Source organism: Miscanthus floridulus, chromosome 8, assembly GCF_019320115.1.
Source record: "Miscanthus floridulus cultivar M001 chromosome 8, ASM1932011v1, whole genome shotgun sequence".
NCBI classification, from domain to species: domain Eukaryota; kingdom Viridiplantae; phylum Streptophyta; class Magnoliopsida; order Poales; family Poaceae; genus Miscanthus; species Miscanthus floridulus.
Window position 1 is genome coordinate 228012073 of NC_089587.1, and position 123464 is coordinate 228135536.

Genomic DNA, 123464 nt, shown 5'->3' on the forward strand with positions numbered 1-123464 from the left:
CTCCGGAGCTCCGCACAATCTTCTTACGGGCTTCGACGGAGACCACCACCAAGCCGTCTAGGAGGTGGCAACCTCCAAGAGTAACAAGCACCACCGGCTTGCAACACGATCACCTAGTGCCACTCGATGCAACCTCACGATGCAATCGCACTAGAATCGCTCTCTCACACTATCGGATGAACACTATCATGTATGTGTGAGATGGAGGGCTCCCAAGCACTACTACACAAGCCACCAAGGCTCTAGTGTGCTCAGCTGCCGGCCCAAGGCCGGCCATGGCCTCTATTTATAACCCCATGGGCAAATAGAGCCGTTACCCCTTCACTGGGCAAAACTCGGGCCGACCAGACGCTCTGGTCCGATCGACCGGACGCTGGACCTCAGCGTCCGGTCACGCGATACTCGCCACGTGTCCCCTGCGTTCAACGGTCATCTTCCGATCCCAACGGTCATCTGCCGACCGGACGCAGCACTTCAACTGACCGGACGCTGGACCCTCAGCGTCCGGTCGTTTCCAGTAAGCTCCCGAGCATGACCGGACGCGTCCGGTCAACTCGACCGGACACAGCCCAGCGTCCGGTGCTTAACCCTAAGCACTGTGCCGACCGACAGCCTGACCGGACGCACCACCTCAGCGTCCGGTCGTTTCGGACTCAGCGTCCGGTCACTGTTAAACAGTGAGACCGAATTCCTTTCTTCTCTATCTTCTTCACCCTTGGTCCAATGTGCTAACCACCAAGAGTTTGCATCCGGCATAATAGAAAATAGGCATCAAGTGTACACCATCATGTGTATGTGTGTTAGTATTTTCACAATCATTTCCCAAAGGATGTTAGCCACTCAACTTGCCACGCCACTCGATCCTAGCGACAATGCAAAGTTAGATCACTCGAGTGGCACTAGATGACCGATATGCAAACAAGTTTGCCCCTCTTGATAGTACGGCCATCTATCCTAAACCCGGTCATAAACTTCTCTACACACCTATGACCGGTGAAATGAAATGCCCTAGGTTATACCTTTGCCTTGCGCATTCCATTCCATCTCCTTCAATGTCGATGCAACACATGCACCAACACGATCAACAATGATATGATCCACTTCATATCATCACGTGATCATATTGGTTCATCGATCTTGACTTCACTTGCTCTTCACCGTTGCCATCGTCCATCGGCGCCAAGTCTTGCTCAAGCTTCACCGCCACGCGGTCCATCACTCCAAAGCCTTCGACTTGCCCTTCACGCTTGCAACCGGTCCATCAAGCCAAGTCTTGTCTTGATCTTCTCCACCTTGATCACATGACTCAATGTCATGTCTCATGTGCATTTAAGCTCCTTCATCATCACATGTGTGAGCTTTGCAACATCTCTAAGCCATTTTCACCTTCATGGCATATGTTGCTCACACACATGTACCTGTGGACTAATCACCTGTGTATCTCACATAAACACAATTAGTCCACCTAGGTTGTCACTCAATTACCAAAACCAACAAGGACCTTTCAGCGGGGGCGACGAACCATGGATAAGCTGGCCTCGCGCGATACGGAGAATGAGGCCTCGCGCGAGACGGAGAGCGGAGCCTCGTGCGAGACGGAGATCGGACTCCTTGCCGAGGCCTTCCGTGAGAAGCCTCGCGTGATACGTAGAATGCACCCCCTGCCGAGGCCTTTCGTGGAGAGCCTCGCGTGAGGCTGAGATCGCGTTAGGACGCCGAGACCTCCTGCGTAGGGCTCGAGGCGAGGCTGTGGGCCTAGTGGGCTCGGACGTGGCGGGTGAGGGGCTCACGGCTTACCTTCTAGCTTTGTTTTTTGATGAGACTTGAGCGACCCCTTTGATGTTCGCTCGGGGTACCCCGTTCTAAGGTACCCGATAGTAGCCCCTGAGCCTCCGGGGGAGTGCGTGCACTCTCCTTGGGGGTTTGTCGAGGCTTGGTTTATACCCGCTCCCGTAGGAATTGGGTTTTGTTTCTTGAGGTTCCGGTGGGTGCGCGCGAGCGCACCCACCGGGTGTAGCCCCCGAGGCCCTAGAGGAGTGGAGTTACTCCTCCAGGGGCTTTTTTCGTTTTCGCGTTTTGAGTGAGGAGCTCTTATCGTATTTGCCGAGCCCACAAGTGCGAATTCGAGTTGCAGGGGTCTCGGTGAGGCTGCAGGGAAAGTCCTCTAGCCTCTGTGCGGTGTGAGAGATTCGTCAGGGGTCCCCCTGGCTTCTGGTATGACCCTCATGCTTCCTTTTTGCTCGGAAGGAGGGGTGGAATGTGCCTCGCTACCCTCGGTGGGCATGAGCGGTGGCACTTCCGGTGAGCTGTTATCGGGTAGTCCGAGTGGAGGCCCAAACCCTGTTCGCTAGGGGACGGCTAGCGGTCTAGAGACACACTCCAAGAGTACCAGAGGGTTTCTCTAGTGGGTGCCGAGGCCGTTCGCTGGGCCCCGGTGGCTCGGTGCCTCCCTACGGTGGGATCCTATTCGGAGACTTCCCTGCCGGTCTCGGACACGACTTAGGACGCCCCGAGCGATTGTTCACTCGGGTCTCGGCCATTCGTAGGCTCACCCCAAAGTCGTCCCTGACTCTGTTGCCCTAGGGCGGCTGTCGAAACCTCTGGAGGCCTAGCCTTCGAACCCCTGGACCATAACGGGCTCGGTGCCCTTTATCGTGTTTGTAATGAAACCTCTAGCGTGGACCTGGACCGTTTGTCTTTGTCTTGGGTGCAAGATGAGCCCCCGAGCCTCCTCCTGCAGCAAGAGGGCGGTTGGGGGTCCCCTGACCTTTCCATCCGACCCTCACATATCCTTTTTGTTCGGACAGAGGGTTTGTTTGCCGAGCCCATTCTGGTCTCGGCAAGGTTGCAGGAAGAGCCCCTAGCCTCTGTGTGGAGTGAGAGGGCCGTCGAGAGTTCTCCTGGCTTTTTATACGCCCCTCGCGCGTGAGGGTTTGTTTGCCGAGGCCCCTTTGGGCGTGAGCCCGGGTCATGGGGTCTCGCGCGTATCTGCAGGAAGAGCCCCCTAGCCTCTGCATAGGGTGAGAGGGCCGTCAGGAGCTCCCCTATCTTTTTGCACGACCCTCACGCTTCCTTTTTGCTCGGAAGGAGGTTTTTGTTTTGCTGAGCCCCTTTGAGTGCGAGCCGGGGTCGCTGGGTCTCGGCAAGGTTGCAGGGAGAGCCCCTTAGCCTCTGCATAGAGCAAGAAGGCCGTCGAGGGTTCCCCTGACTTTTTGTACGACCCTCACGCTTCCTTTTCGCTCAGAAGGAGGGGTGGAATGTGCCTCGCTACCCTCGGTGGGCACAAGCGGTGGCACTTCCGGTGAGCTATTATCGGGTAGTCCGAGTGGAGGCCCGAACCTCGTTCGCTAGAGGACGGCTAGCGGTCCAGAGATGCACTCCAAGAGTACCGGAGGATTTCTCTAGTGGGTGTCGAGGCCGTTCGCTGGGCCTCGGTGGCTCGGTGCCTCCCTACGGTGGGATCCCATTCGGAGACCTTCCTACCGGTCTTGGACACGACTTTGGGTGTCCCAAGCGTTTCGCTTGCTTGGGCCTCGGCCCCGTATAGGCTCACCCGCGGTCGTCCCTGACTCTGTTATCCTGGGGTGGCTGTCGAAACCTCATGGGGCCCAGCCTTCGAACCCCTGGACCGTAATAGGCTCAGAGCCTGGTTCCTTCATATGAAAGGAATAGGCCGTGGGGAATATCTTCCCTATTGGCTCGGCAATGGGTGGCGCACCTTTTGAGGCGGTTTCCTAGGGAAGCGAAACGACGCCTGCTGCCATAGTGGCCGAGCGTGACGTGGTGGATGGGACGTAACTGTTTTCGCATTTAATGCGGAAGACATGGGCGCGTGGGCCGGCAAAATCAGCTCGTGGTTAACTGCGCCGGGTCAGGGGGGAAAATTCCCTGATTTCGTCGCCCGTTCGTTTCGCCTCCTTCCTGCATAAATACCCGAAGCGTCTTGCCCCTCCTCGCCTTACCTTGCCTGCATTAGCACTGCCTCCATCGAGCCATCGCTAGAACAGCGGGTGCCGGGAAGAAGAGGGGAGAAGAGCGAGCCTAGGGAGAAAGCGAGAAAAAAGCGAGAGCGTGGGAGAGAGAGAAAAACTCACCGCCGCACCCGATTCCTCCATCACACCCATGGCCGGCGACATCGTCGTTGTCGAGGCGGACCCCTGGGATCCGTCGGACGTCACCAAGGAGATGCTTCAGTCGCTTGTCGACAGTGGACTCCTTCGCCCGGTGACAGATCCCACCAGGCCAGAGTGGATTGCTCCGTACGGCGAGCTAGAGCCGAGGCCTCACGACGGCTACGTCGTAAGCTTCGTCTCCTTTCACGAGCGCGGCCTCGGCGTCCCGGCAGATCGGTTCATATGGGCGCTCTCGCACTACTACGGCGTGGAGCTTCACAACTTCAATCCCAACTCCATCGCTCAGGTGGCTATCTTTATTGCCGTCTGCGAGGAGTATTTGGGGATTGCTCCCCATTGGGAGTTGTGGCTCCACCTATTCCGGGCGGGGCACACTACCAAGCCGACGGGCACGTCGGGTAAGAGGAAGGCGATGAGGGCCGGCGGCTGCATTCTCCAAGTGCGCCAGGACCGCCTGCACCTCTACATCCTGGCTCAACTCGCGTCGTCCAATCGCCGGTGGTACACGAGTTGGTTCTACCTTCGCAACGACGACGGTGGACTTCCCCCCTACACTGGGCGGATTGTGGGGAATTGCCTGGAGAGATGGAAGTATGGTGTCCCGAAGGACGACCAGCCCAAGCTGCAGCCGCTTCTGGAAGGGCTGGCGAGGCTGCGGGGCCATGGTCTCACCGTAGCTATGGTCGTGGCCACCTTCCACCGCCGGAGGGTGCTGCCGCTGATGGCTCAGTGGAGGCGGCTGTTCGAGATGAAGCCAGGTGAGCCCATTGAGGGCACCCGGATGTCCTCCTCTACCCATTCCGACGAGGAAATTCTTCGTCGGGTGGGGGAGACGGTAGAGGCGAAGCTGAGGGGCGGCAACTTGACCCCTATCGTAATGCGGCCGTCGCGGGGGTTCCTCTCGCTGGTAAGTCGTGTGCCGCTGTAGCCTCCGAGCCTCCTCATTCTCCCCTTACCCCTTGTTTCCTTATGCGCGTCCGTCGTTCCTGCAGGGGATGAGGGACGTGCGCCCCTCTCCGCCGCCCGTTCCCGAGGACATGAGGCGGTGGGCGATCAACCGCGCGCACGCCGACGTGCAGAAAAAGCGGAAAGACGCCAAGGTGGCGAAGTGCACGAAGCAACTCCTCGCGCGCGAGGAGCTGGATAAGCGCCGCCGTCAACAACGGAAGGATGGTCTCCCATTGGAGGAATCCCCGTCGACATCGCTGTCGACGGAGGCCTCGGACGGGGATGACAGGGGCGAGGTGGGGCGAGGTCCCCTGGACCACCTTCCTGACGTAGTGGAGGTGGCGCCGGGGCATTGGCAAGCAGCCCGGCACTCCCGAGAGGAGGAGGAGAAGCGGACCCGGGGCCGGCGGTTGCCCGCTCCGGGGCTGAGGCCGACACGCTCGAGGCGTGAGCGTTGGGCAAATGCGTCGTTAGCCCGATGGGCTCAGCGGCCGTGGTGGAGTAAGTGGCGGTGGAGACGACGCCACCGCCCCCACAGAGGACCGAAGGGGCGCCGGGGCCCGTTGAGGATTGACCGGCGCCGATGGATACGGAGGCGACGCCTCTGCCGCCGCCTCCACCATTGCGGATGAGGTTTGCCATGGCGAAGCGACTGCCGCCCCGTTCAAGGTAAGTGTATTTTTGGCAGGGTCATAGTGCCTTCCGTTCGCTTTTTTGGTCTCGCGCTGACCCTGTAGGTTATTTTTCCTTAGTCAGAAGCGGCCTGCGGATGAGCTCCCGTTGGCGCCCCTTAAGGCGCTCAAGGCGAGCCCCGGCTCCTCCGCCCACTGGGTGGCGGAGGCACAAGCCGCTATCCAACGTGGCGCGGCGTCGGCGAGGGTCGACCCGAAGGAGCCGGCCGCCCACGGAGGGGCTGCCAAGGCGACCCCTACACAGACGAGGGAGGGAGCGCTTCTACCCTGTGGGGGCGAGGCTCACGAGTCGGATGGGGCCGGCGTGCCCTTGGTTGCCGAGCCCCCTGGGGTCTCTGAGGCTGAGGCGATGGAGGACAGGGCCCCCAAGACCGCCGAGACCGTAGTGGCCGCGGTCGGTGTTTCTACGTCCTCCGAGGCCACGATGGCGGAGGCTGGAGCCCCCGAGACCGTCGAGGCCGTCACAATGGCGGCGAGGCCGTCTGTCCAGGAGGTGGAGATGAAGGCGGTGGAGGCCTCGGTGGCGCCCTTGGTTCAGGGGCTGCCGTTGTTGCGAGAGAGCGCCCGAGAGGCGGAGGTCTATCCGATCTCCTCCGATGATACTTCCCAGGCGCAGGAGGTGGTCGACGCCGAGGATGCCGGTGCCGTGGAGCAGCCGGCGCCAATCTTGGATGAGGGAAGCTCGGCCCTCGTGCGGGCGTGACCCGAGCCTCGCGGGTGGGATCACCCGTGGGTATTGTGGTGGAGCCGGGATGACCCTAAGGGGGAGCCTCTGTTCACCCTTGAGGATACAGCCAAGGGCAGGCGCTGGGGCACCTTTGAGCAATATCACCAGCTGGCGGAGCGGTCGCTACGGACGGCCCTATCCGTGGTGGCTGACGAACTGCCCGGAGTCGCCCAGGTTCGCGTTTTCGTTTCTCACGTGACGTTGTCCTTTTCTGGTTCTGCTGCAATTAATGACCCCTGTTCTGCTTCCCCAGGAGCTCGAGACCCGGTCCCTTGGGAAGTCGGTCTTTCTCCGGCGGGAGAGGGGCGTCTGGGACCAGCTTCAACGGCAGAAGGGCCTTCTTGCCGGTGCCAATGAGCTCCTGTCGGCGCGGAGCGCGGAGGTAGAAGACCTCCGCCTTCGTTGTGCCGACGCGAAGGTCGAGGCGGCCACGGCTCGGACGCAACTTGCCCCTCTGGCGGCGCGGGTTAAGGAGTTGGAGGAGGAGCTCACCCACGCGGTCAGCGACCGGGATGCCTTCAGGGGCCGAGCCGTTGAAGCTACGGCCTCGGCCGCGGCTCTCGCGGGGCAGCTAGGGGCGGAACAGAGGGCGCACCAGCTGACGAAAGGTGCCTTGGATGAGGCCCTTGCTGCAGCTAAGGCCTCGCGGACTGAGGCTGTAGTTTGGAGGGGGACGATCGAGGGTGAGTTTTAGTCCCCTCATTTTGTTTTCTTTTTCTTATGTTCGCTCCCTAACTCCCTTGTGTGACGCAGAGCTGGGGAGTGAAGCTTCTAGGGCGGTCGAGGCTTCTCGGGTCGAGGCCTAGCACTTGAAGGAGGAGGCCGAGGCTTCTAGGGCCGAGGCCCTGCGCTGGAAGGAGAAAGCCAAGGCCTGCCAGGTCGAGACCCGACACTGGGAGCTGAAGGCCAAGGGTGAGTTCCATGGGCTTCCTCTCCTAGTTTAGGTTGTTTTTTTCCCTCGCACAACCTTACTCTATTCTCCATGGTGCAGAGTCAGAGGCGGAGGTTACTCGAGCAGCCAAGGCTTCCAGCACGGTGCAAACGGTGCTCGAGACCGAGATCGGGGAGCATGAGGCGCTGAAGCGTGCTGCTCTTTCCGCCTGCGAGGCCTTTAAGGTTGAAGGGGTTCAGTCAGGCAGCTCCCTAGGGAGCCGTTTGATCGCGCTGAGCAACCAGATGCGCGAGCGGCTCCGAGGAGCGCTGCACACGAGTGTCAAGCACGCGCTGGCCGTCATCTCTTCTCACTACGTCGGCGTCGACCTCCCGGCCATTAGTGATGGGTATGTCCTGCCTGATGATGATGAGGAGGCTGACGCGGCGGTCACGAAGCTGATGGAGGCAGCGGAAGGCCCTGGCACGGCGCTGGCGATGCTCTTCGAAGAGGAGGTGGTTCCTCCCCTACCGTCCACCGGTGCTAAAGGCCCTGAGCCTTGATCTAGGCCTCGAGGGCTATGTAAAAATAGAATAGGAGTTATGTTTGTGTCGTAACGCTCGTGGCCGTTGAGGCCTTTATTTTTGAAGTATTTGTGTTTCTTAGTTGTTTTTCTCATGTTTCCGAGCCTCTGCCCTCTGTTGCTCCTGATCAGATTTCATTTGCAAAACACCCCCTTGGGCCCTAAGCCGTCCCTTGGGCGAGAGGTAGTGAGGGAGTGCCGTAGCCCGAAGGCGTAGGCCGTCTCACGACTCTACCGGCCTCTTGCTTAGGAAACAGACCTTGGTCCGAGGGGTTTTTACAACTGATTCGCCAGAGCATGCTAGAGTCTTGGCGTAGGAATTTTTGCGAAAAACAACTGAAGAATGGTGCGTGGGACCTAGGGGGGAGTCCCCCATCTAGCCCCCGAGGGAGGCTTGGTTCTGCTGAGGCAGTGCCGAGTCTCCCTTGTCGTGTTACTGTATTACCGAGACCTACGATGGGCTCGGGGGGTTTTTCAAAAAATTAGACCAACTAAAGAACGCTTTTTAATTGTATTTCGAGAAACGACATATACAATGCTTGGAAATTTAGGGATAAAAGCGACGTAGCTGTTCTATGTTCCAAGCGTTGGTGAAGACTTCGCCCTTCTCATTGGCCAGCTTGTAGGTCCCGGGCTTCAGTACTTGGGCGATGATGTACGGTCCTTCCCATGGCGGGGTCAGCTTGTGGCGGCCCTTGTTGCTCTGTGCTAGCCTCAACACCAGGTCGCCTACCTTCAAGTCTCGGCCTTGGACGCGTCGGGCTTGATAGCGCCATAGGCTCTGCTGGTATTTGACCGAGTGTAGTAGCGCGACGTCTCAGGCTTCCTCTAGTTGATCGAGGGCGTCCTCTCGGGTGGTGCGGTTACTTTGTTCGTTATAGGCTTGTAGCCTCGGGGAACCATATTCCAAGTCGGTGGGGAGGATGGCCTCGGCCCCATAGACCAGGAAGAAAGGCGTGAACCCCATGGCTCGGCTCGGAGTGTTCCTCGGGCTCCACATAACCGATGGGAGTTCGACGAGCCATTTCTTGCCAAACTTTTTCAACCGGTTGTGAATCCTTGGCTTGAGGCCTTGTAGGATCATGCCGTTGGCACGCTCTACTTAGCCGTTGGTCCTTAGGTGTCCTACGGCCGACCAGGTCACACGGATGTGGTGGTCATCGTAGAACGTCAGGAACTTTTTGCCGGTGAACTGTGTCCCATTGTCGGTGATGATGGTGTTGGGGACCCCAAATCTATGGATAATGTCAGTGAAGAACAGCACTGCCTGCTCGGATTTGATTCGATTGATCGGACGAGCCTCGATCCATTTGGAGAACTTATCAATTGATACCAGTAGATGGGTGTAGCCCCTGGGGGCCTTTTGTAGAGGCCCGACCATGTCGAGCCCCCACACAGCGAACGGCCATGTGATGGGGATGGTCTGTAGGGCCAGGGCCGGGAGATGTGTCTGCCGAGCATAGTACTGGCATCCTTCGTAGGAGCGTACTAGCTTGGTAGCGTCGGCGACCACCGTCGGCCAGTAGAATCCTTGGCGGAAAGCGTTCCCTACGAGCGTTCGAGGCGCCGCGTGGTGCCCGCAAGCACCTGCGTGCAAGTCCCAAAGCAGGGCGCGGCCCGTCTCGGCAGCGATACATCGTTGGAGGACACCTAAGGGACTTCGCCTGTATAATTCGTCATTGTAGAGGGCGTAGGTCTTGGCTCGGCGCGCAAGCCATCGTGCTTCGGTCCTGTCGCCAGGAAGCTCCCCCCGATCAAGCCAATCGAGGAACGGGATTCGCCAATCCGCGTCTTGATCGGTCTACGGAGGCTCGGTGTTGATTTCCATGACCTCGGGCTCGGTCGAGGGGGTCTCGGCAGCAGAGGGGGCATCGAGCTTTACCGTGGGTTCCACAGGTGGGCCCCCCTCTGTCGTCGAGGTGTAGTCAATGGAAGGTTTGTGGAGGTCTCTGGCGAAGATGTTCGGGGGGACCGGGGCCCATGCTGAGGCCATCTTTGCCAGCTCATCGGTGGCCTCGTTGTACTTCCGCGCGACGTGGTTTAGTTCGAGGCCGTCGAACTTGTCTTCTAGGCGACGTACCAACTTGCAGTAAGCCTCCATTTTGGGGTCGAGGCAATTTGACTCCTTCATCACTTGATCCACGACGAGCTGCGAGTCACCTCGAACGTCAAGATGCCGTGCCCCAAGTTCGATGGCGATTTGCAAGCCGTTGACAAGGGCCTCGTACTCGGCCATGTTGTTGGAGGCGGCGAAGTGGAGCCGCACCATGTAGCGTATGTGTACTCCGAGGGGCGAGATGAAGAGTAGACCCGCGCCTGCCCCGGTCTTCATTAGGGATCCGTCGAAGTACAGGGTCCAGCACTCTGTCTGAATTTGAGCAGGTGGCAGTTGGGTGTCTGTCCACTTAGCCACGAAATCGGCCAAGACCTGAGACTTGATCGCTTTTCGAGGCGCAAAAGTCAAGGTTTCCCCCATAAGCTCGATGGCCCACTTGGCTATCCTGCCTGAGGCCTCCCGGTTATGAACTATCTCGCCAAGGGGGAAAGATGACACCACAGTCACTAGGTGAGACTCAAAGTAGTGACGTAGCTTGCGCTGGGCCAAGACTACGGCGTAGACTAGCTTCTGGACATGGGGGTAGCGTGCTTTGGCCTTGGAGAGCACCTTGCTGATGAAATAAACAAGTCGTTGCGTGGGCAGAGCATGCCCCTCTTCCTGCCTCTCTACTACTATGGCAGCGCTGACCACCTAGGTCATTGCGGTGATGTAGAGTAAGAGGGCCTCGCCCGTGGTCGGGGGTACCAGGACAGGAGGATTCGCGAGCAGCGTTTTGAGCCTGTCGAGGGCTTCTTCGGCCTCAGGGGTCCAAGAAAAATGCTCGGATTTTCTCAAGAGTCGGTACAGAGGCAGACCTTTTTCACCGAGGCGCGAGATGAAGCGGCTCAGGGCCGCAAGGCATCCCATGACCCTCTGTACTCCCTTGAGGTCTCTGATTGGTCCCATGCTGGTTATGGCCGAGACTTTCTCTGGGTTGGCTTCAATGACGCGTTCCGAGACTATGAACCCCAAGAGCATGCCTCGGGAGACCCCGAACATACACTTCTCGGGATTGAGCTTGATGCCCTTTTCTCTAAGGCATTTGAAGGTTATCCTCAAGTCGTCGACGAGATCCTTGGCTTTTCTAGTCTTGACCACGATGTCGTCTACGTAGGCCTCGACGGTCTGCCCAATGTTGTCGCCAAAGACCTGGGTCATGCACCGCTGGTACGTGGCACCTGCGTTTCTAAGGCCAAAAGGCATAGTCACGTAGTAGTACATGCCGAATGGTGTGATGAAAGAAGTCGCGAGCTGGTCTGACTCTTTCATCTTGATTTGATGGTAACTAGAATACGCATCAAGGAAAGACAGGGTCTCGCACCCTGCAGTGGAATCAACAATTTGATCGATTCGGGGTAATGGAAAAGGGACTTTTGGACAGGCTTTGTTCAAACCGGTGTAGTCTACACACATCCTCCATTTCCCACTTTTCTTCTTGACTAACACGGGGTTAGCCAACCACTCTAGGTGGGACACTTCTTTGATGAACCCGGCCGCCAAGAGTTTCTACACCTCCTCACCGATGGCCCTACGCTTTTCCTCATCGAAGTAGTGCAGGCGTTGCCTCGCCGGTCTAGATCCAGCCTGGATGTCCAGGGCATGCTCGGTGACCTCCCTCGGTATGCCTGGCATGTCCGAGGAACTCCATGCGAATATGTCGGCATTTGCACGGAGAAAGTCAACGAGCACGGCTTCCTATTTGATGTCGAGGGTGGCGCTGATCCTCACCGCTCGGTCGTCGGGGCAGGCGGGATCGACCGGGATGAGTTTGATGGCCTCCGCGGGCTCGAACGCCCCCGTGCGACGCTTGGAGTCAGGCGCCTCGCCACTGAGTTGGTCGAGGTGGGCGATGAGGGTCTCGGCCTCCGCAAGAGCCTCGACATACTCGATGCACTCAACGTCGCAGTCGTATGCATGTTCGTATGTGGACTCAATCGTGATGACACCGCTGGGGCCTGGCATCTTGAGCTTGAGGTAGGTGTAGTTGGGGACTGCCATGAACTTGGCGTAGCACGGCCACCCTAGGATGGCGTGGTAGGCTCCCCCGAACCCGACTACCTCGAAGGTAAGGACTTCCTTGCGGTAGTTGGAGGGGGTGCCGAAGCAGACGGGAAGGTCGATGCGCCCGAGGGGTCGCGTGCGCTTTCCTGGCATGATGCCGTGGTAGGGTGCGACGTCGCCTTGGAGCCTCGACCGGTCGATCTCCACGAGCTCCAGGGTATTGACGTAGAGGATGTTGAGGCCGCTGCCTCCGTCCATCAACACCTTGGAGAGTCGGGTGCTGCCGATGATCGGGTCGATAACCAGTGGGTACTGCCCAGGATTCGGAACATGGTCAGGGTGGTTGTCTCGATCAAAGGTGATCGCCTCCCGAGACCAGTTGAGGTACTGGGGGGTGGCCACCTTGATCGAGAAGACCTCTCGGCGTTCCCTCTTGCGCTGCCGTGCCGTAAGGCACGCCGAGGGTCCACCGAAGATCATGAAGGCATTGCGTACCTCGAGGAACCCGTCGTCCTTGTCCTCGTCCCGGTCGCCGGCGCCCTTCTGCTTGGCGTCGTTGTCGGGGGGTCGGAGCCTGGAGTAGTAATGCCGCAGCATGGAGCAATCCTCGAGGGCGTGCTTGACCGGGCCTTGGTGGTAAGGGTAGGGTTTCTTAAGCATGTCATCGAAAGGCCTAGGGCCTTTGAAGCCTCGGGGATTCTTGCGTTCTATGGCCGTGACCAGATTGGCCTCTAGGACCTCCTGCTTCTCCAGGTGCCCCTTCTTCTTTCTCTTGAGGAGGCGGGAGGCCGAGGCCTCGGGGGCCTCATCCCTCTGCTTGCCCTTGGCGTCGTTGTCGGGGAAGATGGCTCCAATAGCCTCCTCACCCGAGGCGAAGTTGGTGGTGATGTCGAGGAGCGCGGCACGTTTCGACCTAACTCTCGAACCAAGTCTCGGCAGGTGGTGCTAGAGAGGAAAGCCTGGACGATCTCCGAGTCGCCGACGCTGGGCAACTCGGTGCACTGTTTGGAGAAGCGCCGGATGAAGTCTCGGAGAGACTCGTCCGGCTTCTGGCGACAGCTTTTAAGGTCCCAGGAGTTCCCAGGGCGCACGTATGTGCCTTGGAAGTTCCCGATGAAGATCCTAACCAAGTCGCGCTAGTTGTGGATTTGTGAGGGGGGAAGGTGCTCGAGCCAGGCTCGCGCTGAGTCTGACAAGAGCAAGGGGAGGTTGCGGATGATGAGCAGGTCATCGTCCGCGCCACCTAGCTGGCAGGCCAGGCGGTAATCGGCAAGCCAGAGTTCGGGGTTGGTCTCGCCGCTATATTTCGCGAGATTGGCTGGTTGCCAAAACCGGGCCGGGAAAAGGGCAGCGCGGATGGCCCTGCTGAAGACCCGAGGGCCTGGCGGTTCAGGAGAAGGACTGTGGTCTTCCTCGCTGTCATAGCGGCTGCCTCGGTGCGGGTGGTAACCCCGAGCGGGCCCTTTGTTGTCATGGCGTCGTCGCCTGCTGACCACCTCATGGTCTCCCTGCGCCTCACATCGATGGCCGAGGCGGTCCAGAAGCACGAGGACCCTATGGGCTATCGGTGCTCGAGCGGGCTCGAGACGAACCAAGGCTTCCCTATCCTGCCGAGGCGGGGCCGCGGGCAAGTTCAAGGCGCCCCCGTGCCGTCGGGAGGCGGAACTTTTGGCCTGCTGTATCGCGGCGGTCTCTAGGAGATCCCGGAGCTCGCCGCGGACCCGCCGCCCCTCCGTGGCAGAAGGCTCGGGCATTGCGCGGACCAGCATTGCCGCAGCCGCGACGTTCTGGCTAGCGCGATTGAAGACTAGGGGTTGCTCGCTCCCTTCGTCGTCGTGGATGCGGTGATGTACATCGCGGGCCCTTCGTCGGGCTCCTCCGCCTTCGCCGCGACCTCGCTGCTCCTGTTCGAGAGAGTCTCGAAGCTGCTATAGAAGAAGTCGGTCTTGTTCGACCTTGGCCTGGAGCTCATGGAGTTGTTCCAGGTCCGGGCATTGAGGTCACGCAGGAGCGAGGTTCTCATCCCGCGCTGCTGGCAGGACAATGCGCGGAGGTGTGGCGGCGCCGGTACCCGGGCGAAGCGAGGAATGGCTACCTGCCCCCTCGTCTTCTTCGCCCGCCCTCGGCATCCCGAGCCCGACATGAAAACACTCGCGAGTGGGGTCGTAGGTGCCCTCGTTGTTGGAGTCGAAGTAGCCGAAGCAGTAGTCGCTTGCGGCCAAGAACTGTCGCATAGCCCCAGGGTCATGGAGTCCGGAGAAATACACTCCGGGCCTTGCCTCGTCCTCCTCCGAGGAGTCGGCGTGGGTGCTCAGGTCGAGAGCGAAGCACTGGCGGCGTCCCAAGGCATCCTCGTGAGCGGCAGTGTAAGCGTAGGCATAAGTGGCGGCGGCATTTCTCAACCCAAAGGGATATGGGGATGGTGCCATCGCCAGACTCTGCTCCGCTGGGATTGGTTCCTCAGGGAGTGGTGGAGCGGAGCTTGATGACTGGGCATCGCCGTGTGCCACCGGCAATTTTTCTTTGTCCAAGCTCAGGCTAGACAGGCTCCCAGCCAGGGACCCCGTGCCAACAGCTGGTCGTAGGATATCGGCAGGGAGCGGCGTGTCGCCCAGGATTCACGTAGCGTCGGGGTGGTCTTGCTCGTGTCGTGTCTGGCGAGCGCGGCGAGAGCGGCCGCCCGGGCGCCGCCTACGCCTGGGCTGCCGGTGCGTGACTTCATCGTCGGTTGGTGGGGCTCGAGGAGTGAGGAGTACCATGTCGTACTCATGCCCTAGACACATGAACTCTAGGCTCCCAAACCAAACCACCGTGCCGAGACGCAATGGTCGTACGGGGTCTGCCATCCGGAACTTGCTGGGATGATGAAACTGACACGTAGAGGCCCCTACCTGGCGCACCAACTGTTGGTGTTTCGGATCAGGGGGGTCCTCAACCAACCAGTGAATTTGTTCTGCGTGTTCCCGATCCCGGATGGTGATGCAAAGAGACACAAGGTTTATACTGGTTCAGGCAATCGGTGCCCTACGTCCAGTCTGAGAGATCGATCTTGTATTCCTTGCACCGAAGTGCTTGTAGTAGGGGGTTACAAGCTAGGTGAGAGAGGGAGCTAGTCCCAGGTCTCGGCGAGGAGTGGTTTGGGCTGCTTGAGACGTTGCTCTCAGGCGGCTGGAATGTGTATGTGTGTGTTACAAGGTGTTCTTCTCTTCGAGTCCCCCCCTCTAAGTGGCCAAGTCCTCTCCTTTTATAGTTGAAGGGAGGACAAGGACAGTACATGTGCTGACTATACGACGTCGTGCCAACAGAGGCGGTGTGTCCGAGCCCTGTGGCCTGTTCCTGTGGCGGCGTGGGCGTCGGAGTAGTCCGTCCTTAGAGCACGGGGGCGACGTGCTGGTCACGTCCGACCCTGTGCGTCATGGGAGCCCCGGGACTGCCTCGGAGTGGGTGCGGCGGTGGACGGGCAAGCCGCTGTGGATGGACTATGCGCGAGGCCGAGGCTTGGTCAGTGCCGAGGCTGCACCGCAGTGGGGGGTCTCGGCGGGCACAAACCTCGAGATAGCCGAGCCCCTGGTGCACAGTGCCGAGGCCCCGAATGGGCGGCTGATCTGGAGCGCCGGCTCGGAGGCGGTGATGACCCGGGCTAAGTTGTCCGTGCGATGTTGTTTTCGAGGCGGGGATTGCGGGACACAGTGTAGTGTGGGCGCTGATCGTGGGCACAGTGTCAGAACACAGTGGCCGGTAATCCCCGCCGTGCCCTGCCCCAGTCGGTATGGCGCTGATGCGACCTCAGGTCCCGTCGGCCATTCTGTGGCGTCGAGCCATCGTCCGGCTGAGATTGCGGGAGTGGTTGAAGTATTAATGAGACATGACGTGCTGTCGGGAAGACCGGCCGAGGCGGGGGCGACGGACCATGGATAAGCTGGCCTCGCGCGATACGGAGAATGAGGCCTCGCGCGAGACGGAGAGCGGAGCCTCGCGCGAGACGGAGATCGAACTCCTTGCCGAGGCCTTCCGTGAGAAGCCTCGCGCGATACGTAGAATGCACCCCCTGCCGAGGCCTTTCGTGGAGAGCCTCGCGCGAGGCTGAGATCACGTCAGGACGCCGAGACCTCCTACGCGGGGCTCGAGGCGAGGCTGTGGGCCTGGTGGGCTCGGACGTGGCGGGTGAGGGGCTCACGGCTTACCTTCTAGCTTTGTTTTTTGATGGGACTTGAGCGACCCCTTTGATGTTCGCTCGGGGTACCCCATTCTAAGGTACCCGACAAGTTGTTTGCGTCAGTTGCTTGCGGACAACAGTCAGATTCAGACTAGTTGTTTGCATCAGTTGCTTGCGATGGAAGGGAGAACAGATGAGGGTGTTGCGGGTCTTGCGGGTTGTTGCGGGTCTTTTCGCTTGTCCAACGGGTTTGGAGGGTTGAAAGTCTTTGAGCCACGAAAAAATTGCAGCTGGTCCACAACAGGCACGAAGCCCAGTTTTACGGGGCGAGCGAGCTGGTTACGTTAACAACCCGCCACACCTACAACTTGAATTTGAAGTCTTGAATTGAATATTTGAACTGCAGAGCAGAGTGACAGCACAACGTGAATGAACCCAAAGATACTTTATTATTCCTAGTCCCATGACAGATGACACTGACGGACAGAAGCTCACCAAACAAACAACAATCACAATCGCAATCAGCGTCTGACCGAGTTATTATTGTAATATAAACAGGTGTATTCTCTGTTTTTTTTTTTGGGTATGTGTAATCGGCATCCATCAGCGATGACTCCGGGAGCGCCAATCGCGGCCTCACACACCACAACGCACTTCACATGGGAGGAAGGGAGCAGTGAAGAAACGGTTGAATGGGTCGACGAGTCCCAAATGGCAGTGCGCCAGGCGATGGATACAGAGTAGAGTAGTGGACGGACAGGCGTCGGCGCGCGAGTCTTTTGCTTGCCGCGTCTGCTGCTGGAGGGCTGGCGCATCAGAAGACTGCCACGTTTAGGCCTGGTTAGATTACCTCCAAATTCCAAGTTTTTTCACTCTCTCTGTCACATTAATTTTTGGATACATGCATGGATTATTAAATGTAGGTAAAAAAATAACTAATTATACAGTTTGGTTGTAAATCACAAGACGAATCTTTTGAGCCTAGGTAGTCCATGATCGGACAAAGTTTGTCAAATACAAACGAAACATGCTACAATGTTCAGATTGCAAAAATTTGCAATCTAAACAAGGCCTTAGTTCCAAAATTTTTTGCCAAAAAATGTTACAATAGTCATCACATCGAATCTTACGATACGTGTATAGAGCATTAAATATAGAAAAAAAAACTAATTATACAGTTTGGTTGAAAATCACGAGACGAACGTTTTAAACCTAATTAATTTATAATTAAACACTAATTACCAAATAAAAACGAAAATGCTAACGTAACCGTATTCCCAACTTTCACCTAACTAAAAAAAGGCCGCGCTCCGCGCAATTTCCCTCCCATTTTCTACTCCCCCCTCCCTTTCCTTCCTTCCTTCCTTCCCCTTCACCGGCACGGCAGGCGTCTCTCCGTGATCTGCCCTGCCTGGAGACCCTCCTCGTACTCCAGCCCGCCCTGCCCTCCGACTCCGACCGACCATCGCCGCGGCAGCGACTCCTGCCCACCCGCCCGCCGCGGCTTTGCCTGAGCCCCAGATCTCACCGCGCCCTACACGCCGCGGGCCCCAGATCTGCGGCGCGCCCGCCATGGACGCCGGCGCCGGGGGCGGCGGGGCCACGGCCATCCGAGTGCCCTACCGCCACCTCCGCGACGCCGAGATGGAGCTCGTCAGCCTCAACGGCGGCGCTCCCGGAGGGGACGCGGGCCCGACGCTGCCGACGCCCAAGGACGCGGACCCGTCCGGGCCGCACCAGCCGCGGAGCCGCGGCGCCACCGACAGGACCAAGCTCGTGCTCGCCTGCATGGTCGCCGCGGGCGTCCAGTTCGGATGGGCGCTGCAGCTCTCCCTCCTCACGCCATACATCCAGGTATTCTGCTACTAAATTGGCGCACCACCTGCCCGCCCCTCTGCTTCGCTCCTCGCTCACGCTCTTGCTAGCTGCTGTACTACTACCTAGCTAGATTCCGCTGCCTGGCCTGGCCTCTCATTTGGGTTTGGTGGAGGCCGTCCCCTGCTGTGATCCCCCACTCCTTCTCGCGACCTGCCTTGTTTGCTCTGCGCATTTAGGATAGCGGCGCCGGTGGATCTCGTCTTGCCCACCGCTTTCTCTTTTGGGTGACTGCATTTCTGTTTCCACCGCGCACCGATTACAGTCGCACACCTACTGCTTATTCCTACTCTTGCCTGCTGTATAAATGTTCCACATACCCAATTGTTTTCAGATTCAGATATACTAACGCTTGCAGCCAGTAGATTGAACTCTCAAGACAGGGAAGACTCACTATCTGGCTAGGAACTTGGCTAACACCAAACAAATTACGGCCGCTAAAACATCTCTAGACTCCAGGCTAGCAGGCAAAACTGCCACTCGGTTTTCATATCGATACCACATTGCTATGCTAGATTGAACCGTCTAAGACTTGTAGTAATGTCGCATATAAATGCTGGAATGCTGATTAAAATGTACTGTAACAACCACCTGGGTCGACCTGCATTTATGTTTTTTATGCCCCCACAACTCATTTCTGCCATGTATTCACCTGTTGCTCATTTCTCGATTTTGTGCAGACCCTAGGAATAGACCATGCCATGGCATCATTTATTTGGCTCTGTGGGCCTATAACTGGTTTTGTGGTAAGTCACCCCGGGGAGAATAAGGCCCCCCCTCCTTTTTCTTTCTTGACTTGATTCATAGTCAGGATTAGAGCTATGTGCTGATGCGTCGCCTTTCCAGGTTCAACCTTGTGTTGGTGTTTGGAGTGATAAGTGCCGTTCAAAGTATGGGAGAAGACGACCATTTATTTTGGCTGGATGCATAATGATATGTGCTGCTGTGAGTTAGATGAAGTTTCCTAGGTCATTGTATTTCCTTTTCTCCGCAATTCCGCATGTTCTAATAGATAGACTCCATACATAGGTAACTTTAATCGGGTTTTCTGCAGACCTCGGTTACATCTTAGGGGATACCACCGAGCACTGCAGGTAATCATCATAATGGTTCCTTGCTTGCTTTTATTTGCATCAAGCTTCTTGTCACTGAAATGCTGTTTTTTTAATTCAGAACATATAAAGGTTCAAGATTTCGAGCTGCTATGGTTTTCATTCTAGGATTCTGGATGTTGGACCTGGCAAACAATACAGTGCAAGTAAGCTGCCTGCACCATGTCTTTATCAACTTTGGTGCTGAAGTTATATTGTAAAACTAAAAGACCTTTTAATGGACGTTCTCCTAACATTTTTGTTCCTTTCTGATATGTTTAGGGTCCTGCTCGTGCTCTTCTAGCTGATCTTTCAGGTGGTTACTACCTTAAATTTAAAAAAGTTTACTAATGCTGGATTCACCATCAAGTCTTAGTTATTCAATGATCCTTTCTATTATGCAGGTCCTGATCAGTGTAGTTCTGCAAATGCAATATTCTGCTCATGGATGGCTGTTGGAAATATTCTTGGTTTTTCAGCTGGTGCGAGCGGGGACTGGCACAAGTATGCCTTTTTTATGTGCTCTCTTTTGTGCTTGCGTAAACATGACTATGGTTCGGCGGTTGATGTTCTCTTTAAGATAGTTATTATACATTTGATTTAACTTGTGCTAGTTGATATAAATGGTAACCTTGCGCAGTTAGCAAACCACAAGATATGTACCGATTTGCATCCAAAAGTAATAGGCTAAAATTTGTGTGGCATTTTGATTTTTTCTCTGTTTATTCTGTAAAAGTAGTAGAAGGGCGGGCTTGGTGCAAGCGGTAGAGTCTTACCGCCTGTGGCCGGAAGGTCCCGGGTTTGAGTCGCGGTCTCCTCGCATTGCACAGACGAGGGTAAGGCTTGCCACTGAAACCCTTCCCCAGACCCCGCACAGAGCGGGAGCTCTCTGCACTGGGTACGCCCTTTTTTATTCTGTAAAAGTAGTAGAGGAAACTAGCAATCCCGTAAATTTGCTCTCTGACCTTTCCAGTTTTCCTTTTCATGATGAAAATCCTCGCATAGTCAGATAAGCTTATGAAAAAACAATGATGGCATGTATAGCTCTTCATGCCATCTTTTGACATTTGGTCGTCTTATTAGGTGCTTCTTGGTCCACCAAGTTCACATATAATTTCTCCCAAATTCTCCCTAGTCAACAAAATCTACTTCTTTATGAGAATTGAGCTTGCCTGCTTGTTCTTGTGCAGGTGGTTTCCTTTTCTAATGACAAGAGCTTGCTGTGAAGCTTGTGGTAATTTGAAAGCAGCTTTCTTAGTTGCAGTTGTAAGTTTTCAGAAATTCTGTAACTGCCCTTGGAATTTGAAGCTAGTACTTCTTATGCACTAAGGATCCTTCTTAGATGTTCTATGGTCCTTTTTAGGACTGTGTATGTCAAAGCTTAGCAAGCTGAATTTTGCAGGTATTTCTTTTGTTTTGTATGTCTGTTACCCTGTACTTCGCTGAAGAGATCCCACTAGAGCCAAAGGATGCACAAGGACTATCAGATTCTGCCCCTCTACTGAACGGTTCTAGAGATGATGCCCATGCATCGAATGAACCAAATAATGAAAGATTTCCTAATGGCCATGTTGATGGAAACAATGTGTCGGCTAACAACAACACTGAGGAATTTACAAATGCGAATCCCAACACAGACAATGGAGGAGTCTTCAATGATGGACCAGGAGCAGTTTTGGTTAACATTTTGACCAGCATGAGGCATCTACCTCCTGGGATGCATTCAGTGCTTGTAGTTATGGCCCTAACATGGGTATGCTATCAGATTACATATATACATGCGTGCCAACCACTTGCTGATGGTTTGTTTTCTATCTTCTAGATTGATGATGTTACCCTTGTTTTATTTGCTTTGCAGTTGTCATGGTTTCCCTTTTTCCTTTTTGACACTGACTGGATGGGGCGTGAAGTTTACCATGGGGATCCAAATGGAGATCTGAGTGAAAGGAAAGCTTATGACAATGGTGTCCGAGAAGGTGCATTTGGTTTGCTATTGAATTCAGTAAGAACTCGCGATCAATTTGTATTGCTAGTGTTTTTAGTGTTTGTATATCTCAACGTAAGTTTGTAACTGTAATATTTACTCCATTTGTGTAGGTTGTCCTTGGCGTTGGTTCCTTCCTTGTTGATCCACTATGCCGGATGATTGGTGCAAGATTGGTTTGGGCCATTAGCAACTTCACTGTGTTTATCTGCATGATGGCTACAACAATACTAAGTTGGATCTCTTCTGATCTGTACTCAAGCAAACTCCATCACATCATTGGGGCAAATAAAACAGTCAAGACTGCAGCATTGATTGTTTTCTCTCTTCTCGGATTACCACTCTCTGTAAGTATAGAACCAGACTCATCACATTGTTCTTTGTGAATTAAGTTGAAAGCTGTCTTATGCTTTGCTCTTAAGCATTGCAGATCACTTATAGCGTTCCATTTTCTGTGACTGCTGAGCTGACTGCCGGTACAGGAGGTGGACAAGGTTCGTGTTGCAGATATATTAGCACTGTTATTTATTATGCCCTTGTGAATCACACTGACTGATATTGTTTGTGCCCCATCTCCAGGTTTGGCCACAGGAGTCCTAAATCTTGCTATTGTAGTTCCACAGGTTAGCAGCTACCATTTTGTTTTGAACCGTCTGCTGTATGCATAGCTGTGAAAGATGTCCATACACTAATGCTTCCATTTTATTTACAGATAGTAGTCTCACTCGGAGCAGGTCCATGGGATGCTCTGTATGGGGGAGGGAACATCCCAGCATTCGCCTTGGCTTCGGTCTTCTCCCTGGCAGCAGGTGTGCTCGCAGTTCTCAAGCTACCAAAGCTGTCGAACTCGTACCAATCTGCCGGTTTCCATGGATTTGGCTGATGCTCATGCCCATAGCTGTCTGCCATGTAACATCCAGATACACACCAACACTTAGCCCCATTTTGCCATTCGTTTACAGAGAAATGATTCTTTTTCCTCGCACCCCTACAGAATAATGATAGTGAAAGTAGAAAATTAGGTTAGAGAGGCTAGTTAGGTTCATGTGCATACAAGCCAATGCAAAGGTGTAAAAGCTGTATCTTCGTTTTTTTGACAGTGTATGTAAGAGCTGCCCGTATGGTGGAGAAATTTTACAAGTGGTGTAACATGTTTTGTTCCTAACCTGCCCTCTTTTGTACATTGTACTACTGCAACTGCTACCGCATGTTTATCTGTTTGTACCTTGCACTACTACCACTGCTGCATGCTTACAAGTGTTTATCAGATTCAGATGATTCTGTATGTACATAGAGTTGAACTGTATACTATATCACAATAGTAACACATTACTGGCCTCCTCGCAAAGAATAAAAATAAAAAATTACATGCCTGCATAGTTTTGAGACAAGGACATGAACCAAGAGTTGCACTAGCTTGACTGACGGAAAAAGAAAGGCTAGTTTGGCTGTCTTTGCCAGCGCGTAGTGTATGCCCTCAAACCGCCATGCAGGCAAAACCTAACGCAAGGCTTCCGGCCCTGGGATCCATGGCGTCCATGGCAAGGTTGCACGAAGCGAAGCTCGAAGCCAGAATGTCGTCAGCCTCGTAGTAGCAGCCGGGCCCCTGCTGCACCGTCGCCGTCGCCTCGGCGATCTCCTCCAGGTCTTGATCACCGTCGTCGTCGGATGGCAGCGCCAGCGCGGGCGGCGCGCCGCCGCTTTTCTTGGCCGGCGGCGTCTCGCGGATCTCCCTCCATCGCTGCTTCATGACGCGCGACGTGCGCCCGTACACCGCGCGGCCGACGTCCTTCCAGCGGCCGCCGCCGAGGCGCGCCACCAGGCGTCGCAGCTCCTCGTCGTCGCGCGCGGTGAAGGGGCGGTGGTAGACGTCGCGGGCGAGGTGGTGGCGCCAGCGGTCGCGGCAGGACCTGGCGGACCGCCCGGGCGACGGCATCCCGCGCGCCACGCGGTGCCAGTGCCCGAAGCCGTTCTCCTTGGCCAGCCGCCGCAGGCGCGCGTCCTCCTCCGGCGTCCACGCGCGCGGCAGCCTCAGGCGGACCACGATGCCCGTCGCCCCCCGCGCGCCGGCGGCTGGCGGCGCGGCGGAGCACGCGGATCCCTCCATCTCCACGAGTGACGAGAGGACGACCGCCGTATATACGTCGCCGGATCCGCACGAACGAAATCGCTCGCACTTCTCCAAGATCCTGGCTTTGAGTGGACCGATCGATTGATCGATGGTGGGATGGGATTTGCGTGTTTGCCCGCTGCGGGGAAGGGGATATTATGTATATTTATATATCTCTTATTAGGAGTAGCATTCTTGATTGATGACCACACTAAACATGCTTAGTCGGATTCTTATCTTGGTCCGACTCGAATTAAGCATCGAGGAATTAGGATTTTGCGCTAATCATCCTCGCTCGGCGCTCATTGGCGAATCGTAATCCGAGCTCGAGTCCGAAAATCGAATGGAAGGAAAGCCGTCGGAACTTTCAGTTGGCCAGTCGCCGAGTCCGACATGGCATGGGCCTATCTATTGGGCCAGAAAAAAGCCCAAACGGCCCAGCCTGGGAGTGGAGGAGAAGGCCTTTGACAGGGCATTCCTCGTACCGGCCGCAACGGTACCGGAATCCTCCTCGTTCCTAATCCTACCACCGGCGCCGATCGCCATGGCCGCCGCCGAGGTTGATCCGGCATCGAACCCTACCTCTGACCTCCACAACGGGTCTGCCGACTTCGCCATCCAGGACCGGAAGAAGTCCCGCGAGAGTGAGCGCCGCCGCCGCCGCCGCCGCCGCAGGCAGAAGAAGAACAAGGCGGCGTACGCGGAGGCTGACGAGGAGGCGGGGACTGACGGCGCCAAGGAGAACGCCGATCCGAAACCGCAGATGCGGAGGAAATTATCGGTCTCGTGACGGTTTAGGTTGGAAATGGTTTTGGCCTGACCTCTCGGAACCACGTGGTGTTTGGCTTCGCCGCAGGTTGAGGTTGAGGTGGAGTACGTGCCGGAGAAGGCCGAGCTTGACGACGCTCTCCTCGCCAACTTTAAGGAAATCTTCGACAAGTTCACCTTCAAAGACGCCCCCGCTGCCATTTTTACCAACTTGAACAAAGGACCCGGAGACAGTGACGTCGCAGTGTAGTTAGTGCTCTTGATGCTGTTTCTGTAATTTGACTGTTGGGTTCCTATCTTGCTGGTAGGATGGTGAGAAGGATGAGGCTGGCACTGATGCGGCGAAGAAGGGGGATAGATCTGACTCAGACGATGACGTACAGGAGGCCCAGCAAAAGAAGGAAGGGGGTGTATCCAATAAGCAGAAGAAAGTTTGTTCTTCCGTCTCTGACTGTTTATTGTTACACCGAATCAGGGATTACGTTGTGTGCTCATTACCTACCTTAAAATTGCGTCTCTTTTTGTGTTTTTCCAGTTGCAACGGAGGATGAAGATTGCAAAACTGAAACATATATGTGCCAGGCCAGATGTGGTTGAGGTAGCATGCCTCCTATTATATTATATACTTATTATAATTGCTCTGGAAAGTTTAATGTCTAACCTTGGTTGATTTTGCTTCCTACTGTATTTATCCACCTAGCATTGCATTGCCAAAAACTGCTGATGGTAGCATCATGCACTTGGAACCAAAGTGAATCCAGAGATGTGTCTAACGATGTACGCCCTTAGATGATATAGCTCAAGTAGAACTGCTTATGACAAATTGTTTTAGATTTCAGGCATTTGATTTATCAACTTACTGTTATCATTAGATGTGCAGTAGTAGCATTCTTTGCCCCTATTATTATTGCTCATTATGGTTGTGTAGGACATTATTGAACCTTTCTGTTTTACCTATGTAATAGTTACTCATCTAGATTCTAGCATTGTTATGATTTGGGTAGATAGCTAGAGAAGTGGGTAGCTTTTTTCCCCCCACTCTTTACAAAAACACATTTGCAGACCATGATTGCAATACTGTTAAAACAAACATGAAAGTTGGTTTTAGTATTACTCAAGGGAGTAAGTTTAACTAAAGAACCTGTTAAACTATTTCTGTGTTTTGTGCATGTATTTAACTCTTAATGCCATTTATTACTGTAAGGCTGCTTAGATGGTCTTCGTTTGATACAACTGTGCTTGCGTTGTATGGGATGCTACTGCATCAGATCCCAAGTTACTTGTCTATCTGAAGTCCTACAGGAACACAGTACCTGTCCCAAGGCACTGGTGTCAAAAGAGGAAATTTCTGCAGGTTTGTCATTTATCTGCCATGAATATGGACCATGTTGTTTTGCTCAATTAATTTAATAGCTGTGCTTCCAAGCTCCTTCAAAAGTATTTTTTCCAACTAAAGCAGTACATTTATTACTCAAGTAGAAGTAGTTGCAAATTGTGCTTATATTTCTGCTTTATTATTGACTTGGAAAAGCCGAGAATATATCAATTAACTAGTATCTAATAAATACGGCATGCTTCTCATAAGGATTGGGAGTCGAAGGGTTGAGGGAACATAATATCAATAAGGTTTCATCCCTCTTATACAGATATGTAAATTCTTGCAGGGATGCTGTAACAACCTTGGAGCAAGAGCTTGGTGATACAGTACTTGAGTGGTTTCTGTAGTATGGATGGATTTAGGGTTTTTAATCTAGTTAACTTAAGTGAGGCATCGGTGAGATTATGGTTTCCCTAGGATCTATGGTCTTTTGACATTCCATTGTAACCTGTGTGCATTAGCCTTGCTGAAGTCACACACCTCGAATTCTATGTTAACTTGAGCAGTGCTGTAACATTTATTTTTTCTGAGTTTACCTTTCACATTTCAGATTTTACGCCATCATTGTTTTTTTCCAGGGGAAGAGAGGTATTGAGAAACAACCTTTCCAACTCCCTGACTTCATTGCAGCTACTGGAATAGAAAAAATAAGACAGGTACATTAATATCTAGGCTACTAGTACTTGCTTGGGACACATGGAGCCTAGGAATTGTGGATTGGTCGAAACTTTATTTGAATTTACAAATATAAGTAGACCATTAAATACTGTTTCAGTCATATATCGAGAAGGAGGACAGCAAAAAGCTAAAGCAGAAGCAGCGTGAGCGTATGCAGCCAAAAATGGGAAAGATGGATATAGATTATCAGGTCAATTTGTTCCTGTCGAATCCTATTTAAAGCATTTTAATTTATCCTAGAAGGCCTCATCTGTTTTAAGTTTTTCCCTATCACTATGCTTGTACAATTGCCTTCCCCTGCTTCTCTATGAGAGAGTGTATTCTAACAGAAGGTGTTTTATTGACTTGATTGTCTTGCAAACTTAATATCTATGCATCTTCAATAATGCACTTATTGTGGGTTGTTGTTTATACATATAGGGTACTGATTATGATAGTGTTCATCTGTAGTGTACCTTATATAATTGGTTATATTTGTCTCTTACGTTGTTTTTTTTTCTCACATGCCTAAAATCTTTTGTTTGGAGTACTTTGGCATGTTGTTTCTACATTTAGGTTACTAACAGTGATATTGAAGCGTAACAATATGGTAGGGTGTAATTGTCCCATTTTTTCAGACATGGTTTCAACCTATTAACTCATGACACGATTTGTTGTGTGCAGGTTTTGCATGACGCTTTCTTCAAGTATCAAACATAGCCTAAATTGACTAGCCATGGTAAACTCTATTATGAAGGAAAGGAGTTCAAGGTACTTCTTCATTCAGCTAGCTGTTGAGATATATTTAAAAATGACTGTAATTGTTCATGACGTACAGATGCTTTTCTCATATGACTCACTGAGCATAATGCTAATATTTATGTGCATGACAGGTCAAGCTTAGGGAAATGAAGCCAGGTATTTTATCCCGAGAACTAAAAGAAACTCTTGGTATGCCTGATGGTGCGCCGCCTCCATGGCTTATAAACATGCAGGTAATAGTAATTCCTATGCAGCCAGTCTTCTGCTTGATAAACCCCATCAGTGTTAACCTATTGACATCATATAAATTTTGCAGCGTTATGGTCCCCCACCCTCCTATCCTCAGCTGAAGATTCTTGGTCTGAATGCTCCAATTCCTGCTGGTGCAAGTTTTGGATATCGACCTGGGGAATGGGAAAACCTCCTGTTGATGAGGTATGCTAATTTTCAAATTTCTCCCTCTGGGATCTGATCTAGTGAAACTTTATCCTTATTGGATTTACAAAGTTCTCATGTAACCTAATATTGACAGCATGGACGTCCCTTATATGGAGATGTTTTCGGGGTCCTACAACAGGATCAACCTAATTATGATGTATGTCTACTCGGAACATTTATTTTTTGATCCATGTGTAGTATTTGTGTACTCTACCCTGGTTGAATTTGCTGAGTGCTGTATTGCATTTCAGGAGGAGCCTGTTGACCGCAGCAAGTACTGGGGAGACCTAGAGGAGGAAGAGGAGGAAGAAGAGGAGGAAGAGGAGGAGGAAGAACAAATGGAAGATGAAGATATGGAAGATGGAATTCAATCTGTTGACACCATATCAAGGTGACCATATTCCTTTGTTTGATTTATTCAATTAATTTTCTGTAGAGAGAGGAGCTAGGTTTTGACGCTTCATTTCCAATAGCACTCCCACTGGCGTGGAAACACCTGATGTTATCGATCTTCGGAAGCTGCAGAGGAAAGAGCCTGAAAGGCAAACAGAGAAGCAGCTATACCAAGTGAGGACATGCCTGCGATTATTGTAGTGTTTGAGGTTAATCTGTTTCTTTGGTAGTTTTGTTGCACTTCACAACTGACATTAGTGCTACTTATTTTTCTTATCTGAAGGTTCTCGAGCAGAAAGAGGAAAGAATCGCCCCTGGGACACTCTACGGATCAAGCCACACGTATGTGACACAGTAACACTGAGAGATGCAGTCACGAACTAGTATTTTCTGTTGTTTTGTCATTGCCAAACCTAACAGAGATCTCATTTTTATATTACAGGTATGTGCTTGGAGCACAGGACAAAGCCGCTCCCAAACGGGTGAGCTCTGAAGTCCCTTGTGCCACTATGTTTGCAAGTAGCAGCTTGTTTGTATGCCTGGCTGAGTGGCTCGCTGAGGCCTTGTTTTGGTTCTGTTGTGCAGGTTGATCTTCTCAAGAACCAGAAGTCTGATAAGGTGGATGTCACCATACAGCCTGAGGAATTGGAGGTTATGGATGATGTATTGGCGGCCAAGTAAGCTAGATGTACTTTATCGGGCGTTTGGCAAGATGACAGCTGCTGCCGAGCCGAGCTAAATTGCTAATAATCTGCCAACCATGAAACAGGTATGAAGAAGCACGAGAGGAGGAGAAGCTGCGGAATCAGAAGGAAGACTTCGGCGACATGGTGGCAGAGGTACGCACGTTTTGTTTTATTCTTTTGGCTTGGTCTCTCCTAAACAAGAGAACACAACCAACAGTGGCGCGTTTGGTGTGCAGAACGCAAGCAAGAGGAAGAGGAAGCAGCAGGAGAAAGATGGGAAGTCGAAAAAGAAGGAATTCAAGTTCTAGGGAGGGCAGAGCAGCCTGTGTACTGTACTGTATTGACTAACATGTATTAATGTCTCCATGCTTATCCAAGTCGGAGCAAAAACAATGTAACTAACCACAGGTTGCCTGGAAGCACATGAGCCATGGATATCCTCCTTGTCCTTGAGAGGGTCCATGACGAGGGCTACCAAAATGTGCCCTGAAGAGGGCAGAGTCGAGTTGCAGCTTAGGTTCCAGATTACCCAAATTCAGAGTGAAGTAGTGAACCAAAACCAAGTTGACTACTATGGATTCTGAAGAACCATGTGACACCTCCCTGTTCGCTTGAACTTATCAGCCATGATACAGTTTTTTTTCTCTCACAACAAAACGGCATCAGCCGGCTTATCAGCAGAAACGATCTGCGCTCCCAGCGTGTGAGGACAAACTCGCAATTATTCAAGAGCCTTTTCAACTTTTTTTTTAATCGCCTAGCACAAACACTTGCTGCACTTCAAATTTTACTTGGATGATATGTCAAATCGTATTGATCTATTTTCTGTTGCCTTTTTTTTTTGGCTTGTTTCGAGGAGCACCTGCAGTCCTGCACCCTCATACTCTTGAGGAGAAATCCTTCTTGGAATACAGGCCGGCGGCCAGGATGGACGGAGGAAAAGCAGTAACGGGTTTGAGCCCTTCGGTTTCGGACGGGCCGCAAGGTTTGCTGGGCTTTCCTTGTTCCTTCCAAGTCTGAACAATGAAGCTTTGGTGCTCACCGCTGCTGCGATCACCGCATCATTCAGCTGATGCCTTTCCAACCTTCTTGCCATTCGGCCGGCGGCACCTAAGCAACCGCCGGCTGCCCGCCGCCTGACGCGTGGCTCAGCCTCTCCGTCCCCACCCATCCCCTACTCCAGTGCTCCGCTACTCGGAAAACGAAACCGAACCCCATCGGTGAACGGTGATCGCTAGCTAGCTTGGCGATTTTCGAGCAGGTATTAATGACAGATGTTCTCTTATCCACCTTGATGGGGGGAATTGGGATCGAGCTGATTGGGCATGATTTTTGGCGCATTGGGAACGGGACTCGCATCACTAGCTACTTCCGCCGGATTCTTTCCATGGATTCTTTCTTCTTCTATTCTACAGGCAGTTCCACATGCTGTTTCTTTGACGTGTTGCCATGCATTTATCCACTCTCATCTCAGTTCTACTAGTTCTAGACTAGTAGATCCCGAGTGATGCATGCTGCACGCACTTTCATTTTCTGTTGAGCAGTTAACTTCGGTTGAATAGTCATGGCACTGCCACCACTAGCCTATTTGTGTGTCATGTCATGGCGTCATGGCATGGCATGGCATGCGTTTCTTCGCGGTGAATCGATCGATCATACTCCCTATGCAAAACGATCCCATTTCTTCAGCCAAGAGCTAGTGTTGGCAAAGAAATTTGGGAATTTGCTAGAACTCTGTGTTGGTAAATTGTACCAGGGAAATACATCTAGTGCCCATATTGCTTCTTTCAGGATCTTGAGAGCCTTCTTGGACCAGTCTTCCCTTGTGGTAAGTAGGAGTATTTGTTTAGTTTAAATCACCCGGTTCTGATTTAGTAACTTAAAATAGTTTGACTTGATCTCATTTTGTATCGCTAGTACTATAAACTATTGAGTCCTGTGTGCGGCTGAGATTCGTTAGTAGTATATGAATGACTTGCTGCAGTACAGTACTGGTACTGCTGCAGCTTGATGGCAACTGAAACTGCGGGCGGCCACCGAGTGGAGCTGCTGGAGCAGGAGCACGACGGTTGCGGTGAAGGGTGGGAGTGGGACACGTGGCGTCGCGACGGCCTCCGTCTTCCTTCCTCATCCACTCGTTGAGTTCTTCTTGTGTGCGGCTGCCGGCTGCAGCAGCGCCCTGCTCTTCGCCTCCCTCGGCCTCAAGGTTAGCTTGGTGAGTTTTTTTAAAAAAAGGTTAGCTTGGTGTAGGTCTCACTCCCATCCCATACCATGGCGCGCTTTCTTTCCCTATCTTGTCCTTATTTTGACTAGTATAATAAATAAAATCGTTTTCCTCCTCTTTTTTTTTTTGTCTTGCTGCCCTTTTGGGTGGAGCCTAGGCCATTTTGGGTCTCCACCACTTCTCCCAAATCTTACAATTTTGGAGCCAGCCACTACACTAGTCTTCTCTTGCAGGCTGTGGCTGTCCCACTCCCAACCCAATTCCATTCCAACGGCAGGGCCTGCGCCACAAGTAATAAAGTCGCCTGTTTTGTTCCTCTCATCTCATGTTCCATTCCACCATCCCTGGCCCTGCAACTGCAATAGCACCACGAACCCAGAGGAACCCAGCCAGCCGCCAGCCATTTCTGAACCTCAACGCTCTGCCAGCCAAGGCCATAGCATCACTGTCACTGGGTGCAGGCGTGCAGCAAATTGAGGGAGGGAAGGCGACTCATTTCATTAATCCGTGCAGGCGCGCAGTGCAGCACATTGATCAAGTCCTGTGCTGTGCTGTGCTGTGAAACCATCTCCATCTCCATTGTGCTACTGCATGCTATGCTATCCACCCGGCTTTTGACTTGACCAGCAGCAGGCTCTGCCTCTGAATGTGCTAGCCTACGACTGGCACGCCTACCTGTGCTGCATGCTATGGCTGGCATTATTATTATTATTATTCAACGCCGTGGATGAGGTTCTCGCTTCATCATCTTCTTCTTCTTCTTTCCTATCACCTAAGCAAAGCATAAATACACAGGCGTCAGTCATCGCATTCCTGTGTTGTGTTGTGTTGGACTTGAAAGACTGACTGAGGGAGGGAGGATGGTGAGCAGGAGCAGCAATCTTGAGGTCTTCCTGGAGGCCGCCACTCCAAGGTTGCCGTGGCGATCGGCGCCCATGGTGAGACGACACCTCTGATATCCACTCCTACCAATCTTGTGCACGTTTGCATTCTCCACAATCAAGTGTTCTAGTCTGATCATTCCTAATAGATATGTCCATTTTTGCACTTACTGATAATATCTGTATGATGCTTTTCTAGTGATTGCTCACTATGCCGCTTTGCACCTGTGAGCAAAAAAATAAAAAATAAAAAAAAATAAAACTTTGCTGTTACCAACACCATCAGGCTCTGTTCTCGTCAATGCCAACAATAATTCTACTGTTTTTCTTCTCCTTTTTATATACAAGGACTGTTTCCGAGGGCCAGACACTGTCTGGCAGCTGGAGAAGAAACACTCGGTCGACTACTTCACCCTGGAGTATCTGTGGGAGCATTATTCAGAGAGCAGCGCGTACGGCCTCGCTGTTCCTGTCCATCTTCAGACGACGGGCAAGTCCATCACCCAGCATTTCGTTCCCTACCTATCAGCTATTCAGATATACACCGCCAAGGCTCTTGCTGGTGTCCCCAGGTTCGCCCTACTTATTATCTGAATTGATGCCTGACTTGCTTAGCTAGCTCTCATGAGTTGCATTTCAGGCAACATTCTAGTCTAGCTCTTTCGTTCTCTGGGAACTGACCAACAATTTCCCGTGCATGCCGATTGGAATTGATGAAAACCCACACCACACAGCAGGAGCATGGAAAGTGAGACTGATTCTTGGAGCGACGATAATAGCGTCGGCGACAAGGACTCCAGGTCTTGGGATGCCGCGTCATCGTATGATTCGAGCCATGAAGACTTGGATGATCTTACTGTTCGTTCAAAGCAAGGTGGATACCTGAATTTCCAGTACAGTGAATGCGACCCACCCTATGAGAGAATTCCTCTTGCAGACAAGGTACCACTAGTCCTAACATATGTATGCTATATGGTTGCTGAACAGTCTAATGATCTCTCAAGTTGAAAGACTAAAGCAATGCAGCAGTAAATTTGAAGTAGTGTGTTACTTACGATCAGGTGGCAGAGCTGGCACAAGACTATCCGTGCTTGACATCGCTGAACAGCGCAGAATTGTCACCTTCAAGCTGGCTATCGGTAGCATGGTACTTCATTTTTTGTACCAAATTTCATCCATCTATTGCAATTTGTCTTGGATTATATATGGCAGAACAATATCTACTGTTACCTTTTTGACACTATAGAGAATGAGATTCCAGCAACATGAAGAAGCTATAATAATTAAAGCTATAGATGCCTTTAATGATTCATTCTTTTTCTAGCGCTGTCCATTGTGATTCTGCCTTTCCGAGATATATATGTTCACTTTTGCTCTGTCTTATCCTTCATTCATCAGGTATCCTATTTACCATATCCCTTATCATGGGAACCTGAAGGGAATTTCTGCATGTTTCCTTACCTATCATTCTATTTCAACGGTGTTTCAAGGTACCCTTCTGTTCTATGCATGATCGAAAGGAATTCCATTCACAGTACATCTCTTGTTCGTTGCATGCAAACTTTTGACTTAGTTTCGTGCATTATATATGCTTCAGCATGTAGTTGCTGCAATCCAACCTGTCTTCTTGCATTGTGGAGAAAGAGCCTACTCTAACGAAGTTGTTTCCACCTCCCCGAAAGACAAACAGGCCTGTAATTACTTCAGTATTGTAGTGCATGCGTGCATATGATCTTAATGGGTTGGCCATACTACATATGCATGTAACAAGATTGCTGCATAACGTGTGTTTGCGGCGATGGTGATTCCTGGCACGGACAAATTAAACTGAACTGAAATGAATGGGTTGGTTGCATTGCAGATGAGATCATAGTGAGATGCGGTGGCGACAGGACCGTGGCGCTTTCCCCATTCGGACTGGCGACCTACAGAATGGAAGCAGGGAAGCGGCTCTGGACGGAGCCGCATCACATGCCTGCAGCTGCTGGTAGTGGTAGTGGCAGTGGTGGTGGATCACCAAATGCTGCTGCTGCTGGTGGTGCTAGGTTATCAGTCTCATCCTCCCATTCTGACCTCTACTTGGCGGCATCCTCTTGGCTGAAGCAAGTGGGAGCACACCATCCTGACTTAACTTCTTCACAGCTCATCGCTCTGCGATCAGATAGCAGGAGCAGGAGACATCATATATGAGCATACAGATGCCAATGCCATGTATTTTCCTTCCTTTCATATACACTTCAACTCCTGTCTGTTGGTGAAAAAAAAGGGACAAGTATCTTTCCGTCAGTCTCGGACAAAAGCACAAACAGTCAAACACACTCAGACAGGTTCTTGTGTCAATTTCTTTTATCCTTTTTATGAGAACACACGGAAGAATTGCATGTCAAACGTATTAAGTAAAATATGCACTACAACTACGGGAGCTCTCAGTACCCTACATCAACACAGGATCACACACCAATCATACTATCAAGTCCTTTCTCCCCTACTTTCCTGTTGGTAGTGGAGCCACACCTCCTTTTATTTATTTATTTATTTTGTTTTCCTTTCTCCAGTTTAAGACCCCTCCTAACCAGCTTCACCAAAGAAGTTAGGGAAGCCAAAGAAATAACTTTTTAGAGCACCAACAACACAGGCGCAAAAAATGAACTGTGTCCCAACAAAAAGTTATATCTTCCATATAGGATCCGAGGGATTGACACCAATGTCATTGTATTCCAAGCCACATACCTATTTTTCTTCGCACCAGTCCTATTACTTGTTCTGCCTTTCTCGACCTCAACATGCAAGCAGCTGCTAGCTCCAAGCCTCCAACCGTAAGCCTTCACGTGCGAGGGGTGGACGCCTCTAGATAAGAGAAAACACATCTATCTTGAAGGTGTTCATCTCTCACAATGCATTGTTCCGGTGAGTGCTTCTGCACAAAGTCAGGTGAGGCACTTGTTGACAACCTGCAATGCAAGGCTACTATCTCCATGTTTTTTTTTTTACTTCTATATGGCATCCAAGCCTACCTGGCATGACGAGACTACCAGCCAACCTGTCGCGTTGGCCGTTGGGTATGCTCTTAGGTGGCTTCACTCTTGTAGTTCAAAAGGCAGCTTTTGCTCTCTAGAGCTTATCTCGCGTAACCATTTTCTTGAGTCAGTGTGTGGCAGGCATCATCTAAGAAGCTAAAAAATCCATGGCTTAAACTATCAAGAAGTCTTGCCAAACAGACATGGCTTCACTTCACAAACACAAAAAAAATGGAATTTGTTTATGTTGTTAATCATAGGAGACGATATGAACTATCACACTCGACCACATGAACCTAAGTTCAATTATAACCACGTGTTCGATCGTGCACGTGTTGACCCTTATCTCTCGTAGTTTTGTTATTGCCCTTGGCTGCGTCATCGGCGCTAGGTCCACGTATTCCACCCTCCTCTCTACGTGTTTCTTTTTGTGACCGCTTTCAATGAAAACATAATACCATTACATATCAGTGTCAAAGATAAATCTAGTTTAAAACAAAATACCGCAAAGGGGTCATCCTAAAAAATCGACACTCATGTGTAGAGGAGTTGCAAATAAGAAACGGAAATGCTAGCTCTGGGTAGAACGTCCGTTTCGACCGGACACGCGTTGGCGGACCTCGACACCCACCCTAACGGCCCAACAGGCAACACTGTCATCTGCACGGACGCATCCGTCTCGTGTTGCTCAAGATAAAAAAAATCTCCACTCTCACCTTCCTCTTGAATCACCGTTGTGTCTGCATCCATTCTCGAACCCACTCTTCGCGCCCACATCGCTGCGGCATGCTCCACCGCGCCCGCGCTGCCGCGCCCGCAACACAGCGACGTGCTGCACCGCGCCCGAGCGCTCCCGCCTACCTTCCTGTCTCTCCAGCATCACTCACCACTCGTCCCCGAGTTCTTCGAGCCGACGCGGCGTGGTCCACGGCGACGGCTCCGGCACCGCGTTCTTCAAAGCGCCCAGCCGTTTGTCTGCCGCCATCCTCCCTCTCCATTGCACCTGAGTGCCGCTTGTTGGCTACCGCAATTCCCCACCAGGTAGGCTATGGCTACCGGCGACGCCATGTTTCAAGTGTGTTCAGAAGTTGTTTTCAAGTGTTTTTATCTGGATGTTGCGTAGGTTGTAATGGCTATATACGTATGTTGCGAATATATGTTTCAAGTGTTTTAGTTGTTTCAAACGTATGTTTTAAGTGTTTCATCTGGATATTGCAGAAGTATATCTAGATGTTGCAAGCGTATGGATGTATGTTGCAAGTGTTTTTATCTGGATGTTGCAAAACTAGATCTGGATGTTGCGTGCGTTTGTAATGGTTTTCAAGTGTTTTTCAGGTGTTTTGCTAGTGTTTCAGACGTACGTGGTAAGTGTTTCAACTATTTTTAGACGTATGTTGCAAGTATTTTTTCTAGATGTTGCAAAAGTAGATATGGTGTCGCACATGTTGCACTGGGACCACCCGCCGCAGTTGCCTGCTGTTGGAAAGCGTACGAGACACGGGCGGTCCCCGCCTACAAGCGCGTGGAAAGCGTACAAGGCACGAGCGTCGAGCTCAAGTGGTCTTCGCGTGTTGTTGGTCGGGCGAGCGGCGCGCGCGGTCTAGGTGGTGCGGGCCCCACATGAGCGTACCAGGGTGTAGGCGTGGGAAACAGAGTAATGACATCAACGTTCGGATGCGGGCGCTCGTCCGGGCGCTCACAGATAAGACCCGACGAAAAAGGCTGCACAACCGTTGCGTGAAGCAAGCACCGACATGTAGGCCCAAGGCCATTACCGTAACCGGACCCACACGTCTCCGTGTCCACGCGCTCCTCCTCTGCTCTCGACTCGCGTACACGGCGACACGCTAAAGAGAAGAGAAGAAAAGAAAAGGAGAAAGGCAGGCAGTCCACGGCTGACGAAGAAGACGCGGCAAGCGCCCCCCACTTTTTCTTCTTTTTACAATCCGCTCCCCCGCTCGCCCAAAAACCTCACACCCAGGTCCCCCACGTCGCCGGCGCCCGGCGATGGCGCTGCTGCCCTTCCTGCTAGGTTTCCTCATCGGCGCCCTGGCGCTGGCTGCGCTCGAGGCGGCGGCGCTCCTGCTGCTGCTCCGCCGCCTCCGCCGCAGGAAGGCTGCGCCGGAGGACGCGCCGCCGGCCGCCGACGAGCTGCCCGGGGAACGCCCCTTCCCCTACGAGAAGCAGGTGAGTGGGGGCGCCGCGTTCGTCCTGTTGCTGCGCCTAGCTCAGCTCTCCCTTCGGTTCGGCACGCTCGCTCGTGTCCGCCCTTAGCTTAGGGCATCCACTGCCGTGGGGGTGAGAGGAGCTGCCTTTGCTGGAGTGGAGCTTTGAGGAGATGCGGTTTCTAGGGATCCATCGTCCCCTCCCCGCTTGGCTGCCTGCTTGGTTTTCGAGCGAGCGGAAGCTCACTCCAGGAGCTTTTCCTCATGTGATGTGATGGAGCCTGTATTATGTAGGCCGCACCGCTTGTAGCTGTAAAAATTGCATATTTGTGACTCTAATCGTCGCGTTTCACAGTATTAGGACTCCAATAGTTGACTTCGTAAAAATGACCCTCCAAACGTTGGACTCTTAATTTTCATGGCATTATGTGTATTTTCTCCCTTTTGATTTTCATGGCATTATGTGTATTTTCTTCCTTGCGTTGCTGCTTGATGTGTGCATCCATGTCGATTAATTCGACCCCCCAATTGCTTGATGTTCGTTTCCAAAAATAGTTTGGGAGTCTGCGTCTCAATCGTAAGTTTTAGTTGCTGCGAAGTACTAAAACCAGTGCTGCTGCTTTCTTAATTCTTACTGCAAATTGATTCCAAAGCCCTCTTGTCTGTACCATTTGTTTGTTCTGCCACTGTAAGATGTAATCCCAACTCCTGTGTATCACATTTATCGACTTATTATAGATGCCCTTTCTTAGCTGTATTTTGTTTTAAACTAGATTACCTTTGACACTGACAGGTAGCGTTATATGTTTGCAGGGTTCTCTGTGTATACTGGAGCCAGAAAAAATGCCAAAAGTTAATAATGAACGCTTGTCAGTTGGAGGTCCCAAAGAGACAAAAGACAAGAAGAATATCGTGGAGGTTTTCCCTGCAAAGAAGATGGCTAAAATCAAGGGACACTCCCTTTGTTTGTCTGCTCCTGATGGCTCCCAAGCAACCATTGAGCTTTTGAACTGCACGGTCCTTGCAGTTTCTGCGTCAAGTATGCCCTCACGTAAATGGTTAGTGCTAGCAAACTAAATACCATTTGTCAGTTACTCATCAACCACTGCTTGTGTAAACATGACAAGTTTGTTGAATTTGACTGTGCGTTCTTAGTTATCAGATATAATCCTTAAGTATATTATTAAATAATATGGACATTGGAAGCTTTGCCTTAGGGTTATGTATATGTTGCAATTGGATAAATTTAAGTCCATTTTATTTCTTGAAAGAACTTCTGTACAAATGAAATTCATCGTACAATGTAGTTAAGTGTGCTTGCCAATCAAATTTCTTTGCCTATGAGGTTCTTTAGGATTGATTCTGATCATTGACTTATCTTACTTCACTCTTGATGTAACTTTACTTCTGTTGCTAACTGTCAGGGCTAAGAGGTACCCAATAAAATTAGAAAGCAAGGACAGTGAGATTTATAATGGAAGCAAGGTATGCTATCTTTATACAGACACTTCCTGGGAGAAGGAATCATGGTGTAAAGCACTCCGTATTGCAGCTACTGCTGACAAGGAAAAATTAAATTGGCATGCCAAGCTGAGCGAAAAGTTCCTCAATTATATATCATCATTAAATTCTGAATACCCATGTTTCCTAAAGCCTCCAATACTCTCTGGTGAGGACCATGAGGTTATGGACAGGACATCAAAGACTGATGGATCTTCAAAAGTCCGTCTTTTCCTCAAGAAGTTGGCAAAGAAGGCATCTACGAAGGCACCCTTAGATGGCAAAACAAGTTCGGGGTCATCAGTGCAAGGTGAAAAAAAGATACTCGATAAATTGCGCAGCTATCAGGGTGCACCATTTATTGAAGCATTAATAGGTCCACAAGAGGACAAGCTCGGTAGCAGTTCATCGCAAGATACTGTAAAAGCCACTGCCCCACCTGCTGCATTGAATCAAACTGGACAGCTTTCAACTTCGTCTGAGGTGAATGCAGATGATCGCGTTGCTGATGAAGGTACACTTTGTTGGAACCTCCTGTCATCACGGTTGTTTTTCGATGCTCAAATGAGTGATGAGATAAACAAGGCCATCAAAGCACGCATTCAGGTTTGATACACTGCTCACTTTAAATACACTTGTATCAATATCTTTTATTAATTGATCTTTTGTTTGGTCAGAGGACTCTGTCAAATATGAGGACTCCATCTTATGTGGGTGAAATTACACTTACGAACTTTAGCCTTGGAGAACTTCCACCTTATGTGCATGCGATGAGAGTCCTTCCGCTGGATCTTAATGAATTATGGGCCTTTGAAGTTGACTTTGAGTATTCGAGTGGGATACTGCTGCACATTGAAACAAGGCTTGAGGTTCAGGAACCGGAGCTGCAAAAGGACATCATGAAAAGTAATTTTGGAGCAGATGCTAATGGAGAGGTTGATTCTGATCTTCTTGAGAGTATTGAACAGTATGGTAACCAATTTAAAGGCTCGCATAAATCAGCTTCTTCAACTGGGGAGAATGATGAAGCAGGTCTCTTTTAGTTTCTTATGTCTTTCCTTGTTTAATATATCTACTGGAACCATTATTTGTTCTTATGTAGTGAAGTGATTCAATGGTTGTTTGAACAATAAAGACAAATCATACAATTGTGTACCTTAAGGAGTATGTTGTCCTGTTTTTTCTTATTTATGATTGTTCAGACTTAAGGTATTACATTGCTAGAATGTATGGTCCAACAACTTTTTCATTCCTTTGGTTGACTGTTTAATATTGTTAGGATTTATTTATCCATGTAGAGGACATTAGGTACACATTACTAGAATTCACAGTTCCTTTCTTTAGTTTGCTAATATATCTTTGTGACAAAGTACTGAGCTGAGAGAATCATAAAGGAAAAGGGTAAAAACTCGTATGCATCAAACTTCGATTTGGATCATGAATGTGATAGTTCAATGCTTGTGTAACAGATGCATCAAGTCAATCAAAGGGCACTGGATGGACTTCAGCATATATATCAAGATGGAAAACTATCCTGCACTCAATAGCCGATCATGTCTCGCAGGTTTGCTCCTCCCTCTGTCTCCATGCGTTTTGCTGCAATTTTCTGCGTCATGTCACCTTTGTCCTGATAGGTGCTGACTAAGTATTTAAAACTGTTTAAGTAGGACTTCTATACATTCTATGCCTGATGAAAGCATAACAAGATAATGGAAATGGCAATACACTGTGATATTTGTTTATGAGGAGAGTCAGTATTGAACCCTGACCTTATTAACCCCCACAACCCTGGGCTCTACCAGTGCACCATAGGAGGCCCCCCATAAATAGGACATTTAATTTCAAAACCTTAGCTATTATTATTATTACTGAAGTACTTTCACGTGTATGATGCATTTCCTTCCGCTGCAGGTTCCTCTTTCTCTGGCAATAAGGATTTCATCTGTTCGAGGTGTCTTGCGGGTGCATATGAAGCCCCCTCCTTCTGATCAAATCTGGTATGGATTTACGTCAATGCCTGATCTAGAATGGGATTTGGAATCTTCTGTTGGGGATAGGAAAATCACCAACAGTCATATCGCTGCACTTATTGGTAACAGATTCAAGGTATTGAATGCACCTTTTGCTCTGAGCATATTCTTGCTTTGGTAAAGTTGTTTTGATTGTAAAACATGGTTCACTGTTCAGGCTTCGCTTCGAGATAGCTTAGTGCTTCCAAATTGTGAAAGCATCTCCATGCCATGGATGTTGGCAGAAAAGGATGACTGGTTACCTCGCAAGGATGCTCCTTTTATTTGGCTAAATCACGAACCCACTGAGATGAGAAGCCATGCTACAGTTACACCACCAGCTCACCCTGAGGAAGGTGGCGCAAATGATGATGCTAGTAGCAAAAGGCCGATGACAAGTTTACCTAACTCATCAAGTGGGAGCGAGGAATCATTGAGAGCAGTGGCATCCATTGACGAGGCAAAACAAGAGCCTATGGCAGAAGCATCATTGCACAGCCAGTCTTCATCTGCTCCAGTTAGTGAATCTGTCCATAGCGATGGAAATGAGGAACTGAGGAAGCCGCTGTTGATCACAGAGAAACTCCAGGAAGATGCTTCAGAAAGTAGAGTTATGTCTCCCATGTCCACATCTCTGAGGGCAGTGATACCAGCAGGGGAGCAGCCGCAGGTGTCAGCATCACCCATTGGAGAGGACACGAAGCGAAAAGGCGGGAGGCGAGCTCGGATGATGGATTTCGGGAAGAGGATGGGAGACAAGCTGGAGGAGAAGAGGCGGACTATCGAAGAGAAAGGGAGGCATATGGTGGAGAAGATGCGAGAGAATGCCAGGACCAACAGCATGGAGAGGCCTAGTAACTAGCGAGGATGTAGGATCGGCATCTTTGTTTCATTGATTTGGGAAATGGTGTATAGGCTGAACTTGTATGCTTTATTTGTAGAGCGGTTGCGACAGTTAGGGTTCCACGAGAGCTGATCTATGTAACGGTGGCAAATATGCGTGGATGGATGAGCGATGTACTTGTAACTTCATGTTCATATCAGCTTGTGGAATACTATGAAAAGGGTTGGGAAAATGCAGGTACCAATGGATCCGTTTTGACAAGACTATGGAGTATCAGCCGGTCTGGCTACCAGCTTCATCTCGTGCAGCCTGCCTTCCACCATGGCTGTATAAACAACGCGCCAAGACGCTACTAGTTTGTCCGCAACTTTTCCCAAGTTCAAGAATGATGTAGCAAAAGCATGTGATCAACTGTGACACCTTGTTCACTTTACTTCCCTTTATAAAATTTCCTGATCAGTATGTAAAAATCACCTGATTGACTCATCAAGTTTTCCTGACATTGCATCCGTATTTTTCTATTTTCCTAGCCTTGCTGTTTCAATAAAACCCATGACAATTTATTTATTTATTTACATACAAGAGCACATCGAGATACAGGCAGTCTTCAGTCAGTCCTTGCTCAAATTTCTCGCTCAGCCTTGCATCACCACATCATGTCACCTGTCAATATCATATCTTGAAATGCTTGTATCCATAATCTGAGCTCGTCATGCCCTCTTCCCAGTCACCCATTTTCTTGCCTCCAAAAACCACTTGTTTGATACCCAAGTGCCTGCAGGTTCAGTGAAGGCAACAAAGCTGAGTTATAAGGTGCAATGTTTTCAAATCTCAAAAATAATATAAAGCATTTCATTATGCATGTGGCCTGCTTTGAAGTGATGTTGTGTGGTCATGTACAAAGCTAGCGCTCAAGAGTGTAAAAATGGCTAGTTTAGTTAACACTTAGGAGTATATACCCTCCTGGAGGGGTTAAAGGTCTCTCTGATTCTTTCTAGGTTAATCTTCACAGATCGAGTTTGGCTACATACGTATATCAGGTTTCCGGAGCCAATTGATCTCCATATTTGGGGTGATAATGAGGCGACCAGTAATAAAGCCACCTCCAAGCAAAAATTGCAACTATATTTTACATGGTCAGTGAAAGATGTCTTACTCTGAGCTCAACTGTGTTAAGCAGTTTAGTAATAGGCAAAATTTGCTGGAGGACACCATTAAAACGTGGCTTTTGCTATAGGTCACTAAAAAAACATTTCTTTGCCAAAAGACATCCAAAATTTAGACAAATATGCTACAAGACACCAAGCTCATTATTATATTTGATTTTAATAGACAGCCATATGATATGACAAATATGCCCTTTTATCTTGTTCCTGAACAACTGTGCAGCTTGACTCGGCTTGGAAAAAAGAGTAGCCAAAAATCAAGCGATTATTAGGTGCCCAGATTAGATCAAGTTGAAACGAGATGAGTCAACAATCCAGACCCAATCCTGTGATGATCTGGCAACTAAGCAACTCATGAGAATGCAGTGGGTGGAGATTCGTGTGACCCTCCTGTGGCCTCCCGTGCGCGTCCGCCCACCGGCAGGAGCAGCAGCGTCCTCGCCAACGTGTGCACGCCGCTGCCCCACGCCGCCGTGGGGTTGTGGAACGGGTTGCCTGGGGACAGCCCCCGGTCCCGCAGCAGCCGATCCTCCGAGAGGAACGCGAACGGGTCCCGCCGCCGCCGTCGCACACGGAGGCCGCGGCGCCGTCGTTGCCGTCGTAGTGGTGTCGGTGGTAAGCGTGCCCGTTGGCGGCGTGGGTGGGCACGATGGAGAGCAAGGTCGTGGAGAGGGAGGTCGGGCTAAAGCTTGCAAAGGCCATGGACGACGAGGCGGTCACCGGAGACGGCGGCAGCGGCGAGGGGAGTGGAAGCCAGCAATGGACGGCCGGGAGTGGAAGTGTGCGCCGCGCCGGCCTCGCGGGATCACAGTTCTCAGAAGTCAGGCCACACGGCGTTCGGGAAGAAGATAAAAAGGCAAGGGCATATTCGTCATTTCGTATGTTTATATATTAAAATCAAATATAATAATGAGTTTAGTGTCTTGTAGCATATTAGTTTAGATTTTGGATGTCTTTTGGCAAAGACAAACTTTTTTAGTGGTATATGACTAAAGCCACATTTTAATAGTGTCCTGTGGCAAATTTTGCCTTAGTAATACATCCAAGCCAAGGTAATCCGAGGTTCCAAGGTCCACCCTGAAAGGGGAAAAAAAAAGTGAGGGGAGTTTCAGAATTTGCACACATCCTTTTCTAAGTGCCCAAACTGTCAAATGATTCCAATGCTCACCAAACCCTGGCCCAATTGTCTTGGAACTCGACATCGCTGATATCATGGAAAGATGATGGCATTACTGAGGAAGCTTCTTCAGAATCATATGAAGGGTCATAGTCCATCATTGAGTTGGCCAGCTGACATATTTGACAACATTACATGTTTTCGAAAGAGCTCACAGGTTAGCCAACAAAGGAAATAAAAAGGAACATTTGAATGAACCCAACCTGCAAATTTGAAGAATTATAAGCTCCTAGCCTTCCCATGACGTACCAAGCCTGAATTACCTGTGAAAATCACTTCATGTCAAGACAGTATGTTGTTTTCTGAATCAGGAGAATCCAATGGAAGTGTACAGTGCCACTTTACACCGCCAAGCAGGTCAACAATTCGATCTGTTGGTTCTCCAAAGAGTTCAAACCAAATGAATGAATTCAACGGGTTGAAGCTGCAATAATAAAAGAACAAATGTCAATCAAGGTTAACTTGCTAAAGATCTTTTTTTACGAAAACAAGGATTTCATCAACCCCCAGCTTTTACGGAAGGCAGGATCTAAGGTCTATTACATCTGAAAGTGGAATAAACAAGAAACAAACATGAATATTCAGATATTGGCACAACTCATTTGGACTCGGAGAATCAGACATAGAGAGAGCAAGGGAAGGAATGGTGTGACGACATGGATCAAATCTACTGCCTGTGAAATGTGAGTGCCATTAACCCAGACACCTAGTTATTCAGTGTTGATTCATCTTCATATGCTAGAGTGGCCCATTTCAGATTTATAATCTTTCAATGAGGAAGAAAACCGATTATAACAAAAGTTTTAGCATGTAAACACAAGTTGGTTGAAGATGTAAATTGAGGAGATGATCATCTATTTATCTTAGGCCGTTAAAATTATACAGGATCAAAAAAATATGAGGTCAGAGGAGTGCAAATGCCAAATATATCTTTTATGCAGAAACATGGAGCCGTTTCATTAGAAACATATGTGTTTAGCAGCTCAGGTAGTCCAATTAAGTTGAAACTATCACAGTATCATGTGTGCTGTAGGAACTATTAGCACACTCCACTTCTGATCCTTTGACATGGCAAACAGAGAAATACAAACGTGACTACAGCGGGTGAGAGAATCTCACTCTCGGAAGCTGACTTTAAAAGCAACAATGGAGCCTGTCTTGGACTTGTTGAATTGAGCCCTGCCTTTCTTGCGCACCCTTTCTTGGATCTGTGAATCACGTACACAAGGCGTGGCATAAGTACTGTCTATCAGGGTAGCAACAAATCCTCTCAGTAAAACAGCGAAACGGGGAAGAGCAAAAGAGCAGTGAACGCAGCAGCAGCGCTCACCCTTTGCTTCATGAGCTCCGGGTTGCCGATGCTATCACCGAGAATGGCGCGGAGCTCCTCATCATCTCTGCAGGCGTTCTCCAGAACCCTGCATTACCATACCACAGCATTAAGAAACAGCAGGCCGCCATCTGGATTTCGACAGGATGGGAAGGCCAAGACGAAACAAGCAAGAAACTGAACAAACGAAGACATCCAGATTCCAGCCAGTAAATAGTGTGTGTGTGTGTGTGTGTGTGTGAGAGAGAGAGAGAGAGAGAGAGAGGACAAGGAGGCACAAGCTGCGTACTTGGCCCATCCAGGGTAGGTGTGCTCCCGGTCGTACTCGCGGCGGCGGCGCTCCTCCCGCACCTTGACCAACCGCCGCTCCCTCGCCGTCGTCCCGGACGCTGCCGCGTTCTCTGCCGCAGCGCCTCTCCCCGCTGATGTACGGACGTGGATGCGAGGAAGAGGAAAAGGATGAGGAGGCGGTGGCGGCGAGAACGCCGGGAAGGGAGAGAGCAGGAGGGTTTTAGCAGGCGGGAGTAGCCGTGACATCGCCGTGAAATTTCACAGTGAGAGTCGTTCCCTCGAGAAGAAGGACGAGACGAAGAAAAGCAAAACATGCGACAGAGGAGCTTATCTTCGGCCTTGTTTAGATCGAAAGTTTTTTCAACCTGATGAATAGTACCACTTTCGTCTTATTTGGCAAATATTGTCCAATCGTGGACCAACTAGGCTCAAAAGATTCATCTCGTGATTTTCAACTAAACTGTGTAATTAGTTATTTTTTTTACCTACATTTAATACTCCATGCAAGCGTCCAAAAATTGATGTGATGGAGAGAGAGTGAAAAAACTTGGAATTTTGATGCGAACTAAACAAGGCCTTCTTCCTCATAGGCCTTGGGCCAAAATACATACAATTGGACAGGTCACACAGCACAGGTCGGGTCTAGGCTCTTAGCGGGGGCTTCTTTTGAAGTTTTGATTCAAAAAAAAAAAAAAAGGGGGGGGGGGGGGGGGGGGGGGGGGGGGGGGGAGGGGGCTTCTTTTGAACTGAAGATTTCTGCCAATCAAGCATAATTAGCAAAACATGGAGGAACAATTCACAACGCAACTGAAGATAAATTTTTTTTAGAGGAACCGGAGTGATTCCATTAAATAACCAAGCCAGCTAAATCGCTGGACATCGCAACCGATGCACACGCAGGCACACCTGCCATTGCCATTACAAAGTCTGAATCAAAAGGGCAGCTATTCCCTGGTACTGCTAGAGCATGAGCTAATTGATTCATGATTGGGCCAATTGCATTTCTGTCCTTGTTTTGAGCTCTAACCGCACGTTTGCCTCTGTTTTTTTAACTTTACAGATTTGTCCCTGTTTTTTTCGATCCGAAGCTTTCACTTGCCCCTGTTCCGTGAAGGAGAGTTAACGGTGTTAAGTACAGGCTGAAAAGACAAAAATACCCTTGACATGAATGACACAAGAATCAATCCGATTTTTTATGTACAGACTCATTGTCCATTAATTTTGGACAAATAACAATACATATTTTGAATAAATATCGAAGTATAATATTTTGCAAACATGACATGAAGAGATTCCAGATAATATATAAGCATAATATTTGCATCATAATGCAAGAGTTGACAGGAACCACATCAAGTTTGTCATGTCCTGATCACAACTAAGCAGGCCAAAATAAATGCATCACATGCCAAGATCATGTCCAGGTCATACATGGCCTAGCACATACACAACAAATCACCTACTAGTTATTACATATCCCAAGCAGTGGTCGTTTCTACACATTGAGCAAAGCAGCAAGCCTTGAAGCACCTCTTCCTCCTCCTCTTCCTCTGCCTCTACCCCTCCCCCTCCCCCTTCCCCTCCTAGTTGGTGGTCTTCCTCCAACATTAGTGGCACCGTCACTTCAAAACAAAGTAGTAAAAATGTATCAGTAAATATCCAATGTGGGATGTGGCATAAACTTGTTCAAAGTATAAGAAACTGGAAAAGAGTACACATGGATGACATACTTGGATGACTCTGTAGTTGATGACCGTCTACCTGTACCCCTTTTCTGCCTAGCAGTTAGTCCCTCTTGGCACTTCTTTGTTGTATGGCTTAGTTCATGGCATTCAAAGCACCTCTTTCTTTTTCTAGCACCAGGTTCATCTGATGCCTTAATCCTAGTTTTCCTTGGCCTGCCAGGCTTTCTTCTCAACTTAGGCTTTTTGATTTTGTATTCAAGATCAACATGTTGCCAGAAAATGCTTTGATGTCATTGGATTGAACACGCCTGAATATGCCTTTCTCAGCTTGTCAACAGAGAAATAATCATGGATAAAGTCATCCATTCGCACCTCTCTACTAAGTTTTGCTATGAATGCTAAAGCATGTTTACATAGCTTTCTTCTCACTTGCCACGCCCTACAACAGCATGTCTTGAGCTCCAAGTTAACTGCATACCTGAAAACTACTCCTGATGATGTATGTGCAGTAACTTCAGCTGTGTTATTGGCACATCTTAAATTCTCATGGTCCTCGATAGATTTGCTTTGAGCTGTAAGAGCCTTAGTTATATCAGGGATTATGCAGCCCTCCATTGACATAACAATTTTCCTCCTTGCATGAAATTTGGATATGATCATCTGCCTTATCATATCATGCATCTCCAAAATCTGCAAGTCTTTAGTTTTTCTCATCCAGTTGTTGAAAGATTCAGAGAGGTTATTATTGATGTAGTCTACCTTGCACTGATCAGAGAATTTGCTTCTACTCCACAAGTATGGATGATTCTCATCTAAGTAAGCAATTGCTTGAGTGCACTTCTCCTATATTTTCTCCATGTGCCAATTGAACTTCTCAATAGTGCAAGCCTTGGCAGCCGGCCACATGTTATAGTTGAACAAATCATCAGAGTAATGTTTCTTGAAATTCTTCCACAAATGCCTCATACATTCTCTATGTTCCACACCTGGATACACATCTTGCACAGCCTTACCAAGACCTTTGCATGCGTCTGCGCTGATAGCCAAACCTATAGGTGTACCAATAGCAACCTTCAAGTTCTGGATGAACCATGTCCAACTTTCTATGGACTCAGTTTCAATTACACCATATGCAACCGAAAAAAGGCAATTATTCCCATCTACAGCAACAACACCTGCCAACTGACCCCTTGACCTTCCTGTCAGGTGGGTAGCATCTATAGCAATGTAGGGCCTACATAAAAAAGGACGTACCCAGTGTAGAGAGCTCCCGCTCTGTGCAGGGTCTGGGGAAGGGTGTCAATGGCAAGCCTTACCCTCGCCTGTGCAATACGAGGAGACCGCGACTCGAACCCAGGACCTTCCGGTCACAGACGGTAAGACTCTACCGCTTGCACCAGGCCCGCTCGATGCATGGTTTGAGGGCCACAAAGAATCTCATGAAACAAACATCCCCATGATAATTTTTCGTATCAAGCTCAACAATGCTTCCTGGAACTGATTTGAGTAGCTCGGCTCTATATGTGGGCAGTAAGTCGTAACTGTCATCCCACTTACCAAATATCATGTCAAGAGCCTTTTTCTTACCCCTGAATACCCTGTCGTAACTGAACTACATGTGTGAATGGGCCCGTTCGTCTTAACCTGCAAGGGAAATAAGCTGTGAATGAAGATGACAGTCTAAAAAAAATCAAAATTTATGGAATAGACCAATAAACAAGCTGTGAATGAAGATGACAATCTAAAAAAATCAAAATTTATGGAACAACCCAACAAACAAGCTATGAATGAAGATGACAGTCTAAAAAATCAAAATTTATGGAACAACCCAACAAAAGAAAGGAACTGTTATACCTTGCATCCAATAAATTTCTTGCTGGTAGATGAATAAAATGTCCACTCGCAGGCTTTATCATCTCTCAAGCATTTGGCTCGAAATCGCTCATTATCTTTCTTCACAGTACGAAAAGCATAATCATTTAAGATTGCATGTTGGGTCAACGCCGATTTGCACTAATTCACATCAGGAAACACATAACAAATATCAACACATGGAGCATCAACATCATAAGAACAGATAGAAATATCATCATTGTCATCTTTGTTAATTTTTTTATGATCAGGTTCATACTCAGGGTCAGAGCAGTCAGAGTCAGAAGATGCATCCAAGTCAGAGTCAGAAGATGCAGCCAATTTAAAGTCATAGCGGCTATCACTTAGTGTAGCAAGAGATTCAGTGTCAGAGTGTTTGCATTCTTCCTCATATCATCTGCAACTTTCCTGTGCACCTTCTTGTCTTCCTTGATAGGCTCTTTTGTAGGCTGAGTGGGCTGTGTTGGATCTATGAGAGGGTCCAAATCAATAGGTGCAGTACTGGGAGTAAGAGTTGGAAAGTCCCGAACAGTAAGGTGAATCCTACATTTGGTCAGTGAGAACTGCAATGGACCATCGAAGTCATTGATTTGACCAACAATGTGGACTTCCCCATTCTCTTTGTTGAGCTCAAACCACTCGAACAACTGTTCATCAGTTTTAATCTCAATAGAATCATCCTCCAATGCCCGCCACAGAGAAATGTATTGCTTTGAACCCCATAAAAAGCTTTCACTAATGAAATCTACTAGCTGCAGCAAGCTATAGTCATGACTATCAACAATTGTAGTCAAGGTTTCCCTCCTTCTATATCTCTCTGGACCCCATCCGGCAAGCTCCAATGTGCACGAACCATAACAACAAGTTTTATGTGGTTTTCATTTGTCCTACAAACCACAACACTTTTGATAAGCTAACTCATCCTACAGACAACTCCGCCTATGGTGGGGCGCCTTTGGTGTCCCAGCATAGCAGGTCCCAAGCCCTGGTAAAGAAGGAGGGTTGTGTTAGGCGTGACGAGCCAATGTAAAAACTTAGCCACTTAAATGGAGATGAAACCCGAAAGAAAATCGTTTGAGTGTAACCCTCTTAGCGACGTGCCATATTGGAACCCGGGTATGGTGTTAAATGGGCAAGGGCCGGGTCGTCACCCCCGTGACGCGCCATGTCGTGATCTGGGCATGGTGTCAAGTAACCAAGGATCGGGTCATCGCTTCCTTAGTGGCGCGCTACATCGGCGCCCGGGTGTAGTGAAAAATGAGCAAGGGTCTTTGCATCAAAGTCGACGGGTGCGAAGGGTAAGGAAGCTAGTCGAATCAACTAGGATCCATTTAGGTAGTTGGAATGTAGGGTCACTTATAGGTAAGTTAAGAGAATTAGTTGATACCGCGACTAGGAGGCGTGTAAATATATTATGCATTCAAGAGACTAAATGGAAGGGTCAGAAGGCGAAGGAGGTGGACAATACAGGTTTCAAGCTTTGGTACACAGGGACAGTCACAAATAGAAATGGAGTAGGAGTTTTGATTGATAAGAGCCTCAAGAATGGTGTGATGGGAGTGAGAAGGCAAGGAGATAGGATTATCTTAGTCAAGCTTGTCGTTGGTGATATGGTCTTGAACGTAATTAGTGTGTATGCCCCCCAAATAGGCCTCGACGAGAGTGCTAAGAGACAGTTCTGGGAAGACTTAGATGGCCTGGTTAGAGCTATACCTAGTAGTGAGAAGCTTTTTATAGGAGGAGATCTTAATGGGCATGCAGGTACTACAAGCGCAGGTTTCGAGGCAGTTCATGGAGGTTTTGGGTATGGTAGTAGGAATCAGGAGGGGGAGGAAGTTCTGGACTTCGTGGTAGCTTTTGACTTGATGATAGCCAACACTTTCTTTAGAAAGAGAGAATCTCATCTAGTGACCTTCAGTAGCGGACAACACTGTAGCCAGATTGACTTTGTCCTCGCAAGAAGAAAGGACAAACGAGCATGCTTGGATTGCAAGGTGATACCAGGGGAGTGTGTTGTTTCTCAACATAAGCTTTTGGTGGCAGATTTTCGTTTTTAGGTGCGTGCCCATAGGGATAAACAATCTAAGATTGAAAGAACAAAGTGGTGGAAACTAAAAGGGGAGACGTCAGAGGTATTTAGGGAAAGGGTTATCAAAGAGGGCTCTTGGAAGGAAGAAGACGACATAAACAATATGTGGGACAAGATAGCAACCAACATTCAGAAGGTAGCCTCAGAGGTGTGTGGAGTAACCAAAGGAAGGGGACACGAGGCTAAAGATACTTGGTGGTGGAACGAGGAAGTCCAAAGGGCTATTAAGGAGAAGAAAGAATGCTATAGACGCTTGTACCATGACAGGAGTGTGGACAACATAGAGAAGTATAAGGTGGCAAAGAAGACTGCAAAGCGAGCTATAAGTGTGGCAAAAGGTAGAGCGTACGAGGATCTTTACCAACATTTGAGTACGAAGGAAGGAGAGAAGGACATTTATAAGATGGCTAGGGTTCGTGAGAGAAAGACACGGGACTTCAACCAAGTTAAGTGCATTAAGGATGAAAGGGAGAATCTCTTGGTAAAGGAGGATGAGATCCAACATCGATGGCAAGAGTATTTTGACAAATTGTTCAATGGTGAGAATATGGACACAACCTTTCAGTTGGATGACTCTTTTGATGACACCAATAGGCGCTTTGTGCGGAGAATCCAAGAATATGAGGCTAGAGAGGCGTTGAAAAGGATGAAAGGAGGTAAGGCGATGGGACCGGATGGTATCCCAATCGAGGTATGGAGATGCCTCGGGGACATAGCTGTAGTATGGTTAACCAAGCTGTTCAACCATATTTTTCGATCGAACAAGATGCCTGATGAGTGGAGAAGTATATTGGTACCGATCTACAAGAATAAAGGGGATATTCAAAGTTGTACAAATTACTGGGGAATTAAGTTGATGAGCCATACTATGAAGCTATGGGAGAGAGTTATCGAGCATCGCTTGAGAGCAATAACGCGGGTCTCTATGAACCAATTTGGTTTCATGCCCGGAAGGTCAACCATGGAAGCCATTTTCTTAATAAGACAAGTTATGGAGCGGTATAGGGAGAAGAAGAAGGACCTACACATGGTTTTTATTGACTTAGAGAAGGCTTATGATAAAATACCAAGGAATGTTATGTGGTGGGCTTTGGACAAACATAAAGTGCCAACGAAGTACGTCGGGCTCATTAAGGACATGTACAACAATGTTGTGACTAGAGTTCGAACAAGTGATGGAGACACAGATGACTTCCCGATTAGGATAGGACTACATCAAGGGTCAGCTTTGAGCCCTTATTTGTTTGCTTTAGTGATGGATGAGGTCACAAGGGACATACAAGGGGACATCCCTTGGTGTATGCTTTTCGCGGATGATGTAGTGCTAGTTGATGAAAGCCGGACATGAGTGAATCAGAAACTAGAGTTATAACGGGAGACTTTGGAGTCCAAAGGTTTTAGACTTAGTAGAACTAAAACTGAGTATATGAGATGTGACTTCGGCACTACTACTCGGGAGGAGGAAGATGTTAGTTTAGAAGGTCGAGTAGTGCCTAGGAAGGATACCTTTCGATATTTAGGATCAATGCTACAGAGGGATGGGGATATTGATGAAGATGTTAGCCATAGAATCAAAGCAGGGTGGATAAAGTGGCGGCAAGCGTCTGGTGTCCTATGTGACAAAAGGGTACCACAGAAGCTAAAAGGCAAGTTTTATAGGAGGGCGATTAGACCTGCTATGTTGTATGGTGCAGAATGTTGGCCTACGAAAAGACGGCATATTCAACAGCTAAGTGTCGCGGAAATGCGTATGTTGCGTTGGATTTGCGGTCATACAAAAAGGGACCGAGTTCGGAACGATGATATACGTGAGAGATTAGGGGTAGCACCAATTGAAGAAAAGCTTATCCAACACCGGTTGAGATGGTTTGAACATGTGCAACGGAGACCTCCAGATGCACCGGTGCGTAGTGAAATCCTAAGTCAAGATAGTAACGTGAAGAGAGGCAGAGGAAGACCGAAGTTGACTTGGGTAGAGGCAATAAAAGGAGACTTGAAAGGATGGAATATACCCAAAGACTTAGCCTTAGATAGGAGTGCTTGGAAGACAGCTATTCACATGCCTGAACCTTGATTGCTTCTGTTGGGTTTCAACTCTAGCCTACCCCAACTTGTTTGGGACTTAAAGGCTTTGTTGTTGTAACTCATCCTACAGACCTAAGCGAACAACCAATACTGCAGATGCAGAAATGATGAAGTCCAAGAAATTTAACCAAGCGGTTCCATGTCGCAGCAAGCGGTGCGCCCCCCTTGTCGCTTCTCCTGCCGCGTTCCCAGGCCGCGGCGCCGCTTAGGGGCAGCCCACCCGCCGCTCCAGGCCCCGGCGGCTCAAGCCAGGCGCACCGGCCGCCCAACGCTCAGGGCAGCTGCGTCGGCCGCCGCTCAGGCCCGCCCACCGCACCCTAGCACCAGCCAGCCGGATCTACAGCTGCGCCACTCGCTCGTTGCGCTCCCAATGCCCTAGCGCTGCTCGGTTGCTCGGGCTCTTTTTTCCGATTCGAAAGACGTCGCGTGAAAGAGAGAATGGGGAGGACTCTGTGTATTTTGGATAAGGGGCACTATAGTCTTTTTTTCCTTTTTTTCTTTTTTTCAAACATTTTTTCTAGGCCATGATTTATCTTCACCTCACGGTGTTCAGAAGCAGGGGCACATGGTAGCTTAGGTTTCGAAAAACAAGGGCAAACATGCAAAGTTAAAAAAAATAGGGGCAAACGTACAGTTAGAGCTCAAAACAAAGGCAGTAATGCAATTGTCCCTTAATGATTACATTCTCTTGGAATATGAGCTACTACTAGAGCTGGGACTTGGGTAAGGATGGCAACGGGTCGGGTTCGGATCGGGTGGAGTCTCCGTGCACCCAAAACCGAAACCCGAAATCGAAACCCGAATCCGCCTCGAAAACCGATTCGGGTGGAAATCCATCACCAAAACCAAACCCGCGGATACCCGAAACCCGAACGGATACCCGAAACCCGAATGGATACCCGAAACCCGCGGATATATATATACACATATTCACATGTATAAACAAGAGGCAACAAATAATAAATATTTTCATGAGTCAACTTTAAATAAATTTAATAATCTAAGTAAACAAATTATTATTAGTATATTATAAAACATGAGTTTTAATTCCAAATAATTTATTTCGGATATCCATTGGATATCCACGGGTGGAAAACCAAACCCGAAACCGAACCCGATTGGTTTCGGGGCCCCGAACCCGAAAACCGTGGGTGAAAAACCATCCCCAAACCCGAACCCGCAGAACCCGAAACCCGCGGATATCCGCCCCTAACCCGATCCGTTGCCATCCTTAGACTTGGGCCGTGCCATTTGAGGGCGGGTCATGGCATGGTCTTTTGGCACGACCCGAAGCACGTCACGACACTAAATATTTTGGGCCGTGCCGGCACGACATGCACACAAGGGTCGTGCAGTGCCCAGGATCTCGGCACGACGGGCTACATGGCCCGGCCCGCATTTTGGGCTGTGCTTAGACCGGCACGGCACGTAGACACTTCTACAACTATACAATGTAATTTTCTAGCATTTATTATACTTTCTCTCATCTAATTCTTGAATAGATTATGAAAATGATTAAAACTTTTATTAAAATAGTACACACAAAATATATATATTTCATATCACGAGTGAAAAAAAGAAAACTACCAGATACATTTTGAGGGCCGTGCTTAGGCCGGCATGACCCAAAGGCGTGCCGGTGTGCCACGGGCCGTGCTTGGGCCGAAAAGAAAGATTTACCGTGCCATATCGACACGGCCCGACGTACCTCCCGTGCCTAGAGGGCACGACCCGAAGCGGTACGAAGCACGAGAGGGCCGTGCCGGCACGGCCCAAGTCCCACCTCTAAGCTACTACACCAGCATCAGCAAAGCCATCGTGTAATAGATGAGGCCTCCCAAATTGGCCAGGCGTAGTCAATTTCACCTGCAAGGCGTCAGTCTCCAGACAAATACGTGCAATTCCCAATTGTACAACTGCTCTTACACCTTTGATACAGCCAATCACTTCTGCGTGCATCGGATCAAAGATATGCTCCAGGCTCCCTGCACCCGTTTGAATCACACTGCCTCCCTCATCGCAAATAACATAACCCCAGCTCCCCTTGCTGCATCTTCGATCAAAACCTCCATCTACATTAATCTTTAGAGTTCCTGGTACTGGCGCTGCCACTTCTGCTTCCTCCGCCCCTAGATGTTATGTGTTCTTTGTGTTGCAAGTTCCTGATTTCATCAGCTTGTCTAGATGTTATGGCAGCAACTTCCCATCCTTCTCTTTTCCTTTCCCCTTCTCTGATTCTATTTCTTTCACACCACCAATTATTCAGGAGACACAAGACATTGAATTGCTGTTCACTCTCAAGTCTTAGTATATGTTCAGCTACTTCCTTTGCTGGCCCATATGAAGCCAAACGCTCCCTGGTCTCATTTAAGTTCATCTCACACCATACCTGTTTTACATACTTGCACTTCAAAAAGAGATGGCCTCCATCTTCGTCTAGCCTTCTGCACACAAAATAGCTTGTATCCACATCCATTCCCCTTCTCTTGAGTTTACAGCATAAGGCCAAAGAATTATGAGCCATTCTCCATAGGAAGTGCTTAATTCTGTTTGGACAATTTAACTTCCATATTTCCCCCCACATATGGTCAGTGCTGATTTCATTGGAGCTATTAGATGCAGCCTCTCACCGACTCGTCCTCAGGCTATCATCGCAGTGCACTTTGTAGGCAGACTTCACTGAAAAACCACCTTTTGCATCATAGTGCCAAGCCATGATATCATCCATACCTTCATGTACCGGCAGAGCTAAAATGGTGGCTGCATCTTCTTCAGATATCTGTCACCAAGTCCTTTGTCCCACTCCCCAATACTATCCAGATAACAGGGGAGTGGGTCAGTGGGACACATGGACTTGGTGACAGATATCTGGCCCCGGGGCCCTGTCACAGAACCGTCTAATTTATAAGAGCACAAGTACAATAGCAACCACCGAAGCGATCAAACCGTCATACTTGAGCCCATATAAACCCGGTAGTCCAACGAAATCGCGAAGGATCTCAAACAACCAACATACAAACTAAGATCGTAGAGATTCAACACAACCAGTCACCCGGTCCTTGTGCAGAAGAAGAACACGGACGAGTGGCGCATGTGCGTCGACTACACAGATCTCAACAAACATTGCCCAAAAGATCCGTTCGGGCTACCACGCATTGACCAGATAGTTGACTCAACGGCAGGGTCTGCACTATTATCCTTTCTCGATTGTTATTCAGGGTATCACCAGATCGCATTAAAAGAACAAGACCAGAGCAAGACGTCTTTCATTACTCCGTTCGGTGCTTACTGTTACAAGACCATGTCGTTTGGACTAAAGAACGCTGGCGCCACATACCAAAGAGCTATCCAAACTTGCCTTGGGGATCAAATCGGTAAAAATGTGGAGGCATACGTGGATGATGTAGTGGTGAAAACAAAGAACCCAGACACTCTGATTGAAGATTTAAAGCAAACCTTCAAAAACTTGAAAAGATGGAGATGGAAGTTGAACCCAAATAAATGTGTATTCGGAGTTCCTTCAGGACAACTACTCGGATTTTTGGTCAGTCAGCGCGGGATTGAAGCCAGCACCAAACAAATTCGAGCTATAACAGAAATGGGCCCACCTAGAAGTATCAAAGATGTGCAGAAACTAACAGGATACATGGCGGCCCTCAACCGTTTCATATCAAGACTCGGAGAAAAGGGGTTACCTTTCTTTAAACTACTAAAAGACAGACAAGTTCGAGTGGACAAAAGAGGCCGACGAAGCTTTCAAAAAACTTAAAGAATACCTCACCTCATCGCCTGTCCTGACACCTCCAAAGAAAGACGAAGATATGATGCTATATATTACGGCGACTTCTACCGTGATCAGCACGGCGATAGTCATAGAAAGAGAAGAACAAGGGCGCGTGTATAAAGTGCAACGTCCCGTATACTACATCAGCGAAGTACTGTTAGAATCCAAAATCCGGTACCCGCATGTACAAAAACTACTCTACGCTCTACTTATCACCTCACGCAAGCTTCGCCACTATTTCGAAAGCCACAAGATTACCGTGGTGACAGATTTTCCACTCGGAGACATCCTACACAATAAAGATGCCACAGGGTGCATATCTAAGTGGGCAGTCGAGCTTGGTGCTCTCAATATCGATTTTATCCCACGCAAGGCAATCAAATCTCAAGCCCTTGCTGATTTTGTTGCCGAGTGGACAAAGATCCAACAACCTATATCAAATACTATCTTTGACCACTGGAAGATGTATTTTGACGGGTCACTCAAACTAGGCGGAGCCGGTGCAGGCGTTCTTCTCATTTCTCCAGAAGGAAAACAACTCAAGTACGTCCTTCAGATATTATGGCAAGCTACAAATAACGAAGCAGAATATGAAGCCCTCATCCACGAGCTACGAGTGGCAATTACCCTCGGAATAAAGAGATTACTCGTATACGGCGATTCAGCAGTAGTCATCAACCAAGTCAACAAAGATTGGGATTGTACCAAAGAAAACATGGGTGCTTACTGTGCTGAAATACGGAAACTTGAAAAACATTTCCAAGGATTAGAAATTCTACACGTCCTGCGCGATTCCAACATTGCAGCAGATGTCCTCGCCAAGCTCGGATCAGACAGAGCGAAGGTTCCACCCGACGTATTCATAGAAGAGCTATCAGTTCCCTCTATCAAACAACCCGGTGAGACAACCCCTGAAATTTAGGCTAAAGGCGTTCAGATCTTGGTAATCAACACTTCATGGAGCCAAGTTTTCATTGACTATATCAAAGAAAATAAATTGCTAGCAGATAAAGCAGAAGCCACCCAAGTTGTTCGCAGAAGCAAAAACTACGTTCTAGTAGGAGATAGACTTTACAGAAGAGCAGCATCATCAGGAGTACTCCTAAAATGTGTCTCATTTGAAGAAGTCAAAGAGATCCTAGACGAAATACACTCAGGTTGCTGTGGAAATCATGCCGCTTCAAGAACACTGGTTGGCAAAGCATTTCGCACCGGATTCTACTGGCCAACCGCTTTGAAAGACGCAGAAGAACTTGTCAGAAAATGCAAAGGTTGCCAAATGTTTGCAAGACAAGCCCATGTGCCAGCTCACAATCTTATCTGCATCCCACCCGCTTGGCCTTTTTCCTGCTGGGGGCTGGATCAAGTAGGACCTCTGAAGAAAGCAAAAGGCGGCTTCGAGTACATCTTTGTAGCAATCGACAAGTTCACTAAGTGGATTGAATACAAACCACTCGCGAAATACAGCGCAGCCAAAGCAGTCGAGTTCATCCAAGACATTATGCACCGCTTCGGCATGCCCAATCGAATCATCACAGATCTAGGCTCCCCCTTCACAGCTACAGAATTCAAAAGCTAGGCACAAGACTGTGGTTTCAGTATAGACTACGCATCTGTTGCACATCCAGAAGCCAACGGACAAGTAGAAAAGGCTAATGGACTCATACTAGCCGGATTAAAACCAAGGTTATACGAAGAACTAGTGGACTATGGGTCCAAATGGATTAAAGAATTACCTAAAGTAGTATGGGGGCTACAAACTCAAATAAGCAGAGCAACAGGCTACTCACCCTTCTTCCTAGTTTACGGGTCAGAAGCCGTACTGCCTGCCGATTTGATCTGGACATCACCAAAGATAGAACAATACGATGAAGGAGAAGCAGAACACACAAGAAGATTAGAACTCGACAGCTCAGAAGAAGTCAGAGTAAACGCTACCCTCCAATCAGCCAGATACCTACAAGGTTTAAGACACCACTACAACAAGAGTACACAGCCTCGATCACTACAAGTCAGGGACCTAGTGCTAAGAAGAATACAAAAAATTGACGGACGCCATAAACTACTCAGTCCATGGGAAGGTCCTTTTATTGTCTCAAAAGTCATCGGACCAGGAACGTACAAGTTAATGGCTGAAGATGAGAAAGAAGTCAGTAATACATGGCACGTCAGCCAACTGAGAAGATTCTACGCATGAAAACAACTCAAAGGAGAGTACATGTACAAAACACAAGAGATCAACGTTCATGGCCTATAAAGATGTTGTCCCTCGACAAAATGTGTATTATGGCTTATCAAACGATCATAATCAATAAAGATGGTTTTTCGACAACATATGTCTTATGATGGCTAAACCCCGAGTTGTTTCCAAAAGAGCAAAATGGCTTAAACATGCCTGAGCCTACCAGCCGAGAGCAAAATAGCTGAAAAGATGCTTGAGCCCGCTGATGAGGGTAGCTAATAAGCTAACACCCGAACAAAAGAGCAAAATGGCTGAAACATGCCTGAGCCTACCGGCCGAGAGCAAAATAGCTGAAAAGATGCTTGAGCCCGTCGATGAGGGTAGCTAATAAGCTAACACCCGAACAAAAGAGCAAAATGGCTGAAACATGCCTGAGCCTACCGGCCGAGAGCAAAATAGCTGAAAAGATGCTTGAGCCCACCGATGAGGGTAGCTAAAATCTAACACCCGAAACAAAAAGAAAAATGGCTGAAAACATGCTTGAGCATCTCGGCCGAGAGCAAAATAGCTGAAAAGATACTTGAGCCCGCCGATGAGGGTAGCTAAAAGCTAACACCCAAAACAAAAAGCAAAATGGCTGAAAACATGCCTGAGCATCCTGGCCGAGAGCAAAATAGCTGAAAAGACGCTTGAGCCCGCCGATGAGGGTAGCTAAAAGCTAACACCCGAAACAAAAAGCAAAATGGCTGAAAACATGCCTGAGCATCCCGGCCGAGAGCAAAATAGCTGAAAAGACGCTTGAGCCCACCGATGAGGGTAGCTAAAAGCTAACACCCGAAACAAAAAGCAAAATGGCTGAAAACATGCCTGATCAACAACCAGATGGACGTACTTGAGTTGTTTTCCTTCTGGAGAAATGAGGAGAACGCCTGCACCGGCTCCGCCTAGTTTGAGTGACCCATCAAAATACATCTTCTAGTGGTCAAAGATAGTATTTGATATAGGTTGTTGGATCTCTGTCCACTTGGCAACAAAATTAGCAAGGGCTTGAGATTTGATTGCCTTGCGTGGGGTAAAATCGATATTGAGAGCACCAAGCTCGACTGCCCACTTAGATATGCGCCCTGTGGCATCTTTATTGTGTAGGATGTCTCCGAGTGGAAAATCTGTCACCGCGGTAATCTTGTGGCTTTTGAAATAGTGGCGAAGCTTGCGTGAGGTGATAAGTAGAGTGTAGAGTAGTTTTTGTACATACGGGTACCGGATTTTGGATTCTGACAGTACTTCGCTGATGTAGTATACGGGACGTTGCGCTTTATACACGCGCCCTTGTTCTTCTCTTTCTATGACTATCGCCGTGCTGATCACGGTAGAAGTTGCCGTAATATATAGCATCATATCTTCGTCTTTCTTTGGAGGTGTCAGGACAGGCGACGAGGTGAGGTATTCTTTAAGTTTTTTGAAAGCTTCGTCGGCCTCTTTTGTCCACTCGAACTTGTCTGTCTTCTTTAGTAGTTTAAAGAAAGGTAACTCCTTTTCTCCGAGTCTTGATATGAAACGGTTGAGGGCCGCCATGCATCCTGTTAGTTTCTGCACATCTTTGATACTTCTAGGTGGGCCCATTTCTGTTATAGCTCGAATTTGTTTGGTGCTGGCTTCAATCCCGCGCTGACTGACCAAAAATCCGAGTAGTTGTCCTGAGGGAACTCTGAATACACATTTATTTGGGTTCAACTTCTATCTCCATCTTTTCAAGTTTTCGAAGGTTTGCTTTAAATCTTCAATCAGAGTGTCTGGGTTCTTTGTTTTCACCACTACATCATCCACGTATGCCTCCACATTTTCACCGATTTGATCCCCAAGGCAAGTTTGGATAGCTCTTTGGTATGTGGCGCCAGCGTTCTTTAGTCCAAACGACATGGTCTTGTAACAGTAAGCACCGAACAGAGTAATGAAAGACGTCTTGCTCTGGTCTTGTTCTTTTAATGCGATCTGGTGATACCCTGAATAACAATCGAGAAAGGATAATAGTGCAGACCCTGCCGTTGAGTCAACTATCTGGTCAATGCGTGGTAGCCCGAACGGATCTTTTGGGTAATGTTTGTTGAGATCTGTGTAGTCGACGCACATGCGCCACTCGTCCGTGTTCTTCTTCTGCACAAGGACCGGGTTTGCTAGCCATCGTACTTGGAGTGATTGGATGGTTTGAATTTGTGAGGTAGTCGTATTGAAGCTTAGTCTGCTTGCGAAACAGGGGAATCTATCGCGCGTCTCGGCTTCTTAGTATTCTGATTCAGCACCTCCTTCTTGCCAGCTATTGTCTTAGTGAGAATAGTTCTGCAAGGCTGTCTGTGCATGTGCTCTGCTTATTGTCTTTCTTGGCTGTTCAACTCGGTGATTTTGGCTATAATCCCTTTTAGTTTCTCTGTTGTGACTTCCACTTGGTCCAAGTCTCGTAAAAGCAGATTTCCTCTTGCTTTGACCTTCTTGCTCATGAGATGTTGACTTCGCAGGTGGTCTTGAGCGTGTTCTTCCATTATGCGTCTTTTGAATCGCTGGCTGGAAAAAATTCTGGAGTTGTTCCTGCCTCTCGTCGGGATGCATAGTCGCTCTAAGTTCTTCCAGTGCTTCTCGGATCCTATCGTAGGGCGTATTCGCTGCACGCCTTTCTCCGACTTCTTGTTCAGATTTTCTTCTATTGTACTCAGCCAGGTCAGACTCGTATCTTACCCAAGCTTCCTTGCGCTGCCTGGCACGGTGTTGGCGCCCTTGTTTTAATTTGTTTCTTCTTTCTCTGGCTTGTTTCTGACTTTCGGTCTCACCATCATACCCCTGGATAAATGGTGATATGTTGGATTCAGATTCGTCTGATGACCTGACGTCAGGTGCTTCTGGTGGGTCCAAAGGTGATCGCAGACGACGAACCATGAACACCTCCCGTGTGTGAATTGCTTCGTCATAGGTGTTGTTTCCCATGCTGTCACAGTTGTTGATAATTTCAGTAGATGCTTCATGATTACAGATCGAATCCCCTTCTTGATAGGGTAAGATTGTTGTTGTTGTTGTGCCGACTAGTTGGGTTCCGCTATCTTCAGGAACGGAACCTGGCCAGTGGATGATACAGTCTTGCGATGTTATCGTTAGCACAAGACCCTCCTGGGCTCCTATCAGTGATATCCTAAGCATTGGATTGAAGGATCTTTCAAACTGTCCCTGATAGGATTTTGCCAAGTTGTCGAGTCCAAATGGAAAAGAATTCGACTTCTTGAAAGAACTCTGAGTGTAATCCGAGTTGTTTTGGGTTGTGCTCTGGAATCCTGCCGAAAAAGAATTCGGTTTCTTGAAAGAACTCGGATAAAACTTCACCTTGGACACGGAACTTGAATTCGAGTTGGATGCGTGTAGCCATGAAATCTGATTTGAATCGGATATTATGAGCTACGCGAATCTTCTGGTGAGATGATCCGTCGTAGTTGTCGAAATAGGAAATTCTTCATGATGATCCGGATCTTTGAGGAGATGGCCTTGAAGCTTGCCGTAGTTGTTCGCCTCGCAGATCCATGAGCTGAAGATGAAAGTTGATCCTGTCGGGAAGATCATGTTGTCGAGGTCCATCGAGCTCTCGGATGCAAAGTCGCCGAAAGCCCCTATCTGGCGCGCCAGCTGTCGATGTTTTACCACCGATAGCCTACCACGGGGGTACCCGAGGTAGTATGTTCGGGCTTCAGCGTATGCAGAACTCGATGGTAAATGCAAGGGACAAACGACTTATCCTGGTTCGGACCCTCGATCGTTGATCGAGTAACAGCCCTACGTCCAGCCGGCGTTAGCCTCTACGTTGGATTGATTATGAAGTGTCGTACAATTGTTGTTCTGTTGTCTTCTTCCCCAGGAGCCCTGCCCTCCTTTATATAGTCAGGAGGCCAGAGTCCTAGTCGGTTTACAATGAGAGTTCCTAGTAGGATTACTAAATAGTACTACTACTAAGATTACAAGGGAAGAATCCTAGTTAGACTAGATCTTCTCTCTCCCTTGCGGGGTATCCTGTGGGTCCCGCATCAACAAAAACCCTGAGTACAAGAAGGTACTCAGCGAGACTTACCCGTCCAACTAATATACTAAGACACCAAGGAGTATGCAAGGCTTTATAAGTAGAGCTGGTAGACATTATTTGTAGAAAAAGCATAAGTTATCCAACATCTCTTTAATTGTGAATCACCAGTTATTAATCCTATCTCATACTAGATTAGCAACTATCCTATGCCAAACATGTTGGTACCATTAAGTCATCACAATAATAACCATATCCAGTTGAGTTCTTGCATAATCTCATAACCATCATTTCCATAATTTACTACGATGAAAGGAACTCAAGTCAAGTTCTCACTATCCGGGAGAGACGGCGATTCAAATCGATTCCTACCCAGCTGGGGAATTATTCCTAACACACACCCAGGCATACCTCGCGAAGGTAGCCTTAGGTCACCTTTGGTACAAATCAGGAACCAAATTCGCGGGTACGACCAGCGCCGCACAATCAGAGAACCACTCTGCCAAGGGTGATGGGGACTCTAACCCGCCTTTGGGCTTACGCCAATGGCTCTCCGCACATCCATACTACCATCCAGAGTGCGCACTTGAACTGCTCGTGGTCCCAGCCTGAGATGAGCTACTCGGCTTCGCGGTCGGAACGACTTATCCGGCCAACTATGTGAGAGGCTGCGTTCAACATGACAAGATGACCTCCAACGTCCGGTCCTTAAACGACACAGACGGAATCACTACAATACCACATATAAGACTCCGCCCGGTCTCCATTTACTCCACATTACCAGGTTATGTTCCACGATAGCATAATATAGCCAACCGTGATTAAGTAATCACCTATAGCTCGCAGGTGACAGGAAATCACCCGACTTCTACCGGTCTAAGCATAGCTAAGCATGATAAACGTTCCTGGACTTAAATAGGATTTATGGTAAATATTTCTGGTCAAGGAAGGTAATATGCAACAATGGTTTCCAAACAACTCCTGTCACGTAATGCAGCAATACGAATAACTTTAAGTGACATTAATAAAATAGGGAGGCTTATAATGCTCCGGGGCTTGCCTTTCACAAACGTCGAAGGCTGGTGATCGGGGCACTCGAGAAGGTGATCGGCTTCAGGCTCTCCTTCTCCGGGAACCTTCAGGTGCTGAACTTCCTGATTCTCCTCCTGCGGCTCAGCGTCGAGCTCCACAAGCGTGATCCCTTCGGTTGCACCTATTGCATGCATATGCATAAGTAAGTACCATGAATGCATAAGATGGATCACGGAGGATGTGATAAGGAATGTACATGCTGCAATAATGATGTTAAGTAGCAAAATGATAACAATGCTAACTCCTTATTTGCCTAGTAGGTGCATATCTCTTCTCTAGTTATTTACAAATTTCACACAAAGCAATATCTAAGTTACACATGACAGTTACAAGTTTATATCATAACTGAAGTTATACTTATCCAAATGCTGTGATCTTAGACTTTCTGGAAAGCTTATAAAATTGTCTACAACTATTATTCAATAACCAAAAGCTGAATCACAATCTATCCTAGACAAAATAGGCAATCTATGCAGTGCTGTCTAGAAATTCCAGAGAACAAGCAATTCGGAAAACTAACTTTAAGCAGATAGAACTCCTAAACCCTTTGGCCTATTGACCTGAAATTTTAACACAAGATAGATGAAGAAGTTACCTACAACTTTGTTATTAATCATTTCTACAGAAAACATCATTTTGACTATGCAACATAACAAGCAACAGAATCTGTCCGAAAACATGTTAAATCGAATTATAAAACAACAATATTTCTACTACATGTAAGCATTCAAAATTTGACACCACCAAGTACACCAATAGTTCAGGGGCATCAAATACACTCAAGAAAACATAATGGCAAAGCCCAAACTATTTATTTAATTGTATTTATTAATTTATTTAGATAATTAGGTTACATAATAAACCTATACCAAATGTGCATAATAAATTCTCAGAAAATTACAGTGACCTCCAAGTGCTACCACAAGACTACTGTAAAAGTTTCATGCCATTTTACCAAGTAAAATATTCTTTACAAAAATGACAAGCTAGTGAGGTCGATTTTAGTGAAAATAATAAACCCTATAGAAAAGTGTCAAACAACAGATTATAAATTTTTCCTAGCTAGAGCATGTCAACATAAGACCAACAAACTTGGAATCACAATTTTATCACTTTTCTAGCTCAAGATATCTAATTTACAAGTTTATTAACATTCAAAAAGCATTTATTTAAATACATTTTAATCACCAAGAAAAATACAATAAACTGTATATTTCATATTTTTATAAAAAACTACACTTCATAAGGAACACATCACAATTTGGTTCACAAAAATTAGACCTCTAGAACTCCACCTATGATTTTCCAAAGTTGCATTCAATCAGAAAACAAATGAGCTAGCTTTATGAACTGTCACTGTAGCAAACCGAAAACAGAGGACGGAAAACAGAGCAACGGCGTGAACTGGACGCGGGAACGGCGGAGCTCGCCGACGGCGGCTTCTCCGGCGACGCGACCACCACCAACGGACTCCTCTCGCCGAGACGCATCTAACGGGATAGGTTAGCAATCGATTTTCACGACTCTCCTTCCGGCGGCGGCAGAAGGATGGCTCGGCGGCGTGGCGGTGCGGCGGACTTCGGTTGACGGCGATATGCCGGAGCCAGCAATGGAAGCGCAAGCTAGGGCTACGCCGTGCATCTACACGCGACTACGAAGCTAGCGCACCCACTATTTCGACGAATGGAGGACAGAGACGATGCGGCCACGGCGACGGAGCTCGGCGGCGGACACGGGCGAGGTCCATGCACGGAGCTGTGGCCTTACCAAGCGCGGCGAGGGAGCAAGGCAGTTGCGGTGGTGCGGTAGGGGTACGGTGAAGCTGCTACGGGGCGATTACATGACGCGGGCGAGCTTGGTGCCGTCAATGGTGCCGGCGGCGCTGCGGTGCTGCTGCTGTGCTTGCTGCGGGCGAGTGCGGAGGCGAAGGAGAAATAGAAAACCAAATGCGACGCGGGGAGGCTCACGGGCGCGTGCTGGGGCTTGACGTGGCGCACGACAGCCCGTCGTGGCCTGGCCGGGCAGCGAAACGGCGACGCGCGGCGCCACACGGCGTCGAAGCTCTGAAAATGGTCGGTACTGTAGCACGTCATCAGAGCCACGATTTTAGCCTGACAGCGATACTAGGCGACGATAAATCTCTTAATCCGTTGATCATTAGCGCAAACTTACTAAATCAAAGTTGAAGCCCTATATACCATCTTCAACTTCCACTAAAGGATCGAGTTCCAATTGTCAGTCAACACGGAGTAATATCATGCCAAAGTTGAGCAAATAACACTGGAAACCAGTTTTGACTTAGAAAAATTCTAAGTGTCGCAAAACAGTGAAATATGGATTTTTGTGAGCACAAAATGACTAAGCTATACACTGAATTAGACCAAGACCCAAACATAAAAGTTGTTTCTCTACTCAAAAACTACAACTTTGTTTAAAGGTTCACTGCCATGCAAAGACTCTATGACATAGTTCAAACTAGGTCAAACATAGTACTTTAAAATGATGACATACACCATATCAATGACTTAGAGACTAAACTAGACTTAGCCATGAATACCAAAGTTGTTCCTTATGCTATTCTAAACATGTTTAAAGCATTCACAAGGTTCCACACACATTCCATACTTTGATTCCATGAAAACCCTAACTTAAGTAAGGTAATTAAGTAACACACATGAAATATAAGCTAACAAAGGTATAGCAATTGAGATGCTCGTGCACATGCATGCTCATGGATGCTTATGATCATGCAATGTCAAGGTTAAATGCATGCTTAACACCGAGGGTGTTACAGGCCCGGGGGCCTTGAGGTCCCCAATACTATCCAAATACCATCTGGCCCCGGGGCCTTGGGGTCCCCAATACTATCCAAAGCCGATTTCATCTCCTCCCATGTGAATTCCTTCATCACATTTTCATTCATTCTGGGTGTGACACATGGAACAACAGCATCAAAGTTGCACATGGGAGGAGATGAAATTATAAGCCGGCTTATCAGCTAGAATCTACAGTACTTTTCTCTCACAACAAAACAGCTTCAGCCGGCTTTAATACCAGCCGAACATGAATGTCCTGGATCCAGTTGTATTCAAGTACCAAGTGTAGCCTCTAGATAGTCTGGCCTTGAAACAGGAGCACATCCCCCAGTCTCAACTGCAAGCTTCGTTGATTCCAGCCTTGCTTGGTGCATCAGTTTGTACACACTCTTCCTGATTAGGCCTCTCTCAATAGCACGAACCCACAGCATATTGAGGGTTTCCTTCTCATCAGCATAAGAGGTACACAGGCAGTTGTAAATCTGGAGCGTTATGTACAATTGATTCTTTGCCATATCATCCAAGGTATTCGAAGCGGCAACTGGCTTTCCTTCAGTCAGATACGTGTATGCAAGTGTGGTGTATATAAGGCTGTCACCAACTAAGCCTTTGCCTTGCATCTGGTCGAATACTTTTTGTGCCTGATCAACCATCCCTTTTCTGCAAAGCCTTCGAATCAGAGATCTATATACTGCTTTATCTGGTGGAAGACCTCTTTTCATAAGTTCATCGGGGATGACTAGCACTGCATCTGCATTGTTCTTCTTGCAGAAACCATCGACAAGCCATGAAAATACACTATAATTGGGTGAAAACCCTGCATACAACAAAAGCAACCACATCATCATCAGAGTTTATGATATGATCGAAAGACAATCAGTGAGATTGCAAACTGGTTGCCTATGATCGCAACATAATGATCTTAGTGCCATTTAAACTGCCAAATGCAGTCCTTATAGTTAGCTAGTGGTACTAACTGGAACCATAAGACGAAATCAAAGCACCTGCATCGACCATCTGAAAGAAGGCTTCCTTGGCTTCATCGAGCTCCTTGGCCTTGCAGAATCCATGGATGAGAGCCTTGTAAGTGAACTGATTGAGCTGCAGCCCAGACTCCATCATCTTTTTCTTGACCTTGCATGCTGAGGTCATGTCCCCTCTCTTGCAGTACGCGTTGATCAACGTATTGCAGGTCACATGATCAGCCTGCACCTTCCTCTCGTCCATCTCGTTAAGCAACTGATTAACTTCCTTCATCTTGCCATCCTCACAGAGCTTCCTAAGAATGGCATTGTAAGTCGCGACACCTGGGAGCATGCCCGTCGCCTCCATCTCGCTTCGGAGCTTGACCGCCGCCTCAATATTGCCGGCACGACAGTACCCATCAATCAGTGTGGTGTAGGTCACATTGTCCGGCGTCGCCTGTGCCGCTACCATCTCTGCAAAGAGCTGAGCCGCCTCCTTCACCCTGCCATTCTTGCACAAGCCATGGATCAAGGAGTTCCATGTGACGGTATCTGCCCGTATCCCCTCCTTGTCCATGCGGTCCCGCACGCACATGGCCTCGTACCTCATCTCCTTCCTGCAGTAGAGCGCGATGACGGTGTTATAGGAGAATCGGTCCAAGGGCACGCCAGCCGCGTCCATCCTGGTGACGAGCGCCTCGGCGCGCGCGGTGTCCCCGGCCTTGAGACACACGTGCAGCATGGCGTTGTAGACGTGCGTGCTGACGGCGAGCCCGGCCCTGGCCATTTCGTCGAACACCCTGCGCGCGGTGGCCGTCATCCGGGCCCTGGCGAGCGCGGTGAGGAGCGCGGTGCAGGCGTGGGCGTCGGGGGCGAGGCCGCGCGCGCGCATCTGGTCGAACACCCGTACGGCGTCGTGGGCGCGCGCGGACTGGGCGAGGACGAGGACGAGCCAGCTGGGGACGCGGGGGTCGGCGGCGGCGAGGAGAGAGGGGAGGAGGAGCGGGGAGGAGAGCGGGTGGCGGAGGGAGAGGTCCCGGAGGAGCGCCCGCGCGGCGGGGTGGTGGCGCGGGTGCGGCGCCAGGAGGCGGAGGAGGGCGAGCGAGGCGTCCAGCGGGTGCGGCGGCGGCAGCGCGCGGAAGAAGGCGAGCGCGGCGGAGGGGAGCGGGGAGAGGCGGTGGAGGACAGCGGTGAGAAGGGACGGCGCGGCGGCGAGGAGCGCGAGGTGGAGGTTGGGCCGGAGGGTGGATTTGATGATGGCGGCGCAGAGCTCTCGTGAGAGGTCGACGGCGGCGCGGGATGCCGCCATGGGTGGCATGGCAGGCCGCTCTGGCGGGAAAGCGGTTGACGTGTATTGTCATCATCATCAGTAATAAGAGATGCAAGAAAATTCCCTACAAACTACTCTCCTACTCTCTCTTGGTTTCCACAACACCAATAAGGATATCATCTAGCTCGTTGATCCTGATCATATTTTGGTTGCACGACACATCCGTTTTGTCATTTAATTTAACACATGAGTTTGCTCCCTGAGATGAGAGATTATACTTGTACTCCGAAATTGTATACAAAGGGCGTACCCAGTGCAAAGAGCCCCCGCTCTGTGCGGGGTCTAGGGAAGGGTGTCAGTGACAAGCCTTACCCTCGCCTGTGCAATGCGAGGAGACCACGACTCGAACCCGGGACCTTCCGGTCACAGACGATAAGACTCTACCGCTTGCACCATACTCCGAAATTGTATATATATATATGCAATACAGTTCCAGTGTACCCTTTTCTTTTTGGTTCCGATTGTTCTCTTAGTTCAGTTTTGTTAAACGTAATGGTAGCGGTGTTGCTCTACAGAGTACAGACTACAGCTCCTGTGCCGGTGCTATACAGCTTTTCTTCTCTCCGCATACTCTTCTCACTGCTCATCAATCCCTATCTTCAGCTTCACTCCTTGGATGCTACCACCAGCAGCCCCAGTGCACCAATTAGCAGATACTGCTCCAACAAACGACAACAGTCAACCAAAGACGTACTAGCATAACAGGTCCCTATTGGAGTGCTTCTAACAAACTCACAGCCCAACACAAAAGCACTTCTCCGATGAGCTTGCCATTTTGCCTCAAGACGCATTGGCACTTTGACACAAGCTTACCTCATAATAAAGCAATGTAACGCTATGATGGACAAGAGGCGACAATAAGAGTAGAGTTACACTTCCTTTTTTTCGTAATTTAGCGACATATCTCGATAATTGGAATTTTCTTACTAAAACGCTCCATTTGTTTAACCACTATGTGCCCAATAAACCAGAATGCTCAATACCTTGAGGACTGGTTTCTCCGTCATGGCGATTGTAAGCCACCCAGCATAAGGCAGATAGCTGCTCAAGTGTTAACATTAGATAACAGGGAACAGCAGTCAGATGGAACAAACAATAATTAATCATCAGTCATGACGATGAATGTAACGTATTCCCTCAAGAGTCAAGGACAAAGATAAACTCATCCAACAGCCCGTCCAATAATGTGCTGTCGTTGAAGCCAAAGCTGCCCATTTGCATACAGCATTCGGTCATCCTCACGGTTATTGTCACCTGATGAGACACAGCTATCAGTGTAATAGCAGTAGTAAAACACTGCAATGCGCAGTATAGCGTGTCTTTAGTCTAATCTATCAAATACAAACACCATATTTCTGTTCTTGATAATACTCATGCAGCAAAATAAAGCAGCTGAAAAGAATGTGGCTACCTTTTGTGAGGATATCAAATTCGGTTGTATCATGGCGTTCATGAACCTATGAAGGGACACAAGCAACCTCAAGCCACAATCCAAGTATATAGTATATAAACATATAATCTACAGAAGGGTTGAATTAAATAGCTTACTACCTTGATCACACGATGGACAATTGGAATATCACGGCCCTGCAATATAACAGATAAAGTGATAAATTGGTTACTAGCAGATCATGTACAAGCACACATCACAATTAAATATATAAAAAGAAAAATGATTCCATCAAGCTTCAGAATTTCAGATACTACCAGTCTATGGACAACGGCAAGAAGCAAATATGAATTCGGTAGGACTTACCTCAACATTGAAAACAATTATTTCTCCTGTGCGGACAGGTTCCTTATTCATGTGTAAGAATAGGATATCACCCTACAAAACAATTAACTACTAGTCATTCAGGGACAGCAGCAAGACAGATGACAGCACTTGGAACTTAGTAGTGTCGGGTACCGTAGAACCGGGTACCCCGAGCAAATATCAAAAGGGGCACTTGAACCCCATCAAAAAGCAAGGCTAGAAGCTAAGCCGTAGGCTCCTCCCCGGCCACGTCCGAGCCTACCGGGCTCGCCGCCCCGCCTCGAGGCTCAGATAGGAGGTCTTGGCGTCCTGATGCAATCTCCATCTCGCGCGAGGCCTTATTCGGAAGGCCTCGGCAGGGAGTGCAATCTCCGCCTCGCGTGAGGCCTCTCACAGAAGGCCTCGGCAAGGAGTCCGATCTCCGTCTCGCGCGAGGCCTCATTCTCCATATTGCTCGAGGCCGGTTCGTCCATAGCGCGTCGCCCCCCCGCCTCGACCGACCCTCCTGACAGCACGTCATGTCCCATTAATACGCCAACCACTCCCGCAATCTCAGCCGGACGATGGCTCGACACCGCAAAATGGCCGACGGGACCTAAGGTCACATCAGCGCCATACCGGCTGGGACAGGGCACGGCGGGGATTACCGGCCACTGTGTTCTGACGCTGTGCCCACGATCAGCGCCCACACTACACTGTGCCTCGCGATCCCCACCTCGAAAATGACATTGTGCGGACAACTTGGCCCGGGTCATCACCGCCTCCAAGCGAGCGCATCGGATCAGCCGCCCTCTCGGGGCCTCGGCACTGTAGACCAAGGTCTCGGCTATCTCGGGATTCATGTCTGCCAAGGCCCCCCTCTACGGTGCAGCCTCGGCACCGATCGAGCCTCAGCCTCGCCCACAGTCGATCCACAGCGATCCACACCCCGGCCGCCCCACCTGCTCCGAGGCAACCCAGGAGCTCCCATGACGCACAGGGACGGATGTGACCAGCACATCGCCCCAGCGCTCCAAGGATGGACCGCACCGACGACCGTGCGGCAACAGGAACAGGCTACAGAGCCTGGACACGCCGCCTCTGTTCACACGACACCGTATAGTTAGCTCATGTACCGTCCTTGTCCTCCCTTCAGGCTATAAAAGGAGAGGACTTGGGTCATTTCAAGGGGAGCGGACACCTTGTAACACACACACACACACATATACACATCCTAGCCGCCTGAGAGCAGCATCTCGAGCAGCCCACACGATACCTCGCCGAGACCTGGGACTAACTCCCTCTCTCACCTAGCTTGTAACCTCCTACTACAAGCGCTTCGGTGCAAGGAATGCAAGATCGATCTTTTAGACTAGACGTAGGGCTCGAATCGCCTGAACCAGTATAAGCCTTGTGTCTCTTTGCATCACCATCTGGAATTGGGAACATGCATGATAAATTCACTAGTTGGTTGAGGACCCCCCGGTCCAAAACACCGACAATTGGCGCGCCAGGTAGGGGCCTCTGCGTGTTAGTTTCGTCATCCCAGCAAATTCCGGATGGCAGACCCCGTACGACCATTGCGTCTCGGCACGGTGGTTTGGTTCGGGAGCCTAGAGTTCATGTCTCGAGGGCATGAGTATGACATGGTACTCCTTACTCCTCGAGCCCCACCAACCAATGACGAAGTCACGCACTGGCAGCCCAGGCGTAGGTGGCGCCCGGGTGGCTGCTCTCGCCACGCTCGCTAGGCATGACGCGAGCAAGACCACCCCGACATTACACGAATCCGGGGCAGCACGCCGCTCCCCGCCGATATCCTACGACCAGCTGTTGGCATAGGGTCCCTGGTCGGGGACCTATCTAGCCTGAGCTTGGACAAAGGAAAATCGCCGGTGGCACACAGCGATGCCCAGCCATCAAGCTCCGCTCCACCACTCCCTGAGGAGCCAATTTCGGCAAAGCAAAGTCCGGCGATGGCACCATCCCCATACCCCTTTGGGTTGAGAAACGCCGCCGCCTCTTATGCTTACGCTTATGCTGCTGCTCACGCGGATCCTTCGGCACACCGCCAGCGCTTCGCCCTCGACTTCAACACCACCGAGTCGACCCACGCCTACGTCGATTCCTTGGAGGAGGACGAGGCATGGGCTGGAGCGGATTTCTCTGGACTCCATGACCCTGAAACCATGCGGCGCTTCTTGACCGCAAGCGACTACTGCTTCGGCTACTCTGACTCCGACTATGAAGGTGCTTACGACCCCACTCGCGAGTGTTTCCACGTCGGGCTCGGGATGCCAAGGGTGGGCGATGACGACGAGGGGGCAGGTAGTCATTCCCCGCTTCGCCCGGGTACAGGCGCCACCACACCTCCACGCATTGTCCTGTCGGTGGCACGGAACAAGAACCTCGCTCCTACGCGACCTCAACGCCCGGACCTAGAACAACTCTGTGAGCTCCAGGCCAAGGTCGAACAGGACTGACTTCTTCTACAGCAGCTTCGAGACTCTCTCGAACAGGAACAGCGAGGTTGCGGCGAGGGTGGAGGAGCCCGACGGAGGGCCCGCGACGTGCATCACCGCATCCACGACGACGAAGAGAGCGAGCAACCCCCAGTCTTCAATCGCGCTAGCCAGAACATCACGGCTGTGGCAATGCTTGTCCGTGCAATGCCCGAGCCTTCTACCACGGAGGGGCGGCGGGTCTGCGGCGAGCTCCGAGATCTCCTAGAGACCGCCGTGGTACAGCAGGCCGAAAGTTCCGCCTCCCGATGGCACGGGGGCACCTCGATCTTACCCGCGGCACCGCCTCGGTAGGATAGGGAAGCCTCGGTTCGTCCCGAGCCCGCTCGAGTGTCGATAGCCCACAGGGCCCCCCTGCTGCTTGACCACCTCGGCAATCGACACGAGGCGCAGGGAGACCATTAGGTAGTCAGCAGGCGACGACGCCACGACAACGAGGGGCCTACCCGGGGCTACCAGCCCCACTGAGGCAGCCGCTATGACAGCGAGGAGGACCGCAGTCCTTTTCCTGAACCGCCAGGCCCTCAGGTCTTTAGTAGGGCCATCCGCGCTGCTCTTTTCCCGGCCTAGTTTCGGCAACCAGCCAATCTCGCGAAGTACAGCGGCGAGACCAACCCCGAACTCTGGCTTGCCGATTACCGCCTGGCCTGCCAGCTAGGTGGCGCGGATGATGACCTGCTCATCATCCGCAACCTCCCCTTGCTCTTGTCAGACTCGGCGCGAGCCTGGCTCGAGCACCTTCCCCCCTCGCAAATCCACGACTGGCGCGGCTTGGTTAGGATCTTCGTCGGGAACTTCCAGGGCACATACGTGCGCCCTGGGAACTCCTGGGATCTTAAGAGCTGCCGCCAGAAATCGGACGAGTCTCTCCGAGACTTCATCCGGCGCTTCTCCAAATAGTGCACCGAGTTGCCCAGCGTCGGCGACTCGGAGATCGTCCAGGCTTTCCTCTCCGGCACCACCTGCCGAGACCTGGTTCGAGAGTTAGGTCGGAATGTGCCGCGCTCAGCTGCCGCGCTCCTCGACATCGCCACCAGCTTTGCCTTGGGTGAAGAGGCTGTTGGAGCCATCTTTCCCAATGGCGACACCAAGGGTAAGCGGAGGGACGAGGCCCCCGAGGCCTCAGCCTCCCACCTCCCCAAGAGAAAGAAAAAGGGGCGCCTAGGGAAACAGGAGGTCCTAGAGGCTGATCTGGTCGCGGCCGTAGAACGCAAGAATCCCCGAGGCTTCAAAGGCCCTAGGCCTTTCGACGACATGCTTAAGAAACCCTGCCCTTACCACCAGGGCCCGGTCAAGCACGCTCTCGAGGATTGCTCCATGCTGTGACGTTACTACGCCAGGCTCGGGCTCCCCGACGACGACGCCAAGCAGAAGGGCGCCGGTGACCAGGACGAGGACAAGGACGACGGGTTCCCCGAGGTACGCAACGCCTTCATGATCTTCGGCGGACCCTCGGCGTGCCTTACGGCGCGACAGCGCAAGAGGGAACGCCGAGAGGTCTTCTCGATCAAAGTGGCCACCCCTCGGTACCTCGACTGGTCTCGGGAGGCGATCACCTTTGATCGAGACAACCACCCTGACCATGTTCCAAATCCCGGGCAATACCCACTGGTTGTCGACCCGATCATCGGCAACACCCGACTCTCCAAGGTGTTGATGGACGGAGGCAGCGGCCTCAATATCCTCTACGTCAACACCCTGGAGCTCTTAGAGATTGACCGGTCGAGGCTTCGGGGCGACGTCGCACCCTTCCATGGCATCGTGCCAGGGAAGCGCACGTGACCCCTCGGGCGCATCGACCTTCCCGTCTGCTTCGGCACCCCCTCCAACTACCGCAAGGAAGTCCTTACCTTCGAGGTAGTCGGGTTCGGGGGAGCCTACCACGCCATCCTGGGGCGGCCGTGCTACGTCAAGTTCATGGCAGTCCCCAACTATACCTACCTCAAGCTCAAGATGCCAGGCCCCAGCGGTATCATCACGATTGAGTCCACGTACGAACATGCATACGACTGCGACGTCGAGTGCATCGAGTACGCCGAGGCTCTTGCGGAGGCCGAGACCCTCATAGCCCACCTCGACCAACTCAGTGGTGAGGCGCCTGACTCCAAGCATCGCACAGGGGCGTTTGAGCCTGCGGAGGCCATCAAACTCGTCCCGGTCGACCCCGCCTGCCCCGACGACCGAGCGCTGAGGATCAGCGCCACCCTCGACATCAAATAGGAAGCCATGCTCGTCGACTTCCTTCGTGCGAATGCCGACATATTCGCATGGAGTCCCTCGGACATGCCAGGCATATCGAGGGAGGTCGCCGAGCACGCCCTGGACATCCGGGCCGGATCTAGACCGGCGAGGCAACGCCTGCGCCGCTTCGACGAGGAAAAGCGCAGGGCCATCGGAGAGGAGGTACAGAAACTCTTGGTGGCCGGGTTCATCAAGGAAGTGTCCCACCCTGAGTGGTTGGCTAACCCCGTGTTAGTCAAGAAGAAAAATGGGAAATGGAGGATGTGTGTAGACTACACCGGTTTGAACAAAGCCTGTCCAAAAGTCCCCTTCCCATTACCCCGCATCGATCAAATCGTTGATTCCACTGCAGGGTGCGAGACCCTATCTTTCCTTGATGCGTATTCTGGTTACCATCAAATCAAGATGAAAGAGTCCGACCAGCTCGTGACTTCTTTCATCACACAATTCGGCATGTACTGCTACGTGACTATGCCTTTTGGCCTCAGAAACGTAGGTGCTACGTACCAGCGGTGCATGACCTAGGTCTTTGGCGACAACATTGGGCGGACCGTCGAGGCCTACGTAGACAACATCGTGGTCAAAACCAGAAAGGCCGAGGATCTCGTCGACGACTTGAGGATAACCTTCAAATGCCTTAGAGAGAAGGGCATCAAGCTCAATCCCGAGAAGTGTGTGTTCGGGGTCCCCCGAGGCATGCTCTTGGGATTCATAGTCTCGGAACGCGGCATTGAAGCCAACCCGGAGAAGGTCTCGGCCATAACCAGCATGGGACCAATCAGAGACCTCAAGGGAGTACAGAGGGTCATGGGATGCCTTGCGGCCCTGAGCCGCTTCATCTCGTGCCTCGGCGAAAAAGGTTTGCCTCTGTACCGACTCTTGAGGAAATCCGAGCGTTTTTCTTGGACCCCCGAGGCCGAAGAAGCCCTCGATGGACTCAAAGCACTGCTCACGAATCCTCCTGTCCTGGTACCCCTAGCCAGGGACGAGGCCCTCTTACTCTATGTCGCCGCAACAACCCAAGTGGTCAGCGCTGCCATGGTAGTCGAGAGGCAGGAGGAGGGGCATACTCTGCCCACCCAACGACCTGTTTATTTCATCAGCGAGGTGCTCTCCAAGACCAAAGCACGCTACCCCCACATCCAGAAGCTGGTCTACACCGTGGTCCTGGCCCAGCGCAAACTGCGTCACTACTTCGAGTCTCACCCAGTGACTGTGGTATCATCTTTCCCCCTAGGGGAGATAGTTCATAACCGGGAGGCCTCCGACAGGATAGCCAAGTGGGCCGTCGAGCTTATGGGGGAAACCTTGACTTTTGCGCCTCGAAAAGCGATCAAGTCTCAGGTCTTGGCTGATTTCGTGGCTGAGTGGGTAGACACCCAACTACCACCTGCTCAAATTCAGACGGAGTGCTGGACCATGTACTTCGATGGATCCCTGATGAAGACCGGGGCAGGCACGGGTCTGCTCTTCATCTCGCCCCTCGGAGTACACATGCGTTACATGGTGCGGCTCCACTTCGCTGCCTCCAACAACATGGCCGAGTACGAGGCCCTCATCAACGGCTTACAAGTTGCCATCGAACTTGGGGCACGGCGTCTCGACGTCCGGGGCGACTCGCAGCTCGTCGTGGATCAAGTGATGAAGGAGTCAAATTGCCTCGACCCCAAAATGGAGGCTTACTGCAAATTGGTACGTCGCCTAGAAGACAAGTTCGACGGCCTCGAACTAAACCACGTCGCGCGGAAGTACAATGAGGCCGCCAACGAGCTGGCAAAGATGGCTTCGGCATGGGCCCTGGTCCCCCCGAACGTCTTTGCCAGAGACCTCCATAAACCTTCCATTGACTACACCTTGGTAACAGAGGAGGGCCCACCTGTGGAAACCACGGCCAGGCTCGACGCCCCCTCTACTGCCGAGACCCCCTCGACCGAGCCTAAAGTCATGGAAGTCAACGCCGAGCCTCCGCAGACCGACCAGGACGCGGATCGGCGAATCCCATTCCTCGATTGGCTCGATCGGGGAGAGCTTCCTAGCAACAGGATCGAAGCCCGACGGCTCGCGCGCTGAGCCAAGGCTTACGTCCTCTACAATGACGAATTGTACAGGCGAAGTCCCTCAGGTGTCCTCCAACGGTGCATCACTGCCGAGGCGGGCCGAGCCCTGCTTTGGGACTTGCACGCAGGCGCCTGCGGGCACCATGCGGCGCCTCGGACGCTCGTAGGAAATGCTTTCTGCCAAGGGTTTTACTGGCCGACGGCGGTCGCCGACACCACCGGGCTAGTGCGCTCCTGCGAAGGATGTTAGTACTATGCTCGACAAACACATCTCCCGGCCCTGGCCCTCCAAACCATCCCCATCACATGGCCGTTCGCCGTATGGGGGATTGACATGGTCGGGCCTCTGCAAAAGGCCCCCGGAGGCTACACCCATCTACTAGTATCAATCGACAAGTTCTCCAAATGGATCGAGGCTCGTCCGATCAATTGAATCAAATCCGAGCAGGCAGTACTGTTCTTCACTGACATTATCCACAAATTTGGGGTCCCCAACACCATCATCACCGACAATAGGACACAGTTCACCGGCAAAAAGTTCCTGACGTTTTGCGACGACCACCACATCCGAGTGGCCTGGTCGGCCATAGGACACCCAAGGACCAACAGCCAAGTAGAGCGTGCCAACGGCATGATCCTACAAGGCCTCAAGCCAAGGATTCACAACCGATTGAAAAAGTTTGGCAAGAAATGGCTCGCCGAACTCCCATCGGTCATCTGGAGCCTGAGGAACACTCCAAGCCAAGCCACAGGGTTCACGCCTTTCTTCCTGGTCTATGGGGCCGAGGCCATCCTCCCCACTGACTTGGAATATGGTTCCCCAAGGCTACAGGCCTATAACGAACAAAGTAACTGCACCACCCGAGAGGATGCCATCGATCAACTGGAGGAAGCCCGAGACGTCGCGCTACTGCACTCGGCCAAGTACCAGCAGACCCTACGGCGCTACCAGGCCCGGCGCGTCCAAGGCCAGGATTTGAAAGTAGGCGACCTGGTGTTGAGGCTAGCGCAGAGCAACAAGGGCCGCCACAAGTTGACCCCGCCATGGGAAGGACCGTACATCGTCGCCCAAGTACTGAAGCCCGGGACCTACAAGCTGGCCAACGAGAAGGGCGAAATCTTCACCAACGCTTGGAACATATAACAGCTACGTCGCTTTTATCCTTAAGTTTCCAAGCATTGTATATATCGTTTCTCGGAATACAATTAAAAAGCGTTCTTTAGTTGCTCTAATTTTTCGAGAAAACTCCCCCAAGCCCATCATGGGTCTTGTCAATACGGTAACACGGTAAGGGAGACTCGGCTCTGCCTCGGCAGAACCAAGCCTCCCTCGGGGGCTAGATGGGGGACTCCCCCTAAGTCCCACGCACCATTCTTTAGTCGTTTTTCGAAAAAATTCCTACGCCAAGTCCCCGGCATGCTCTGACGAACCGGTTGTAAAAACCCCTCGGACCAAGGTCTGTTTCCTAAGTAAGAGGCCGGTAGAGTCGCGAGACAGCCTACGCCTCCGGGATGCGGCACTCCCTCACTACCTCTCGCCCAAGGGACGGCTTAGGCCCCGAAGAGGGGTTTTGCAAAAGAAATCTGATCAGAAGCAACAAAGGGCAGAGGCTCGGAAACATGAAAAACAACTAAGAAACACAAAATACTTCAAAAAGAAAGGCCTCGACGGCCACAAGCGTTACGATACAAAGATAATTCCTACTCTATTTTTACATGGCCCCTTGGGCCCAGGTCAAGGCTCAGGGCCTTCAGCACCGGCAGATGGTAGGGGAGGGACCACCTCCTCTTTGAAGAGCGTCGCCAGCGCCATGCCAGGGCCTTCCGCCGCCTCCATCAACTTTGTGACCGCCGCGTCAGCCTCCTCGTCATCATCAGGCAGGACATAGCCATCACTGATGGCCGGGAGGTCGACGCCAAGATAGTGAGAGGAGATGACGGCCAACACCCGCTTGACACCCGTGTGCAGCGCCCCTCGGAGCCGCTCGCGCATCTGGCTACTCAGCGCAATCAAACGGCTCCCAAGGGAGCTGCCTGACTGAACCCCTTCGACCTCCAAGGCCTCGCAGGTGGAAAGGGCGGCATGTTTCAGCGCCTCGTGCTCCCCAATCTCGGTCTCGAGCATCGCCTGCACCGCGCTGGAAGCCTCGGCTGCCCGAGTAACCTCCGCCTCTGACTCTGCACCACAGAAAATGGAATGAGGTCAAGCGAGGGAAAAAAACAACCTAAGTTAGGGGCGGAAGCTCATGGAACTCACCCTTGGCCTTCTGCTCCCAGCGTCGGGTCTCGGCCTGACAGGCCTCGACTTTCTCCTTCCAGCGCAGGGCCTCGGCCCAGGAGGCCTCGACCTTCTCCTTCAACCGCTGGGCCTCAACCCGAGAAGCCTCGACCGCCCTGGAAGCTTCACTCCCCAGCTCTGCGTTACACAAGGAAGTTAGGGAGCGAACATAAGGAAAACAAAACAAAACAAGGGGACTGAAACTCACCCTCGACCGCCCCCTCCAAACCACAGCCTCGATTTGTGAGGCCTCAACCGCCACAAGGGCCTCGTCCAAGGCGCCTTTCGTCAGCTGGTGCGCACTCTCCTCCGCCCTAGCTGCCCCACGAGGGCCTTGCCCGAGGCCATCGCTTCTTCGGCCCGGGACCTGAAGGCATCCCGATCACCGGCGACGCGGGCAAGCTCCTCCTCCAACTCCTTGACCCGCGCCGTCAAAGGGGCGACCTGCCCCTAGGCCATGACCACCTCGACCCTCACGTCGGCACAACAAAGCCGAAGGTGCCGCCAGAAGCTCATTGGCTCCCGCAAGCAGGCCCCTTTACCGCTCGAGCTGGTCCCAGATGTCCCTCTCCCGTTGGAGAAAGACTGACTTCCCAAGGGACCGGGTCTCGAGCTCCTGGGGAAGCAGAACAGGGGTCATTGATCGCAACAAAACTCAGAAAAACACAACGTCGCACGAGGATAGAAAACGCGAACCTAGGCGACTCCGGGCAGTTCGTCGGCCACCACGGATAGCGCCATCCGAAGCGACCGTTCCGCCAGCTCGCGGTATTGCTCGAAGGTGTCCCAGCGCCCGCCCTCGGCTGCGCCCTCGAGAGCGAATAGGGGCTCCCCCTCAGGGTCGTCCTGGCTCCGCCACAGTACACGCGGGTGCTCCCACCCGCGAGGCTCGGGTCGCACCCGCATGAGGGCCGAGCTTCCCTCGCCCAAGGTCGGAGCCGGCTGTTCCACGGCACCGGTCTCCTCGGCGTCAACCACCCCCCGTGCCCGGGAAGTATCATCGGAGGAGATCGGATAGACCTCCGCCTCCCGGGCGCTCTCTCGCAACAACGGCGGGCCCGGAACTAAGGGCACCACACAGGCCTCCGCCGCCTTCATCTCCGCCTCCTGGACAGACGGCCTCGCCGCCATCACGATGGCCTTGGTGATCTTGGGGGCTCCGGCCTCCACAATTATGGCCTCGACGGTCTCAGGGGCTCCGGCCTCCGCCATCGTGGCCTCGGTGGACGCAGAAACACCGGCCGTGGCCACTGCGGTCTCGGCGGTCGTGGGCACCCTAGCCTCCGTCGCCTCAGCCTCAGAGACCCTGGGGGCCTCGGCAACCAAGGGCTCACCAGCCCCATCTGACGCGTGAGCCTCGCCCTCGCAGGGCGCAAGCACTCCCTCCCTCGTCTGGATACGGGTCGCCTCGGCGGCCCCTCCTTGGGCGGCCGGCTCCTTCGGGTCGGCCCTCGCCGATGCCACGCCGCGTTGAATAGCGGCTTGTGCCTCCGCCACCCAGTGGGCGGAAGAGTCGGGGCTCGCCTTAAGGGGCGCCAAGGGAAGATCGTCCGCAGGCCGCTTCCGACTAGGGAAAAATAACCTACAGGGTCAGCTCGAGACCAAAAGGGGCAAACGGAAGGCACCATGACCCTGCCAAAAATACACCTACCTTGAATGGGGCGGCAACCGCTTCGCCACGGCAAACCTCGTCCGCAAAGGCGGAGGTGGCGGCAGAGGCATCGCCTCCGTGTCCATCGGCGCCGGTCGGTCCTCGAAGGACCCCGGCGCCCCGTCGGTTCTCTGCGGGGGCGGTAGCGTCGCCTGCGCCGCCACTTGTTCCACCATCGCCGTCGAGCCCACCGGGCTGACGGCGCGTTTGCCCAACGCCTGCGCCTCGGGCGTGTCGGCCTCGACCTCGGAGCGGGCAATCGCCGACCCCGGGTCTGCTTCTCCTCCTCCTCCCGGGGGTGCCGGGCCGCTTGCCAGCGCCCCGGGCACCACCTCCACTATGTCAGGAAGGTGGTCCAGGGGACCTTGCCCCCCCCCTCGCCCTCGTCATCCCCATCCGAGGCCTCCGTCGACAGCGACGACGACGGGGATTCCTCCAACGGGAGACCATCCTTCCTTTGTTGACGACGGCGCTTGTCCAGCCCTTCGCGCATGAGGATTTTCCTCGTGCGCTTCGCCGCCTTGGCGTCTTTCCGTTTCTTCTGCGTGTCGGCGTGCGCCCGGTTGATCGCCTGCCACCTCGCGTCCTCGGGAACGGGCGGCAGAGAGGAGCGCACGTCCCTCATCCCCTGCAGGAACGACAAACGCGCATAAGGGAACAACGGGTAAGGGGAGACTGAGGAGGCTCGGAGGCTACAGCGGCACACGACTTACCAGCGAGAGGAACCCCCACGATGGTCGCATCGCGAAGGGGGTCAAGTTGCCGCCCCTCAGCTTCGCCTCTACCGTCTCCCCCACCCGACGAAGAATTTCCTCGTCAGAAAGGGCGGAGGAGGACATCTAGATGCCCTCAATGGGTTCACCCGGCTTCATCTCGAACAGCCGCCGCCGCCGAGCCATCAGCGGCAGCACCCTCCGGCGGTGGAAGGCGGCCACGACCACAGCCACGGTGAGGCCATGGCCCCGTAGCCTCGCCAGCCCCTCCAGGAGCGGCTCTAGCCTGGGCTGGTCGTCCTTCGGGATGCCGTACTTCCATCTCTCCGGGCAGCTCCCCACAATCCACCCAGTGTAAGGGGGAAGTCCTCCGTCATCGTTACGAAGGTAGAACCAGCTCGTGTACCACCGTCGGTTGGAGGACGCGAGCTGGGCCGAGATGTAGAGGTGCTAGAAGTCCTGGCGCACTTAGAGAGTGCAGCCGCTGGCCCTCGTCGCCTTCCTCATACCCGACATTCCCGTCGGCTTGGTGGTGTGCCCCGCCCGGAATAGGTGGAGCCACAACTCCCAATGGGGAGCAATCCCCAAGTACCCCTCGCAGACGGCAACAAAGATAGCCGCCTGAGCGATGGAGTTGGGATTGAAGTTGTGGAGCTCCACGCCGTAGTAGTGTGGGAGCGCCCACATGAACCGATCTGCCGGGACGCCGAGGCCGTGCTCGTGAAAGGAGACGAAGCTCACAACATAGCCGTCGCGAGGCCTCAGCTCTGGCTCACCGTACGGAGCAATCCACTCCGGCCTGGTGGGGTCCGTCACCGGGCGAAGGAGCCCACCGTCGATGAGCGACTGAAGCATCTCCTCGGTAATGTCCGATGGATCCCAGGGGTCCGCCTCGACAACGACGATGTCGCCGGCCATAAGTGCGACGGAAGGATCAGATGCGGCTGTGAGTTTTCCTCTCTCCCACACTCTCGCTTTTTCTCGCTCACTCCCTGGCTCGCTCTTCTCCCTTCTTCTTCTCGTCACTTGCTGCTCTAGCGACGGCTCGATGGAGGCAGGGCTAACGCAGGTAAGGTAAGGTGAGGAGAGGCAGGACTCTTCGAGTATTTATGCAGGGGGAAGGCGAAACGAACGGGCAACGAAATCGGGGAAATTTCCCCCTGATCCGGCGCGGTTAACCACGAGCCGATTTCACCGGCCCACGCGCCCACGTCTTTCACATTAAATGCGGGAACAGTTATGTCCCATCCACCACGTCACGCTCGGCCACTACGGCAGCAGGCGTCGTTTCGCCTCCCCAGGAAACCGCCTCAAAAGGCGCGCCACCCGTTGCCGAGCCAATAGGGAAGTTATTCCCCCCGGCCTCTTCCTTTCAGATGAAGGAACCAGGCTCTAAGCCTATTACGGTCCAGGGGTTCGAAGGCTGGGCCCCAAGGGGTTTCAACAGCTGCCCTAGGACAACAGAGTCAGGGACGACTGTGGGCGAGCCTATACGGGGCCAAGGCCCAAGCAAGCGAAACGCTTGGGACGCCCTAAGTCGTGTCCGAGACGAGCAGGGGGTCTCCGAATGGGATCCCACTGTAGGGAGGCACCGAGCCACCGAGGCCCATCGAACGGCCTCGGCACCCACTAGAGAAACCCTCTGATACTCTTGGAGTGCGTCTCCGGACCGCTAGCCGACCCTTAGCGAACGGGGTTCGGGCCTCTACTCGGACTACCCGATAACAGCTCACTGGAAGTGCCACCGCTCGTGCCCATCGAGGGTAGCGAGGCACATTCCACCCCTCCTTCCGAGCAAAAAGGAAGCATGAGGGTCGTACAAAAAGTCAGGGGAACCCCCGACGGCCTTCTCGCTCCATGCAGAGGCTAGGGGGCTCTTCCTGTAACCTTGCCGAGACCCAGCGACCCCGGCTCGCACTCGAAGGGGCTCGGCAAAACAAACCCTCCTTCCGAGCGAAAAGGAAGCGTGAGGGTCGTACAAAAAGATAGGGGAGCTCCTGACGGCCCTCTCGCCCTATGCAGAGGCTAGGGGGCTCTTCCTGCAGATATGCCGAGACCCCACGACCCGGGTTCGCGCCCAAAGGGGCCTCGGCAAACAAACCCTCACGCGCGAGGGGCGTATAAAAAGCCAGGGGAACTCCCGACGGCCCTCTCGCTACGCGCAGAGGCTAGGGGCTCTCCCTGCAACCTTGCCAAGACCAGCGGCTACGGCTCGCACCATAATGGGCTCGGCAAACAAACCCTCCGTCCGAACGAAAAGGACATGTGAGGGTCGGATCAAAAAGCCAGGGGACCCCTGACCGCCCTCTTGCTCCAGGCGGAGGCTCGGGGGCTCCTCCTGCACCCAAGACAAAGACAAACGGTTAAGTCCGCGCTAGAAGTTTCGTTACAAATACGATAAAGGGCACCGAGCCCGTTACGGTCCAGGGGTTCAAAGGCTAGGCCCTCAGAGGTTTTGACAACCGCCCCAGGGCAACAGAGTCAGGGACGACTTCGGGGCGAGCCTACGAATGGTCGAGGCCCGAGCGAACAATCGCTCGGGGCGTCCTAAGTCGTGTCCGAGACCGGCAGGGAAGTCTCCGAATGGGATCCCACCGTAGGGAGGCACCGAGCCACCGAGGCCCAGCGAACGGCCTCGGCACCCACTAGAGAAACCCTCCGGTACTCTTGGAGTGTGTCTCCGGACCGCTAGCCGTCCCCTAGCAAACGGGGCACGGGCCTCCACTCGGACTCACCCGATAACAGCTCACTGGAAGTGCCCACGCTCTTGCCCATCGAGGGTAGCCTGACACATTCCACCCCTCCTTCCGAGCAAAAAGGAAGCGTGAGGGTCGTACCAAAAGCCAGGGGGACCCCTGACGAACCTCTCGCTCCGCGCGGAGGCTAGAGGGCTTTTCCTGCTACCTCGCGGAGACCCCCGCAACTCGAATTTGCACTTGTGGGCTCGGCAAATACGATAAAAACTCTTCACTCAAAATGCGAAAACGAAAAAGCCCCTGGAGGAGTAACTCCACACCTCCAGGGCCTCGGGGGCTACACCCGGCGGGTGCGCTCGCGCGCACCCACCGAAACCTCAAGAAGCAAAACCCAATTCCTACGGGAGCGGCTATGAACCAAGCCTTGGCAAACCCCCAGGAGAGTGCATGCACTCCTCCGGGGGCTCGAGGGCTACTGTTGGGTACCGTAGAACTGGGTACCCCGAGCAAATATCAAAAGGGGCACTTGAACCCCATCAAAAAGCAGGGCTAGAAGCTAAGCCATAGGCTCCTCCCCGGCCACGTCCGAGCCTACCGGGCTCGCCGCCCCGCCTCGAGGCTCAGACAGGAGGTCTCGGCATCCTGACGCAATCTTCGTCTCGCGCGAGGCCTTATTCGGAAGGCCTCGGCAGGGAGTGCAATCTCCGCCTCGCGCGAGGCCTCTCGCGGAAGGCCTCGGCAAGGAGTCCGATCTCCGTCCCGCGCGATGCCTCATTCTCCGTATCGCTCGATGCCGGTTCGTCCATAGCCCGTCGCCCCCCGCCTCGACCGACCCTCCTGACAGCACGTCATGTCCCATTAATACGCCAACCACTCCCGCAATCTCAGCCGGATGATGGCTCGACACCGCAGAATGGCTGACGGGACCTAAGGTCACATCAGCGCCATACCGGCTGGGACAGGGCACGGCGGGGATTACCGGCCACTGTGTTCTGACGCTGTGCCCACGATCAGCGCCCACACTACACCGTGCCCCGCGATCCCCGCCTCGAAAACAACATTGCGCGGACAACTTGGCCTGGGTCATCACCGCCTCCAAGCCAGCGCACCGGATCGGCCGCCCTCTCGGGGCCTCGGCACTGTGCACCAAGGTCTCGGCTATCTCGGGATTCGTGTCTGCCGAGGCCCCCCTCTACGGTGCAGCCTCGGCACCGACCGAGCCTCGGCCTCGCCCACAGTCGATCCACGGCGATCCGCACCCCGGCCGCCGCACCTGCTCCGAGGCAACCCAGGAGCTCCCATGACGCACAGGGATGGATGTGACCAGCACGCCGCCCCAGCGCTTCAAGGACGGACCGCACCGACGACCGGTCGACCGCGCCGCCACAGGAACAGGCTACAGGGTCCGGACACACCGCCTCTGTTCACACGACACCGTATAGTTAGCTCATGTACCGTCCTTGTCCTCCCTTCAGGCTATAAAAGGAGAGGACTTGGGCCATTTCAGGGGGGGAGGACACCTTGTAACACACACACACATATACACATCCCAGCCGCCCGAGAGCAGCATCTCGAGCAGCCCACACGATACCTCGCCGAGACCTGGGACTAACTCCCTCTCTCACCTAGCTTGTAACCCCCTACTACAAGGGCTCCGGTGCAAGGAATACAAGATCGATCTTTCAGACTGGACGTAGGGCTCGAATCGCCCGAACCAGTATAAGCCTTGTGTCTCTTTGCATCACTATCTGGAATTGGGAACACGCAGGATAAATTCACTAGTTGGTTGAGGACTCCCCGGTCCGAAACACCGACAAGTAGTGTGTAAGAGCTATGGAGTAAAAAATGCCCAAATATAATGTGTTGTCCTAGAATTAAGTCCATCAGCAAATGGCACAAATATGGCTATGGAAATTTTATAAGTTTCTGATGAAACTAGTATATTGCTGAAAAATAAACAACCAAGTTTTTGCATTGTGCATATGTTGCTGAAATTCAGGTTATTAGTCACAATCTTCCCTGTGCTGTGGTATGCCATAGCACCAAAACAGAGTGAAAAAAATAACAGATACAATGGACATAAAAATCACCAGCATCCATGGGGATTCTGTAAGATGTAAAATGTAAAACAAGGCAAAGGAATGCTGATTATGGTATTGCGGGAAGGAGGAATGAACCCTTCGAAATCCAGGCTCCATGCTTTCAGATAGAACCACCACAACTGGTGACTCGCTCCCTGTTACGACAATCAATCCTTTCCATATGATCAATGCCGAAGTGAGGATCATTCCTGCAAAAGCCCAAAATGGGGGTATTTGAGAGTCCTAGTAAAGTTATTCTAGGTGAGAATTAAAGCCATGACTATGCATGAATACAAAGAGGTGAACCCCAATTCACTTTGTCTTTTTTTTCAAGATAAGCAGGCAAGTTAAAATGCCGGTCTATGTATTGTGATAAAGAAGAAGTAATGCGAAACCAAAAGCCACCCAACAACTACTATGAGGAGGGTCTGCAGTGTGTACTTGTGTACACTGTAGAATGATAGAAACACGATGGCAATCACTGATTCTACAAGTAGAGTTTTCCTTCCTAGTTCCTATAACAAATCAAGACTCCATCGCTTGTAAATAATCTATGCATAAGAACCTTTCCTAATTATAATTTGTTTACTGTAACAAATATATGCTGTCGCCTGTTCTTTCTCAAGGAAAAGAAGAAATCTTTCATGTGATCCTTTTGCGTGGAACCTGCGAGCACCAGGCCCTCAATAACAACCAGAGTACTTTGTGCAAAACATCCCAATAATTCCTTGCGTAGTAAATGGTAATTAATCACACACTCCTACACTACACTACAGGCACGGCGGCCATGTTTGTTACACCACGTACACAGCACAGCGGCTCTGCAGGGATAACTGTTTGAGATTCAACGTCGTTGCAGAGCAGAGCAGCTTGGAATTGGAACATGTTCTCCTGATGCCTCCTGGCTCTAGTCATTTGACGCGCCTACCGTCACAGCAGGGAGCCGGTATTCCTCGGGCTTCAGAGCCACAGCGAAATCCGGCAGCGCCGGCACTGCCTCGCGGATGCTGCAACAACACACGACACAGGTTCAGCCTTGTAGACAGAGACCCAGACCAACAATGCAAGTAAACTGTCTTGGGAGTAAAATCAGTGTAACAGCAAGCACCTGTCGTTGCTGTAGAGGTCCTTGTTGATGCGAACTTTGCAGGACGAGTCCTTCTGGATCTTCTCGTGGAGATACTTCATCGATCCACACGCAGGCGGGCTTCTGTGCAACCAACAGTTTTTATTTTAGAACGCCACAGCTCAATCAACCAAAGACGAAAGACACGCAGAGGTAACTAATACAGGGATATGGATGCATTGCCATTGCCTTGAAACAGGAGGTGCTGCGTGGAAGGCTTCCGCCGCATCTTTGCTCTCCTTGAGAAACTCCTCTGCAGATTGCAATGCTGCCACGGCCATCCTGTGGGATTTCTCCGTGTTGCCTTCGTCAAGGATAAGACCATGATAATAGTATGCTGCAGCCTGTACCATTTTAGTTGAGATATACAAAAGTTATCTCCTTTTGCTGTATGGCTCGTTTCTACACATACTTACTGAAACCGAAGGCACTAACTGCAAAGCATTTTTAGTTCTACCACCTTATATGGTTAATTTTTTTTATGGGTGTATGATTAACACTCTACACCAAACAGTAAGGGACAGATACAGGCTTTGCTTACATATAAAAAAAAAGTTTATAAGAAACATACTTGCGAAGAGAAATTACGAAAAAAGTATGATGTTTAAGAAATGCGAAAAGACCGCATACTTTTGCTTCAATATACTTCCACGTCACAAAGAGCCTGTGCTTCTCACCCCAGCTATCAATCAGAGGTAAATCCGCCATACTTTCATGTGCCTGCGAATAAATTCAGGATGATTCTAAGGATATAAACGTGTATATTGATTGATTCTTAATTTCTCAAACTATATGACAATATTAGGAAGGCAGAAGGAGTGGATAACTGTTTGAAACTCTTGTTCTGCTGCTAATTAGTTTCAGGGCTCTACGTGAACATGAGAATCTTCATTGTATTACATAGATTGGCGTGATAAACTTTAGGAGCACAACAGTTTTAGACTAAATCAGCGTTCCAAGGGTGGTACAACTTAGAACTTGCGTAAATTCAGAGCATTGCCTCCGGGTGACACTAAATATCACATCCCATTTTCCCATGCATATCTTTATTGCCGATAGTATCAGTATGCAGAACTAGCGAGGGCAAAATATCACTAAAATGTTTCAAATGCCATGCAAATCCTTGTTACTGTCAGTATTAGTATACAGGACTGAACTGAGCCAACTGACAAGTGCAAACATCTGAGCAATTCTGATATGTTCGAAACATCAAACACAGGAAAACAAAAACGATGAAACAATCAATCGTACCTGTTGCCAACACTTGACCATCTCACATGCTAACCTCCTTTTCACTGCTAGGGTAGCCTTTGGACTGTCAATTGCCAACCCAAGTTGGACATCAATTGCCTGGCAGCATGACATTTTTTATGTAGACATAATTGGTTAGCTTGTGTTTCAGATGGCAAAACAGGTAAAAGGAGCCATAAAACTAACATCTATGTGAGATTGTGAGGTTATGCATGGCGTGAATGAATGGCATGATAAACTATGAAGTGGACAGTTGAGCTGATCTTCACATGAATCGTGTGATTTCAAGCAGCTATTGTCAAGAAAGATGAACTGAGAAGAAAAGGATGGCAAACAGACAGAGGGGAACACATACTTGACCCAGGGCTTGCATGCAGATCGCTTTCAGGACTCCTTCAGATAAGTCTACAGGAAGACCTTTCCAACACGAAATGGCAGTTAAGAACAATAACTCCTGCACTAACTACAAAATTATGAGCCTTCTGCAAGTGGGAAGGAACTCCACCCACCTATTTTCTGGGGATATCCTAGGAAGAACATGTTGGATAGCACACTCCAAGAACCCAGATGCCTTGAGAAATATTTCAACGGAAGCACGTTTGTTATCTGAAAAGTGGATGGAATCACAGAACTTAATTACCATAATGCAATTGACAAGAACTACAGTTGCTGAAATCTGTAAATGCACCTCTGTAGCCTTAAAAAGATAATTATATATTTCTGCAGCAGCGATGAATGTATTGTGTATTGCAGACCTTCAGATACTTTAGCATGGTAACCTGTGGCAGAACCGCCTAATTTAATGTCTCACAGGAGTGCTTGTCTTACATTAGACACTAAGCACTCAGGGGAGAACACTAGATTACTCGGTTCCGTCGGACACACCCCAGGGGAGAACCCGAAAATCCACATTTTTGCCATCAGGATCACAAATGAGAGAATAAAGCTTACATCATTCGTAACCATTTCTTACATCACTTTTAATACAACAGCAGAGTATAATGTTTATTAATATAACAGCGGAATGAAATCATATTATCAGAGTTATAAACAATTTAATTGAACAGCGGAATAGAAACATATGAACAGAGTTACAGCGGAAATAAACCTCTATTAATGACATGATGAAGTATCGATATATAAACTACGACAACAGATTATTAACTTCCATTTATAAAAGCATTTGGCGAGAGTTATAAATAACAACTACGATCGCAGCGTAAAGGAAATCCTCGCTGAGCCCACCAGGAGGAATCCACACACAAAGGTCAGCTCTAGCATCCGCCTGTCACCTGCAACAGGGAGAATAAAACCCTGAGTACTCAATTGTACTCAGCAAGACTTACCCGATAGGAGAAAAGAAAAGACTCCAAGGATATGCAAGGCTATCTGGTTTGTGGGTTGCATTTGCAGAAAGCATTACTAAGCGTGCGTCCTTATATTTGATTTTTATTAATAGCCGTATTGGTTCATTAACTAACCATTCTATGTAAGCACCTGTGCTACTTTCAAGTAGGTGGTAAGCAATCAGATTTCCTTTGTCCATCTTCCATCTTTCATCTTCCAGTTCTTACTACGATGCTAAACCGTAGACAAGCCGTACCGGATAGACCGGCGATTCGCGAATCAATGCCCCCAGCTGGGTACCCCAAAAACACACGCCCCGCTTGTACCCCAGGCACAAGCAGGACCAACCCATCACTCTCCTGTCCCGGGTGTCCAGGTCCCCGTCCAAACTGGGACTCCAAGCCCCCGTCCCTGAGTCCCAGACTCGGTGCGGCGCAAGGACCTCCTCCACCAAAACAAAACCCTAACAGTCGGTCCGGAAAGAGCCGGATCCGCGACAAGAGAGCAACAAGCTTTCCAAGCGCCCATACCTAAGTATGTGCTCGGGATAATAAGTCTGTGACCTGCCTAGAGTCATATGCACGATCGGTCCTTAATCGACCAGACAGGGAGAAACGGTGCAACCAAGCTATGACCCGCCTCCGCGGCAACACAACTTCTTACACCCACCAATACCCAAACCATATCCCTGCCCGGTCACCATTTTCCTTTCCACCATTTTCATATTTTCCAAGTGATAGTAATCCAATAATATATTTCCTATCTCTCGCGAGTGACAGGCAATCACTCGACTTCTACCGGAGTCCTGTAGCATAGCAATCTACACGATCCTATTATACTAGTAAGACTCATAGGAATAAAGATGTGTATGCAAGTGGGTTCCATTCAACTCCTTAAACTTAATGCACAAATATAATTTAAACTGCAGAAAGTAGGGGTTATGCACCGGGGCTTGCCTGGGAAAAATATATAATCAGAAGTTAGCTTTCCATCATGGCGACATGATCTCCAAAAGCATCATTTCTACAGCAACTCCCGATGACTCCGTGATCCATCGACGTACCTATATGATATGCAATGTAATGAAATGCAAGGGTATGATCAACTGACTGCAATCGTGACTTGTGTAAATACGCTCTACGTCTCTCAAGTGAACGAGCTAGTTTTAACGACGACCGCACTCGGCTACATATACACGTTGTCGGACAAGACGTTATTTCCCAACAATATTTTAGTTATACACTCCCAAGTTGTTTCTTTATTTTTAGCCTATTGATTTAATCATTATTCGCAATAGGACATCATTATCTACCTAGCAAACTAACTATTATCGAGCTACAAAAATTACAGTAAGTTCCTAATATTGCTAGGAATCTACTGTCGAAATTGCAGATCCAACGCTATCACCAATTTACCATAACAATTCCTACAAGTTTACCTTTTCACAATATTAAGTATCCCAAATTAATTATATAGCTCCTAAGATTATTATCCCACTATGTGAATAAATTACACTAGCAGGTAGGTCATGAATTTAGGATACTAACAAAACTGGTTTCACCATTTTTGGATTCCTACACAATTATCTATTGATTTTACGAGTTTGCTTCATAAAACTAATTGACCAACGGTTATCAAATTGGCCCAATCGGTCAGGGCAGCCCAGGCGCGGTGTGTGGTGGCCCAGTAGCGCGGCTTGGCCCACAGACGCGCGCGCGGCCCATTCGCGGCGCAAACGGCCCAGGCGAGGCGTGTGGCCAGCGCGGCCCACCGAGGAGGCCGAAGGCCCACGCGGACGGCAGCCGACCGGCCCAGCCACGCGGAATGGCGCGGACGGCCCAGCAAGGAGAGAATCCAAGCCAGCACGGATGGGCCACTGGTCCTTGCGCAAAAACAAAATGGGCCAGCCCAGGAGGAGAGGCTCCAGAGCAGAGCATCGGCGCAGGGCGCCGACGGCGTGACTCTGGCCGCGCACGGCGGCGAAGCGCCGGGCTTGGCTCCACTCTACTAGCGAACGCGCGGGGCTCGGATGGTCGAGGCGGAGCTTCTACTTGTCGTGCTAGGCCTGAGTACTCCGAGCCGAGCTAGCTACGGACACATCCGCGGCGGTGTCCAAGGTAGGACTGTGCGCGGCGGCCGACGACGAAAACGGCACGCACGCGCGACCTGATGAACTAATGGCGTCCGATCCACGTCAAAGCTCTCTGTATCCTCCTCACGGCGCTAGGGATTCAAGGAATTGGAGAGGTATACCTTGAGTACGATGAATTTTTGGACCGAAAGGGATGCGGTCATCGACGATGATCCTGGCGCGGTGGTGGCAGAGCGCAGGACGCGGCTGGGCAAGCCGTCTGCGAGCAGAGCCGCGGCGGCGCTGCGGGGCGCGGCCACGATGGAGACGCGGCGCTGACCGAGGGTGCGCGCAGTGGTCGGGTGACGGCGGTGGGCAGCCTTGGCGGGAGCTTGCGCGGACGCGGTGGTGGCGTGGTTCGGTCAGGTGCCCAGCGCTGACGGGGAGCGGGAAAAAGGAGGGCGGTGAAGCTGCGCGCGGGACGGGCTCACTCGCGGAGAGACCACAGGGCACGGGCACGTCCGTGCGCGCGGTGGCCAGGCAGCGGCATCGGCGGTGCACCAGGACGCCGTGGCAATCGCGAGCGGGGAAAAAATAGAGAGGGGACGTGTGGCGCTCGCGCGAGGCAGCGCCGAGGGGGAAGCAGTAGCTGGACCGCGGCTCCAGCGAGGGCGGGAGCGCGTACAGCGGCGTGGTGAAGCGCGGGGTCATGATTGGTGAGGCAGCGCGAGGAGCTCGGGCGCTCATGGCAGACGCGAGGCAAGAACCGAGGAAAAATGGGGAAGGAGGGGTGGGGAAAAGGAGGAGCGGCGTTCACGCCCGGAAGGCAAGGATGAGCAGCGCTGGGACTGCATCCAGCGCGTCCGCGAGGAAGAAAAAGAAAGGCGTGGGACAGGGTGACCTGACCCAAGAGAAGCCAAGGCGGAGACAGGCACCTGTCGGAGGCAGGCAGTGGACTAATCAAGCTACAGGCGAAGGAAAAAGACGCGGCTCTCATCAATCACGGCAGCGGGTCACTGCGGAGAAATAGTGACCGGTGTCGTGGTGCGGTGCACTTGCACGGCAGTGACAACGTGCAGGCGCAGAAATTAATGCAGAACAACTGAGCAGATTTACTGCAAAGCCACGTGACCCATGGTGTCCTGAGTAAATGAGGAGCGCTAAAAAAAAAGACCTGAGGAGACCCGGAGTGTAACACGTGGAAGGAACAGGCAAATGACTGGTGTGAAGTGCTCATGATAACAATGGCATACATAGTTCATAATTAAGGAGATCATAAGCCATAGTGACCATCTGTGGATCAAAATCACCGTGGCAATAAAACTCAAGATGTTGATAGGCGAGCTAATAGACCAGTGATACTTTCGTTATTATTTTATCTCTCAATTATTCATTTAACAAGCCGACTATTATATTTTTGTTTATAAACATTGTTTTCATGTTTAATCTAATAGAACGAACCGTTCGTTATCAATTGGCTCGAATTGCCGTTTGACATTCCTAATTATTTCTACGTCCGACGTGATTCAACTTAAGCGTTTATTCGAGTCCGCGAAACTAAGTCACACAAGGTTCACTTATCGCTTCACGTACGTTAAATTAAAAATTCCGAGGAACTCGTTTTGAAAATCCGACTTAGGCCTAAATCACGGCGCTAAAAAGGATCGTAACCACCGGAGTGTTACAACCAACCCCCCTTAAAAAGAATCTCGTCCCGAGATTCGAAACTGGAAGCAGAAAAGGGGAAACGCGACTACATTCCGTAGATCAGGGATTACACGAAAGATTACACGACTTCGAACACTAAACCACACGGGGATCTAGGAATACCTGGTTAAGAGCAACTTGATACACCCAAGACCTACTCCCAAAGTCGGGATAGACGAGGACAATGGAGAAACAACAAGATAATGATTATCCAAAACATGGCGTAGCACCAACAAATCCAGAAACAGTCGACTGAGAAGTAAAACATCGTGAACCCTAAGATTGACTACCCAAAAGGGAACTTGAACTTCTTCGACGAACCGGATCCTTCCTTCTTCTTCGATCACACCATCACCTCAGACAGACGAACATAGCTTCACACCATCGACTGGATTTCGTAGTTCTGCTCCAAAGGTGAGGAGAAATGGGGATGAAGGAGAAAAGCAAGGACCAAGGGTATTTATAGAGGCGAACGAAGAGGGGAAAGCAACACATCGACGACGGATGCGGCGGGGCTGGAATACACAGACGGTGCATGATGTGGAGATAAGGTCAGAAACATGGCGCGCTTCCTGCGCGAGCGGTGGAGGGGGAAATAAAGGAGAGTAGAGGGGGGGTCCGCTCGACGAGGCAGGCGTGTGGGTGGTCGTGTCACCAAAAGAAGAAGGAAAAGAAAGGGAAATGGGGGGGGGTCCGGTACGGGGACGAGGCGCGAGAGTCGGGAGCCGACCGGATGCTGGAAAAGGAGCAATGCACAGTGCACAAAGACGGTGTGCACTGCACGATGCCGCGGTCACGTGAAAACGGGACGATAATGGACCCGACATCGACGGCGTTCGCAGGGCATGCAGCGAAATAACCCGGCATGCGTAGCACGGTCAACTAAGCACAGGGCTTGGGACAAAACGTCCACTCTGACTTTTGCAACTACTCCCGACTATCCACTGCTGACCTTCCTTGACCACATCCGTCTTTTCTGTAAACCCAGATCATGTCATACTTCCTTTCTCCAAACCATCTCCTTTTTACCTTGAAAGACACTTTTGCATCCCCATTATGGATTTCCCGTTTGAACACCCGAACATTTTCAAGGAGAAAACTTTAAAACAAAACAGTACGGCGGTGTAACTTGGTAAAGGTACTTGGTTAACAACCTCGATACCAGCGCGTGCCGAGCAGCGTCACATGTGGCAGCTGTTCCACATGGAGCCCTTGGTTTCGTCGCGGCACCATAAGCTTTTAACCAGGCAACTATCACCAACTTACATGCCATGAAGGCAGTGGGGTCATAGACCACAGAGTAAGGGGTATCGCAAGGGAAAAATTCAAACAACAAAGGTTCCCTTCGCAACAAGGGACAGGAATTCAAATCCAACGGCGGATTTGTTTTAAAGAGATTCAAGTGTTATGTTGGGACATCCACAATTAGTCGATACAGTGTCCAATAACATCCAATCACGACTGATCTGCTGGCGTCGGAATGGCAACTTTTCTTGCAACCCGCTTAATATCGCCCTTGAAAACTTTAAGCACATCTAACGAACTTAAGGTAGATGAACGCAATAAACACAGCGAAAAAAAAATAAAATTCATGTTCCAACGGTCTTATATGGGTACAACGTACAGGCATTTAGGCTCACATTCACGACATAGCATTCACCTACAGTCGGACGATCTCAACAACTACGGACGACAACAACGGCAAGAGTAAAATACAGGGGGACAGCAACGAAAAACACTACTACTACGGGCACAACGTCCCAAGGCAACTAGTCTACATCCTCGTGGGGCAACGGCTGAGTGAGAGGAACCAAGGGCTCTTCATCTGACACTTCCGACGGCGGAGGTGCTGGCGGTTCTGCATCACCGGTTCTTCTTCTCTTTGGCGGGTGGAGAGGGATCCCTTCCAAGATCGGGGCATCCTGCCTTCCATCAACCAGCGACCTCCGCCTGGCCCTAGTGAACAGATAGGCCTCACCCAGCTGATGGACATGCCGATCTTCAGCCTCCTTCAGAGATTCCTCCATGGTGGCCTCTCGGCTCTCAGCAGCTGCAGCGCTGGCATGCGCTTCGGCGAGCTACACCTGGAGCATCCGGTTGAAGACCTCGGCTTCCTTGGCGCGCCGAAGGCACGCCCTTAGCTCCAAGGCTTGCCAGTCATACTGCTCATCTAGAGCGAGCAGGTATGTGGTCAAGTGCACCACGGTGGGACTGTCCTCTTGCGCATCCCGCCCTTGCAAAGCCTCCATGCGAGCCCTCCATGCCCGTCGGTTCCTATCCAAAGGTGGAAAGAACCGCATGGGGGTACGGGCAATGGGCTCCTCATAGATCTGGCAGAGGTACCGTAAGGCTTTGCGGGCCACAACCTGGTAGGTGTCGGTGAAGCTAAACCCGGTTGCGGTCACAATCCAGGCTTCGGTGAGGTCGGGGAACTCCTCACTCTTCCCGATGTAGACGGTAACCTCACACCGCTCAGTGCCATGCTCCTCATACTCACGGCCCTCATACTCGGGGTGATCATTCACTCCGAGCTTTTGCAGGGTGGCATGCAGGATTTTGGGAAACCCCTCAACATTCAGGCAGTAGGTGCTAACCCAGGCTCCTGCCATCTCTGGCGGTGGTTGCAAGGAAGGCTGAGTGAAAAGCTGGCTCAAAGGAGAAGCTAAGCGAGCTAAAGTGCGCTGAGTGGTGGTACCAATGGCTAAGCCAGGCTCTACTTATAAAGGCGGAGCGTTCAGTGGTCCTGGCGTGGTTCACCAGGGTTCCCGCGCGATATCACTACGGCGGATCGACCAAATTCCATGAGTTCGAGGCGAGCGACGTGCGATGCCATTACTGACTAGTACGACTGCAGGGCAAGGGTCCGACAAGAGCGCAGAAAGGGGTATGGGGAGACGTGGGTCACGACCGGCGTGAACCACGGGCTAACGCGAAACACGAAGCCACAGTTCAGACCTAACTCTAGAACAGGACTAGTCAGTCGTGCACAATATGACACGCGTGACACCTATGGATGGCGTATCTACAAGTAATACGAGTACTACAATGCATAGGCAGGATATGCATGAATGCACGTCCTATACGTCCTTTCACTGTTGCCACATATAGGGCAACCGTTCTCAAAGTTTTGGCACATCGTTCTCTCCCTGTAACTAGCCGATACTATCGGACTATGCTCGAGTCAGTGTACCTGCAGAAACTTGATTAACCCTATCTAAGTCAGCTAAGTGCCATCTATCCTGGATACATAACCATAGTAATAGGGCTACTTATATAACTTCGCATATAAATGTCCTAACTTTTTGCAACAATGGGTTATCAAATTTTAGTTTAGAAAAGGTTTTCGAAGCTTTATTTCCTCATTTATGCTCTGATACCACCTGTGGCAGAACCACCTAATTTAATGCCTCACAGGAGTGCTTGTCTTACATTAGACACTAAGCACTCAGGGGAGAACACTAGATTACTCAGTTCCGTCAGACACACCCCAGGGGAGAACCCGAAAATCCACATTTTTGCCATCAGGATCACAAATGAGAGAATAAAGCTTACATCATTCGTAACCATTTCTTACATCACTTTTAATACAACAGCAGAGTATAATGTTTATTAATATAACAGCGGAATGAAATCATATTATCAGAGTTATAAACAATTTAATTGAACAGCGGAATAGAAACATATGAACAGAGTTACAGCGGAAATAAACCTCTATTAATGACATGATGAAGTATCGATATATAAACTACGACAACAGATTATTAACTTCCATTTATAAAAGCATTTGGCGAGAGTTATAAATAACAACTACGATCGCAGCGTAAAGGAAATCCTCGCTGAGCCCACCAGGAGGAATCCACACACAAAGGTCAGCTCTAGCATCCGCCTGTCACCTGCAACAGGGGGAATAAAACCCTGAGTACTCAATTGTACTCAGCAAGACTTACCCGATAGGAGAAAAGAAAAGACTCCAAGGATATGCAAGGCTATCTGGTTTGTGGGTTGCATTTGCAGAAAGCATTACTAAGCGTGCGTCCTTATATTTGATTTTTATTAATAGCCGTATTGGTTCATTAACTAACCATTCTATGTAAGCACCTGTGCTACTTTCAAGCAGGTGGTAAGCAATCAGATTTCCTTTGTCCATCTTCCATCTTTCATCTTCCAGTTCTTACTACGATGCTAAACCGTAGACAAGCCGTACCGGATAGACCGGCGATTCGCGAATCAATGCCCCCAGCTGGGTACCCCGAAAACACACGCCCCGCTTGTACCCCAGGCATAAGCAGGACCAATCCATCACTCTCCTGTCCCGGGTGTCCAGGTCCCCGTCCAAACTGGGACTCCAAGCCCCCGTCCCTGAGTCCCAGACTCAGTGCGGCGCAAGGACCTCCTCCACCAAAACAAAACCCTGACAGTCGGTCCGGAAAGAGCCAGATCCGCGACAAGAGAGCAACAAGCTTTCCAAGCGCCCATACACAAGTATGTGCTCGGGATAATAAGTCTGTGACCTGCCTAGAGTCATATGCATGATCGGTCCTTAATCGACCAGACAGGGAGAAACGGTGCAACCAAGCTATGACCCGCCTCCGCGGCGACACAACTTCTTACACCCACCAATACCCAAACCATATCCCTGCCCGGTCACCATTTTCCTTTCCACCATTTTCATATTTTCCAAGTGATAGTAATCCAATAATATATTTCCTATCTCTCGCGAGTGACAGGCAATCACTCGACTTCTACCGGAGTCCTGTAGCATAGCAATCTACACGATCCTATTATACTAGTAAGACTCATAGGAATAAAGATGTGTATGCAAGTGGGTTCCATTCAACTCCTTAAACTTAATGCACAAATATAATTTAAACTGCAGAAAGTAGAGGTTATGCACCGGGGCTTGCCTGGGAAAAATATATAATCAGAAGTTAGCTTTCCATCATGGCGACATGATCTCCAAAAGCATCATTTCTACAGCAACTCCCGATGACTCCGTGATCCATCGACGTACCTATATGATATGCAATGTAATGAAATGCAAGGGTATGATCAACTGACTGCAATCGTGACTTGTGTAAATACGCTCTACGTCTCTCAAGTGAACGAGCTAGTTTTAACGACGACCGCACTCGGCTACATATACACGTTGTCGGACAAGACGTTATTTCCCAACAATATTTTAGTTATACACTCCCAAGTTGTTTCTTTATTTTTAGCCTATTGATTTAATCATTATTCGCAATAGGACATCATTATCTACCTAGCAAACTAACTATTATCAAGCTACAAAAATTACAGTAAGTTCCTAATATTGCTAGGAATCTACTGTCGAAATTGCAGATCCAACGCTATCACCAATTTACCATAACAATTCCTACAAGTTTACCTTTTCACAATATTAAGTATCCCAAATTAATTATATAGCTCCTAAGATTATTATCCCACTATGTGAATAAATTACACTAGCAGGTAGGTCATGAATTTAGGATACTAACAAAACTGGTTTCACCATTTTTGGATTCCTACACAATTATCTATTGATTTTACGAGTTTGCTTCATAAAACTAATTGACCAACAGTTATCAAATTGGCCCAATCGGTCAGGGCAGCCCAGGCGCGGTGTGTGGTGGCCCAGCAGCGCGGCTTGGCCCACAGACGCGCGCGCGGCCCATTCGCGGCGCAAACGGCCCAGGCGAGGCGTGTGGCCAGCGCGGCCCACCGAGGAGGCCGGAGGCCCACGCGGACGGCAGCCGACCGGCCCAGCCACGCGGAATGGCGCGGACGGCCCAGCAAGGAGAGAATCCAAGCCAGCACGGATGGGCCACTGGTCCTTGCGCAAAAACAAAATGGGCCAGCCCAGGAGGAGAGGCTCCAGAGCAGAGCATCGGCGCAGGGCGCCGACGGCGTGACTCTGGCCGCGCACGGCGGCGAAGCGCCGGGCCTGGCTCCACTCTACTAGCGAACGCGCGGGGCTCGGATGGTCGAGGCGGAGCTTCTACTTGTCGTGCTAGGCCTGAGTACTCCGAGCCGAGCTAGCTACGGACACATCCGCGGCGGTGTCCAAGGTAGGACTGTGCGCGGCGGCCGACGACGAAAACGGCACGCACGTGCGACCTGATGAACTAATGGCGTCCGATCCACGTCAAAGCTCTCTGTATCCTCCTCACGGCGCTAGGGATTCAAGGAATTGGAGAGGTATACCTTGAGTACGATGAATTTTTGGACCGAAAGGGATGCGGTCATCGACGATGATCCTGGCGCGGTGGTGGCAGAGCGCAGGACGCGGCTGGGCAAGCCGTCTGTGAGCAGAGCCGCGGCGGCGCTGCGGGGCGCGGCCACGATGGAGACGCGGCGCTGACCGAGGGTGCGCGCAGTGGTCGGGTGACGGCGGTGGGCAGCCTTGGCGGGAGCTTGCGCGGACGCGGTGGTGGCGTGGTTCGGTCGGGTGCCCAGCGCTGACGGGGAGCGGGAAAAAGGAGGGCGGTGAAGCTGCGCGCGGGACGGGCTCACTCGCGGAGAGACCGCGGGGCACGGGCGCGTCCGTGCGCGCGGTGGCCAGGCAGCGGCGTCGGCGGTGCACCAGGACGCCGTGGCAATCGCGAGCGGGGAAAAAACAGAGAGGGGACGTGTGGCGCTCGCGCGAGGCAGCGCCGAGGGGGAAGCAGTAGCTGGACCGCGGCTCCAGCGAGGGCGGGAGCGCGTACAGCGGCGTGGTGAAGCGCGGGGTCACGATTGGTGAGGCAGCGCGAGGAGCTCGGGCGCTCATGGCAGACGCGAGGCAAGAACCGAGGAAAAATGGGGAAGGAGGGGTGGGGAAAAGGAGGAGCGGCGTTCACGCCCGGAAGGCAAGGATGAGCAGCGCTGGGACTGCATCCAGCGCGTCCGCGAGGAAGAAAAAGAAAGGCGTGGAACAGGGTGACCTGACCCAAGAGAAGCCAAGGCGGAGACAGGCACCTGTCGGAGACAGGCAGTGGACTAATCAAGCTACAGGCGAAGGAAAAAGACGCGGCTCTCATCAATCACGGCAGCGGGTCACTGCGGAGAAATAGTGACCGGTGTCGTGGTGCGGTGCACTTGCACGGCAGTGACAACGTGCAGGCGCAGAAATTAATGCAGAACAACTGAGCAGATTTACTGCAAAGCCACGTGACCCATGGTGTCCTGAGTAAATGAGGAGCGCTAAAAAAAAAGACCTGAGGAGACCCGGAGTGTAACACGTGGAAGGAACAGGCAAATGACTGGTGTGAAGTGCTCATGATAACAATGGCATACATAGTTCATAATTAAGGAGATCATAAGCCATAGTGACCATCTGTGGATCAAAATCACCGTGGCAATAAAACTCAAGATGTTGATAGGCGAGCTAATAGACCAGTGATACTTTCGTTATTATTTTATCTCTCAATTATTCATTTAACAAGCCGACTATTATATTTTTGTTTATAAACATTGTTTTCATGTTTAATCTAATAGAACGAACCGTTCGTTATCAATTGGCTCGAATTGCCGTTCGACATTCCTAATTATTTCTACGTCCGGCGTGATTCAACTTAAGCGTTTATTCGAGTCCGCGAAACTAAGTCACACAAGGTTCGCTTATCGCTTCACGTACGTTAAATTAAAAATTCCGAGGAACTCATTTTGAAAATCCGACTTAGGCCTAAATCACGGCGCTAAAAAGGATCGTAACCACCGGAGTGTTACATAACCCTCAAGTGATGTCTTTGGAAGAGGCAGGGAATTTGCTTGAGATAAACGCAGCATAGCCATCATGTGCAAAACTGACAACACCTCATACCAAGAACTGGGCAATGCCTTCTCCTACCAGCAGAAGTCAGCTAATCAGTACTCTTCAATAGCACCGTAAAACATACACTGACAGGGTCAGGGTAAGCAGACCTCTGCATCATCCTCTTGGTCCATCCAGGAAAACTGTATCTTATCTTCCAAGTTGCTCCCTGTTAAGCATTGAACCAAAATGAAGGCAACAACAATCGGAACAGATTTGTTTGGTCTGATTCAGAGCAAGATGGAAGAGAAAAGTATACAATACTTACCCTCTTTTACCAGTCCAAGAAGAACTGGCAAGTAATCTTCCAAAGCCTGCAGAAGATCAGCTGATGTAGATCCTCCTGCAGGGCATCATACTCGGAGAGTTAAGTATTTCTCTTTTCTCTGGCTCGCTCACATTAGTAAGAAGCCATCATGCAAACTATGGACAAACCATGCTGTGTAAAGGTGCGCTTCCTGGGCCTAGTCACCGACAATGCTTCATGAGCAGCCATGACCACTATTCGGCTCCTCAACGCAGCCAAACGTTCGGTCAGCCTCCTCGGGTGGCCATCGCCTAGCGGCTGAGATAGCTCCAAACTCTCAGGAACCCGCAATCCAGGTATAAACACAGCAACCTCACCTATGTTCCCAGGTCTTCTTCTGATTGCACCGGCATCATTTGGCTTAGAATTGAAGCACCCCATCTCCTGCAAGTTTGCAGATTTTTCTGTAAGAATTTTTGGAAAAGAAACAACATATGACCTAGCATCAAGTCGTGGACCAGAAGATGAATAGTTGCTCTGCTGAAAACTGAATCAGTTAATAAAAAAGAGAAGGTTTAAGGTAACACATGTGCATGCGTTTAGGTTCAAGCATTGAATAGGTGATTCAAAAATAATTGTGTGCCTTTCAGTAGAACAAAATAAAATGAAGGCTACCAGTCATTGAAATATTAGCACAATGAAAGAACTTCAATCTGGCATACCCAATTACCCATAGAACACCCTAGCACATGGAATCAAAGGGTTTTTATTCTGAACGAAGATGAAATCAAAGTGCCATTGAAGAATGGAGAAGCAGCCATAACAAGGGCATGGCACTAGCAAGAAACGGAAGCAGCTTGTTCAAGAAAAAAAGAAACTGGAGCAGCAACGAATTCAAGGATGGATGAAAGGGCATACACGGTGGCACCTCTTGGAGAATCCACTTCAGCACGTAAGCTCAAGATCAGCAGTTCAAAAGAAATGGGGAAAGGTAAAAGGAAAAGAAACTGAAGAGGCAAATGTGCAGTGATTTAGTCAAATAAATGCCAACCAACAGAGGGAACCAATTAAGTCTGTCACGAGCATCACATAGACATCAAACAACCAAAGTGGCTGAGAGCTCACATGCCCCAGGAAGACACGTCAACAATCTCACAACCAGATTTTTCGCTTTATTCACCCCTCCTCCTTTGTATGGCTGAAAACTTGTGGCGTCTCCACCTCCCCAGTACTAATCCTGAAGAAATTACTAATTCCAACTGTAACTTTTTGTCTGTATAAGTTACCTCTCCACCTTCAGTTGGAGCAGTTTGGTTCCACGCCACATATGCACTTCGTTCTGCAATCAGTGCACCAATGTATCACCTGTTTCTCCAAAACAAAGTTAACATAACATAAGAAAAGGATAAAACTGCTTTTTTTTAAGAAGGTAATGACGCGGTTCAACTGAGAAGTAAACTGAAAATTAGAGTGTCTGGATATGGATAGGCAAAATGAAAATGGAAATAGCACACAAACTCGTTAGTCGATCATCCTAAGACACCAGAATTGCTTATTCCAACTTTCAAACAGACGAGAAACACCCCCAAGGCATCATACCGCTACCGATTCAAATTCCAACTGAGTTACCCAGCAGCAAGGGAAACCGCGAGAAGATTGGCATTAAGATCTGAAATCCTTTATTATTACAAAAAAAAACGTGAAATCAACCTTGGGTCAGATTAATCAGAATTTAACAAACAAAACTCATTCGTTATGCAGGAGAATTTGAACCACAAACAAAAGCAGGGACTAACAATAATGGTTATAATAACTGTATATCGTTACTTGTTCGAATGAATCTGAGATCATTCCACCTAGATTATTTGTAGTTTTTTTTTCGTTTACATGTGGTGGTTTATAATAGAATCCACAACGAAACCCTAGATGAGCTACTCTCCTCTCGTCTCCTAGGGTTTGTGCCTGCAGGGAAGAATCAAGAAGGTTTGGGAAGTGGCGCCAGAGGAAAACTATAAATTGCATCCCACGTTTTTTTAACCTATAATAACCAATAAAAGACAGAAACCTTGTGGAATAGTAATTTCTTCTCAACTCAACAAAAGGCATGCAAAAATAAGCAGCAGCCTTACAGAGATTCATTTGTCTGCGTAAAAAAATCAACACTTCTGACTTAAACAGTCCACCAGGCAATCACCAAACTACTTTAAAATGTGTGCTAGAACATAAAGGCTCGGTACCACTACCAGCAAAGCAGATTAAACTAATACACGATCCCAGAAGAACAAAAAACATCTGGACTGAACTTGCCGATGCCACCTCATTCACAAGCTTCTTCCCAGTCGTCCACGTCCACATCTGGCTGCAGCTTGGTCGATGGCCCAGCATTCCCAGCGTTTGGTATTGCGCTGTATGAAGCATCGGTGCGTGGAGCAGCCCTCCTCCACTCGTTGCCTGGAACAGAGCTTGCAGTAGCATCTGATTCCAGAACATTCCCTCGGTTTGGAGTCCCCATGACTCGAGAGGTAGTGCTGGCGCCTCTCCATCCTGGTGCTGGGGCATGCCCAGCAACACCAGTCCTGTCTCCAGAGGACATGTCAGGTTCAGCAGAAGCAGGCTTCTTCCAAGGATTACTCCTAGCAGCGAGACCTCCATCCTTCTGCCCTCCAATCCAAACATTGCCTGAAGAAGATGCCTGAGCACTGCTTGGCATAAACATCGCAGCACCCTGGTAAGCAGACCCATAATCCAGCCGCCTCAGCGCTGTTGCTGCTCTAGTTGGATCATTGAAGACAGCTATGGCATTCTTGTCATTCAGCCAGATCAATTCACATTCCCCACCAAACCTTAGGACTAGAGCGTTGACATCAGCATCCCGTGGCAGGTCCAGCATTGCGACAACCACCCTCGGATCCATGTCAACCAGTGGATCAAAGTAAGGATGGGCAGCTGTAACAGGTGCACCTGGTTTGGACCCCAGGATGCGAGCAGGCGGTTTCGACTTGGGTGTGACATGGATGATAACAAAATGCTTAGGCTCCCAACCAGCCACCTGAACAGAAAGCTTCCATCGGTTTGCAATTAGACTGATAGCATCTCTCTTGTCCTTCAACATGTGACAAAAGACATGCAGTTTCAGATTGCTTGAAGAACTGCCTCTCACCTTCCCTAGTACAAGGAACTTGCACCTCTCTTCTATGGCCAGCACCCACTTCGGCTCACGCCGGAACAAGTCAGCAACCAAATCCGATGAACTTGAATTCTCATCAAAATGCAATGCATCCAAATTGGGTGGAGTGATGTCAAATGCTTCAGCAAGGACCCTCTTCTTCTCCATCTTTGCACACTCCTCATCACAAGAAAGCTTCCTCTGCCCAAGAGGCACCCTTCTCCCATTTGATTCCACTGGCTGGAGAGGCATTGGCAGCTTCTGGATGATGGAGACTTCAAACATATTATCACCCATGGAGGCTCCACCAGCACTGCAGGGAACAGTTGCAGTGATTCGTCCGCAAGAACAGGTAATAGTCACAGAGAATTCACATCTCAAATCTGGGCATTGGGACGATGGGTGGCATGGGGCAGTGCATGTATGCTTGCATTCTCTCCTTGCAGCACCACATACCTGTCCACAAGAAGCTTTGCCACCAGAGCTTGAGCTAGCATCTCCATTTGCAGGTGGCTGATCACAAGGGGGAGGATGACAGGGCCTATTGCAAGCATGGACTCCACATTGGCGATTCTTCCCACATGGTTGGTTGCACCTGATATCCTTCGATCCGCAAGGGATGTTCCTCAGCATCACATGTCCCCCGATGCATTCTCTCATTACTGGCACCACACAAGGTGGACAGTCCCCAAAATGACATGAATGCGAGGCTGGATGTCCGCAAGGCTGGGGAACTGAGCACTGATGCGAACAAGATGGTGTTGGTGTTCCACAAGGCAGAGGTGGTGGGAGAGAAGTTCTGCCACAGGCACAAGTGAGATCAGTGAATATAGTCTCCAAGCAGGGCGGGCAATGACCACTGTGGCAGAGTAGCTGGCACGAATGCTGCCCACATCGGAGCTTCTTGCCACATGATATCTGGCAGAGATGGGGATCCCAGTCGCCACCTTCAAGCTGTGCAAATTTTCTGGACAGTGGACAACAGAGCTCACTGCACCGATGCCTCCCACAGTTCTTCTTGCGGCCACAAGGCTTGTTGCAGCGGAACTCTTCCATTGAGACCTTATAGCACTCCACCATCTGACCTGATGAGCCACAACGGCACTTCTGCTCAACGCGCACCAAGCAAGGCGGGCATTCTTCATCATGGCAGTTGACCTTGCACCTGTGCACTCCACATGGAAGCTTCTTATCGCATATCTTGTCGCAGGTGGGGATTGCGTCCAAGCAGGTTTCCCTCCTCTCCTGCAGCCTTGTCTTGCCGCAATGGCATGTACTGGCCTTCCCCGGCATAAGCTCGCACTCCCCACAAGACCCTGGGTGGCACATATCCTTGCAGGCATGATTGCCACAGGCAAGTGTGCGGCCACACACCTCACTGCAAGAAAACAGGCCGTCCTCCTCAGATAGATTCCCCTTTACCACCATGTCTCCACATAGCAATGCCTCGTTCTTCTTGCTGCAGAAGCACCGCGCAGAGATGAGAACGGCGCAATCCCCGCAAGAACCAGTGTGGCAAACCTTGTCGCAGCGATGCCTTCTGCAGGTCAGCATCTGTTCGCAAGGGCGGCCGCAGGTGACAGGCGTGCTCCGGTCCGCACACCGCCGCACGATGATCTGCTTTCCGCAGGGGCAGGGCCGATTCGGAGCGAATGCTTTGCAGGGCGGGCACGGGCCCGGGTGGCACTGAAGGACGCAGACATGCGGGCACCTGGTGGCGTCAGCGTCCTCCCCCTTGGCGCCCGGCGGTTCCGCCCTCTCGAGAGGCCTGGAGCAGGGCTCGCCGCAGGAGTGGGGCGTGAGGAAGTGGTCGCTGGGGGGATCTCTCCGGCGCCCGCAGAAGCAGGTGTAGGCGAGGTCGCGGGCGGGGGTGGCGTAGACGAACTGGCACCCCGGGCAGCGCCAGGAGGGGGAAGCGGAGGCGGGGTCTGCTGCTGCCGGGGACGCGTCGGCGGCGGAAGCCGGAGAGCGCACCCACTTGCGAATGCAGGGGAGGTGGAATATGGAGAAGCAGCTGCCGCAGGACCAGATGGGCGCCGACTGCCGCACCATGTCGTAGCAGATCATGCACTCCACCGCGCCGCGGGTGAGCTTGTCCTGGATCTCCTGCACCAGCTGCGGCACCGCCCCATCGCCCCGAGTCTCACGGGCAGGGGCCGGGGCAGGCGGCGGCGGGCCGTGGCGATGGTGTCCTGCGTCGCCGTTCTGCTCCTGACGCGGGTCGGGGCGGCGATTATCCCCGCTGTTGCCGTGATTGGGGCGGCGCGGGCGGCGGTGGCGTGGGCGGGCCTCCGGGGCGGGCGTAGGGAGGGGCAGGATCGGGGCGGCGCCGTCGGGGCCGGGGGCAGGGGCGGCGTAGCGGGGGCGCCACATGCGGGAGGCGGTGGCCACGGGTCCACCCCCGCGGCGGCGATCCGTGGAGGGCGGCATACGGTTACGGCGGCGGGTAGTGGTGGAAGACGTGGTGTGGAAGGGGAGGCGGCCGGGACGCCGGGTATTTGAGGGATCCTTGGTTCGAGAAGCACTCGTGGCTGACAAGTGGGCCCTCCGTTCTACTCCTTCGTCGGTTCATCTTCATGTGTTGGGAAAAATCCTCGTGTTTTTTTTTTTTTTGAGAAAACAGAAAAGAATATACAAAAGATTTGATATGATAGGAAATACGCACGAGATTTTTTTTTAAAGTTAGAAATACAACACTTATTTCCTAGGAAATACTAACAAAGATGCATGCTCGTATATTTATATACAAATACAACAAAACGTATTGGCCAAAGGTTTTTTTAGCTGCTGTGTTAATCTTTTAATGGAAATGATGTGCTAAGGGTTTGCGGGCCGCGACACCGGCCCAACGGCCTAATATCCTCTCTAGTACTCGGACGTTTCCGTTCTCCGTAAGGCTTCCAACACTGTGGCCGCCCTCTGTCTCGCCGCCTCGACGTTCTCCATGACCTCCGACTGCTCGCCGGCCAGCATCTCCACCGTGTCCGAGCGTGGCCGCCCGCCTTCCTCCGTCTCCATCACGCCTCCAACCTGCTACGGCTGCCTTCCTTCCTCCATCTCTGTCGCGCTTCCTGTCCGCCGCGGCCTTCTCCAGCGCGCAGCACGACCTCCTCCACCGGAGCGGTGACAAATCACGCTAGATCCGTCGCGACCTTCTCCACCAGAGTAGCGAGCTCTACACCGGTGAACTCCACACGCCGACGAGCCTCCATTCCCAAGCAACAAGGAGATGCCATGCTGAAAGCACATGTTGCAAACATATGTTTCAGATGTTTTATAGATATGTTGCAATTGTTTCATATCGGTGTTGCAAATGTTGCAATGATTATGCACGTATGTTTCAAGTGTATGTTCCAAATGTTTCATCTGTATTAGACGTATATTGCAAGTGTTTTATCTAGATGTTGCAAAAGTATATTTGGATGTTGCATATACATCAATACATGCATGTTGTAAGAGTATGTTTTTAGGTGTTTCGTACGTCTATTGTAAGTGTTTTATTTGGATGTTGCATATGTTTGCAATGGTTTTCAAGTGTTTTTGTAAGTGTTTCAGACGCATGTTTCAAGTGTTTCATCTATCTCCTTTTATATGTTGCAACTGTTGCATCTGGATGTTTTAAAAATAGATCGAGTGTTGCACATGGGATGCGCAGGCGACGTCCGCGGCAGCACGGGCGACGTTCGGGACGGCGCGGGCCCTGCTACTGGGGCGCTCGCTCGCAAGACGAACGTGCTGGGTGCTTGCTCTCGCTCATTGAGTAGGTACCGTCCGACCTCGTCCGAATGACCGAGACATTGGGATGCTAGCAAGTCCGGTGTTTTAAAGACAATAATATTTTGCCAAAGTGAGTGGTCTCTACAAATTTGATTTGACATGCAAATCAAATTTGTAGTAGTAAAAAAACTAAGGTGGTCAAGATAATTTGAAAAAGAAAGAGTACTTGTCAATTTGTCCATATACTCATGTAAAAACATTTTTGAGAGCTAAATACTTATGTAAATAACATATATATTATATTATTATTATTATTATCATTATTATTATTATTATTATTATTATTATTATTATTATTATTATTATTATTATTATTATTATTATTATTATTATCAAACGCGAATAAATTGGAGGCTTACCAGCGCTTCAGCTACTGTTACTGTAAGCGAACGCGTTTTAGTGACCTATATAACCTCATTTCACGTGCCCCTGGGAGACTGCCTGGTGCCGCTCGTGCTCTGCTTGCCAATGGCCTTGGCCGGTATCCGCTTTCAGTCCATACTGAAAAGTTGTCCCGGTAGATGCTCTCATATGTATTTTGATCGTGAATATTTTTGTTGTCTCAAATACACAAGAGCATTGCGTATCATTTGCATTAAGAAGAAATGAGTTTTAAATTACAAGTGGCCTAAGCCAGGCTTTGCACTGAACATTACACTGGATGTTTTCTTCACAAAAAGGAATTTCTGATACGAGCCCTATTCTGCAAAATTATGTTTTTAACAAGATCTATCACACTGTCAAAGATGACACTCCTAACCTCCGCCCAGTTCGTACTAGGCGCACCACTCCTTACCCCACTGCAGCCAATGACAACTCGTCCAGCTCCAACAACCGCCATGATCCTCCTACTCTCCTTGCCCTTCCTTGGTATGGTGTCGGTGGGGTGCCTCTGCGCGCGAGGCCGAGGTGGAGGTTGTCGAGGAGGACACAGCCACTGCGTAAGAGGGCCAAGGACAGTGCCCGCAAGCTTCGCAGGAGCTTAAGGCTCAAAGAAAAGGAGGAAGCGAGCTTCGAGCTCCCGGAACAGAAAGCTGCCCGTGTCCATCTCTCATTCTTATCTTTTATCTGATAATTATTATCCCTCAGGCGATGATGAGTCCCTCTGCGAGATTGCTGCAGCCTGCGGTGCAAGCGAGGAGGAGCTTGCTGGGATCTCCGGTGCGACGGCCTCGCCGTCAACTGGACCGTGATGAGTCCCCAAGAAGATGATCGTGAAGATGGCGCCATTCACCGGCCCAGGAGAGGAGACTGCCTGCCTCCAATTTTGTTATCCCCGGTAGTGGCGCCAGGAACAACCCCCTAGCCTAAGTTATGAGATGCTTCTCTGCAACAATCTAGATGTCTGTGTTCTACCACCTTGTATCCCGCAACCAGGTCGCCCCCTGAATAATGTAAATAGTCTGACAGATGCTCTTAAGCACTGTCCCATGTATGGTGTCGAACACATCTTTAATGAATAGAAGCATCAAGGTTTGCAGTTGGAATGTAAGAGGCTTAGGCGACTCTATCAAATGTGGAGATGTTCTTTCTGAACTTCTTTCATCTACCTCTGATCTGATTCTTCTTCAGGAAACAAAACTTGAAGACATCACTCTCCATAAGCTTTACTCCTTCCTCCCTCGCCGTCTTAACAAATTCCTTTGCAATAACGCTAGCAGTTCCTCTGGTGGCATTCTCACTGCTTGGTCTGATTCCTCTCTCTCTTCTATTGGTTCCTACTCCACTAGCAACACCCTTTCTGTCCACCTTGCCTCCAGCGCCTCTAACCTCTCCTTGTTCGTCACTAACGTTTACGCTCCCTCGACGCCTGATCTTAGGCCGGCGTTCCTCGACGAGCTTAAGTCCCTTTCTCCTCCCAACAACATTCCCTGGATGCTTTGTGGTGACTTTAATATTGTAACACCTTAAAATTTGACCTAGATTTAGAAATCACTAAAAATTTAAACTTTTTAAAACATTTTGCATAGGAGATAACATATATAGCTAACCTAGATAATTTTTACAAATAAAATAACATAGGAACATAAAAATATATGTGTGAAACTTTGTGTGTGAATGATTGCTTGACTTGTTGAACTTATGGTGGCACCTTTTTTATACACTCATGCATTCAAATTTAAATTTGAAATCATTTAAACATGTGCATAGTTGAGTTAGGAAATATAAAAGGGAATTGGAAATTGGAAAAAGCCTCAAGGGATCATTCTCTTCCTCCTCATGGCCCACCGCAGCAGCCCAGCCCATCATCTCCTCCCTCCCTTCCTCCCGTGCGAGCCGGCCCAGCAGCGCCGCGGCCTAGCTCAGCCCGGCCTCGCCCGCTTCCCCTTCCCCTCCCCCTCTCCTACTGACGCCTGGGCCCCGCCCGTCAGCTTCATCGCCTACCTTGCGGCAGGCAGCCGTACGCGGCACAGCACCCGCGTCAACGCCCCGCCAGCGCCACCCCCGTGCAAGCGGAGCGTCAACGGTGGCACATCGACAGCGAGACCCCATGGCGCCCCTCTTTTCTCCTCTTCTCCCTCTTCCCCCGCACCGTGAACGAGTCAACGGTCGGTGCCATGGTCGCCGCCGTGCCAAGCCGCCAGAGTAGCCGCCAAGGCACTCCGACGTGCACATGGGCGAGCGCCAGCCATGGTGATGTGACCAGACGAGGTCAGCAGCACGCCCGCATGCTGGATAAGGACGGCCATGAGAAATATCTCGCCGCCGGGACACCGGCTAGCCGGCCTATAAATAGGCCCGACCAGTGACGCTCTCGCCTCGCCCTCTCCACCACCAGCTCCGCCGAAGGCGAGAACACCTCATCTCCCCCTCCTCTTCCCCTTTCCCATCCTCTTTCCCCTTTTCTTCCACTCTTCCCCAATTCGGGAGTCCGCCGGCGCCATCAGCGCCACCCCCTCTCTTCTCCTTCTCCACTGCGTCTCTGGCCGATTGGAGCGACCGTGAGTCCCCAAGCTTCTTCTTTTCCTTTTTCTGTAGATAGTTGGTAGCCTAGGTCTCTGTAGTGCGCTGCCCACGTGAGCCCTGCCCCCACTGCATTCTTGTTCACTTGCACACACGTACACGTAGTTAGCTGAGTAGTATAGGGCCTCTAGGGCCGAGTCTAGCGCACACCACCGCCACGGGCACCTGTTGCCGACGGCGACCCCGCCACTGGCTGCACCGTGACCCCGCGGACCCCGTCCACCTTTCATCCACAACCTCTGAGGGCCGATGTCGCCGACGTAAGCCGTTCCAACGAGCCTAGCTCCCCCTCCTCTGTTCCGTCACCGGCGCGGCCACCTTCGTCCGCCGTCGTTCCCCCTCCACCCCCTTCTCTGTCTCCGCCAGGTGGGACCAGGAGGAAACGACATTGCCGTCCCCCTCTGTCCCCGTCAGTCCCTCCCTCTCTCCCCCTCCTTCACTGACACATGGGCCCACGGCTTTAACCCGACGACATCGTCACTGCTGACGCAAGCAGGTGGCCCACCTATCACACCTCACACACACAACGCGGGGTACACTTTATAAAATGCTAGGTGCACCCAGCTAGTGTACACAGAGAGTTAGAAATATATTTTCCTAGCTTAGAAAAATTCCCAAAAAAATTGTAAATAAACTATATGCATTAAGGAAATTAACCATGTAGTTTGCACCTATTTTTATGCACCAAAAAATGCATATAAAATTCTTCCTAGTTAATTAGATATAGAATAAACTTCTAAAATATATAACTTTTAAACCCTAACTCTTTTTTGCATGAAACCACTTCTAAAATTCATCTAAAATCAAACCCTACCATTTGCACCTAGTGCCACCATATAGTTCTATGTTTGCTTTTGCCTTTTCTTTTGCATATAGCGGTAGTCTTATTCGACCGATACGTCCGGCAGACGACGGTAATCGTCAAGAGGACGAAGACCCAAATTTCGTAGACGTGTCGGAAGGTGACAACGACGAAGGCAAGTCCTAGCTCCCCTCCCTACCATCTTGCTTTAAACCACTGAAATGATAAAACATGACTGAGATTATTACCCTAGAGAACGAGCTCGGTTAATGAGATATGATTAAGATAAATGGTTATCTTGTTATTTTATGAGCACCACACCATGACTAGATTTAGGGATAATAATGGAACCTAAAACTTGTTAAACCTGAAACTAAACCCCGACATGCGGCGAGTAGTGGTAAACTACAGAGGTAGTTTATCATGGCAGGGATGCCTGGAGAGGATTCTTGTGGGAGATACTCGCCTCGGTCACATAAGGACCGGTTCATAGTCCCTCTCGTCTAGTGAGTTATTTCGTACAGCCACATGTCTATGTGGGTAGGCTTGGTCTCACACCCCGTTAGATAGATGTATAATATCTACTAAGAGACTGGTGTAGGCAGCGGATTGCCAGGAGCCGATACGAGGGATAGGTTTTCTTCCGTGTCTGGTTGGCGTGGATGCTATGTGATCTTCCACGTTAAGCTTTTGGTTTTTAGGCCGCGTTCGAGCCACTGTTTTCTTGGCCGTGTTCGAGCCATGTTTATCTTTTGTGGTGATTTGGTATCACCACGTTTTGGGGGATTTGGTATCTTCCTGGTTTTGTGTTCCAACCCCTAAGAAGCCGTAGTAGAGTTATATGGACATCTAAGATCACGTACATTCGGGTATGAGGTCTCATTAGGTCTATTTCGTCCACTGATCATGGATGAGGTTGCACCTATCGTGTGGGGAAATTTATACACCTCTGCAGAATTTATTAAATCTATTTGAATAGCCACATCCTTGGAATGGGCAAATGCTAGGATGAGATACAATGATTAACTTTACTTTTATGCGTAATAAAACTGGTAATAGAATTGATGTTAACCCGGGCACTAGTGGGAATGGTAATACTCCACTAGGACCCAACCCTTAATTATAATCACCACTACACTTCTATTTTCATCCAATGGTTAGGGCTTGCTGAGTACGTATGTACTCACCCGTTGTTGACTCACAGACCTCGACATAGAAGAAGACTATGACTTCGAAGATGAAGCGTACCGCGAGGATTAGGTTTCCCGTAAGGAGATACGATCGTAGAAATGTGACATCGAGGCTAGGGTTTCGCCCACGCTCAAGTTGCCTGTGGAATAGGATGTCGCTTCGCTATATAATAATCTCGCTTTAGAAACCACCAATAATGTCGTTTCACGGCCGTAGCCTTCCGTTAGATATGTAGCCTATGACCATGCCCCTTGGGCTACTGTTGTAAGACCCTATTTCTAGATATCAATAAAGCTCGGAACCTTTTAATATATATATATCTGTGTACTATCCCTGTGATTAGTGCGTATTTATGCGTGATCCTGGCGTAAATACGGATGCACTGAGGACTCTCAAATTGAGGGGCCGACAAATATGATCAGGTATGCTCATGAGAAAAACAACTCTAACTTCCGTCAAGCTGAAGCTGAAGCTTTTAACGATTGCATCAACGACATGTGCCTTATTGAACTGCCCCTCCTGGACAGAAGATACACTTGGTCCAACAAACGCAGTGCCCCGACTCTCGAGCGTCTTGATAGAGTTTTCATCAATCTTGCCTAGGATGAGGTCCTTCCCAGCTCTCTCCTTTCTTCCCTTGTAATTACTAGAACTACTTCTGACCATGTACCGCTGAAAGTTGATATCTCTACCTCCATTCCTAAATCTAAGCTCTTTCGCTTTGAGAATTACTAGGTTCAGAATCCCGGTTTCTGGGAGGTTGCTGCCTCAGCGTGGAGTTGTCGGACGAACAACAGTGAACATGCTGCCGTGCTTGCCGCTAAACTGAAAGAAACTCGCTCCGCGCTCAGAAATTGGAGGAAGCAGCGGCCAAACCTAGCACAGCAAGAAAAGGATTGCCGAATAGTAATCAACCTGATGGATCTCGTAGAGGAACGTCGACCCTTATCCCAGTCTGAAACCAATCTAAGGACTGTCATTGTCAGCATCCTTAGCATATTCACTCATGCAGTCATGCTAAGCTGCTGATGTGGAAACAAAGAAGCAAGGTCAGGGCTGCGGTCGAGGGTGATGAGAACACTCGCTTCTTCCATGCTTGCGCGAACCAACGCCACTGTAAAAACAAAATCTAGATCATTGAGCATGATGGATGTGAGCTTCACAACCACGACCAAAAAGCCGCCGTCCTCCATTTCTTTTATCTTAACCTTCTGGGTTGTCCAAGTGAGACCATTTGGAATTTCCTGCTTGATGATCTTTACCCAGAGGGACCTCTGGCTCTCAGCCACCTAGATGCTCCTTTTGATCGCGATGAGATTCATCTGGCCTATCGGCATATGCACTCCAATGCCCGCCCGGGCCCGGATGGTTTTGGTCCGTTGTTCTTCAAGGCAACATGGTCTACTACCTCTCCCGACTTGTTTGCTCTCTTTGATGCCTTTCACACTCACTCCACTGAGCTGGAACGTCTGAACCGCTCTTATCTGGTGCTCCTCCCTAAAAGAGAAGACGCTCGGAAGCCCCAGGACTTCAGGCCCATAGCACTTCAAAAATCTACTGTCAAAGGCATCTCCAAAGTTCTCACCAATCGCCTGCAACCTCTGATCCCTTCGCTGATTGGTAGTGACCAATCTAGATTTGTGCTGGATCGATGCATAGCCGACAGTTTTGCTAACGCCGCTGAACTGTATAGTTTTCCAAATGGGTGGCACTGGCACTACACGGCACTACCGCACTAGCACTACACGGCACGACACTGTCAGGCACGGTGTCATTGCCGTGCCATGCCGTGCCTGGCATGGCAGCCCAGCAGACTAGTGCCGTGCCTTGGCACTAAAATCACATCACCACTTCAACAGATCAGAATAAAAAATGCAGTTCAAAAACAAACTTGAAATCTGATGAATCTGAAATCACAAAGAAGAAAACACAAGACAGAGATAACAAAATACCAAATTAAAGGAGCTGTGCAATGGCTACCTCATTAAAAACCTGTCTAGGTAAAACCCACCCTTATGAGAAACCCTAGACAGGAAAAAAGGGTGCAACCAGCTCCATAAGTTCAATTGTTCATTACATCCACAACCAAAGGTCCAAAGCATCCAACTCTTAAGATTACAGAACCATTACATAAATGACTAATTAAGATAAAGTTGTTCAAAGGCCTCCTCGAGCTCCTTATCCTCCATCATATGCTGTAGCCTTGTCTCTGCAGCTTCACAGTCCTTGATGCATGTGAGTGCCTCCACAGTTTCAGGGTTCAGCCTCCGCCGTCGGTCTTCAATGATCCTGCCAGTGGTACTAAAAGTAGCTTCAGAAGAAATGGTAGAAACAGGTACACTAAAAACATCTCTAGCAAGGGTAGAAAGAACTGGATATGTTAGTTTATGCTGATGCCACCAGTTCAAGATGTTGAAGTCATCATCCATCTGGCTAACTGTGTCACAGTCCAGATAAGCTGAAAGTTTAGAACCGGTGTTAGATGAACTTGTTGCATGTAACAAAGTAGTAGCAGGAATAGTCCTGGACATATCAAGATTAGGAGGAAGAGAAGAACAACCAGCTCCAAGCAAACCACCACCACCACCATTATCATCATCATATATCTCAGCCCAAGCTGTTCTTTTCTTACCAGATAGGCTTGGAGGGTCAGGCCTTTTCGCCCTAACAGAGTCATACAAATCATCATACTTATGATACAGTTTGAAAAGAAGAGTTCTAGTTTCCACCATCTTATTAGAATAAATAGCATCAATAAGCAAATTTAACTTCCTAAGAACTTTGTTAAAACCTTTAATTTTAGCTCTTGGATCCAAGATAAATGCAATGCGGTAAAGTTCAGGTATGGTTCTCCAATATTTATTGTACTTATCAATCATAGGTTGGACAACAGTTCTAATATGCTCATCATTTTGATACCTATGCAGGTGTATAGCAATCTTAACAATATGATGAACCATAAGTGGGGCAGTAGGATACTATACACCAGACAAAGCAACTGTTGAGTCATAAAACAGTTCAAGGAATTCCAGTATTTTAGTTGCCATAGCCCAATGCTCATGAGTCAAAAGAAAGGGGTCACCTCTTTTTCTAGGATAATTAGACTCAATGAAAGTATGGAAAGTTTCCTTGTGTGGTAGCAAATGCCTAAGCATCAGGTAGGTAGAGTTCCACCTAACCTCCATGTCCAATCCAAACTTCCTAGGTCTAATACCAGATGCCATGCAATAGCTCTTATATGCAGCAACTCTCTGGTTAGAAGAGTTAATGAATGATATAGCAGTTCTGAAAGCATCAAGCATAGGACTAACAGCAACCATAGCCTCTTTAACAATCAGGTTTATGATATGACAAGCACAGCGTTGATGCAAAAACAGATCAGCACCCAAATACTCTCTAAGTACAGGTTTCAGTTTATCCATAGCTTAGTATTAACAGAGGCATTGTTCAAAGTAACAGAAAAAACCTTCTTCAATATACCATAATCATTAAGCATATTACTAACACGTTCAGCAATGTTATCAGCATTATGTGATGCATCAATAAGCCTTAAGCCAAGCACCCTTTTTTCAAGTTGCCAATCAGCATTAATGTAATGACCAACAACACTCAAATAATCTTCTTTTGCATTTCCAGACCAGATATTAGAGGTAATAGCAACAGATGAAATGGCATTACTCTTTAAATCATCAATCAAACGATCACGCTTTTCATTGAAGTACTTAAAAAGATCTCTAGCTGTAGTTTGCTTAGAAACAGTTGTGTACCTAGGGTTATGAGCAATTTTTATGTAATCTTCCCAGGCCTCAGTTTCCCCAAGACAGAGGGGGAGATCTAACCTAGCAAGCAAACGAACAAGCTGAACACGAGCAACCTCAGCCGAATACTCCCAATTACGCATAGTACCGTCTTTATTGAAAGTAATGTGGGACTGAGCCATGCAACATTTCTCACACTTCTTAGGACAAGAGTCTTGATGACGGAGAAGCAAGCAATGAGGACATTTCTCCACTGCTGCTACAGGCGGAACACACCCACCATTGTCCTCAAGCTTGACTTCCATAAAGCTTTTGATTGCGTTAGTTGGGACAGCCTTGATCGTATCCTCCACTGTCGTGGCTTCACTGATAGATGGTGCACTTGGATAACTGATTTGCTGCAAACTGGTAAAACCGCTGTTCTTCTCAATGGCGTCCCCGGGAGGTGGATTAACTGTCGAAAGGGCCACGACAGGCCCTCTCACCCTATCTTTTCATCATTTGTGCCGACGTCCTACGCCGTTTACTTCAGCATCCCTCGCTAGCTACTTGCATTCATCACCCCCTTGTTCCTGGTCAGCCATGCCCCGTTCTTCAGTACGCTGACGACACATTGATCTTCCTCAACTGCTCCTCTGAAGCCATCCTTGCTACCAAAAGAATCCTTGAGCTCTTCGAACTTTCTACTGGTCTTTCCATCAGCTATCACAAGACCACTTTCCTCCCCGTTTCCAATTTTCCATCCCTTCTGAAACCGCTACTGATCTTGCTACTGTCTTTGGCACCACGGTGTCCTCCTTCCCTCAAACCTACCTTGGTCTCCCCTTATCCCCTCACAAGATCTCGGTGGCCGATTGCCTCCCTTTGATTTCATCCTGTGACAAATACCTCTCGGGCTGGCATGCCTCTCTCCTCAACAGGGCCGGGCGACTCACCCTCTCCACTGCTGTTCTTAGCTCCATTCCCCTCCACTTCATGTCTGCTATTCAAGTTCCCAAAACGGTCATCAAAGCAATCGACCGGCGCCATCGTGCTTTCTTCTGGACTGGCGATGAGGTGTGCCACGGCTCCAAGTGCCTCGTCGCGTGGGAAAATGTTCAAGCAAGCAAGGAAAATGGCGGCCTGGGGGTTAAAGATCTGGAGCTGCAAAATCGTTGCTTGCTCATGAAATTCATTAATAAGCTTTTCTCCCATGAGCCTGCTAGCTGGAAAGATTGGTTACTGCGCGATGCTGCTTCTTTTGACACCTCCGTCACTGGGACTTAGAGCTACCTCTGGAGGATTATCAACGATGAACTTAACACCTTTCGCTCTATTACTTATGTCAATGTTAACTGCGGTTCGTCTACATCTTTCTGGTTCAATCAATGGCTTCTCGATGGTCCTCTGTTTTCCACTCATGCTGCCCTTTTCTCGCATACTACTAGGCCTAATGTATCGGTGCAATGTGTTTTCCAAAATGGGTTTGACCTGCGGCTAAGACCTCGGCTAACCAACGCTGCTAGCGCTCAGCTAGACAGCCTCATTGCTTGCTTGCAGGGAATCAATCTCAGGGACGGCCTGGACCTACGACTTCTCAAATTGAACGGCAAACTGTACTCTGCCTGGGGGGCTTACATCGCCCTAGACAGTTCGCAAGACTCTACAGATGTGCATGGTCGACGTATCTGGGGGACCCGGGTGCCGAACAAGGTTAAGGTGTTTGCCTGGCTCTATTTCAAAGACAGGCTAAGTACAAGGGTCAATCTTCATGCGAAACATGTGGTGGACGATGATCAGTGTCAACGATGTGCTACATCAGTGGAGGATCGGCATCACGTCTTCTTCTACTGCTCAACCAGCATACAGCTCTGGGAGATCATTGGGCTAAGCCCAGCGCCGGTCCTGAGTTTTTCGAGGCCATGGTCGAGAACTAATATGGAGGCCCATAGTCTACTTTCAAAAAATTATTTATATAGATTTTTTATAGATATATATAGTCTCACAAATGCACATCAATTTAGATAATATTCAAAGCACCAAAAAAGCTTATATATAATCTCTCAAAGTTAATAAAATGGACATATGTAATAATATATTACTTACTTGGCACTTGACACTATCTAAAGCAATTTCTTCTTACATTTCGAGATGCAAAATCATTGATTATACTATTGATATCGATCTCATCCAACAACTTCTTCTCGATGCATAAAGTCGCCAAGCCATTTAGCCTTTCTTGAGACATTGTTGACCTCAAATAGTTCTTCAATAATTTTAACTTTGAAAAGTTTCTTTCAGCTGATGCGACCGTCACAGGAACAGTAAATAAGATCCGATAAGCAATGGAAATGTTTGGATAACAATCCAACTCTCTGACATGCTTGAAAATCTCCATAGCAGACAATGTACCTTCTGACAATGTGAATTTCAAAATCTTCAATTCAGAAATAAGATCATGTACCTCAACATCGGATGATCCATCAACCGAAATTTTTTTGGCAAATTTAGTGCAGCACTCTTCAAGTTCAGTATCATCTAATGACTTTAGGGCAGCTCATTAAGAAACCAAATATATCTTTAAACTCCATGAGTTTATCAAATCTATGATTTAAAGAAGATCTTGCCATATCAACCACAACATTAAAATATTCGACTTCAAAAGCCTTCTCAGCGTCTAGAATTTCTTCTTGGCAATCACTTTCGTCAAATTGTTTCTTTCTCGTACCACAATGTTTTACTGGAAATGATGCCTTTACACCCATGTCAGATGCAATGCCTTTGGCGATAATCAGACTAGAAGAAAACCCTTCATTTCTGTATGTCTCAAAGTATTGCTTCATACCTTGTATTTGCTGCAATGTAGAGTCAATGCACATGTCTGGCGACTGCAACTTCTTGCTCACTTTATTCACGGCAAATAAAATATCATTCCAGATAACCATACCAAGTATAAACTCAAATTTTCCAATGGCCTCAAATAAAGTTTTTGCATCACTTTTATCTTTAGCAACAAGTAATGATAATGAATTTCTTTGTTCTGAATACGTCTGAGGTGATCTTGCATTACAAAATCAAATTCTGCTATCATCTTGGCAGCAGCTAAGAAATTGCCATTACTTGGATTGTAAAGTTGCTCATTGCTTCCTCTAAAAGCCAAGCTGCGTTTGCCAAGAAATTTCACAATTGCAACTATCCTTATTAAAACTTGCCTCAAATGTTCTTTCTCCTTTGTGATTTGTTGCTGCAATTCTTTGACAATTGTTTCCTTTTTCCGCAGTCTAGCTCTCATTTCATTCCAACTGTTCATATTCCTAATATGCTCAGGACTATTTTCATGCTCTCTAAGCTTCTGACTAATGTGCCTCCAATTACTATAGCCATCATTTGCTAAGCCACTCGTACTGCTAGACTTGAAGATCTTACAACAGAAACAAAATGCTTTGTCAACATTCTTTGAATAAACTAACCATTTTCTATCATGTAACTCTCCGTTGCTTAGTTTTCTAAAATAATGGCCACATGAAAAATGTCTTGACTCAGCATCATGAGGGAATTCAATGTTCTCTTCTCTTATAGGCCCCTTCTCAACTAATATGTCTCGTGCCTTATTATCAAGTTTATCCCAATTGCTTGGATCATATATATCCGAAGTGTAAACTGGCTGCTCATCAATACTAGTAGATTGTTCTTGCGCACCCGATGCAGGAACGGTGTTCTCAGGGTCACTTACATTGTTATCACCGACGCCGATGTCAACATTTTCTTCATCATTCTCATTAGTTGCTACATCCACAGCAACTATCACCAACTCATCAGGATTCGTCGAAGCAGTCGTACTAGTCTTGAAAAATTTATCAAGAGATCCTCTCAGTGATTCTGTCAATGCTGCAGCATTTCTTTTCCGTTTCCTTTTGGAAGCACCCGATTCAAACTTTCTCGATGACATTATATCCAAATCCTAAAATTAAATAAACGATAGACAATTATAGTTTACAATTATAAGGGTATGTAGGCTACAATAAATAAATTAATCATCAATATGTTACTGTCAACCGAGCGGTGCTTACCTATGGATGTGATCCTCTCTGTCCTGTGCAGTGGTTTGATACTTTGATCCAGTTAATCCGTGATGATTGATGAACTGAAGCGGCTGCAAATGGATCAGGGATCACGGATGAGGATGATGGGAATTGGGATCGAAATTGAACGAGCAACATCTGCATCTGCATCTGCTCGATCACGGATGAGGACGATTACCTCCGGCGGCCGCACGGTCAGGTCGTTCGCGAGGTGAATGGAAACTGAAGCGTCGAAGGGCCTCTTCCTTGACTTTTGCTTGCTTCTATATTTAGCCAACAGCCCAATAGGCAACACGCAGCAATCAAAAGCCCATGTATATATATGTATTATAGACAAAATCGTATATATATATATATATACTAGTACCTACTATATGGGGAGAGGCCCACCAAAATTAGAGGCCAGGGTCGGCCGCACACCCTGCCCACCCCAGGGCCGGCCCTGGCTAAGCCATACATCACTACTGACTGACGATGAAGTTTGGAATGCCAGCACCCCCTCTGGCCTTGATGCGTCTCTGTGGCCATTCGTCCTTCTAACGATCCTTTGGAGACTGGGGGACGGTAGAAACGGTGAAATTTTTCGGAACGAAACCTCTTGTAGTCGAACTGTTAATATCAGTCCAAGTTTTTAGACCCCATTATATAGGCATGTAGGCATGTAGCTAGAAATGGTAAGGCAGGCCAACACAGGATATAATAAACTAAACATTTGATAAAATCAATTCTCTACCATGCCTCGCATCACACCATTAATAACAATATTACTATTGCTCCTTACAACTCTTTTTTCGATGAAGATAGCCGCTATTAATAATTAATTAATTAATCAATCAATAGAAGTGTCACGATCTTCAAGTGCCCTTTGGTTCCAATTTATGGTTTATTTTAGTTTTCTCCTATGTGTATTAATCAAGGAACTAGGGTTCCATCCTCTCCTTTACACTGCTCACATGGAGCTCTATTTATACACATCCGTATCTTTACAAAGACCCAAATGCCCTCCTAACTACTCAGATCCCTAAGCATATTCCTCTTCCTTGTAGGCGCTTTTAGTCCATTCAGCTTACGACCCCCTTCGATGAACGCCTTCCTCGGCTGGCCCCCCTCGCCCGGGCCCCATGGCCAAAGCACGGAGGACCTTGCCGAAAGGACGAGGGCTAATGACGACGAAAGACCTGCAAGATGACACATCATATCATATCGGTTAGCTTATAGCAAGCCGAAAGGCTCCCCCAGCATCGCATTTCACATCAGATTACTTGCTGGTGTGATGAAAGCTATGGATGTCTTTCACCATCGGTATCGTCAGAGGACCATCCGATCG

The 123464-nt window shown here is 50.0% G+C and overlaps 8 protein-coding genes and 2 pseudogenes across 14 annotated transcripts; 4 read left to right on the top strand and 6 right to left on the bottom strand.

Moving 5' to 3' along the window:
* The first annotated feature begins 17519 nt into the window (after positions 1-17519).
* LOC136478441 (sucrose transport protein SUT4) lies at positions 17520-22345 on the top strand. Its single transcript, XM_066476899.1, has 14 exons — positions 17520-18063; positions 18765-18830; positions 18931-19029; positions 19114-19178; positions 19258-19342; positions 19458-19491; positions 19580-19679; positions 20366-20441; positions 20578-20928; positions 21034-21177; positions 21273-21506; positions 21590-21653; positions 21739-21782; positions 21872-22345. The coding sequence occupies exons 1-14, from the start codon at positions 17782-17784 to the stop codon at positions 22040-22042; spliced, it is 1815 nt and encodes a 604-aa protein (XP_066332996.1). The 5' UTR covers positions 17520-17781; the 3' UTR covers positions 22043-22345.
* A 108-nt stretch (positions 22346-22453) lies between these two features.
* Positions 22454-23398, bottom strand: LOC136478449 (transcription factor MYB44-like). Its single transcript, XM_066476906.1, has one exon. The coding sequence runs from the start codon at positions 23264-23266 to the stop codon at positions 22637-22639; it is 630 nt and encodes a 209-aa protein (XP_066333003.1). The 5' UTR covers positions 23267-23398; the 3' UTR covers positions 22454-22636.
* Positions 23399-23745: 347 nt separating this feature from the next.
* On the top strand, positions 23746-28782 carry LOC136478454 (uncharacterized; annotated as a pseudogene).
* A 1869-nt stretch (positions 28783-30651) lies between these two features.
* On the top strand, positions 30652-33805 carry LOC136478443 (uncharacterized; annotated as a pseudogene).
* Positions 33806-36350: 2545 nt separating this feature from the next.
* On the top strand, positions 36351-41174 carry LOC136478438 (uncharacterized). The gene is made up of 7 exons (XM_066476897.1): positions 36351-36660; positions 37452-37696; positions 38063-38744; positions 38816-39170; positions 39608-39702; positions 40050-40244; positions 40326-41174. Exons 1-7 carry the CDS (start codon positions 36481-36483, stop codon positions 41007-41009), a joined length of 2436 nt encoding a protein of 811 aa, XP_066332994.1. The 5' UTR covers positions 36351-36480; the 3' UTR covers positions 41010-41174.
* A 480-nt stretch (positions 41175-41654) lies between these two features.
* On the bottom strand, positions 41655-45251 carry LOC136478447 (uncharacterized). Of its 2 annotated transcripts, XM_066476904.1 has the most exons (9): positions 44954-45251; positions 44665-44752; positions 44454-44542; positions 43680-43758; positions 43538-43597; positions 43326-43447; positions 43197-43234; positions 42148-42181; positions 41655-41766 (listed from the first exon to the last, which is right to left on the bottom strand). In XM_066476904.1, the coding sequence occupies exons 1-9, from the start codon at positions 45199-45201 to the stop codon at positions 41664-41666; spliced, it is 861 nt and encodes a 286-aa protein (XP_066333001.1). In that variant the 5' UTR covers positions 45202-45251; the 3' UTR covers positions 41655-41663. The 2 variants fall into 2 exon arrangements, 1 of the variants encoding a protein (XP_066333001.1); XR_010764261.1 differs by having other exon boundaries at positions 41679-41766; positions 42160-43234.
* A 21224-nt stretch (positions 45252-66475) lies between these two features.
* Positions 66476-68906, bottom strand: LOC136475259 (pentatricopeptide repeat-containing protein At5g38730-like). The gene is made up of 2 exons (XM_066472810.1): positions 67616-68906; positions 66476-67428 (listed from the first exon to the last, which is right to left on the bottom strand). Exons 1-2 carry the CDS (start codon positions 68892-68894, stop codon positions 66884-66886), a joined length of 1824 nt encoding a protein of 607 aa, XP_066328907.1. The 5' UTR covers positions 68895-68906; the 3' UTR covers positions 66476-66883.
* Positions 68907-69454: 548 nt separating this feature from the next.
* On the bottom strand, positions 69455-87814 carry LOC136478455 (uncharacterized). Its single transcript, XM_066476911.1, has 8 exons — positions 87688-87814; positions 86977-87089; positions 70663-70734; positions 70458-70493; positions 70318-70363; positions 70074-70160; positions 69890-69948; positions 69455-69562 (listed from the first exon to the last, which is right to left on the bottom strand). Exons 2-8 carry the CDS (start codon positions 87085-87087, stop codon positions 69512-69514), a joined length of 462 nt encoding a protein of 153 aa, XP_066333008.1. The 5' UTR covers positions 87088-87089; positions 87688-87814; the 3' UTR covers positions 69455-69511.
* LOC136475260 (uncharacterized) lies at positions 87411-103468 on the bottom strand. 6 transcript variants are annotated; one of them, XM_066472812.1, is made up of 13 exons: positions 103337-103468; positions 102607-102862; positions 102440-102514; positions 102282-102340; positions 102092-102203; positions 89946-90036; positions 89767-89863; positions 89613-89674; positions 89258-89356; positions 88637-88726; positions 88196-88350; positions 87989-88090; positions 87411-87887 (listed from the first exon to the last, which is right to left on the bottom strand). In XM_066472812.1, exons 7-13 carry the CDS (start codon positions 89795-89797, stop codon positions 87788-87790), a joined length of 639 nt encoding a protein of 212 aa, XP_066328909.1. In that variant the 5' UTR covers positions 89798-89863; positions 89946-90036; positions 102092-102203; positions 102282-102340; positions 102440-102514; positions 102607-102862; positions 103337-103468; the 3' UTR covers positions 87411-87787. The 6 variants fall into 6 exon arrangements, with proteins under 6 accessions (XP_066328909.1, XP_066328908.1, XP_066328910.1 ...); XM_066472811.1 differs by having other exon boundaries at positions 102092-102340; XM_066472813.1 differs by having other exon boundaries at positions 102092-102340; positions 102607-102882; positions 103337-103429.
* Positions 103469-104484: 1016 nt separating this feature from the next.
* On the bottom strand, positions 104485-108039 carry LOC136475262 (NF-X1-type zinc finger protein NFXL1-like). Its single transcript, XM_066472818.1, has one exon. The coding sequence runs from the start codon at positions 108012-108014 to the stop codon at positions 104736-104738; it is 3279 nt and encodes a 1092-aa protein (XP_066328915.1). The 5' UTR covers positions 108015-108039; the 3' UTR covers positions 104485-104735.
* Between the last annotated feature and the right edge of the window lie 15425 nt (positions 108040-123464).

Bases quoted from the DNA above. Each gene is read 5' to 3' on its own strand.
- LOC136478438 (XM_066476897.1), top strand. From the start codon at position 36,481: ATGGCGCTGCTGCCCTTCCTGCTAGGTTTCCTCATCGGCGCCCTGGCG. The intron at 37,697-38,062 runs GTTAGTGCTAGC...GCTAACTGTCAG, and splicing joins AGTATGCCCTCACGTAAATG to GGCTAAGAGGTACCCAATAA. The intron at 39,703-40,049 runs GTTTGCTCCTCC...CTTCCGCTGCAG, and splicing joins TAGCCGATCATGTCTCGCAG to GTTCCTCTTTCTCTGGCAAT.
- LOC136478455 (XM_066476911.1), bottom strand. From the start codon at position 87,087: ATGATCCTCACTTCGGCATTGATCATATGGAAAGGATTGATTGTCGTA. The intron at 70,364-70,457 runs GTAGTAAGCTAT...GTCCCTTCATAG, and splicing joins TTGTCCATCGTGTGATCAAG to GTTCATGAACGCCATGATAC. The intron at 70,161-70,317 runs GTAGCCACATTC...GTGTCTCATCAG, and splicing joins ATTTGATATCCTCACAAAAG to GTGACAATAACCGTGAGGAT.
- LOC136475262 (XM_066472818.1), bottom strand. From the start codon at position 108,014: ATGCCGCCCTCCACGGATCGCCGCCGCGGGGGTGGACCCGTGGCCACC.
- LOC136475260 (XM_066472812.1), bottom strand. From the start codon at position 89,797: ATGTTCTTCCTAGGATATCCCCAGAAAATAG. The intron at 89,675-89,766 runs GTGGGTGGAGTT...CGTGTTGGAAAG, and splicing joins AGGATATCCCCAGAAAATAG to GTCTTCCTGTAGACTTATCT. The intron at 88,091-88,195 runs GCAATGGCAATG...TTGGTTGCACAG, and splicing joins GCAGCACCTCCTGTTTCAAG to AAGCCCGCCTGCGTGTGGAT.
- LOC136478449 (XM_066476906.1), bottom strand. From the start codon at position 23,266: ATGGAGGGATCCGCGTGCTCCGCCGCGCCGCCAGCCGCCGGCGCGCGG.
- LOC136475259 (XM_066472810.1), bottom strand. From the start codon at position 68,894: ATGCCACCCATGGCGGCATCCCGCGCCGCCGTCGACCTCTCACGAGAG. The intron at 67,429-67,615 runs GTGCTTTGATTT...TGTTGTATGCAG, and splicing joins CTTTCAGATGGTCGATGCAG to GGTTTTCACCCAATTATAGT.
- LOC136478447 (XM_066476904.1), bottom strand. From the start codon at position 45,201: ATGTCACGGCTACTCCCGCCTGCTAAAACCCTCCTGCTCTCTCCCTTC. The intron at 43,598-43,679 runs GTAAAGTGGCAC...TGATTTTCACAG, and splicing joins TTGTTGACCTGCTTGGCGGT to GTAATTCAGGCTTGGTACGT. The intron at 42,182-43,196 runs TATTACTAAGGC...GCAAATTTTGCC, and splicing joins GGATTACCTTGGCTTGGATG to TATTACTAAACTGCTTAACA.
- LOC136478441 (XM_066476899.1), top strand. From the start codon at position 17,782: ATGGACGCCGGCGCCGGGGGCGGCGGGGCCACGGCCATCCGAGTGCCC. The intron at 18,831-18,930 runs GTAAGTCACCCC...TCGCCTTTCCAG, and splicing joins GGCCTATAACTGGTTTTGTG to GTTCAACCTTGTGTTGGTGT. The intron at 19,680-20,365 runs GTATGCCTTTTT...GTTCTTGTGCAG, and splicing joins GCGAGCGGGGACTGGCACAA to GTGGTTTCCTTTTCTAATGA.